Source organism: Grampus griseus (genome assembly GCF_964374135.1).
Source record: "Grampus griseus genome assembly, chromosome: 10".
NCBI classification, from domain to species: domain Eukaryota; kingdom Metazoa; phylum Chordata; class Mammalia; order Artiodactyla; family Delphinidae; genus Grampus; species Grampus griseus.
The window spans coordinates 28,188,162-28,332,340 of NC_139004.1; the positions used below are offsets into that span (position 1 = coordinate 28,188,162).

General features: G+C 43.3%; 1 protein-coding gene across 1 annotated transcript; it reads left to right on the forward strand.

Moving 5' to 3' along the window:
- Positions 1-10,545: 10,545 nt before the first annotated feature.
- Positions 10,546-74,942, forward strand: TNFRSF21 (TNF receptor superfamily member 21; the record flags this gene model as incomplete). Its single annotated transcript, XM_082664615.1, has 6 exons — positions 10,546-10,632; positions 28,849-29,500; positions 31,043-31,537; positions 49,311-49,576; positions 71,982-72,210; positions 73,552-74,942. 6 exons carry the CDS (start codon positions 10,546-10,548, stop codon positions 73,779-73,781), a joined length of 1,959 nt encoding a protein of 652 aa, XP_082520741.1. The 3' UTR covers positions 73,782-74,942.
- Positions 74,943-144,179: the final 69,237 nt, after the last annotated feature.

Here is a 144,179-nt window from a genome sequence, read left to right on the forward strand (position 1 = left end):
GGGCAGTGAAGGTAAGCCTGAAGATGCTAATGGTGAGGATGGTGAGAAGAACGAGGTTGAGGATGATGATGCAATGAAAGTGGCTTCTTGATTAAATTCAGGGGACACCCTGGGACTTAACAGTTCTCACACAGCCTTAGGGCAGAACTCTTTTTGGAGGGAGGATGCTTAAAACGACACAAATTTCTTCTCTTACAATGGTGCAGTCAGAATTTTTAAATCAGTCTCACTGAGCTAAAGTCAAGGTGTCAGCACGGCTGGTTCCTCCTAGAAGCTCTAGGGGAGAGTCCATTTCCCTGTGTTTTTTAGCATCTAGAAGCCACCTACACTCCTGCACTCGTGGCCTTCGTCCATCTTCAAAGCGCATCACTCTAACCTCTGCTTCTGCCATCACACTTCCTCCTCGATCCTTTGACCTTCTTACCTCCCTCTTCTAAAAACCCTTGTGACCACATTTATGACCCACCAGACAACCCTGAGTAATCTCCCCCCATCTCAAGATCCTTAACGTTATCACATCTGCAGAGTTTCTTTTGCCTTATGAGGTAACCATCACAGGTTCTGGGAATTAGGATGTGGCTTTGGGTGGGGCGGAGAGGCTCCTCCACCTACCCCAATCACCTGCCATCTGTCCCCACGCCCTCACTTCCTCAGCGTAGATTCCGGGACCCACCTCTGTGAGGCCCCCATTGTAGGCACCCTCCAAGCCCTGCTTCTCCCTTCTGTTGTAGGCTACAACTTCACCCAGTCCTCCATGTGCTTGCATCCAAGCAGCTCGACCAGTCTGGAGAAAAACACAACCGTGCCAGCGGGTCCCACCTTATGTTTTTTGCCCCAGATCTGAGGCAGGCCCTCAGCATTAGAGCAGACAGCTTGCCACAGACCAGGGCACAGACAGGTAAGGGAGAGGTAGAATGATTCATTTTGAGATAATAAAGTCCAAGGAAAAACAGATAGCAAAGGTTAAATGGGGATAAGGCAATCTCCTTTGGATTCACAAATGAATTGTGAGGACCATTTGCCCTGAGTGGGAAGAGTTTTTATGCAAAGCCCTCTGGGTGATGGAATTCTAAGGCAGAGGGAAAGTTACGTGGCCAATGCAGAAAAGGGGAATCTTTCCAGGTCTGCTAAGAAGCTAGAGGAAAAGGTTGTGTAAGTACAGGGCTTAAATTCTTATCAGGGAGACAGAACATGATAAGGTAAACACACAAAGATAAAATACAATGCCAGGTAAAGAAAAATGCTGATAAAAATAAAACAGGGAAGAGTACGGAAAATAACAAGGATTGTTATTTTAGAACGAGGAGTTGCAGTAATGACCTATATGGGGAAAGAAGCTAAAAAAAGAGAGGATATATGTATACATGTAACTGATTCACTTTGCTGTACAGCAGAAACTACACAACATTGTAAATCACCTATACTCCAATAAAAATTAAAAAAAAAAAGAAAGAGGAGTTGGAGAGGGCTTCTCTGAGGAGTGGCATGTGAGCAGTGAGGGAGGAGGAAAGAGAGGCAGGGGAGGAGGGGAGGAAGTGCAAAAGCCCTGGGGCAGGATCTGGGTAGTGAGTTTGAGAACCTGCCGGGGAAGTGGGTGTGGCTGGAGAGGAGTGAGCCTGGAAAGGACTGGTAGGTGAAAGTGGGCAGGTTTCCAGGGGTTGTACCCCAGAGAGTCTTAGAGGACCTTCTGTCTTTGCTTGGCTGTTCCTCCGGTGGGGGAGACAGAGGCCCCTCTCCTCGTCCCAACGGCACAGCTAAGCTGGCTTCAGGAAAGCCATCCTCGTGTGTCATCTCTGCTGAGAAGCCCTCCTGTATCCCCTGAAGGTGTAACTGATCATGGCCGCTTGCATCCTTCCATGATCCTGAGAGTCCCCACCTCGGGCAAGTCTTTATTTCTCAAGATCCCAGCCTCTGCATCGGACCAGCTCAATCTTCCTGCGGGAGTCGAAAGGAACCATCCCTTCCCAAGTTCTGATACCCAAGTCATCAACCCATGACAGCTTCTTTCAGAGGATTTGCTTCTTCCTCTTATATTTGGAAAGATATTTGGCTTTCTTCTCCATTGTCTGGTTTGGTTCACTTCTCCTATTGTTGCTTTTGTTCCATGATTAGCATCTTGGACATAGGGGATGAAGAAGGACTCCAAAGTGTAAGTGAGGTCAGGGGGAGGTGGGAGAAAGCTTGGAAGGTGAAGCTGAGAACATGTGATTCAAGGAAGGGTAAAGAAACAAAACAGAGCAAAGAAGGAGAGTCTGACACCCCTGGGAATCAGCTTCCATACCACCGCTGCTCGCACCTTCTGCCTGGTCCAGGGGCCAGAGGGGACATCCTTGACTGTCTTTACCAGGCGGCCCAGCCCTGCCTGCTCTTGCAGCTGAAATGCCAGAGGGTTGGGGAGCTCATCTTTGAGGCTGAAAATGGGCCACAGGTTTTAAATCTGGTCATTACACTGGTCAAAATTGAGGACTGAAAAGGCAAAGCCCAATATTAACAACAACATAATTACAAAAACCAAATGTAATTTTTTTTTTTTTTTTTTTTTTTGCCGTGCTGCGCAGCTTGTGGGATCTTAGTTCCCCAACCAGAGACTGAACCTGGGCACTGGTGGTGAAAGCACGGAGACCTAACTACTGGACCGCCAGGGAACTCCCCGAATGTAACTTTTGAGACAAATCTCACCGCTCTGGTTTATTGTACAAAATAACCCAAAGAGTAGGCCAGCTAGGCAAGCCTGGGTTCAAGTCTTGATTCTGAAACTTCACACCTGTGTAACTTAGGTATCTAAGTACATTGTAAGTACAAAGCTTAAATTCTTATCAGGGAGACAGAACACGATAACGTAAACACATGAAGATAAAATACAGTGCCAGGTAAAGAAAAATGCTGATTAAAAATGAAAGAGGGAAGAGTACGGAAAATAACACAGATTGCTATTTTAGAAAGAGGAGTTGGAGTAATGACCTATATGGTGAAAGAAGATTTACTTCTTACAATGTAAGAAGTTACATTTCTTCACACTTGAGTTTTTCTTGCATGTAATTGTGGATAAAATTATCCAGCTCACAAATGCACAAATTAACAAATGAGATCTACCTAGCAAGTTGCCTAGCCTGTAGTTAGCGCTCTTTCCCTTTCCTTTCTAGCTTTCCCTCCCTCGGTCCCTCCCTTCACCCCTTCCTTCTGATTTTTTAAAGAGTGCTATGACAGTCTAAAGATATTTAGAAAGCACAGATATACCAAAAAGATTTTAATAAACATGTTGACATGTTTCTAAGGAAAAGTTTCAGTGTGTATAACAGGTGTCATACCAAACCAAAAACAATAAGGAGAGAGAGACGGAGAAAAAGAAGAGAAGGAAAGTAAGAAGGAAGGAAAAAAGGAAGGAAGGAAAAGACTACATAATTCTCTTTCTCCCCTTCCTTTCTCTCTTGGAATATAAATTCCTGGGGGGTAAGTTTCCCAAACATATTCTTGTTTTTATATCAGCTCAAGTCAAAGTATCCCAGAAAAAAGTTTGGATTTACTACTAATCTTGAATTAAGCAGGCAAATGTTTCTCAAGCCCCTGTTTGAAGAGTATTGTTCCAAGTGCTGTGAGGTAATACAAACACGAATAAGAAATAAGAACTACCAGCAATCCCACTTCTGGGTATTTATCCAAAGAAAATGAAAACACTAATCCAAAAAGATATCTGCAGCCCCATGTTCACTGCAGTACTATTTGCAATAGCCAAGGTATGGAAACAGCCTAAGTGTCCATCAATGGATGAATGGATAAGGAAATTCTAGTATGTGTGTAAAAACGAAGTAAAGCTTGCCATTTGCAGCAACATGGATGGACCATAAAAAAGAAGGAAATCTTGCCATTGGCAATATAACAACATGGATGGAACTCGAAGGCATTATGCTAAGTGAAGTAAGTCAGACAGATAAAGACAAATACCGTATGACTCTCTTATATGTGGAATCTAAAAAAACAAAACAGGGACTTCCCTGGTGGCGCAGTGGTTAAAAATCCGTCTGCCAATGCAAGGGACACGGGTTCAAGCCCTGGTCCGGGAAGATCCCACATGCCGCAGAGCAACTGAGCTCCGTGGGCCACAACTACTGAGCCCGCACGCCACAACTACTGAAGCCTGCATGCCTAGAGCCCGTGCTCTGCCATAAGAGAAGCCACTGCAATGAGAAGCCCGCGCACTGCAACGGAGAGTAGCCCCTGCTCGCTGCAACTAGAGAAAGACTGCGCGCAGCAACAAAGACCCAACGCAGCCAAAACTAAATTAAAAAGCAAAACAAAACTCCCCAAAGACAAGCACATAGATACAGAGGACAGATTGGTGATTGCCAGAGGTGGAGGGTAGGGGTGGGAGAAATGGGTGAATGGGGTCAAAAGGTAGAAAAAGCCAAACAAACAAATTTGAAAAACTTTCAATAGTGTGGATATATAATGGCTGGGGGTAGGGGCAGTGTACATAGTGAATTTAGAGATCTGTCTTCAGCGAGGGTCGGAGGTAAAGGGAGGATGGATCTCAGGTTCTTTCCTGATCTGAGCTGAATAAAGTTGCATTTCTCAAACTGGTCTTAGTTTCTGCCATGAGCAGGAGTCATTGCCAAGCAGCTGGGTAGGATTCTAGCTTTACTACTTGGCCGTGTGAGCTTGGACCAGTCACTTGCCTCTGAAAATTTGTCTCTTCATCTGTAAAATATGATTAAGGATTCCTGACTCATAAGATTAATGTAGGATGATATTTGTGAAAACGTCTGGCATATAGTAATCACTCAAACTAAGAGCTTATGACCTGTGAAATTTCAAGTTATACCTTTCTCTGAGTTCCACAGAGATAACACTCAACCTTCTACCCCTGGCTTCCCCATCCTTAAATTTTGTTCTCTGCCTTGCAAATCCCTCTGTCTTCAGCCCACCAGACAGGAGAATTTGGAAAAAGAAGCAATAGGGAATTCCCTAGTGGTCCAGTGGTTAGGACTTGGCGCTTTCACTGCCAAGGGCTCGGATTCAATTCCTGGTTGGGGAACTAAGATTCCACAAGCCGTGTGGCGCGGCCAAAAAAAAAAGCAATAGGAATTAGGGTGCAGTTATTTTTTTTAATTGCTTGTAAACAGATACACTTATTTTATTAGGGAAACAGGAATTTAATGCCTTAAAATGAAACTCATTTTTACACTTACTTCTAAGAGAAAAATTGCATAAAATACCATTTTAGCAGCCAATCAACTCATTTACAATCCTTAATTTTAAAAGCAGTAAATGTTTCTATATAAAAAACAGGGTCTTACTGATTTGGGAAAAGACATAAGAGGAGGATGGGTTTTCAAACAACCCCATTCATAAATCAGTTCTAGAAAAGACTACATTAGGATACAAATATCCATTGTGTTCATCATTATGAATCTTTTATTTAATATTAGTTTTAGTGCTGTGAAGAGAGACGGCTGAAAATCTCACAAAGTGACAACCACATTGTTGATTACTCTAAGGCTTTTGAATAGTTCAGATAATTCCATAAAATGATTATTTTCCAAGCAAAGTTCATGCTGCTTTAAAAGTGACTTCAGATACAAGCAAGCTACTTCAGTTGAGCCTAAGGCATAGTGTGAGCAGAATGTCCCCAAAACCTTAAAGTGGTTTCAAGCTTTCATTACTTCAAGAGTATATATGTTACAAACAACAAAAAAATCATTTGAAAGTGTTAGTATTTCAATTTCTTTACCTTTATGCATTTTGGTGCATTTTGAATGACTTTGTGTTTTGTTTGTTTTTTGTGTTTTTGGCTGTACCACGTGGCTTGTAGGCGGCTTGTGGGATCTTAGTTCCTGGACCAGGGATTGAACCTGGGCCATGGGAGTGAAAGCACCAAGTCTTAACCACTGGACGGCCAGGGAATTCCCTTGAATGACTAATGTTTTCATTTTTGTTTGTTTGTTTGTTTTGGTCAATGTTTGCTAACTTCCATTAGAGGGACAAAAATTAAAATTAAATATGAATTATTCTAAAACGTTAAAAATGTAGTAATTGCATGAAGAAGTAAAAAAAACTGAACTTTCAAATGGTTTCTAAAGTTTGTAACGTATATACTTCTGAAAGGATGAACACTTAAAATTGCACTAAGACCTTTGGGACATCTTTTGTCAAATACTATACATAGTAAGTGCTGTGGAGAATAAAAGTGAAAAAGGTCGAATCAGAAGGGAAAATTCCCTCTAAAGAAAAAAAATCCCTTTTTCCTTAGATCAGTTGATGTAGGCAGGGCACCAAAGACCAATCATCCAAAAAAACCCTAAAGGCCCTTGACGGGGTGAGGCAGGGTGTGTGTGGGATGGTGAATTGGGGGGTATGTGATTATACTGCCTAAATTTCCATTGCTTAAATGATTCTGGGTCCAATTTTCTCTTGCTAATGAAGTTGTTTCTCTGTCCATTCCCCTGCATGGAAGAGCTTATGGTATAATGAGAACATTACAGGTGTGAACTCCTAAGGCACAGGTATGATGGGCAATTCAAGGTCAGGGCCACTTTTCACAGTGCTGCAGGTGAAAAAGAAAAAGGAACTAATTTAATCACCTCACTGTTCCTGGGAGTGAGACAAAGATGTCATACCTTCAAATGATCGGCTATTTTATTTTTTCAAATCATCCCCCTTTTACCATCCAAGAGAGAAGGAAGCTTCCAGAACCGTGCCTGCCTTGCAATCCTATTCCCATTTGATCTTCTCCAAGAATGCCTTCTTTGTAGAATGTCATCATGGAGACTTGATCAAACCACGCCCAGGCACTTAATCTTGCAATCTGTTGCAGAATGGCTGATACTCCTTCTTAGGCCAGAGAACGGCAAGTTCTTAAATGAACTAGTTTAAGGAAACAAAGCTGTGGACAAAACACTTAACCCAAGTCCAGGACACGGCACTTTAGCAAAACACAAGATTAAACCTGTTATTATTTGTATAACACAACTCAGGATGTTTGATTTAAGGCTTGGAAAAGGAAAAGGTACGTCAGGTGTGTTAACTGTTCCATGGTTTGTTAAACTTTCCAAGTTTGTTTCACTCAACAAATATTTATTGAGCCAGGTCAATATCTTGAATCTTCACTACGGAGATAGAAGATGATTAAGACATAAACTTTGGACCCAAAGAGCTCAAGATCTGGCCAGTGACACAGAGAGGTAAACTAACTATAGTATAATGTCATACATGCTGTAACAGAGACATGTAGGATAAAACTAGAGGAACAACTGTCTTTCCATATGAGGGTAGAGAAGGTGAGGAGAGGACATTAGGAAAGGCTTCTGAGATGAGGTACCGCTTGAGGTTGGTCTTAAAGGGAAGATTCAATAAGCAGAGGAGGGCAATTGAAAAGAAAACAACACCTAACAAAGGCTCAGAAGTATGACAAGGACAAGGTAGTTAAGAAACACAATGATCTAATGGGATTAGTGTGTAGAACCTGGGGTTTGTAGGGACTGGCAGGTACTGGGGATGAAACTAAGCCGGATGTAGGAAGTAAAGGCTCTATGTCCATATCTGTACATGTTTACTCGACCTTGTAGCAGGGGGGAGGGTTGAACCATAAACAGAGATCAGAATTAATTGTTTTGTTAGGATTTTGAACTTCAAATTGAGAATAATGAGGAAACTTTGTTGGGGATTTGGTGAGGAAAGAACATGACCAGACTTAGGTTCTAAAATGTTCATTATCCTTAGGGTGTGAAGAAGAGATTTATTGCAGGACTGAGAGGCAGGGATGCCAATCATGAGGTTTGTGTAATCGTCTAGACAAGAGGCTTTGACCAGAGCAGAAGAGATCTAGAGGAGGAGCAAAGGGGGAAAAGTGACAGAGATAGAATTAGATTAGAATTAATTGAGATAGAATTAGCAGGTCTTCATGACCTTGGATGGGAGGGATGATGAATAACTAAGGTCTAGCCAATGGCAATGCTTCCCAGAAGACACACATGGCGATTCTACTTGGCCAGAATTTTAGTCACATGGCCATACCTAGGAGCACTGGAGGCTGGGAAAAGTAGTCTTTTATTCTGGGCAGCCACATGATTTTGAAATAAGTATGCACCTATAATTGAGCACAATAGCCATCTCTAACACCCAGACCTGCTGTACTATTTTAGTCATCTTTTAACCTTTCTCCTCCCTGAGACTGTGAATTCCTCAAAGACAGGATCAGTTCTTAATATTGTTTCTGCTGTACCCAACAGTGCCGAACACATAGGAGATACTCAGTAAGTGTTGAAATGAAACAATCTTGCTGTTGCTTAGATGAATTTCATGCTTTTTTTTCCCCTTTGAGTGTGGCTTTAAGCTGATTCTTGTAGCTTTTGTATGCTCACACCTCTTCCCATCAAATTCCTGTCATTCATTCCTTCATGGATCAGCTCGGGATGTTGACCATAAAGCAGGCACTACTAAGAATGTGAACTGTTATTTTCATTGTAAAAAGTGGGTACTTACATTCTTTTTTTTTTTTTCTATTTTAAAGTCTTTTTATACATGACAAAACCAGACCTCAAATAGCTAAATCTGCAAACTTCCTATATAGCATAGTAGGAATTCTACAGTGTTGGGTCCAAATATATATCTTAATAGTACTTAAATATTTCAGTGGATTATTTTATAATACATTTAATAACTGACCTGTGTGCAGTCGTTTCTGAGGCTCCCTTTCTTGCAACATAGCCTCTGTTAATACACTGAGGGTTGGTTTGTCACACTTCCTCTTAGCAGGGCTTTAATAGAAATATACTTTTCAAAATTCTTCTCTCAAGGTCCAAAATTGCTATTTGCCCGTAGCACACAAAGATGCTGTGACTGGCAAAAACCTTCTGCTTTTTAGTAGCCAGCTCTCATCAATTTTAGGTCTTCTTTATTTAACTTAGCAGTTCATCTTTTTCCATTTGGTAACCACTTTTCTTCCACTATTCTCGCAATTGCCTTGCTAAGTTACCTTCAGGAGTACTGTATTGAGTCTTGAAGCAGATAACTGAGAAACTGTGTTATCTTGAAGTAGAAGGGGTCAAGGAAAGCTAGAAGAAGCCCAGCACCATAGGGTTCACAAATGAGTGGTATGAGCCAGATGGCCAAAGAGGTAATTTCAATACAGTGTGCCCTGTGCTGGCAGAACCTAGAGGATGGACACTGTACCAGAAATGGTGGCAGCTCTCAGGAGACTCTGCCTCCCACCAGGAGAGACAAAGAAAGGAAGGTCAGGTCCTCTCTCACATTGAGAAATGCAGGAGATGCCAGCCAACCAAGGGAATGCTCTGGTTGCTCTTACTTCTGAGGCAGAATATTACCTCCCTCTCTACCCACTCACATCCCACAAAGGCATTTGGAACTCAACTCAAAATTTTTTAACACTTTTTTTGAGGGGAAGGATGTTTCTTTTCTCTGTTATAGTCTGATTCAAAACTTTGGATCCTTTATTTAGGAAAATGCACCGGCCCACGTATTTCAAGGATTTCCAAGACCTCTGGAAGACCATCCACAGACTCAGCTTCCGCGGACTCCGGGTTTGGAATTCTTTAGTCTGGATTTCCTTAACTGCATTCATTAGCCTAGAGGATTTCAAACTTTGCCCCATAATCTCCTCAAATCACCTGGAGAACTGAAAAAATTCCCAATGCCCAGGCCACATCCTGTTCCAAGTAAAGCAGAATCTCTGGGGTAGGACCAGGCATCAACGCGTATGTTTTAAACTCTCCAGCTGATTCTAAAGCGCAGCTACGTTTGAGAACAAAGTTGCTGGTCTCTTTATGGCATACAGTTGATCTAATGCTTTATGGTCGTTTGCTGTCCTTAATCATTGAGCCAGAAGCAATAGAAAGGCGTCTGTCACAGGAAATAATTTACTGAGAATCATCTTAGAAAAAGGAAATAAATTGGGGTCAAGGGTGTGCATACCTTCGCAAAGTTTTCCCTGGGTCAATAAGCAGCTGCAATTTCTTCGGCGAACGCCAGGCGGCAACTTCTCCCTCCGCGCTCCTCCTGGACCGCCTTCCCACTTCTGATCGCACAAAGAGCCGGCCTCCTTCGCGGTGACATCACAAAGGGCCGATTCCCCGCCCCTTCAGCACCACCACGTGTGTCCCCGCGCCCGGCGGCCACCCGACTCATTCCCTCGCCGGCCGGTCTGGGCAGCGGAGGAGGGTGGTTGGCAGCGGCTGGAGGCTTCGCTATGGGAAGTTGTTCCTTCGCTCTCTCGCGCCCAGCCCTCCTCCCTGGTTCTCCGCAGCCGCTGTCGGAGGAGAGCACGGGGAGGCGCGGGTTGCAGCCGCGGCTGCTTCTCCCCGCCCGGGCAGCCGCGCAGCTGGGCAGGTGCTGAGCGCCCCCGGAGCCTCCCTCGCCGCCTCCCTCCTCTGTCGGGCTGTCCGGCTGCCGCAGTGCACATGGGGTGTTGGAGGTAGATGGGCTCCCGGCTCGGGAGGCGGCGGTGGATGCGGCGCTGGGCAGAAGCAGCCGCTGATTCCAGCTGCCGGGGGGCCACGCGCCCCGGGCGCCCTGCGAGCCCCGGGCTCAGCCATGGGGATCTCCGCGAGCAGCAGCACCGCCCCGGCCTCCTGCAGCCGCATCGCCGGAGCCACGATGATCGCGGGCTGCCTTTTCCTGGTGAGAGCTTGGGGTTGCTGGGGGCGGGGGGGGGGGGAGCCGGGGGCGGCGGCCGCGTGGGAGCAGAAGGCACCGCGCTCCGGGAGCCGGGCGGGTCCTCGGGCCGGGGCTGCGGGGGGCTGGGGTCCGGCCGGCTGGGTCGGGAGGTTTGCGACCGAGGGAAGGCAACACAGCGGAGGGCTCGGACCGGGTCATTTGGGGGAGCCGTAGGGCTCAGCCGGGACTCCGGAATGAAGGCGAATTGTTTTCCTTGCAGTCTGGCTGCGCCGGGCGAGGTGCGGGAGGTGTCCACCGGGCTTCCTGCGCATTTCAGGGCTTCTCCCCCTCCTCGGCCCCTCCGGGGGCCTCCACCCCCTCCACGCACCCCCACGGCCACCGGCCGCTGCCCCCGCCGCGTGGAGTGGGGCTGGGGCCGCGGGGTGGGCGCCGAGGCTGGCGGCGGCCGCCGCTTTGTTGCAGCTGCAGTGTCATGTCGGGATGCTACCGCAGTGGGAGAGCGCGGGACCTGTGCGCGCCGGCTCCCAAGACCGCCGCGTGCATCCGCGCCTAGCGTTCGGCGCGGGCGCCTCGCCCCCTCCCCCCATCTCTCCGCTTTGGCTGGGTGGGTCCCGGTTTCTGCACGCCCAAAGAAGAGCCCTGAGACCCGCTCTGAGGCGCCTCCAAAGCGCCGGCTTGCAGCCAGGCAGCCAGCGCGTTGGCACTTGAGTGGGGGGAGGGGGAGAGAGCTCTCCATAAAGGAAGCTGAATTTTCTCCAGTCTTTCCTATCGCTCGCTTACCTGTGGCCGGGCAGGTGAGCCTGAAGGGTGAGGCAGCTTCCTCCTTGGGCACTCGGTCTGCATTCAGCTCCAGGGCGTGCTCTGTAGGTAGTCCTTCTGTCACTTATCTGGTCAGAGCCTGAAAGCACCTTTGACCCAAAACTTATCCCCAACTTCCCCAGAACCCTTCCCCTTCTTTGCAAATGTTGGGGGGAATGGGATGAGTTAGGGGGAAGAAAGTTGACTTAAGATCAAGCCCGAGCCACCACAAGCTTCCCGTGCATATCTTTTTGTCTCCTCAAGGAGGATGGAGATTCTTAGCTAAAGGCCGAACAAAAACAAAAAACAAGAGCCTATTTTCATGGCAGGGCTGTGTCAGGGAAAGGCAGGCTTGCTGTCTCCTTCTCGCAAAGGGCTTAATGCCTGGCCAGCCAAGATCTCTTAGATCCCAGGGCATTGCAGTTGCTATGGCCTGGGAATTCATCCTACAGACACTCTGGTTCCCTGTGTGAGGGTGTGTTTTAAAGGGGAAGAGAGAGACTAAAGAAAAGTTCGGTGCTGTTAGCATTTATAATGAGGCAAGTCCCAGTCTTCCTTCAAAGACCCTTTTCTGCCCATTTTATAGAAATGGCAAAGTCAAGATTTTTATCGTTGACTCAAGGGTAGTGGGTGATGAGCGGTAGAGGGGGAAGGTCTCTTAAAGCAGGGAACCTGGATTGGACAGTCTTGGTGTGGAGAAAAGCCCATCTAAGGCCCAGGGAACATTGATCCTAAGATGAAGTAGGTTCATCCTTCAGCTGCCTCCTGGTCAGCCTTAGATCTACTACTGTGCCCCACTGTGTGCCACCCCACTACATGCCTGTCCGATCCCTCCAACACATCTGATCATTAAGCTCCCCATAGAGCCCATCTCTGGGTTAAGTCTTAAGTCAGTGCAGTATTTCATTAACTTTCCATTTCTGCATGAGATGCTTAAAGTAAGGTCAGAACGTAATCCAAGTGCAGCTTGCTTTAACCTCCGGAGAAAGAGCCCAGCTCCTTTTCCGAAATCATTAAGTCCAGTTGACCTAAAAATTGTGCACTGAATTTGCAACTGAAGACTTGAGAATGTAAGTTTGGCTGTCTTTAAAAAAAAAAAAAAAAAAGAAATTTATAGTCATGTTTAGAAGCAATCTCAAGATATTAACTAAAATGAGTCCTTATTCTTCTGCTAATTATGATAAGAAAGGTTCCACTTCAGTTCACCGAATGGCCTAGAGTTGACCCCTTTGTCCTGAAGGGAAATTGAGAGGGTGGACCAGGGGTCACCAGGGTGGGGAGGCAATGTCTTTTATTTTTCCCATTCCCGCTCTGCAAGCTCCAGTCCTCAGCCCAGGCATTGTTACTGTATAAAATGATGATCTCATGGGACTTCCCTGGCTGTCTAGTGGTTAAGACTCGACGCTCCCAGTACAGGGGGCACGGGTTCAATCCCTGGTCAGGGAACTAAGATCTTGCATGCTGCAAGTCACGGCCAAAAAAAAAAAAAAAGATGACCCCATGACATCGTTATAAGGATTCTTTATCCCACTGGGATTCTTGGCCATGTGAAAATGACAGACTCCAGGTACTGGAGCTCAGGTAGACACGGAAGCACGCTCAGAACACTGCCGGGGCCAGTGGGGAGATAATGCCCTACCCATTCGTTGCCGTTAGCTTCAAAAATAATAAACCCAATAAAATGTTTTTTTATTATGGCTTTCCATCACTCTTCTTCTTTCAAATATCTCCTTTTTTGGGTGACAGTGTTTGTTGTTGTCATGATTTTTGACAATTTCTTTTGTGTGATGACAGGCTAACTGAAAGAGAACTTACTATAAGCTTTAAAAAATCTTTATATAATATATAATATATATACATATAACATATAATATGACTATTATTATTGTATGTGTCAGGTGCTTTATAGAGAGTATCTCTCTTACTCCCAACATCTCTGAAGCAGGTGGGATGATTTCCATTTTACAGTTGGGAAAATGGAGGCTGCAAAAACTTCATTGATTGTCCTGGGCCACCCAGCTCCCAAGGGATGATGGCACTGGAGCTGGGACCGAGGACAGCCTGACTCCCTCTCCCACTTCATGCCTCCCTCCTGTGCCACTCTGCAGGTTTCACAACTCCAAATTGCCCGATGATGAAATGTAACAGGAGAGAAGGCTCACTGGGGGAGAGTTGAGGCTGGTGGTTTGGTCTGTTGCAGGACGTTGATGAGAATTACACCAGTGCCTTTGGAGGAAAGTGTTTTCGCTGCTTGCACTTCTGTCTCTGATGCGTTTATTTTTGTTGTTGTTTTTTTTTTTGGCCACACCACGTGGCTTGTGGGATCTTAGTTCCCTGGCCAGGGATTGAACCCACGCCCTGTGCAGTGGAAGCACGGAGTCTTAACCACTGGACCGCCAGGGAAGTCCCTGTTTCTTTTTTGTTTTTAATTAATTAATTAATGTGTTTATTTTTGGCTGCGTTGGGTCTTTGTTGCTGTGTGTGGGCTTTCTCTAGTTGCGGCGAGTGGGGGCTACTCTTTGTTGCAGTGTTCAGGCTTCTCTTGTTGTGGAGCACGGGCTCTAGCCTCGCGGGCTTCAGTAGTTGTGGCTTGTGGGCTCTAGAGCACAGGCTCAGTAGTTGTGGCGCACGGGTTTAGTTGCTCCGTGGCATGTGAGATCTTCCTGGAGCAGGGCTCGAACCCGTGTCCCCGGCATTGGCAGGCGGATTCTTAACCACTGCGCCACCAGGGAAGTCCGAAAGCCCCTGTTTCTGATGCGTTGAGATGTCTGTGTGATATTGGAAAGTGAACCACACACTGAAAGGCAAAATATTGCGTGTTTCAGGGCTTCCCTGCTGAAGCCCACACGCCTGGAGCCCATGCTCCGCAATAGGAGAGGCCACCGCAATGAGGGGCCCCGCACCTCAGCGAAGAGTGGCCCCTGCTCGCCGCAGCTGGAGAGAGCCGCGCACAGCAACGAAGACCCAATGCAGCCAAAAATAAATAAATAAAATATATTTTTAAAAACCCCAAAAAACAATATTGCGTGTTTCAGGCCAAAAGTCTGAAGAGCAGATAAATGAGACCTTAAGGTTTGTGCCGGAGTTAAGGAATGCCCTAGAAGGGCTTGCCCAGCATGACACAACACACTCAAAGGTGTCTCTTGCCCTCAGGGAGTTGCTTTGACTGGACAGATAGAATATTGGCAGTGGGACAGTCAGAAGAAGGGAGCCGTAATTGATAAGGAAATGAGGTCTGAAATTTTAGAAACCACTCATCTGCACAGATTATGAATTCCAGATAGGACAGTTGCTGTAAGATCCTTCAGCTGTGCTAGTCTAGAAAGTCCCAAGTATGGTGTTTGTCAGTGTCTTTGAGACTAGATGTCTAGCTTAATGCCATCTCCTGACCTTTGCTTATCAAAGTTAATTTGATAATTTGATAGTACGTTTGGTGTATAAATGCACATGGCTATCAATAGTGCTGGTTGGGTTTCACGTGTTCAGAAAGAATCAGTGGATGAATGTACTATACTCAAAGTAATACACAAAATGGGATAGATGTTAACATCTTTAAACTACTTGAAATAATTTTGGCTTTTAGTCTGAAAGTCAGAAGAAGAAACGTCTTCCTACTCTCAGAATGATATCTAGTAGCCTTGGTAGGGAAAGTGACTTATGACTCAGAAGAGTAGGGAATGCAGACCTGTCCCGGAAGGCAGGGTTTCTCATGTACCCCGGGAATCTCCCATCCCTGTTGTCAAAATTTATAGAATGGGATCGAGCTTTCTCATCTGAATTCTCATCTCAACTGTTTCTAAAGGCATATGGCTGAATCTGTCTCAGGCCCAGTCCGAAACAAATAAACAAACCTACCGTGTAAAGAAAACACACAGGCGCACCAAATCAGCAAGAAAACGATTCCTTGTCATGGAATGCATGCTACCTTAAGTTGAGGAAGTACCCGGGACTATATCGGCATAGGTCCACCAACCGGCTAGATTACATATTTTCGTGTGGCTAAATTTGAACAGAGTCTTTCAAGCTGGATGTGGTTAGCACAGTTAATGCTGTCTTTTCCAGCACTGTTTGCAGAAGGCCCCTTTCTCCAGGTGGATGGGGTGAGTGTGCGTGGGTTCAATCTGCTTGTAGATCAGAAGACATCACATTTCACATTACACGTGACTCCATCTGTGAGGATGAGAGGTAACGTCTCTTCGGAGATTCCATAGAGAAGTTGCAAATGGGTTTTGTACTCGACCGGCCCTTTATAAAGCATTCAAACTATAATTGGCTCAAGTAGACTTTAGTGTGTGTGTGTGTGTGTGTGTGTGTGTGTGTGTGTGTGTGTGTGTGTGTGTGTGTGTGTGTGTGTGTGAGAGAGAGAGAGAGTGATGGGAAATGGCCAGCTGCATCATCAGATCATTCAGGGGCCAGTGTGCCTTGAGTGACTTTTCTTTCTGTCAACTGCCATGCTTTTTTTTCCGGTAAGCACTCGCTCTGCTGGCCCTCTTCCCCCAAGCAGGCCTGGCAGACTCTGGTGATGCCAGGTCTCCCGGCAACTTCCTGGAAAACTCAGGTGCTTCTCTTCGGTGACAAGAGCCTCTCATCGCCCTTGGGCGTGTGCCCGACGACCATTTGGTGTGATGCAGTCTGGAACATGAGGCGCAGCTATGTCTGACAGAATGAAAACGGAAGCCGTGATAGGAGTTAACCTGGTCCCCAAATTGAATCCCCGTTTAGCGGTAGCGGGACCCTGGGCATGACTGTTGCTGGGATAGCAGCTGCTGAGCCTCGATTCTTCAGGGGCGGGGTGAGGTCGTGAATAAATACTGGCCTAGCCCCAGTGTTTGTATTTGTCAAATACCAAAAAGTAAACAGGCATCCTAAATCGGCTTGTGTGCTGCCACCTGGCTACTCTACCACCTCCCATTTCCAGCCTGAGTCCAAGAGGAGAGGAGCCAGGCAGAGATTATAAGTAGGGAGGAACCTGGCAGATGTTTAAGTGTCTGCTGAACGCTCACGAGAGCTGTAGAAACCTGGCGCTCACGGACGTTTAGGCCGTTGCTTGAAAGCAGTGGTGACCTCACGCTTCGTAAGAGCTGCTGAAGGCCTCCAGGAACGGTCCGTTCTCCTGGCTTCTGGCTCTCTGGAGTTTTTCCACATGTTAGCACCCTGGCCTTGGAGATGATGGATGCTTGCAGTGGTGGGAAAGTTGCGCTCAGGGGGTCCTCAAGCAAGGGTGGGACTGGGCGGGGCATGGGTGGGGAGTCGGGGCAGCGTGCTATAGCCCCATCTTCTCACGGCGAGCGGGGGCCACTCTTCATCGCAGTGCGCGGGCCTCTCACTATCGCGGCCTCTCTTGTTGTGGAGCACAGGCTCCAGACGCGCAGGCTCAGTAGTTGTGGCTCACGGGCCCAGTTGCTCTGCAGCATGTGGGATCCTCCCAGACTAGGGCTCGAACCCGTGTTCCCTGCATTGGCAGGCAGATTCTCAACCACTGCGCCACCAGGGAAGCCCCAAGGCTTCATTCTAAACGAAAAAAAACAAAACCAAATTTAAAAAAGACGGGGCTTCTGGGACTTCCCTGGTGGTCCAGTGGTTAAGACTCTGCACTTGCATTGCAGGGGGGCAGGGGTTTGATCCCTGGTCAGGGAACTAAGATCCTGCGTGCCACATGGCGTGGCCAAAAAGTTAAAAAACTAAAAATAAAAAAGAGGAGGCTTCATAAACGAAGTCACAGCAAGGCTCGTGAGCTTATCTTGATATAATTTTTTTTAATTTTATTTTATTTATTTATTTTTGGCTGCGTTGGGTCTTCGTTGCTGTGTGTGGGCTTTCTCTAGTTGTGGCGAGTGGGGGCTACTTTTCGTTGCAGCACGCGGGCTTCTCATTGCGGTGGCTTCTCTTCTTGCGAAGTACAGGCTCTAGGCACATGGGCTTCAGTAGTTGTGGCACGTGGGCTCAGTAGTTGTGGCTCACGGACTCTGGAGCGTAGGCTCAGTAGTTGTGGCGCACAGGCTTAGTTGCTCCGAGGCATGTGGGATTTTCCCGGACCAGGGCTCAAACCTGTGTCCCCTGCATTGACAGGCGGATTCTTAGCCGCTGCACCACCAGGGAAGTCCCGATATAATTTTCCGTTTGCTCTTTGGCCACCAGGACTGCTTGGTGGCTCTAGTTCTTGGAGCCATTTGCTAGTCTGTTTTGGGAGAAGGAGCCTGAGTTGAATGGATTTAGGAGAAAGGAAAGGAGTGAGTTCATGGGTTCTGGAATCCAATGAGCAGTGATGGCTTTAAGAGGCCTTTGGCCCTGACAGCCCAGAGGGAAGGAATAGTAATGGCTCTTAATATGAATCATCGATGTTGGTATCGTTAAGCTTCTATTTATCGAGCATGTTACCATTGACATTGTGTTGAATACCTTCTACAAATGATCTCAATAAAACCTTGAAGTCCATGAGGTAGTAGCATTAGTCCCATTTTGTAGGAAATGAGGCTTAGGAGAAGTTATGGTCAAGCAGTTGTCAACTGCCAGAGAGAGAGTTCAGATCTAGGCCGACCTGGCTTCCTACACACTGCTCTTCCTGCCAAGATGTGGGTAGGGCACAAGTAACCTTAATTGACTGGAATTTTGTTTCCCGTTAAAGGAATGCTTTTACCTGAGAGTCGAACATTCTCTTTCCACTGGGTGAGCATTTCTGCTCCACGATGGCATTTGGACGTTTAGCCCAAAGGGCTGATTACAAAGTAAAAGCAACCTGTGTGTGTGTGTATTGAAAGGGGAGGGCATGGAGCCATTGGCAAGCATTTTCCTATGGTGTGATTCTGACAAGGAATGGTGCTATGGTTAAGATGGAAAGATACTCCTGCACATTGAAATGTTATAAATAGGGAAAAGACGCTTTGCTTTCCTGCTCCTTGGGTCATTTTGAAAAATATTTGCTTAGTGAGTAACAGTATGACACGGGTTCTGCTTAGCATGGCAGTTTCAACTCATCCTGAGAACTTGAGGACCTCTTGGGCTTTTTTCTTTGCTGCCAGCCTGAGTATTTGTATAGGATCAGTGCATGGGTTTGCCTCATCTGTTATTAGTATTTTCTTTGTTAACTTTTCATTTCAGGTCTCTTAGAAACTGGTTGGGCTCCATGATTTGCGTGGTCTTGTAGGTGATGTGTTTGTGTTTGGCTTATCACACTTGTAGCGCTCTCCTAAGCAAGGTTTTCATAGATTGTAGGTGCTGAGTAGACTAAAGAAAGGCATAAGGGGAGAAGAAATGTTATCACTGGTTCCAGGAAAGAGATTGGCATTCTGGTTTCCCAAAGAATCCTTTAGAGACAAGACCATAATCTGATATCAACTTAGGTATGGCCACTTCAGCATAACCAGGGTTAATAGAGGCAAGAGGATGGGAAGGGGGAAAAGTACTCAAAGGCAAATGGTGACAGGTTCCCAGAATAATCTAACTGGGCGTTAGTCACTCCTTGCTCTTCCTTTACTTCTGGACGTCCATGGCTCTTCTCTCTTTGGTTGAAATCTTGTGTACCTGGTCCAGGAGAAATACGAAATCGGACAAGATCTGGGTATGCTTCCCTCCCCATGTGGGATGCTCAGGGCCAGCGTTACTCCATTTCAGCTTCTTACTGACGACAGACAATGTGCTATTCATCTTTGTGTTTCTGGCTCAATGCCCTGACACATAGTAGTTAAGCAATAAATGATTGTTGAATGAATTCCAGAAGGATTTTGCTGTAAACTAACTGTTCATTCATTCTAGACAAGTTAGAGGGTAGTGAGAGCTTGATCTATCTCTCAATACTTTGAGCTACATCTCAAGGGTATTTGAGTTACTAACAAGGAACATTTTATTTATTTATTATTATTTTTTTTTTAGCCACGTTGCACCGCTTGTGGGATCTAAGTTCTGTGACCAGGGATTGAACCTGGGCCCGGGATTGAACCTGGTCCCTTGGCAGTGAAAGTACGGAGTCCTAACCACTGGACCGCCAGGGAAGCCCCTTCCCAATTCATTCTTATTCTTGGATGTTACACAACCATTCCTGTACGGTTAAAACTAATATGTACGTGCTTGTGCTCTGCGTTTCTTTCTGTAGCTATTTTTCTGTGATCTTACAGGGACATATTTTTCACTCATTTAATAAATATTTATGGTGCATCTGTTAAACATCAGGCATTGCTAGACTCTGGGTATGTGATGGTAAAAGGCTATTAATGGGTCCTCCCTCTTGAAGTTTATAGTTTATCAGGGAAGACAGAAGGGTTGATATTTAAAGACTAATCTTCTGAAAGAGCAGAAGGGTGAATATTCCAGTAAGAGGGAACAGCACGTGGAAGGGCCCAGAGGTAGGAAAGGGCCCACGTGTTCAGAGACTGGAAAGAAGGCCATTGTGGTTGGTGCTCAGCGAATAGAGGCAGAGGGAGCATGGACTGAGGTTGAAGAGGTGGGCAGAGGCCAGACTGTACAAGATCTTTAAAGATACGAATATGTCAGGATATCACTCAGAGTACAGTGGGAAGCAGGGTTATAATATGGCTTTAATTAGATTTTTTTTTTTAATAGATCACCGTGGCAGTTCTGTGGAAAATGGGTTGGAAAGGAGAAACGTAGATGCAGGAGGCCAGTTGGAACCTTTTGCCATAGTTCAGGGGAAAGATGATGGTTCTGGGGCGGTGGCAGTGAACATGGGGGGCTACCAGTTAGATCTGCAAGAGTTTGAAGAGAGTTTCCTGATGGTGAAATACGAGCGGGCAGGTGCGGTGAAAAGAAAGCAGTCATCAAGGCTGGCTCCCTGGCACCGTGTGGCTTGTGGGATCTTAGTTCCCTGGGGGGCACAAGTGTCGAAACTATGCCCCCTGCAGTGGAAGCTCGGAATCCTAACCACTGGACCGCCAGGGAAATCCCATGACTCTCCGCTTCTTGAATTTAGTCTTTGATGGTCTGATTCCTTTGAAGGGGAGGCTGGGGAAGGAGTGGGTGGGATTGGGGCACCCAAAGTTTGGATGTGAGTTTGAGGTGCTGTGATTTGTGTCAGTGCAGTCTTCATGCCCGCCAGTTTTTAAGTCCACCTCTTCTCTGGTTGGCCGTTTGTTGAGTCATCCCCCTGTTGTTGGACACTTAGGTTATTGTCATTGTTTTCCTACTGCAAGCGAGCAGCAGTAATAGAGTTGTCTCTGTACAGACGAGCTGCTCTTTTCCCTTTTGGGTTGTTCCCAAAAGTGAGGTGCATTTGAAGTGTATTCCCCAAAGTGGAACTGCGGGGTCGCAGGAAATGAATGAACCATTTTATGGCTCGTGCTGCATGTTGCCAGATTGTCTTTAGAAAGACTACATTCATTAAGAACATCACCAGCAACCTATAAATGTACCTTCTACCCCACAAGCCTGCCAACGTTGAAGTTTCTCATTTTAATTTATTGATGCTGCTTTAATATAGGCATGTAAAGGTCCTTGGTTGTGCAGATTTGCATTTCAGTAGTTGCTAGGGATATCATCAATTTATCCATGGGATAATTTCCCTTGTAATGTTTCTGTCTCAACTATTGAGTGGAATTTGTGTTAACCTCCTTTGCATTAATTCTTTACATTTTTAGTTGTAAGCTTTTATTAGCTATATGTGGCATATATTTTTCCAGTCTACTTTTAATGTTTTTATATTTCGTAATGCAAACATTTCTGTTAATGTTTTTTTTTTCTTTTTCTTTCTTTTTCTTTTTTTCAGCCGTGCCGTGTGGCTTGCAGGATCTTAGTTCCCTGACCAGGGATTGAACCCGGGCCACGGCCTTTAAAGTGTGGAGTCCTAACCACTGGACTGCCAGGGATTTCCCTCGGTTAATTTCTTAAACCTATTTTCTGAGAGTATCAGAAAATGAGTGTATCTTCTTTTGTGTCTGAGAGTATCTTCTTTTTTGTTGTTGATTTTTGTTTTCATAGTCAGACATTGATCTCTTTTTTTTTTAACATCTGTATTGGAATATAATTGCTTTACAATGGTGTGTTAGTTTCTGCTTTATAACAAAGTGAATCACATAGACATATATCCCCATATCTCCTCCCTCTTGCGTCTCCCTCCCACCCTCCCTATCCCACCCCTCTAGGTGGTCACAAAGCACCGAGCTGATCTCCCTGTGCTATGCGGCTGCTTCCCACTAGCTATCTATTTTACGTTTGGTAGTGTATATATGTCCATGCCACTCTCTCACTTCGTCCCAGCTTACCCTTTCCCCTCCCCGTGTCTTCAAGTCCATTCTCTACGTCTGCGTCTTTATTCCTAGACATCGATCTCCTTACAGATGGGCTAAATCAACTATTGCTATTACTTTAAATTTTATATTTGATCTTTTTAATGTTGGGTTTATTAACCTTTCTGGAATTCAGCATCATGTTGGTGGTGAGACCTACATCAGTGTGTTCTGCAGAATGTTCATACTCCTAGTGTGAGTAAAGGATTTCATGGTCAAATAAGTTTCACCATTTTCTGCAGCCCTCCCTCTGGGCCTCCTGGGGCCATCATCAGGCTGCCATTAATTGTGCCTCTGCAAGACAGGGCGCCAGTCAGGAGCATTTCCTAAACTTTTAGACCAGGGGTTGGTGAACTTTATCTATAAAGAGCTAGATAGTATTTTCGGCCGTGTAGACCCTGTGATCTCTGTGGAAACTACTCAACTCTGCCTCTGTACTTTGAAAGCGGGACCTAGGCAATGCCCAGAGGAATGAGTGTGGCTGGCTTCCAAGTAAAACTTGATTTGTGGACACCGAAATTTGAATTTCAAATGATTTTTTTCATGTGTCACAAAATTTTATTCTTCTGTTGATATTTTTCCCCAACTATTAAAAATGTAAAAGCCGGAGTTTGTTCACCGGTGTTGTAGACCCTAGAATCGGGAACCTCTGACTTAACTTCTTCTCCCTTTGTCACCAGTGTACCGACTAGTAACACATCCTTCCTCCTCTGTGTTTTCTCATTTGCTGTATAGTAAGTTTATCTTCTAAATCTGTTTGGAAACGCCAGTTGGTCCTTGCTTGTCTTTTACGTCTTTGCCATGCGGTCTGTATGTTTTGTTCTGTGTGGGCTCCTAGCCTAGTAGGGTGTGTTTTAGGATTACAGTGTTTTTTGTTTTTTTTTTTAATCTAGAGTCTTTGACACACTTATCAAGAATCGGATATTTTCGTGGTTTTTTTTTTTTTTTTTTTGGCCGCACCTCACGGCTTGTGGGATCTTAGTTCCCCACCTAGGGATGATGGAACCCGTGCCCTCTGCAATGAAAGCACGTAGTTCTAACCACTGGACCTCCACGGAACTCCCGTGTTTTGTTTAGTTTTTTAATAAAAAGGAGGCTACATATTTATTCTTTAGTTAGTGTTGTAAAAAAACAGGTATTATTTATTTTTTATTTTTTTATTGAATGAAAGTTTCTTTAAATTCTGTAGTGCTTTACAATTTTCAAAAGTTTCATACACGTGATTCGTATTCATATAATCCCATAGTAACCCTTTTTCCCCCATCCCTGTATTGCTTCTCCCCCTTGCCTCTTTCCACTGGTAACCACCAGTTTGTTCTCTATTGGATATTTATGTTTTAATTGAGGTGTTTTAAAAAGTTGTCTAATCCCAAGGGACTGAAGCTAAACTAGAGTAAAATGACAGTAGAAGGAGTGATGATTAAAATAACTAACATTCATGGAGAACTTCCTTGGGTCTTGCGTGTTCTACCTGCTTTATGTGTGGTAACAATTAATTGTGAAAACAACCCTAGGATTGTTATCCTATGTATTATTTTTACTGCATTATTATTAAAATTATTTAATTGTATTATTATTATCTCCATTATATTAATGAGGAAATGGAGACACAGGTCAAACCACTTCCATACCCTCCCCCCTCCTCCCTCCCCCCCTGCCACCCCCAGCTCCAAATCAGGATCTGGTAGAGCTGGGCTTGCTCAGATGCTTCAGGCTAAATTAGGTTTTGTTTATACTTTCAGGCTGGAGTTGCTGGCCTGGCTGGTGGTGTTAGTTTTGCCTTGGTTTATATGAGGATTCTATAAATTCTTAGTGAGCCCAGAGGCATGTTTCCCCTACACCTTTACCTGTCTTATTTATAAGTTGGCTTCTCCACGTAGGTGGGGTCTTAGCCTATAGAATTAGCCATCCGTGATGGATGGAGGGAGATGCGTTTCTGTGGTCCAAGGCCTGAAGGCTGAGTACACACTCTTCTGCATTGTAGGTTCCAGGGAAGACAGCATCCGGGTTAGTTCAGTCTTGCCCATTTTTTTCCCTTTTCCCCTGTGTCCCCCGAGCTTGCCTCCTTCCGGTCCTGTTGTCAGCACATTCTAGCCTCAGCATTCTCTAGATCTGCCAGCTTTAACAGCAGTCCCTGCTTTTACCCTAGCAACAGAAGGCTTTTTTATATCAGAGAGGATAGTAGACAGTGCCAGAGCCAACCACATTTATATAACACAACTGAGAACAGGTCTGTCCGTGCTTTGTAGAAGCTTTATTCCTGGTGCCTTTCTCTTTGTACATTCTTTTTCTTTCTTCAAGTCTAGAGAATTCCCAGCAGTCAGTGTCTTGCGATTACAAATTTAATGTGATGCTGAAAATAAAATGGTCAGAACTTCTGGGGGTGTTTCTACTCTGCCTGGTTTTTGCTGTTTGAGCATCTATTAGTATGTCTTATAGTCACCATCTCAGGAATAACTTGGTTCCCTTTTCCTTGTTATCGTAACCACAGTAGCGGAGATTCCTTTTGATGTACTAGTTTTAGGCAGCATTGAACCATTTTCTATAGCAAACTCACAAGTGGTCTTCCTGCTGATCCCTTACGAATAGACAAAAGTTTATCACTGTCTTGAGTTTGCTCATTTTCCATGAAAAGTGATTGGAATTTGATAGGGAACAAGAATGACATAAACACGTTGTACTTATAAACTGCGTGGAATTTCTTCCCCATTTGTTTGAAGGACGACGTCACGGGATAAGAATTGTTAGAGAAATAGGCATCAGTATTCTGACATGTATCAGCACAGCTGGTGCTTCTTGGGTCCATCTCTGTGCCCTAGAGTAGAAGCGATATAACAGGACAGGTGTGATGTGTATCACCAAGGTGAGTGTGGAGGCCTTTATAGCTGGTCGTTTTAGAGCTACCTCTTCCCTCCTTTGAAATTTGCTTTGTCTTGGGTTTTCCCTTTTAATCACTTCATAAGTATTTACAGTGCTCCCATATCCTGTACAGTTTGGGGTGGTACACTGATATTTGCTCATTTAACCATGATTGGTGGTGAAGTAAGTGTCCTAAGTACATGAAATTTTTCAAATAACTAAAGTTGAAGCTAAGATGGGACATAGGTGACTTGCGGAGAATAATCTCATTACACTGCTTATAATTCCAAGCACCAAGTTAGTGTAATCTTTTTATGAAATGAAGGGGAGGTATTTTAAATTCTTCGTTACATTTGCTTGTCATCTTAAGCACCACACAAAGCATAATTCTTATAAGCCAGTTTTGGTTCTGTTAAAACAGAGTGATATCCTCAGGGGCTTTGGAGGCGAAACTATTTGCCTTTCCACCGAAAGGTGCCAACCTGCTTTATCTCTTGAGTGATGATGGCTACGTGGTGGAGGCATTTTGGTTTTCTCTCACTTGCCTTTATATCCGTGCTCATGCCCAGCAACCTCTTCCATCCCCACCTTCTACTTTGATGCTTCTAATTACTTACGGTCTGCAAAGCCATTCATTCATTTAGCCAACAAACCCTCGCCAGTTACACCACACATTGGGTACTGTCCTCAAGGACTTGGAGAGCATCAGAATGTAACAGAGTCTATTCTTATCCTCATGGAGCTTGTGGTCCAGAGGGGAAGACAACACTAAGCAGATGAATGTGTACAAAATAAAGGTAGTCGTATAGGAAAAACAGGGATGAGGGGATGGATAAACAACAAGGTCTTACTGCATAGCACAGGGAACTGTATTCAATATCCTGTGATAAACCATACTGGAAAAGAATATGGAAAAGGATGTATATATATGTATAACTGAGTCACTTTGCTGGACAGCAGAAATTAACACAACACAATATAGTAAGTCAACTATATTTCAATAAAATAAATTTAAAAAAATAAAACATTTATTAGCCTAAAAAAATGTATATGAGGGGAGAATATGAGACCAGTTTTAAGTTGGGGAGGGGAGGGCAGGGATGGCATTTCCAAGTAAGCCCTAACTCTGGTAAAGGTTTTGCATTCCATCGTAAGTCATGTGGGGAGCCATTGAGAGTTTTAAGCAGGAGGTGGAAGGATCAGATTTGGCGTGTCCGTTGCAATGGGTGTCAAGAAAGGAAGCCACGAACTCCATGCTCTGCTGGACTCTCCGAGGAGGTATGAGTGTTTCTGTGAGTGAGCTCCTGGTCCCTGAATTTTTTGACATTTCTTTTGACGGCTGAGCACAGGTATTGGCAGGCTTCTTCTTTTTTTTTTTTTTTTTCTTTCCTGTAAAGAGCCAGATAGTAAATACTTTAAGTTTGCAGCCATATGGTCTCTATTGCAACTCTCCAACTCTGCCGTGAATAACACGAAAGCAGCCATAGACAGTACCTGAATGAATGCCGAGGTTCCCATAACACTCATTTACAGGAACAGGGGGGCATGTAGCTTGCTGACCCTTGGCTCAGAGGATACGTTGTTTATCATTTCCCTGATCTTCGTCACAGGTGGTTGAGCAAGGAAGGAAATGCAATCTACGTGGTTGACCCTGGCCTCGGGCTGCTTATAATCATTATGGGAAGATAAGTATGTACACTGAGGAAGCCGTCAACTAACAGTACAAGGCAATGTGTCCGTTAGGCACCAGCACGATGAACAGAAGAAGCAGCGAATGTGTTGAAGAGTTTGCTCACCGGCTTGGCATCTGGGTGTCTAGGAATGGTTGTAAAGGCTTCATAGAGAAGGTGGCACTTGGTAAACAATCACAGACACCTTGAAGAGGTTAGAGTTGAATACAACCGAGTCCAACCTGATAATTTTACAAGCATGTAAAACCGGGTCCAGTTGATCTTAAGGCAGAGTCTGGACACGAACACGAGTCCTCCGCTCTCTAAATCTTTGCCCAGGTATTCGTATTTCAGGTCTGGTGCTCTCGTAGGCTGAAAATACGTATCTAGTAAATTCATAGTAATAAAGAGGGGAAGGAGTGAGAGGTTCCTAGTTCTTTGGTCCTTGAAGCAAGGGGTTGTCGAAAGACTGAGGGCAGCATAGTTGTAGCTGTCGTTTGGGATGAGGAGGAAAGAAGAGGGAAACTGGGGTGTTGTGTGGGAAGGGAAGGAGGCGAAGACGGATTATAGAAAGACACATGCGTACACTGACACATGGACAGAGAAGCAGTCTACGTGTCCTTAGTAGGAAGTATCTCTATTCTTTACCACGCGCATGTTCAAAGGTATAGCCATACTGTTGAAGAGAGCTTGACCGTTATAGAGAAGGAAGTACCTATGTGTTCAGACAGGGAAAGATTTCGGTGATGCAGTATTAGAAGGTGAACAAAAGCAAGTCACAGAATAGTGGGTGTGGCCTGCCCCCTTTCTATACGTAAACCAAACCCAAACCCAAAGTAGCTGAACTGGCCAGCTGAAAGCATGTATGTGTGTTTTATGTGTAAATGCTCAGAAAACGGTCTGGAATGGTGCACACCAGAATGAACAGTGCGTTTCTCTGGGGAATGGGTGGATTTGAGCAAAGACTTAAACATTTCACTCTATTTCATAATTATTAAAATTGTGACAAGAATGTTTATTTTTGTTATAAAAAGAATCATGAAAAAAGAGTAATATTAAAACAGTAAAAAGTGCCAGGTTGGGTGAGAGGCAGAGGGAAGGGCTCTGACCGTGGGACTGAGCTGTCTCAGAATCACAGGTGATTAGAGCCCCAGGAGGCCCGTCGTGGTTCAGGGGGTCTAAAACTTAGTTGGGGATGAGAATCACTTGGAAAGCTTAACAAGCAAACCAAACCAAAGCAAAACAGATTCCTGGCCACACTGCAGATCCACATGATACCAGGTGATGGGCTGGGGATGTGGACTTTTAAAAAACTTCTCAGGTAATTTTCATGCTGCGTTTGAGGCCCGAGTCTTTGTCTGAAGCTCTGATTTAGTTTCCCTGCCTCTGTATCAAGGAGAGAAGTAAGGATCTTGATCAGGGAGAGCCAGCTTCGGGTTTTCTGGCTCTTGTTCTCCTGAACTTTTCTCAGTGACTGTGTCTCTCGATGCAGGTGTTTTCCCTAACATCAGATTTTCGGTATCATCTAAATTTGTCTTTACATTTTATAGGGAACATTCTTAAATACTGTTTTGTTTTGGTTTTTTTAAAATAATTTATTTATTTTTGGCTGCATGGGGTCTTTGTTGCTACGTGTGGGCTTTCCCTAGTTGTGGCAAGCGGGCTGCACTTTGTTGCAGTACATGGGCTTCTCATTGCAGTGGCTTTTCTTGTTGCAGAGCACGGGCTCTAGGCGCGTGGGCTTCAGTAGTTGCAGCACATGAGCTCAGTAGTTGTGGCGCGCAGGCTCAGTAGTTGTGGCACATGGGCTTAGTTGCTCCGCGCCGTGTGGGTTCTTCCCAGACCAGGGCTCAAACCCGTGTCCCCTGCATTGGCAGGCAGATTCTTAACCACTGTGCCACCAGGGAAGTCCCTTAAATACTGTTTTTGAACTTGACTGTCCTCCTCCCCAAGCTTTGTGCTTGGGCTCCTAGGCGGCTGCAGGTTGACTGTGGCCTTCAGAGGCTCAACAAACAGGATGTGCATCTAAAAACATTAATTCTGTTATTTAAAGCTCATTAAGAATGCCAAGGGCCTGCCTCTGTTTTACAAAATACAAACAAAAAACATTTACCTTTGTCTATTGGTCAACTCCAACCGGGTCACCTGTTAGGGAAGTAGCAGCTCAAATATTTGCCACGCTGCTTCTCAGCTGACTTGTCCTGGTATCAAGAAATGGCCACGCAACCTCTGGGTCACAGAAGGAGGACACTATTCAGCAAGTTATTTTCCTCTTGCATTAGGATTTTGACTTCTGTGTAGCGTTTTTAATGCGAGTCCCAAAGTGCTTTCACATTCATATTCTCCATTGATTTTACAATCAGTTCGAGAGGTACTGTCAACTTCATTTTACAGATGGAAGAAAAGGAAGCTGAGGCAAAGGTCAGGCAACAAAACCAAAGCTTCACAGCCAGGAGATCAGGCCCCCATACGGAACTGGAGTCTGTTTCTCTCTCTGTTATGTTGCAGCCGCAGTGTTAAAAGGGTACAGAACGGGTCAGACCTTTCATGGGAATGATGATGATGGTGGGGTTGGGATTCTTCCATCCTTTCTCCTCCTCTTCCCGTGTAACACCTTCTTGGTTTTTGTCCCCCCACCTGCTTTTTCCTTCTTTCAGCTTGGATTCCTCAGTACCACCAGGGCTCAGCCGGAACAGAAGGCCCCAAGTCTCATTGGCAAATACCACCATGTCGACCGTGTCACCGGCCAGGTGCTTACCTGCGACAAGTGTCCGGCAGGAACCTATGTGTCTGAGCACTGTACCAACACAAGCCTGCGTGTCTGCAGCAGCTGCCCCACGGGGACCTTTACCAGACACGAGAACGGCATTGAGAAATGCCACGAGTGTAGTCAGCCGTGCCCCCGGCCGATGATTGAGAAATTACCTTGTGCTGCCTTGACTGACCGAGAATGCACTTGCCCACCTGGCATGTTCCAGTCAAATGCTACCTGCGCCCCCCACACGGTGTGCCCTGTGGGTTGGGGGGTGCGGAAGAAGGGGACGGAGATGGAGGACGTGCGGTGTAAGCAGTGTGCTCGGGGGACCTTCTCTGATGTGCCTTCCAGTGTGATGAGATGCAGAGCGTACACAGACTGTCTGAGTCAGAACCTGGTGGTGATCAGGCTGGGGACCAAGGAGGCAGACAACGTCTGTGGCACGCTCCCGCCCCTCTCCAGCACCACCCCTCCTTCCCCTGGCACCATCAGCCTTTCCCGCCCTGAGCACATGGAACCCCACGAAGTCCCTTCCTCCACTTATGTTCCCAAAGGTAACTTAACTCATGAGTTATGTATGTGAGGAAGGCTTTGTGCCCCGTGGGGGTACCGAGAATGGGCTTGGACCCAGGATATTTTCTCCATCTGGTCTATTCCAAAGTCACCCCTTGAAGAAAGGGCTTGCGTTTTGTGGCTATTTAAAGTCTAGCTTCTTTGGACCTGTTAGAAATATTGAGACTCAGAAGTTATCTATTGGGGGGAGCAAGTATCTGAGAACTAGGTGACATCAAGCTAGAAAATAAAAACTGAGAGAAACGAGGTCAGCGTGTGGCCTTATGGAAGTCACTGAACTTCTCCAGGCCTTGGCTGCAAACTTGTCAATCGTATGACACCATAAATGAGTGATTTAGCTGTTTTAAGGTCCCTTCTAGATGAAAGGTTTTCCAACACCCAGTCAATGCTGGGGAGACACAGCCTGAAGGTCAGAAGGAGGAGGGGAGAAAAATACCATGACATCTGGAAGGGAGGGATGAATGTTGGATCTGAGGTGGGCCAGAAAAGGAAAGTAAGGCAGAAGCTTCAGGAAACAAGCACAGCCGTGTCACATTGAAGGTAACTAGCGTTCACATCTAGAAAAGAATTTCTTTTTTTCAAAGGACTTTATGTCCTCCATTAAGTGTATCCCAGTTTTCCTCAGAACTCATTTTGAACCTCAGGCAAGAATAACATTGTTTTTATTTTCATGTCCTTTTTGATTAAATTTAATTTTCATGAGATGACAGCCAGTGTGAGCTGTGCTTTCCAGCAGACTCTCACGTGTGGTTACGTTTGACCTTCCTGATGACTCCATAAGGAGGGCCTTCTCACAACCGCCAGTTGAAATGAAGTAACAACCTCAGAGAGATCCCATGACCTGCCCAGGTTTCCTCAGGGGTTGATTCAGGCCAGGTCCTGTCTCTTGGGACTCGAATTCCCAGGCTTTCACTCCTTAATAGAGAATGCTTGTGGAAGCTTCTCCGAAAACAGTCCACGGAGCTGCCTGCCCAAATCTTGTTCCTCTTATCACCAGCACATACTAAGCAAGTCCTGCCCTGATTTTACTCACTGACCTGTCTCACCGAACCTTTCACTAGTCAGACTTAGATTGGAGTTCGAGCTCTTTTCTTTATTTCAGTCATAGTCTCCACTTTACCACTGCACCGTGAAATAGCCAACTGGTGGGAGAGTAGCAATAACGAAACTAAAGGACAAAGGAATTCAATTGGAACTAGTTTTCTGAATAATCAAAACAATTAAGGGTTGACTCAGTATGTGCAGCACAGAAGCTGCTGTGAAGCTCAGACACTGGATCCCTGAGGATGCCCTTGGTTTTGACATGAGGAAGTGAGTTTAGCTGTTAAGCTGAGTTTTCACCTTCTCCATAAAGGTGCTGTCAGGGTCTTTATGAAAATGTACAATGCCGTTTATTCTTAAGCTCCAAAGGTCGTCTTTTCTTGGATTATCTGGCCTGGTTTGGAGATGTCTAGGAAGAGGAGGGAATGTATAGAGCCCCACATATAGAAAAGCTCTTCCCCCCTCCTTACTCTTTTTTCTAGGCGTGAACTCAACAGAATCCAACTCTTCTGCCTCTGTTAGACCAAAGGTGCCGAGTGGCATCCAGGAAGGGACAGTCCCTGAGAACACAAGCTCAGCGAAGGGGGAGGAAGGTACGAACAAGACCCTCCCAAACCTCCAGGTAGTCAACCACCAGCAAGGCCCCCACCACAGACACATCCTGAAGCTGCTGCCGTCCATGGAGGCCACCGGGGGCGAGAAGTCCAGCACGCCCATCAAAGGCCTCAAGAGGGGCCATCCCAGGCAGAACCCACACAAGCACTTTGACATCAATGAGCATCTGCCTTGGATGATCGTGCTTTTCCTGCTGCTGGTGCTTGTGGTGATAGTGGTGTGCAGCATCCGGAAAAGCTCGAGGACGCTGAAGAAGGGGCCCCGGCAGGATCCCAGCACCATTGTGGAAAAGGCGGGGCTCAAGAAATCCATGGCCCCCACCCAGAACCGGGAGAAGTGGGTCTACTACTGCAATGGCCACGGTAAGCCTCCCACCTTTCCCCCTTGCTTCCAGATCCCCCGCCTCTCCCTGCCTAGTCCCTGTGGGCGGAAGGAATGGGAAATGCAACGTTTCTGGAATCTCCTTTGAATACCAAGTGCTGTTGGATCTCAGTCGTGTTCCGAAAAAGGAGGTGGTCAGCATTCGACATAATAACGTTCAGAGAGAATAACTCCTCTGTCACCTGTCCCCATGGCACAGTTAGAGGACAGTGTTTTGGCATCAGAGACGTGAGAGTGACCTTTAGGGACTTTGTTCAACCTCATCATTTAACAAGTGAGGGAATCAAGTTCAGAGAGGTTTGGCTGCGTTGACCCAGGGGAGTCTTTTGTTCGGGACAGATGGGACTGAATCCATGTCTCCTGACTTTGGAGCCCTTGCGTCTTCACAGGGGACTGCTCAGAAAATTGAGGGAGGAAAAAAACAACTTGTCTTAAATTTGCCTTGTTGAATTTGAGCCTTGCTTTTAGGTTCCTATCACTTTTCTCACATGTACTTTTTCCCCCTTATATTTTTAGGATCGCATTTCTATCAGGAAGATCGAAAGGTCTTTTGGGTTTTAGACACTCAAAGCTTAGTATATCGGTTATCATCTGAGGCTGGGCCCTGTATCTTTTTCCTAGTTGTCAGTGTGTGTGGATATAGGCTGGAATATTTCATTTCTTCCTCTTTTGAGGGCAAAAAATAGCTTATAGAACTTGTCCTAACAGCTAAGTGTGATCTGAAGACTACAGTTTTCAGACTGTGGCAGTAACTTCCATTTCTTTAATATTAAATGATATTTCAGCTCAAAGTTTTGATAATCCCATTTGGGATCGTTTTCCTTAAAGATAAAGGGGTGGGCTTCCCTGGTTGCACAGTGGTTGAGAGTCCGCCTGCCGATGCAGGGGACGCGGGTTCGTGCCCTGGTCCGGGAAGATCCCACATGCCGTGGAGCGGCTGGGCCCGTGAGCCATGGCCGCTGAGCCTGCGCGTCCGGAGCCTGTGCTCCGCAACGGGAGAGGCCACAGCAGTGAGAGGCCCACGTACCGCAAAACAAACAAACAAAAAACAAACAAAAAAAAGGTAAAGGGGTAAGCTTAACTTCCTAAAAGGTGGTTTGGCCTTTTGTATTGAGTCTTAAAAATGTTTATACTCTTTGACCCAGCAATTCTATTTTTGTGAATCTATCATAAAGATATAAACCAGAAATATTTAAAAAAAAATTTAAGCACAAAGATCTTGAACTTTTAATTCAGCATTATTTATAATAAATAAAAACTGGAAATACTCAAAGGGCTGGTTTTAGGGAAATGGCTATGTAAATTATGGCATATCTATATAGTAGAATATTATGTTGACACTGAAGATTTTATTATGAAGTTTTTTACTTTTTACCCATGACATAGGAAAATGTTTATACTAGGTTAAAGAATGGGAAAAAAAAAAGCTCCCCACTACACACTTTATAGAATATTATCCTAGTTCTCTTAAAATTTAGGAATAAAGACTGAAGGAAATATGCCAAAATGACGATGTTTCTTCCAGTTTGGTGGGATTTGGTTAGATTTATGTGGATTTTTTTCCTTCTTTATTAGTTTTCTGTCTTTTCCCCAAATTTTCTATGATAAGTACATGCTACTTTTGTAATCAGAAATGTAGAGAAAGTTTAAAAGAACAACTCATTTTGCTTCTTTTTGCTAATTTATATGAACGATCAAACCAAGTGAAAGTCAGACTGGGGTGACCCTCCGACTTGGGATGAGCCTATACAGACTTGAATAAAACAACCCTTTGCAGGCAACCATCTGGGCAAGGGAGGCTCCAATTCTTCCTCCTTTTTAATAAAAAATTTTTATTTGGATATAATCTCAAACGTATGGAAAAATTACCAAAATAGTACAAAGAATATCTATATACCTGTGCCCAGATTGACCTATTGTTAACATTTCGCCCTTTTGCATTATCATTTGCTCTCTTTCTATAAAAATATAAATTTTATATTATAAAATGTGCCATGTAGAATAATCTGTGTTATATATAATGTTATATAATGTTCCATAGTACACAATATATAGCATGTATATGCACCTATATACAGACATAAAATAATTTTTCTGAACCATTTTATGACCATTTATGCCTAGATTCTTCAGTATGTATTTCCTAACAATAAGGATATTCTCTTAAAAAACCAGCACAGTTTTCGGCTTCAGGAAATGTAACATGGATGCAATATTTTAATTTGCTGTCCATATTCCATAGTTGTCAGTTGACCCAGTAAGGCCCTTGATAAACAGCATACTTTTTCCTCTGGTATAGGGTCCTGCCTAGGATCCTATATTTCATTAAACTGTCCTTTAAGGTGGCCAGGCAGAACACTTGTTCTAATATATCTAATTAGCAGAAAACAATGTTCACATTGTGCTTAATTATGTAAATATTTGGAACTCTCCTCTCATTATTCATTTTATTTTTTAATAAATTTATTTATTTATTTATTTTATTTTTGGCTGCGTGAGTCTTCGTGGCTGCACGCGGGCTTTCTCTAGTTGTGGCGAGCCAGGACTACTCTTCGTTGCGGTGTGCGGGCTTCTCACTGTGGTGTCTTCTCCTGTTGCAGAGCACAGGCTCCAGGCACACAGGCTTTAGTATTTGCAGCACGCGGGCTCAGTAGTTGTGGCTTGAGGGCTCTAGACCACAGGCTCAGTAGCTGCGGCGCGCACGGGCTTAGGTGCCTCAGGGCACGTGGGATCTTCCGGGACCAGGGATCGAACCCGTGTCCCCTGCATTGGCAGGCGGATTCTTAACCACTGCGCCACCAGGGAAGCCCTCACTTTATTAAAGAAACGACTCCATTGCTTTAGTAGCTGGATTTATAGATTAGATTATGGTCAGCTATAGTTCTAAACTCTCTTGCAGTGCAGTTTTCGGAATTCTTGAGAACACAGGGAGTTGTAGAAGTAAATCTGGTCCAGCAGCAGAAAGCAATTTAATACCATGATCTTAGGCATTCTTATGGCCACTGTAACCTTGTAAACTACTATGTCTGTGTCCTTGAAGCAATCCTATTTTGTAGAAGGAATGGAAGTGCTAAATTAAACAAAACCTGAGCCTACCTTCCGAGAAAGCAGTATTTCAGCAATACACTTCTCCAACTAAATCGCAGTCGTCTCGCTCAGATGTTATTATCTCTTCCAGTAGTTGAACCTTTTTCCCCGGGATTTTGCATTGGGAAGTTTATGTTTAAGGTGTTTTTTTAAGGAAGGTCTGTTTCCAAATTGCTATTCTCAAAGGTACACCCAGGTAAAATCCCATAACAAAGAGAGGTTCTGTTTCAGAAAAACCATTCCAGGTGCTCAGAGAGGCCTCTGGAAACAATACCGTGTTGATCTGATTGCAGTGAGTTCTGGGCAGCAGATAATCCTGTATAATAAGATCGTTTTCTGGTCCTTGTCCATTTCACACTGAATTGTTCAAGAGGACGAGGGTGGGGATAAAATCGCCTAGTCCTGTGTATTCTGTATAAGAGGTCGTGTAGGACCTCACTTAACCCTTACCCGCCTTAAGCAGATGGTGCCGTGCTCCTGAATGCCTTGGAGACCCCCAGCACTGTGAAGCCAGCCCAGTGGTTCCCATCTTTCTCACCAACAAGAGCCTCTTTTGGTTCCACTCATCCTTCTCTGCCTTCCATGGGTTTACGGTTTTAAAGCTGAACTCCACAAAACTGCCTCCCTACTTCCATGGAATCCTAGTGTTGGAAACACATGACGAGACCTTATGTGGCCAGGAGGATGGGAGACTGAGGGGCTGTGGCATTTTGTATGTTTCCTTCCTTTCTAGAGTCATAGCAATTTTCTGTTGGTAGATTGGGACTGTACTGTGGTTTCCTGTAATACGTCCTTTTCAGCAGCAGGAATTGAATGTCCATTCAGAATTTATTTAAGAGTTTATTACTAGGTCCAAGTATCATCAAGATGTAAGTCTATTGTTAATGCTTAATGTGCCATGTTTTTGTCTTTTTCTTTTTGGCTATGTTGGGTCTTTGTTGCTGCGCGCGGGCTTTCTCTAGTTGCGGCGAGCAGGGGCTACTCTTTGTTGCAGTGCGCGGGCTTCTCATTGCGATGGCTTCTCTTGTTGGAAGCACGGGCTGTAGGCGTGTGGGCTTCAGTAGTTGTGACCCACGGGCTCTGTAGTTGTGGCTTGCAGGTTCTAGAGCGCAGGCTCAGTAGTTGTGACACACAGGCTTAGTTGCTCTGAGGCATGTGAGATCTTCCCGGACCAGGGCTCGAACCCATGTCCCCTGCATTGGCAGGAAGGCTCCTAACCATTGTGCCACCAGGGATGTCCCTTTTTGTCGTTTTTAAAAATTTTAGTTCTTTTGATAACATAACCCAAGCATAATGGGGCAAGTGGGGTTCCAAAATGTTCAACTTAAAGCTTAATGTGGGTTCATGTTATTTGGGAAGTTACATGGAAAACAATATTTTTTTTGTCTGATCGCTTTGGAAACAAAAAGCACCAAAGTAAGGAGAGTGACACTCCTTGTGTACGCACTGACCGTCCATTGCACTGAGAAAGTCTCAAGTGATCTTAAAACAGTCACCTCATTCACTTCGTTAGGATTATGGATCATACAGAGCAGTGTGGTCCTGTCCCAGTTAAGGACAGAGATGGCTTGAGAATGGGAGCCAGTGCCGTTCCCTCGGTGCCGTTTCTAATATGGGTCCTTGCTATTGACTTTCCTTCCTTTGTTCCTCTCCTCCCTTCTGCCTTCCCCACTTCTCTCTCTTCCTATTTGTGACCTGTAACTATTTGTGATGAGTATGAAGTTGGGTTCCCAGCAGCCCCGTTGCCCTTGGGATTTTGAGGGGAAGTTTGGAAGCAGGTGAGGTGTGGAAATTGCCCTGAAATACTTGCGGAGGAGGTTCTGGATAGTGAGAAAGGGAGCAAAAAACGGACAATGTCTCTCTTCAGTCACATTCCCTTTTTCTTCCAGACTTCAGGCTATGAAGAAAAATGAGGGGAAAAAAGGGTGAGAGACAAAGGAATTGGACTTACCTTGTTTAAACTGCACTTAGTTCCTGATGGGCACATTCATAGTCCTGGATCTTAGGGAGATCGGAAGCATTTGACGGGGACAGTAATCCTTCCCTGTGTAGTTTCTTAAAGCGCGTGTTATATAAAGACAGCGTCTCCTTTCAGTGGACTGCAGGAGGGATTGTGAAGGTAGCTGGTGGATGTTTTCTCAAGCAGACCGTTTTGTACCTGCAGCAGCAGCAAAAAGGCAAAGGGCTCATTCTGTAGAACGAGATACTAAGATGCTATTTCTTTTTTTTAAATTTTTAAATTAAAAAATTTTTTAAATTGGAGTATAGTTGATTTACAATGTTTTGTTAGTTTCTGGTACAGCAAAGTGATTTGGTTATATCTATCTATCTATCTATCTATCTACCTATCTATCTATATTCTTTCTTAGATTCTTTTCCATTATAGGTTATTATAAGGTATTGAATATAGTTCCCTGTGCTATACATTAGGTCCTATAGTAGTCTGTATCCGTTAAACCCAAACTCCTAATTTATCCCTCCCTCACCCTTTCCCCTTTGGTAACCATAACTTTGTTTTCTATGTCTGTGAGTCTGTTTCTGTTTCATAAATAAGTTCATTAGTTCATTTGTATCATTTTTTTAGATTTCACATGTAAGTGATATTATACGGTATTTGTCTTTCTCTGTGTGACTTGCTTCACTTAGTATGAGCATCTCTAGGTCCATCCATGTTTTTGCATAACTTTGACGTCCCAATCTGTACCTAAAGACTGTTCTTAGGGAAAACAATGCTGCTTAAGGAACAGGACAGAACTGGCCTAGTGCACTTACTTAAAAGGTTCAGATATTGTCCTGGCACTGAGCTCTATTTTAGATCTTGAGTTTCTGGTAATATATTTTTTATTTCTTCCATCCTTTCCCCCATCCACAACTCACTGCTCAAGCAAAGCAAAACAGGACATCATCCTGCCTTACCCAGCAAACAAGCAGATGCACATCCCCTCCCATCTCTGTGGTCTTTAGGTTTTACTCAGTAACGACCATGTTCTCAGTTCTGGGTCCCTACAAATCCCAACAATAGGCTGAGAATAAATGCTTCCTTTCCTCCCAGAATTCTGGTTCCTTACGAATCCCAGCAATAGGCTGAGAAAAACTGCTTCCTTCTTTAGGATTGGCCCCGTGTGGGAGAAGCGGTTATTATTGGGGCTTATGAAGGAAAACCATCCCTCAGTTTTGCAATTCTGCAGACTTCATCCTCTTTCGAGGGGAAGCAGGAAGATGCCATGGAATTGTAAGAGCGGAATTGTGATTGTGTGTCTCTTATAAATATTTCCCCGAAGTTGCAGGGGTTGGTTAGGGACAGATGCTGAGTAACTGACATCTGTGCCTTGGATGCATTGGAACAACATCAATATACTCTTCAGTCAGGTTTCAGGAATGACATAACATTTTGCCTGAGTTATTAAAACCACTATAAGCAGTGTTGAGAAATGAAGAACGAATGAAGTGCATTAGGAATTCAATAATAAGTACTTTTCCACTTTACATTTTTCTAAAGTGAGATTAGGGAGTGTTTGCTACCACCCACATAGGCAAGATCTTGAGGTGATTTTGGGGTGCAAAAGATGGAACAAACCGTGACTTACTAATATAATTTTCTAACCTTATAAGAAAGGTTTCTGCTACCATTAAGTTTTCATTGTCTACTTTTCTTTAACAAAGACTTGTATCGTGCTTACTGAATGCCATATCCTGTTCTAAGCATTTTTTATAAATATTAACTTAATTTTCTTAACCATATGAGGTAGGCCACTATCATTGCCATTTTACAGGTGGGAAAACTCAGGTACAGAGAATCACTTGCCCGAGGTCGCACAGCTACAAAAGGGCAGTGCTAGGCTTTAAACCCAGGCACTGATCTGACTCTGGACACTGCCCCTTGATTCTTAGAATCTGGATTTATTTTTCTGGTTCTTGGAATCTGGATTTTAATTTTTCCAATGTTAGAAATTTCTAGTTTCTATGGTTGATTTTTTAAAATTGTGCTCAATCAAGAAAAATTTATTTCCCTTAGCAAAACCCAGCTTGTTCTGAAATAAAACAACTGAAAAATTGTCACCCATGATGAGTTTTCCTCCATAGAAGTCACCCCGATTTCCTACTTTTCACTGTTTTCTTGGATTGCTTGAAATGGAAAAATTCTAAAGCCAGATACCCAATGGCTGAAGGCTCTGAGGGCTGTTTGAAAACATAAAGGCTGTTTCAGATAAGTCAGAGGTGATGGAGTCGTGCTAATTGGAACTCACATCTGTTGAACTTGGTGGTAGTTTTCTCAGCCCCAGGCAGCAGCAGCTGCAACCGAAGAAACCCTCCTCCCTTTGCCAAAAGGCTCCTGGACTCCAAATTCTAGACAGTCATCCTGTCTGTCAGCCCAAATTTCCTACGGGAAGTAGACTTGAAGTGTAAACACCGGGAAGCCGGGCTGAAGGGAGCAGATTATTCTAGTTAAGAGGTTGCTGTGCCCTTGCTCTGCCCCAGGGCCGCAGTCATTTTCTGGGAGCAGGCAGGAACAGGCGGGCTGGTCTCCATCCCGCGCTCCCCAACCCCGGTCTTTGCCACCTTTGCTTCCGGTAATGCTACTTCCAGCCGACGGCACCTTTCAGTTGAACCTCTAAGATGTTTGAGAATTATAAAGCACACACAACCACTGCAGTAGAAAAGCCTCTTATTGCGACAGCCTCAAAAGCATTATCTCGTGCAGAGTGTAGAGTCTGTCATACAGAGTGAAGTAAGTCAGAAAGAGAAAGACAAATACCGTATGCTAACACATATATATGGAATTTAAGAAAAAAAAATGTCACGAAGAACCTAGAGGTAAGACAGGAATAAAGACACAGACCTACTAGAGAATGGACTTGAGGATATGGGGAGGGGGAAGGGTAAGCTGTGACAAAGCGGGAGAGAGGCGTGGACATATATACACTACCAAACGTAAGGTAGATAGCTAGTGGGAAGCAGCCGCATAGCACAGGGAGATCAGCTCGGTGCTTTGTGACCCCCTGGAGGGGTGGGATAGGGATGGTGGGAGGGAGATGCAAGAGGGAAGAGATATGGGAACATATGTATATGTATAACTGATTCACTTTGGTATAAAGCAGAAACTAACACACCATTGTAAAGCAATTATACTCCAATAAAGATGTAAAAAAATAAAAATAAAGCACTAAAAAAAAAAAAAAAAGAAAGGTGTGGCCTTTGCCCTTGGAAGGCTGTTGTCCTCCCCAGGCCCACCCACCAATGGCTTCTTCCTCTAGGCTTTAGAGGACAGGTGTTTATGTTTTAAATGTATATTTTTTTCTCTAATTTATCGAACAGCTTTTGAATTTAAGCTGTTTGGGATACTGAAAAACACATAAGCATTTTCCCCACGTAGGGCTAAAATACAAGTAGAAAAGAAAATCCTTACAAATAAGTGTCCTTGAATCAACCTGGTCAGGTATTATGTAAGCAGATTTTGCAGAGAAGGAGGAATTTCTCTAATTCTGTTGATTGTTCTTCACGAGTAATTGGTCGTTACCCTTGCAGCGTATGAACAGAATTTGTCGTATTAGGTTGTTGATGGTATGTCAGATTGTAAAAATTAGGCGAGTTCAAGTTTATAAATTAAAAAAATAATAGTTCTCACTATATTTCGTCAAATCTAAGACGCACCATTATTTTATACACCACTAAGGAAAAAAGCACACTGCAACCAAGCTACGGAAAGGCATTGGTTAAAAACATATATATCACTTATGTGTGGAATCTAAAACGCTGATACAAATGAACTTATCTACAAAACAATTAGACTCACAGATTTGGAGAACAAATTTGTGGTTACCAAAGGGGGAAGGAGTGGGGGAGGGATGAACTGGGAATTTGGGATTAACAGGTACATACTACTGTATATAAAATAGATAACCAACAAGGACCTACTACTGTATAGCACAGGGAACTATATTCAATATCTTGTAATAACCTATAAGGGAAAAGAATCTGAAAAAGACTACCTATCTATCTATCTATCAATCTACCTATATCTGAATCACTTTGCTATATACCTGGAACACTGTAAATCAACTTTATTTCAGTTTTTAAAAAGTGCATTTAGATGTTTTAGCACCTCTAAAATATGGTAGCAATGTTTTAGCCCCAATCTGGCCTCTTTTCCACGTAGTCTGACAGCACGATTCTCACTGCATTGTTCGGTTCTGAGTTTTCCTCTACGGCCTACTGGGTCCCTTGGTTCCCTTCTTCCTGAAACACTTCCTTCGGCTTCCTGGACTCCACCCTCTCTTGCTCTCCTCCCACCTCTCTGGCTGTTCCTTCTCCAGCTCCTTGGCTATTTCCTCCTCTTGGACCCCACCTCTGAATAATGGAGAGCCCCGGGGCTCAGGACTCAACCCTCTTTTCTACCCTCATACACCCCTTCCCTGGGTGACCCATGGCTTTAAATGCCATCTATCTTCTGCTAATTCCCAAGTGCATCTACCCAGCCTGGAGCCGAACTCAACATACAGATAGCCTCCCACCTGCCTGATGGACCCAGATGTCCAAGAGGCACCTCCCACTTAAGATGTGAAAGCCTGAATCCCGAACCGTGCTGTTCACATCAATTGCCCAGCGCAGAAAATGGCCCCTCTGGTCTTCCTGCTGCTCCGAGCAAAACCTTAGCATCATCCTTCACTCCTTTCCTGCTTTCTCACCCCATATTCAAGCCATTAGCCAATCCAATCAGCACTACCTTCAAAATAGATGCAGAAGGCCACCATTTGCCCTCATTTCCACAGCCACCACCCTGGCCCCAAGGCACTGTCACCTCCCTGCTGGATCATTGCCATGGCCTCTGAACTGGTTGCTCCACTTCTGCCTGTGCCCCTTTTAGTTTATTCTTTTCACAACGGCCAGAGTGATCCTGTTCCATGTAAGTCACATCGCGGCAGTCCTGTCCTTGAAACGTCAAAATCCCCAGTGACTTTTCACTGCACGGGGAGCGGCAGCCTGAAAGCCAGTGCAATCTGTACTCCCCTCCTGGCCATTCGTATCTAGCCTCTGACGCCCACCACACTCCCCATCACTCACTGTTGCAGCCACACTGGTCTTCCTGCCCTCTTTGTACATGCCAGCACCCATCCTCCCTTTCTACCTGCGGTTCCCTCCGCAGGACTTGCTCCCTCACCTCCATCAGGGCTTGATTCCAACGTTAGCTCAGTGGAGCCTTCTTTGAGATATCAGGGAGAAGGCCCCATATTTAAAATTGCAGCCCTGCCCCCTCGGTCCCCTTCCCCTCCTGTCTTTTACTCCTTAGCACTCCTGGCTGTGCAACGTATGGAATATTTTATTACTTCCCGCGTTCCCCAGCAGAATGCGGACTTCACCAGGAAAAAGGATCTTGTTTTGCCTCATTCGCTGCCACGTCCGCGATGCCCAGAATCGTGTCTGGTGCTCAGTAAGGGCTCAGTACATTTTCATTATATGAATAAATGAGCAGCTTCATACAGAGGCTGAGACAGGGAGGAAGAGGGCATTTCGTGTTGTTTTGTTTTCCTCCTGGAATGAAAGAAAAGGTTATTAGTTTTGTCCTCACAGCCTCAGTGAAATTTATATCTTCCATTCCTACCGCTTTGATAGAGTTTGCCCTTGGTAAACAGTTCTTCCATTAACCGCGAGACCTTTGCACGGTGGCTTTAGCGGCTCCCGAGATTCATCTGAGCTTGTAATGATTGCCCATTGAACCTTCAACAAGATACTGATGAATTCAGCTTTGGAAATCACTTTTGGGGTTTCAGGTGAAATCTAAACAGTTCCTCCAACTTTTTACCTCAATAGGGAAGGAGTATTTTTAACTTGGGGCCAACCAAGTTCCCGGCGTGGATGAAGCAGTTTCCTGTGTGATGCTTCGGGAGTGATCGCTTTAGATATAGTATGGTTTTTGTCTTTTGTTTTTGGCCACGCGGGATCTTAGTTCCTTGACCAGGGATCGAACCCATGCCCCCTACAATGGAATCGTAGAGTCTTAAACACTGGACCGCCAGGGAAGTCCTGATAGAGCATGTTTTAACCATCCTATGACATGCTGGTTACTGCAAAAAAAACCCCATGCACATGTGGGGCTGTTGCTTTTAGGAGCATTTACTGTGTTATCAGGCCAGCCAGACCGTGGCCTGGATAGCTTATCTCTGGAGGAGGTTTCCGCCACGGTGGGACCTCTTTGCCTCGTGCGCTCTGGGCCCTCACATGGATTCAGTGGACCGCCCTCAATGGGAAGAGGGCGCCAGCAGAGGGAGAGGTTATTGCGCAACGGCTGGGTTCCTGTGCCAGGAAGCCCACGTTTCCCCCATTGGCAGCCCCACGTGGGCCTTTCTTCTTGTCATAGAGACTGTAGATCCGGCGGGGCTACACGGCAAGGATGTGCATTTGGTCCCTTTCAGGGACTTAAGTTACAGGGGCTAATGGGGTAACAAATGGTGGGGAGGAGGTGCAGGCAAGAGGGGAGGCATGTAAAAAGGCTCTCATTCATTCATTCAGAGATATTCATTGTACTTTTGTTATGTGCTAGGCTCCGGGAGTAGCTGGGGATAATGGTGATCGAAGCAGACATGGGGCTCGGGCAGAAGGTGGCCAGAAAAGGCGTCTCTGAGGACATGACCATTGTACAGGGAAGGCCATCATGGCATGCTAAAGCCAGACTTTTTTTTTTTTTTTTTTTTGCGGTATGCGGACCTCTCACTGTTGTGGCCTCTCCCGTTGGGGAGCACAGGCTCCGGATGTGCAGGCTCAGCGGCCATGGCTCACGGGCCCAGCCGCTCCACGGCATGTGGGATCCTCCCGGACCGGGGCACGAACCCGTGTCCCCTGCATCGGCAGGCGGACTCTCAACCACCAGGGAAGCCCCACCATGGCTTCTTAATGATGGCACTCATTTCAGATATTTATCTCCAAAAGGAAGGAGCGTTAATACCTTCTCTTGAAAAGGTCAATTCAGGTTCGTATTAAAAGAGGAGGAACTTTTTTTGCATACTGACGTTGACATTGAGCCTCCGATGAGGGTTGTCACCCAGATTATATCTGATTCAGGGTTTTATAACGCATGGGAAAATGCCATGTCTTCCACAATAACCCAACTGCTCACCTCGTGCCTTTTCCTTGAGCTCCCTCACAGCAGGGCTGGGCAGAGTCCGCTCATTCGGAAGAACCCCCCGAGTCCTGTTATGATGCCCTGTGTGTGGCGGGGGGCAGCGTTGACCTCTCACATGTGCCTTTCTGTGGGTGGTGCCCCTCTTGTGCAGAGGTGCCCCTTCGGACACATACTGGTGAGGTTCTGAAAAACCCAGGAGGCGAGGATGCTGGTGCCCGGCCTCATTGTTCAGCGCCTGTGGTCCTGGTGCTAAAACCGATGTCTATGCAGAACTCCTTCCGCCTGTCAGCTTCGTTGCCCCAGTGACTCTTGTCCAGAAATGCAGGGGACAGAGGAAGGAGAACCAAAGTGCTTTACAGGTTTAACACTTGACCCCGTACATCTCCTTACCCAGCCTATGAGATAAGAGGTGGTATTTTCGTTACTGATGAGGACACTGAAATCTTAGAGGTCATTTGCCCCATGTCACACAACTAACAAGTCATGGAGTTTGAAACTGTATCTTGGGATTAGCAAGTTTATGATCTTTCTATTACCTGCACCTTCAAAGTCACAAGCCATTTCCCTGGTGCCAGAACCACCTTCTCATACACAGCCCCTGGCAAGTACAGCCCCTGGTTTATAGGGCTGGGCTGCGTCATGACTCCTTTGGAAACTTCAGCCATTCTCCAGAGCTCCAGGACCTGCCATCACAAGAAAAGCAAAGTTAAGCTCGTTGCCTATCAATCAGCACTTCTGTGGGTTGACGGTTGTCAACCTCTTTTCAACCTAAGAAAAAAGAGATTTTTGGCATCACGCTAAACAAGTTAGATTAATTCAACACATGGTGACTGTCTCCATTCTAGATGAAAATTGTCGGAACGCTGATGGACAGGTGACCAGGGCACCGGGCCACGCAGAGATTTGGTCTCTATTTTACTAGCGTTTCACATTGAGATTGATCATTGGGGTAGGAACTTTCATTTTGGGGGCTTTGTGTGTGTTTGTGTTTCTTTAACAATGCTTTTCTAAATCTTCCTGCCGTTTGACAGTCTAGCTGTGGTCTCTTTAAATTGCTACAGTTTCAGGGGTTGGAGAACTTTAGCACGTGGGCTCATTTGTACTGCTTATGGCCGCTGTCACCTAACAACAGAGTTGAGAACTTGCAACAGAGACTGTATGGTTCTCAAAGCCTAAAATACTTATTCTTGCCCTGTACAGAAAAAGCTTGCTGAAACTTCCTTTTTTTTAAAAAAAAAAAAAAGGGTACCATAGTTTTAAAGGAAAGAGCTACACTTGCTAGCCCTAAAGAAAAACTTTCCAGGCATCTGCTTGGTCAGTAATAACAGGCCAGGAAGAAGTACACACACCATGGTCTATGCCGAGTGCATTCATATGTGGACTGTGCCCTAGGAGCATCATTCCAGCGAATAGCAATGTTCCTCTGCGATACCATATTCCCTATTAACCACAACAGAGGTACCACTAACTAGCTGGGCAACCTTGAACTATTCACTAACCTTTCTACCTGAGATTCCTCACCAATAAAATTAAACATTAAAAAAATTACGTATCCCACATCATAGTATGTATAGGTATGAAGTATATGCAAATATATCTATATATGTGTGTTATATATATGTATGTAGCTTTAAAAGGAATAATAACATAAATATCAAATACAATAATAAAATAAAAAGAAGACCCATTTCCCCACCATCCAGCTTAGGAAATTGAACCTCAGGAATACCTTTGAAGTCCCCTCTGTGCACCTATCCAGTAGGGGACAGCTACCGTACCCCCCCCTCCCCAACGGTAGCTATCTCAATTTAGTTTAATCATTCTACTGCTTTGCCCTATAGTTGTATTGTTTAGTGTTGCCTGAAACTTGTTTTCTAAACGAAGAGCACTTTCAGATCCCATCAGATTTTGTACTTCATCAGTGTGACTTCATTTTCTTGGTGCTAAACTCTTTGTCTGAAAATCTCCCAACGGCTTTCAGTCCAGCAAACAAAGTTAACACACACAGTGGCTGCCCAACAAATACTCTTGAAATATTCCGCAGGTGTTTCTTTTCCCTTTGGTGGCGATAGTGGGGTCGGGGGCAGGGTACACCAAAGCCGTGGGCTAGTTCAGACTGGTCTTCCCTCCTCCTGCTGTTTGTGATCCTGTGCTAGGCCGAGAGGCTGGGGTCTCCGGAGGTAGTGGTTGTCTCTGTATTTATCAGCTCCGAAGGGGGAGGGGCCCGTGGTGAGGAACCTTGTCGATCCAGGCTGGTTCACAAAAGTTGACTCCATGTTTCCATAGTAAAAGAATAAGGTGACACCTGATTCGTGGACCTAAAATTTAGCCTCCAGTCAATTTTAGTTGAAGGAAAATCTCATCGCACCCATTCTTCATGTTTTCCATTTTTTTTTTAATTTTGTGGCAGAAAAAAAGTATAAATACTGGCTTTTGGAAGAAGGAGCTATTGTTAAGCGTAAGCCTTTTAAACTCTGTAATTACTCTGTAAAGCCTGTGTGTTTCCATCAGAAATGCATTTAGTCTTAAGTTGTTGTGCCCAGTGTATGGAACATTTATAATGATGGGGTACTTCCAAAAATAAATCCACTCTATAGAAAATGTTAATCAGCTCATCCCCAGGGACCACACTGAGTATCTGCATTGTACAAATGAGGAAATGAGCATGACAGTTAGTGGTTTGCCCAAAGCCGCACTGTCACTGGCACTACGAAGATTTGAGCAAAGGGCCCACATACAAGAAAACAATCATGTTTCCATGTAAGACACTGTGGGCCTTCGTTAACTTGACCTAAATTAAGATTCGGGGGCTAAGAAGCCTTTTGGTGTTTGGAGGAATCGACCACACCAACCACCAAGAGCTGGCTTGCTTCTGAAAGTTACCTGTGGGGTTTTAAATAAGATATGCTGTTTTTTGAGGTGTCTGTTTGCTTGAAATCAGAAGCTCTGTATCTGGCTAAACATTGCTATGAAAACTGAAAAGCAGCGGGTTCAAGTGTATTTCACACTGCCGGGGAAAATAGTGTGGGAAGTACAGTCGGGTCTCAGTCTGTGGCATTCTACTTTTACAGTTGACAAGAAAGCAGCCTGCTACCAGGAACTTACTTTCCGAAACCATTTTCAGGGGGTTGGTTCAGGATGTCCACGTAAGTCTTCCAAGTCATCTGCTTCAATGGGATTGCGTGGCAGAGGAAGGGTTTCCATGGAGGAACCACAAATTCCTCCATTTACAAGGAAACTTCGGGAATTGTTATTGCTCTTCTCAGGCAAAAGTTGATAGCTCATTTTATAAATATTTTCCCCAACAACTGATTGGAGCAAAAAAGGTTTTTTTCTTTCCCGCCCAACTAACCTCTAGTTAATTGAAAAATTCAATTAACCATCACAGTAAGCTCCTCTTCTCTTCTTTTGCTTTCTTCCCCAAGTTTCACTTGGGAACTTGACTTCATTTTTTTTTTTTTTTTTGGCCTCGCCCTGTGGCCTGTGGGATCTTAGTTCCCCGACCAGGGATCGAACCCGTACTCCTTGCAGTGGAAGCACAGAGTCCTAACCATTGGACCACCAGGGAATAACCCCCTGTGGTTTTTTTTTTTTTTTTGAGTAGTAAGTGTTTTAAAGACTTTTTTTCAACTTTCCTTTTAAATTGAAGTGTAGTTGATTTACAGTGTTGTGTTAGTTTCTGGTGTATAGCAAAGTGATTCAGTTATACACATATATATTCTTTTTCAGATTCTTTTCCATTATAGTTTATTATAAGATACTGAATATAGTTCCCTGTGCTATACAGTAGGACGTTGTTGTTTATCTATTTTATATATAGTAGTTTGTGTCTGCTAATCCAAAACTCCTAATTTATTCCTCCCTCACTCCCTTTCCCCTTTGGTAACCATAAGTTTGTTTTCCACATCTGTGAGTCTGTTTCTGTTTTGTAAATAAGTTCATTTGTGTCATATTTTAGATTCCACATATAAGTGGTATCACATGGTATTTGTCTTCTCTGTCTCACTTCACTTAGTATGATAATCTCTAGGCCCACCCATGTTGCTCAAATAACACTATTTCATTCTTTTTTTTTTTTTTATTCGGCTGCACCGGGTCTTAGTTGCAGCGGACGGGCTCCTTAGTTGCAGCTCTCGGGCTCCTTAGTCACGGCTCACCAGCTCCTTAATTGTGGCTTGTGAACTCTTAGTTGCGGCATGCATGGGGGATCTAGTTCCTTAACCAGGGATCAAACCCGGACCCCCTCCACTGGGAGCTCGGAGTCTTATCCACTGCACCACCAGGGAAGTCCCTATTTCATTCTTTTTTATGGCTGAATAGTATTCCATTGTGTATCCTCTTTGTTAGCTGTAGTTAGCCAAGACGTTGTTAACTATAATAACTCTGGTATCTGGGTTTGTGAGTATGGCCTCATTCAAAGATACGGTGGTATTGATTCAGAAGACTCATTCACCTGTTGTGATACCTACCAGAGCCCTTACTGTGGGGTTATATATACACTCCCTGGATAAATTTGGGAGAAGCCAATACGTAATTGCAGAGAGACGGTACCTTAAAGAGGAAGACACCAAAGTGTGCCACTCAGGGAAAACCCCACCTCACAGAGGGTCGGTGCCAGGCGCTTATCCTGAGTTGTCAAATCCCAAGATTTGATTTTGGCATTTTTACCCTCTGTTCATCAGATCTGGGGACTGCAGACCCATGCTGATTGAGTTTATAAGTAACTGATGAGCCACAATGACTCCATTTATAACGTTATCCAGTGAGTTGGGTTCAAAACCCAACGCACCTACCTTTGTGATATTGGGCAAGTTGCCTGACTTTTCTGTTTTGTTTTTTTTTTCTTACCCGGGCAGTTGGAATGTTAATGAGCGAATGCCTTCACATAATACCTGGAAGATAATAGCTAGTGTTAGTATATTGTCATTTTGCTGTTGTCTTCATTATAACTGTGCAAGTCAACTTTAAGAGACTGACTAATAGATCAGAAAGTTGCCTCTTGAGCATAGGATTTTAGAGCATGGGAAGTTAGAAGTTCTGAAGGAATGCCCCCATTGGGCTGGATCAGTTGGGAATTTCATCAGTTGATATACAAGACACCATAGCCAGACCCTCACCACCCATTACCCAGACCCTGCTGGATAAACTCCACTGCAGTTTGAACCTGTGGCTTACCTTTTGTAGATTTTATAAAGTCGCCACTTTTTTCATCTGAGAGTCTCTAGTTTATTTGGTTCCAGTTTTTAGCAGCGATAAAGGAATCACTCTGAGTACTTTGTTTGGGTTTGACTTTCAAAATATTGTTTAGGGGCGATTTATTTTTCTTCCAGGTTGCTCCTCTGGTTCCACGTTCTGGAAGTGACATTTGCAGGAGGGTACCTAACTAGTCTCCAGGATGGCCTGCATGTGCAGTAGGAGGCCCTGCATCCCTTTGACGGACGAGAGCCATGGGAAAGCATGCTTCTTTAAGTGCATTAAAACAGATTGGCCTTCTGTAAAGACCTCACATATCTGTATTTGTGTTTTATTTTATTTTGTGTCTGGTATAGGTATTGACATCCTGAAGCTTGTAGCAGCCCAAGTGGGAAGCCAGTGGAAGGATATCTATCAGCTTCTGTGCAATGCCAGCGAGAGGGAGGTGGCCGCTTTCTCCAACGGGTACACGGCGGACCACGAGCGGGCCTACGCAGCACTGCAGCACTGGACCATCCGGGGCCCCGAGGCCAGCCTGGCCCAGTTAATTAGCGCCCTGCGCCAGCACCGGCGCAACGATGTCGTGGAGAAGATCCGTGGCCTGATGGAAGATACAGCCCAGGTAATGCAGCCCGGATTGTCTGTCTTTCACACTAACCTTTAGGCCCCTGTGCTTTACCAGGTATATGTAATAAGGAGAAAGAACTGAGAGTCGGTGTCTAGGTTCTGTCTCTCTGTCTCACTCACACACACACACCCCTCTTCTAGGGCAGTACTTCTCAATGGTTTTCCATTAATCATCTAGAGAACTTTTTAAAAATTTTGGTATTTGGACCCCACTGTAGACCAGTCACTGTAGGGACAGGACTAGGAACCAGTATTTTTAGGAATCAGTATTTTTAAAAGCTCTCCAAGTGATTCTAACGTGCAAACTTGAGAATCTTTGCCTTTGGAGTGGATTCTGTCATCAGACTGTATGGCTAGATCTATTCCTTGTTACCCAATTTACAGTTTCATTTTGCATAACACATTTTGAACAAAAGCAAGAAGGAAGACTTTTTTTTATTCCCTTTCCCTTCCGGACGATATTTTCTGTGATGTGGTTTAAGAACGCTCTGTCTTACTCCTGAGTACCCCCAAGGATGCAGGTGGTACTGGCAGTATTTAGTAATAGGATTGATATTTCTTCTTGGGCTTGTCCAATCAGTGCCGCAGATGAAACTGAGGGGACCCCGGAGTGTGATTTATTTATAATCGTTGGTCCATGAGCCCTGGCTTTGGAGTCAGACAGCACTGCATAGGCATCCTGGCTCTGACACTTACTAGCTGGGTGACCAAGGGTACATTACTTAAACTTTCTCTGCCTCTGTTCTCTCCGTTGTAAGCCAGGTTTATAGGGTTAATTAAGACTGGAAATAAAGTATATAAAATGCCTGACACATTGAAGGTGTTCTGTAAATTGTAGTTATGGTCATGATGTAACTCATTTTACTTAGCCTTTCCTTAATCATAAGGTGCTTCCCTGAAAGGCCGTGAATTAAATACAAATTTGGCTATTGAATCATATTTCTTAGACTTCGATTGAAGTTTTGTAACGTGTTCCCAAAGGAAAAACGCTGCCCTTGGGCCTTGATAAAACCCGCTTAAAATTTAAAAGGCAATTCAGCCTGTGTTCTTTTCCAGTGGTCCAAACTCATTACCTAAAAGTGCAGGGGAGAGATTTTCCCCCTGTCCACCCTAATCTACTATCATTCTGTACCACAGTTGTATATCAAGGGACTCAGTTTTATACATTTAAGAAGTCCAAGTGCCTTTATCTTTCTATACTAACAGTGTAGTGTTTCTTCATTATTGAAATAAACATTCATCAGGTGGATCTTTTATCTAAGTGACTAGATAAAAGTTCATCGGTGCTAATTGACTTTAAAGGTAGTCTTTAAAGCCCCTGGTGTATTTTTAACTTTTTTGAAATGTGGAATTTCAGAAAAGAGATTTACTAATAGAGTCGGGGGTAATTATTCAAAGGCACACACCAGTGTCTTGTGACTTTCTGCGAAATGATCTCAATTAAGTATGGTTCACAACTAAAACGAGGCTTTGAGTAGCTGGATTTGGGGAAAGGAGAGATGCTTGGCCCCCAATTGAGTAAAATGGCTGCAGTTCAAACAAAGGATCTCAAGAGGCAAAACATTATTGTGGGGCTTCCCTGGTGGCGCAGTGGTTGAGAGTCCGCCTGCCGATGCAGGGGACACGGGTTCGTGCCCTGGTTCGGGAAGATCCCACATGCCGCGGAGCGGCTGGGCCCGTGAGCCATGGCCGCTGAGCCGGCGCGTCCGGAGCCTGTGCTCCGCAACGGGAGAGGCCACAGCAGTGAGAGGCCCGCGTACCGCAAAAAAAAAACAAAGAAAAACAAAACAAAAAAAACATTATCGTGCTTCCTTGGAGTGCTGGCTTTAAGGAAAGAACTGCTAGGGCGAGCAGTAGATTTGAAGAAGGATTTAGATGCTTGCGAATAAGCCACTGGATCGCCTTGATAATGCCTCCAAAAAAGAGAAAATGTAATCGGTGCGATGTTCCTTCAAAAAGAGAAAATGTAATTGATGTCGGTTCAATGGAATATTCAATAAGGTGGAAGGATGATCATGATGTATTGTTAAGGGTTCGTGATGTATTGTTAAAGGTTCAAAGGTTTCTCATTAGAAAAAACAAATATAAACATAGGAAAATGCATACATGTTAATATTATTAAATCTAGGTGGTTGAATTAGAAGTGATTTTTTAAAAATTATTTTCTATAATGAAAACATTACTTTTGTGGTTTAAAACGTTTTTTTAAATGACAGCTGAAAAGGCCCACGAGGAAAGATAGGTAGGGCTTTGTTTTACTGTGCTGAATTAAAAGACGGAACCATCCTCATTTTAATTGAGGAGAAGCAGACAGTGGTTTACGTGCCATCCATTCTTCCTTGAGGACTGGCTGAGGTTTGCTATGTTGGGTCATATTTGCCTAAAACATACTTTACTTTTGGGTTCTGCAGATCTGTCTCCTCTCTCTGTGTACACTTAGCAATCACTTAGAATTTGGGCCTAGTCTTTAAGGTACTTCTTAATGGTGGTAATGATGGTGGTAGAATATTGCCTATACCAAATGACGTTGGTATGCTTCTCTTATAGTACCATTGAGTTTCATCAATGTTTATGGAGCACACTTTATTCCAGGCACTGTCCTAGGTGCTGGGAAAAGTGGGCCAAAGGTGCAGACTCCATGGAGGAGACTACACGTCAGGGAGAGTGATTATAGCAAAAATCACTGCGTCAATGAATAAGAGACCAAAACCCTTAGTCCCCAAGTGCCAAGCTCTTGTTCCTTTTAGTTTTTTCCTTCCTCTTATCTCCTCCATATACAAAAGATTCTAGTATCTATTTTTTGTTGTTTATTTTGTAAGAAACAGTGACATCAAGATACCTTGTAGCCTTCTTCTTGGTTCTGGTATAGCCTGCATGTTAGGATGGAGGCTGAGAAGGCAGTATTAAGCTTCTTGTTCCGTGTTTTAATCATGTCCATCATTGTCTGGCAGTGTTGTGGACCCAGCTCTTGCCCTAATTTTAGCAGCCAACGAGCATGGATTTCTGGGTGCCAGCTATTATTGATTGCACAGTTTGCTTATAGTTTATCTCTGAGATTTGTGGAGTCAAACAAGAGAATCAAAACGCAGGGGGCATAATTGAGACCTAGTTTCCATTTTCTAGTGGACCTGTATTCTGTGTGTACGGTGGTACTGCTGACAATTTGAGACTTTGCCCCAGGAGTTAATGGGCTCATAATATGCAAAAATGACTCCGTGTGTGTGTTTAAAATGGTTAATGTTTTTTCCTATTCGTGAGCCTGAGAACACCTATGTTATGTTCCACTCGAAGGATTAGCCCCAGTGTTCCCTTTAGTTACCTCTCTCAGGGACAGCTGGTCCATTATTAACCATGGTGGCCCATTAGCCATTTTGGAGTTAAACACATCCAGAGTCTTACTTTAAAAAAAAAATTTATGCATAACAAATTATACAGTAAAATTTACTTTTTGGTGTACTGTTCTTTGCATTTTTTTTTTAAACAAGTTTTTAGAGCAGGTTTAGGTTTAAAACAAAATTGAGAGGGATGTTACAGAGTTTCCTGTATACTCCCTCCCCTCACACATGCACAGGCTCAACCCCTCCCCTCACACATGCACAGGCTCACCCGTTATCAATCTCACTCACCAGCATAGTACAGTTTTACCAAGAGTGAACCTGCATTGACACATCATAATTACCCAAAGTCCATAGTTTACCATAGGGTTCACTCTTGGTGTCATACATGTGCTATGGATTTGGACAAATGTATAATGACATATGTCCATCACTATACTATCATACAGAATACTTTTACTGCTTAAAAAATCCTCTATGCTTTCCCTATTTCTCTCTTCCCCGTTACCCACCTCTCTCCCACATCAACCACTAACCTTTTCCTTGTCTCTTACAGTTTTGCCTTTTTCAGAATGTCATATAGTTGGAATCATAGAGTGTGTAGCCTTTTCAGGTTGGCTTTTTTCACTCAGTCATATGCATTTAAGCTTCCTCTGTGTCTGTTTATGACTTGAATGCTCATTTGTTTTAAGCACCAAATAATATTCAGTTGTCTGGATATATCAGTTTTATGTATTCATTGACCTCCCCGACTCTTTCCTTCTCTGAGGTATGAGCTGGGTTTTTCAGTTTGCTCTTCTTTCAAGTTCAACATCAAAACTGAACCCAGCCTTCCAGAATCGTCTGAATTCTTTCCTTCCTGGTCATGAGCTTTTGGGAGAAGCAGTAAAGCAGTGGGACAATAGTTTAGAAGTTACTGGGACTTTGCCGAAACTCTTTAAAAAACAAAACAAAACAAAAACCTAACACAGCCTTCCCAATTTTATGTTCTCTCTTTTTTTCCGTCCTTTTACTTTGATTCTTTTCTGTGGCTTTATTTCAAGAAAGTCTTGTTCATAAAGCATTTCTTTATTATTCTACTTTTCCTCTTAACTTCTTAGTTACACATTTTTTCTTTACTTTTAATGGATACCCCAGAGGTTACAACACGCCTACTTAAATTATGAGCCATTTTATAAGTGTGTATTTTCGACTACTTTTCAGACCACACAGCAGCCTTAAAAGACTTTAATCCTATTCCTTCTCGGTATTGTGTTTTTGTTGTCATACGTTTTAACATTACACATTTCTTAAACCTCCCAAAGGCACAGTTATTACGGTTTTACACAGTCAAGGTCCACATGACCCACCTGCTCACTGATATTTTCTGTTGTTCTTCATTCCCCATCTCTGCCTGAGATCATTTTTCTTTGGCCTAAATAATATGCAGTGTAGGTTTCCGGCAGTAAACTGTTTTTCTTCATCTGGAAAATGCCCGCTGACTAAAATAAATTGCATTATCTGCCCTTTGTTTTTGAAGGTGAGCTGGAAGGTAGAACTTAAACTTGATAGTTATTTTTCTTTCAGTACTTTCTTGCGTGGGTTTAAGTTTCCCCTGCTAAATAAATAGCAAAGGAGGGGAATGTGATTTTATTTTTAAATCTATATTACATAACGAATTACGTGTGCAATATTATACCAAGGACTTTGGGCAATGCAAAGACAAGGAGGACAGAGTCATTGCTGTCAGGGAAGCTTACCATTGAAGGGAAGAAACGTATACATATCAATGTTTAATCTAAGGGAGTAAACCCAGGAGGGAGGGAGGAGGAAATTGGTGGATGTACAGTTTATCGACATGAAGGCTGCAAATCGGGATGTCAGTGTGGAGATGTGTGCCGGGTTAAATTCCTGTCCAGGCAGCATAGCACACTGGGGACTCAATGGTCAATTACTTGACCTCTCTGCCTCAGTTTTTTCCTGAGAAAATGGGAGCACCCTTAGTGCCTGTCCTTTGAGTTGTTGTGAAATTAGGTCAGTGTGACCCACAGAAAGCTCTTGGTGAATGTTTACCATGAATCATTGCAGTTATTCCCAGGCTCTAGCGGCAAGAGAGGTGGAAGAATGTTCCTGACCAGCTCCAACTCACATGGTGGATCCTTTAAATCCTGAACGCCAAGGGTTGCTCAGTGTCGGATGGGAAGGGACAGCCAAGTCCAAGACTGCTTGACAGGTAGATGGTTGAGCACCAGAGTTGCCATCTGCGTTCAGTGCCCAAGAACTGGAAATTCTAGTAGTTGTAGATGTTTATTCCTTACTGGCTGAGTGAGCGTTCCTAGGCTGGCAGGGATGTTTTCTCTAGTGAAGAAACAAAGGTGATGGTGTGTGTGTAGACAGGTCTGCTCTCAAGGGCTGTCAGAAAAAGGACATGAAATTGAGCAACTGGATTTCTAGGTTTCCTTACTTTCTTTTCTTCTTTTTTTGTGGGGGGGGACTTTGTATATTCAAATAGGCTTACCCAGTACTGTCATTTTCTTTTCTTTTCCCCCTCACCTTGGACTTGTTTTTTTCTCTCTAGGAAACCTTGGGCAAATGATTTCTCTGACTCAGAGTTTTCTATTTAAAATGGGAGTTCAAGTGCTTTTCAGAATTAAATCAGATAACAGCTTGTTGAACTGTGGGATGTAAAAAAAATGAGGTAATGAAAGTGATGCTTACTGGCTAGGTTCGGAAGTCGTGGTGATTTGAATTTTCCAGCATTCCTTTATAGTTTCATTTTGAGAAAGGGAGGCAAAAGGAATTTTAGGTACATTTAAAAATGATAAACAACAAGGTCCTACTGTATAGCACAGGGAACTATATTCAATATCCTGTAATAAGCCATAATGGAAAAGAATATGAGAAAGAATATATCTACGTATAACTGAATCACTTTGCTGTACACCAGAGACTAACACAACATTGTAAATCAACTACACTTCCATAAAAAGAAATGATCATATTAAAAACAACCACAGTCATTTAAAATAATATAAAGTGTTACTTTAGCTTCCTGCTTTGACCAGAGATTCATAAATGAAAAGAGTTGGTGTTGATCAGGCAGGGGGTTTGGGTAGCTCATCCCCCCTGCCCTCCTTCGATTAGCTAGATTAAAACTACACTGTAATGTACCAACCAGTGACTCTGAAGCCAGTATTGTTGTGGTTAACTTCTATGGTAGTAGAATGATTCTTTGTTAGAGATTCTTAATCCTTTCCAGAAACCACATAGGAAACCTACATCCCAGGGACAGAGTTTTCTCTCTCTCTCTCTCTCTCTCTCTCTCTCTCTCAACTATAGTGGACTCTGTGTTGGAGATTGAGTGGTTTTGCTCTGTATAATCAACAGGGAGAATCTACCAGTGAGGCGAGCAGTGGGCATTCTATTTGCGAGGACGGTACCACTGCTTTTGCTGCAAAGGGAACTACGTGATTTTTTTTTTGTTGTTTTTCTTACCAGCTGCAGGATGCAGCTGTCTTTATCTACAGTGTGACTGAGACCAGCTCTTTTCAGAAATTTAATATAGCGAGGGTGAGTGGAGGCAAATACCAGCTGTACCTTTAGCTGTTGACTTTTTGGCTTTTCAAATCTGTCTTTAACTTGCCAGTTGATCATCTCTTAGAAAACAGGGATTATTGTCCTAAGGCCTTAAGATGTTAGCTAAACTCACATGTGTCGAGCCCCTGACTTCTGTGTGACCACTGTGTGGAAGGTCATTTCAGGTCAAGTTACTTAATTTGCAGGGTGTGACTGTGGGCTCTGGGGAACTTGTGAGGTGGTGAGAAGGGGACATTGTAAAGGCATTGCTGACACACAGTAGGCCCGAACATTGAGTGATGCTTGTGTTTTAGGTGGTTATTGTGTACAAAGGAGCCATGTCTATGAATAAGCCTTTAGACTTTTAATGACATTTCAGGCCATTCTACTTGTTATCACACTCCAAGATTTCATTCAGTTAGTCAACAGTCTTTTGTCGAGCGCCAGCTGTGTTCCTGGTACTGTGTAAAGAAGAAAGGTGTGTGCCTTTCAATAGCTCGCTCACTGAGATGGAGACACGTGCAAATAATGACAATTCAGTGGGATAAGCAAATGTATAATAGAAGTGTGCGCGAGGAATTGTAAGATAGCGTCGGAAGGCAGGGGTATGTGACCCACCAAAATATACCTAGAAAATAAGAACAGATATATATATATTTCCTTTTTTTTTTTTTTGGACACAATATGCGGCATGCAAGATCTTAGTTCCCTGACCAGGGATCGAACCTGGGCCCACAGCAGTGAAAGCACCAAGTCCTAACCGCTGGACCGCCAGGGAATTCCCTACTTCTTGAAATTGTAGCCGTCTTGTAAGCATCTGGTGAGATAGAGTGTACATAGTAGAGGTAATGATTGTAGATGTTCAGTCCTGCACTTGACATCTACTAGGGGGGCTCAGTGAATCTTAGCTACTGTTTTCCAGGTTGGAATTTGAACTCTACACTCTCCTTTTTTGACTCAAGAGCAATACCACTCTACTTTCTGTGAAAGGAGATTAAGGAGAAAGGGGACCAGTGTTTGCTGAGTATCTATTGTGTTCCAAACACATTGGGTGCTTTGCATCTGCTTTTATCTAGCAAGCTTCATGGCCCTGTGAGATATAGGTCAGTATTAGAATTAAGATATTATTTCTGTATTTCGTTGAATGCCATGGCAACCATGTATGTACCGTTGTTATAGGTACCACTAAGAAAGCAATAAAAACATTGCTAATTATAGTTGTTAGATACATCCCTATTTCAGAGATGTTAAAATGTGAAAAGAAATATCCACCATAGAATTAATGAAATATGGTAGTTGAGCTTGAAGAGTACAGGTTATTGGGGGAAAAGTCTGGGAAACAGATTCTTGGGATCTTGGGATTGATATACCCTCCCTCCCCAACACACACAGACTTACACATGCTTTTTGTGTTTTTTAGTAGCCTTTAAAGATGAGACAGTTTAACACAAGCAATTTATTTATCATTCGTTAATGGAACACCCATTTTGTTTCAAGCCCTGTACCAGGCACCGGATATACTAAATGAAAACACACACTGTATACATTGGAATACTACTCAGCCATAAAAAAGAACAAATTTTTGCCATTTGCAGCAACATGGATAGACTTGGAGAGTATTATGCTTAGTGAAATAAGTTAGACAGAGAAAGACAAATACTGTATGATATCACTTATATGTGGAATCTAAAAAATACAACAAACTAGTGAATATAACAAAAAAGAAGCAGACTCACAGATATAGAGAACAAACTAGTCGTTACCCACATGAAAGGATGCTTAACATCACTAATCATTAGAGAAATGCAAATCAAAACCACAATGAGGTATCACCTCACCCCAGTCAGAATGGCCATCATCAAAAAATCTACAAACAGTAAATGCTGGAAAGGGTGTGGAGAAAAGGGAACCCTCTTGCACTGCTGGTGGGAATGTAAATTGATACAGCCACCAGGGAAAACAGTATGGAGGTTCCTTAAAAAAACAAAAATATAACTACCATATGACCCAGCAATCCCACTACTGGGCATATACCCTGAGAAAACCATAATTCAAAAATAGTCATGTACCACAATGTTCATTGCAGCTCTGTTTACAATAGCCAAGACATGGAAGAAACCTAAGTGTCCATCAACAGATGAATGGAAAAGAAGATGTGGCACATATATACAATGGAATGTTACTGAGCCATAAAAAGAAATGAAATTGAGTTATTCATAGTGAGGTGGATGGCCCTAGAGACTGTCATATAGAGTGAAGTAAGTCAGAAAGAGAAAAACAAATATCGTATGCTAACATATATGAAATCTAAAAAAAAAAACAAACGGTTCTGAAGAACCTAGGGGCAGGACAGGAATAAAGACACAGATGTAGAGAATGGACTTGAGGATATGGGGAGGGGAAAGGGTAAGCTGGGACAAAGTGAGAGAGTGGCATGGACTTATATATACTACCAAATGTAAAATAGATAGATAGCTAGTGGGAAGCAGCCACATAGCACAGGGAGATCAGCTCGGTGCTTTGTGACCACCTAGAGGGGTGGGATAGGGAGGGTGGGAGGGAGACGCAAGAGGGAGGGGATATGGGGATATACGTATATGATAGCTGATTCACTTTGTTATACAGTAGAAGCTAACACAGTATTGTAAAGCAATTATACTCCAATAAAGATGTTAAAAAAAAAAAACAACAACAGGGCTTCCCTGGTGGCGCAGTGGTTGAGAGTCCGCCTGCCGATGCAGGGAACACGGGTTCGTGCCCCGGTCCGGGAAGATCCCACATGCCGCAGAGTGGCTGGGCCCGTGAGCCGTGGCCGCTGAGCCTGCGCGTCCGGAGCCTGTGCTCCACAACGGGAGAGGCCACAACAGTGAGAGGCCCGCATGCCGCAAAAACAACAACAACAACCAGTCGTTACCAATGTGGGGGCAATATAAGGGTGGGAAATGGGAGGTACAAACTATTGGGTATAAGATAGGCTCAAGGTTGCATTGTACAATATGGGGAATATATCCAATATTTTGTAATAACAGTAAATGGAAAGTAACCTTTCAAAATAGTATAAAAAAGAAAAGAAAACACACACACACACACCTGAAAACGCAACAGGAATCATCCCTCAGGATGCTGGCCGTTTTATAGGGGGGATGCGTATGTGAGCCAAACTTTAGAATACATTCTGTGAGACTGCCTCATAGAGGACTTGCAGTGGGCTTTTCTTTTTTTCCTGAGACACAGTGTCTCAACATTCAGAAAAGTCTGCGTCTATCAGTTGATGACATTTTCTACCCCTTTAATCCACACCCTTATTGGCTTTCTCAAAATGTGCATTGGAGGGAAATCAGAATCAATATTGTGAAAAGAAGCTTATTTTCTCAATCAATTACCAGTGCTGGATATCATATTTTCTTTTTATTTTAAAGCCAAAACTTATATTCAGAGGAAGCTTAATACCTTTCAGTTTTGGCCTAGCTTCTCCACCCTGTGTTTGTGAGACTGTCTGTTCATCTGTTGTAACCCAAGTTCCAAAAGTACGTACACTTACTGATAAGGAATTGTATCTCAGTCGGCAGTAGGTTTTATTGTACACTAGTTAATTTCAACATTTTAATCGCTTATTCCTCACCAGTTCCTTAGGAGAGACAGCTGTCACTACTGAATTCCTCATTAATTTTTTTTTTTTTTTTACAGAAGGAACTTTGATTTATCCACAGTTGGGCTGAGTCAGGGGGCAAGCTGGAATGACCAACCATTAAATTGGCTTAGGGAAAAAAGTACTAGGGAAAAAGATGGAGGAAAGTTTTTATTTTTATAACCACAACAATAAGTAAGGCTCTTCTGAGAATGATATAAAACACAGAAGGCATACAAGAAAGATTCAACTACTTAACAATATATATACAAGCCAGAAAACACCATATGTAAATCAAAGACAAAATAATAACTGGGAAAGTTGTTTGCAATATAGGGTTAATTTCCTTTAATAATGAAGAGCTTTTGCAAATTAATTAAGAAACCAACCATCCAAAAGCAAAATGGGCAGTCTGTGAACAAGACAGTGCACAGAAAAGAAACACTGAAGGTTCTTAAAGGTATACAGATTTTTATCTATTTATTTATTTTTTACCGTGCTCAAATAAGAAAAATTCAAATTGAAACCTACACTGAGATACAACTTTAACCTTTTAGACTGGCAAAGAGGGAAAGGTATGACACCATTCTTGTACTGTGAAGGGAATAAGGGTGTGTACACCAATGGGTGTGTACATCAGCCCTGCCCCTTCCGAGGGCCATCTGGCGTCTTCTACCTAAGGACGTGTCCATTGACCATGGACATTGACCATGGACAGGAGTACGTCCTACATATATTCTTTTTTTAAATTTATTTAACTTATTTTTGTTTTTGGCTGCATTGGGTCTTCGTTGCTGCACGCAGGCTTTCTCTAGTTGCAGCGAGCGGGGGCTATTCTTCGTTGCGGTGCTTGGGCTTCTCATTGCGGTTGCTTCTCTTGTTGTGGAGCACGGGCTGTAGTCATGCGGGCTCAGTAGTTGTGGCTTGCGGGCTCTAGAGCCCAGGCTCAGTAGTTGTGGCGCGGGGGCTTAGTTGCTCCACGGCATGTGGGATCTTCCCGGACCAGGGCTCAAACCCGTGTCCCCTGCATTGGCAGGCGGATTCTTAACCACTGCGCCACCAGGGAAGCCCTACATATATTGTTTTTTAAAAAAAATTATTTTATTGAAGTATAGCTGGCTTACAATGTTGTGTTAATTTCTACTGTACAGCAAAGTAATTCAATTATACATATATATATACACACATTATTTTTCATATTCTTTTCCATTATGGTTTATCACAGGATACTGAATACAGTTCTCTGTGCTATACAGTAGAACCTTGTTGTTTATCCATTCTCTGTATAATAGCTTGCATCTGCTAATCCCGAACTCCCAATCCTTCCCTTCCTGACCCCATCCTACATATATCCTTATATACATCCCACATGTGTGCAGAGTGATGCAAGTATAAGTATTCATTGTAGTGTCCCTCATTAATAACAAGAGTGGAAGCAACACAAATGCCCTTCAATAGAAAACTGGTTATGTAAGCTGTGGAACATCTATACAGTGTAACAGTATACACTCATCAAAAACAGTGAGTCAGCTCTTTATGTGCTAACCTCAAGAAGTGTTTTTAAACAAAAACGGGCAAGGTACAGGACAGTGTGTTTGTATACCTTAACCCCATATTGTAAAAAAAAATTGTAAAACATGAAAGAGAAGGTCTGGAGTGGGGTGGAGAATATATGTACCTACCAACTGGTATAAGTTTAGACAATGTCTGGAAGAACACACAGGGAATTGGTAACAGTTAACACTGGGGGGGTAGGTACGGAGAAGCTAAAGTCAGGGTTTAGTGAGGGGGAAGTAGTTTCAGGGTCCCCTTTTGTACCTGTGGCATTGTGTACCATGTATAGTCTAATTCTAGTGGCATGAATCCAATTAATGATTTTACTAAACAACACTAATTTAATCAAATTTGGGACGTTCAGAAAACTTGAGTCACAAAGGTCGGCTTGAGCCTTCTTATTTCAAGGTCATGCATTTCCTGTGAAATTATTTTCTATCCTCCATACTTTTTAAAAAAACATTCTAAAGGCTTTATTTAGCACCAGGTAGGCTATTTCATTATAACAGTTGTTAACTTCAAGACAGCCATTAAAATAACTTACTGGCAGCTACTGAAGGCCCCTTGGACCAGTATCTCAGTCTGGGGTTGGGTGGATAAATACTGTAAGATTAATGTACCCCAAATAAAGGGTCAAAGCTACTGTACAGTAAGTGTCTGTACATAGCTTAAGTACACAGGTGCCTTGCAAACTTGAAATGCACAAGACCTCCTTTTATATAGTTGCATACTTCTATCTTGTCTTAAGGCAAGCTTATGATTCTTACAACCTTTTTTCATGATTAGAATTGTCCAAAGGCTTTTTTGTGGGAAAGGCTTCCTAATAGGTCTCATTGAGTGAAGTTTACGAAAACCCGAGGCATTTCCAACAGCACAATCTTCTCCTATAATGGTGGGGCCCCCTGACTTATCTCTCCTCACTTCCTTTTTTGAGAAAGCTAGCCAGTGAGTCAGCTCAGGGCTGCAACATTACGGTTGATGTCAGCAGCCTGGACTGCTTGGCAGACACATGTGCCAGCAGCTGGTGGCCAGGCCCTCCTCTCCTCCCTCCGGAGCCAGCTGGTTCTTACCAGTTTTGGCAGCTTTGCACAGCACTGCTTGTGGCTTCCTGTGGCTGCCCCCTCGCCCCGCCGTGCACCTAGTCCTCTTGCTAGGCAAGGATTGGCCACCAACCACACCTTGGCTTAAACGTGGGTGGATTTGAAATGAACTCTTAGACATGATCAGAATTAGCAGATGACATATATACACAAGACTCTGACAACTGCCTTGATTGGGGCTTGAGATACTTAAAGGAGAACCCAGCCATGGCCAGCTCGCCTGGGCTAATGTTTAAATGGAATCTTAAGTAAGGTTGCAGTTGAAGCAAAATTCTTGAATTATCCTGTGCTTGGACAGATGTAGGGGGCGTGCAGGGTGTCTTTTAAAATAATTCCCCAGTGGTTTGGGCAGTTTTTGGTCACGTGAATCCTGTGAGCTTCCTGAGGGTGGGTGACTTGGTTCTGCAGGTGCTGCTGTTGGCTTGCAGCTTACCTGGGCAGTGCATAGCTCAGTGTTCACTCAGCTCTGTTGCCTCTGTAGTCTAGCTCAGGGGTTCCCAGGGAAGCTGAACAGGGCATCTTGGCATTGTACTCCTGTTCCTGCTTCCATCCCGTGACCTCCAGTGAACCCAGGGAGATCTAGACAGCATAACGCTGCAGTGTCCGCTTGCCAGTTGATGATTTACGTTTAAGTGTTAGCACTGTTCCCTACTTATGCAATGGAAGCCCCTCTGTGCTTCCCTTTCCTGTGTTCTGGGCTGGGCCGGAGAAGAAAGAAGGAAGGTCAACAAAAGACTAAATAATCAGAAGCCTAGGAAAAGTTTGGGGAATTTCTGTCTTCAGGTTATTTGGCCCTTAGCCTTCTTGTTAATTTATTTATTGTCCTAACTTTCAAAAATAAGACTTAGGAAACAAAGAAAAGTTAAAACACAGTACAACAAACACCCAGAACCTACCACCTAGATTCAACAATTATATTTTGACATCTTTGCTTTATCTATATATGTGTGTATATATTTCCAGTCCATATTCCTGTTTCTAAGACTTCCCTCCAAATTTCTTATAAATGATAACCCTTCTTTTAAAGGTTTAGGAATCAGCGTCTTCTCAATTTCCTCTTAAGTTTTTTCTTTTTGTTTGCAAAAAATTTTGCTGAGTAAATTTGGGTCGTTCTTCTTAAGACCCCTTTCTCTGGGTTGGATTGAACAAGAATTCACACTCGGAAGAATAATTAAAGTCTGTCCCCTATCAGCTGGAACTTTAAAGAAACCCTCCTATTTTCCCCCTTTTCTGTTGGAGGCGGTGTATTTGTTTTATTTTTTTGAGGGAGAAATCCTCGTATACAGGTATTCTTTAGTATCTGAACTTAGGAATTGAATAGATTCAGGTACATGTTTTGTGATAGGGCTGGTAACCAGCATTATCTGAACCCTCATGTAGATCTGAAGTCCTGGAACCACATAGCTTTGGATGACAAAGCGTTTCTTATCATCCGAAATCCTGTTCTCTCAAGGTAGGAACTACATAGATCCAGATATCAAGAGATATTTGTATAGCAAGGAGGAAAGTGCTCGTTTTTATCAGAGCCCAATCTTACATACCTACATGGACCTATGGGAGGTCATGAAATCTAATTTGATCTTGATTACACGGGCAGCTGGGAGAATGGGGGAACAAGCTTCAGATAATATCATCATCCTTAAATAGCTGTAGTCATGTCTTTATTTGTGACTGTAATTCCTTTGAGATAAACCTTTAGTGGAAATTGAATTTGTGTTTTTTTAAATAGTCACTGGTCTGTTGGGATCGGAAATATTTTCTAATAGAAAACAGTTATTGGCCACAGTTGAAGTGTCTGGTTATTTACATAGTCTCTCATCTTTATCTATTTTTTTAATTTTAATATCTTTATTGGAGTATAATTGCTTTACAGTGTTGTGTTAGTTTCTGCTGTACAACAAAGTGAATCATCTCTACGTGTACATATATCCCCATATCCCCTCCCTCTTGAGCCTCCCTCCCACCCCCCATCCCACCACCTAGGTGGTCACAAAGCATCGAGCTGATCTCCCTGTGCTATGCAGCAGCTTCCCACTAGCCATCCATTTTATATTTGGTAGTGTATATATGCCAATGCTACCTTCTCACTTCGTCCCAGCTTCCTTTTCCCCCCACCTGTGTCCTCAAGTCCATTCTCTACATCTGCGTCTTTATTCCTGCCCTGACACTAGGTTCATCAGTACCGTTTTTTAGATTCCATGCATGTGCATTAGCATACGGTATTTGTTTTTCTCTTTCTGACTTACTTCACTCTGTATGACAGACTCTAGGTCCATCTACCTCATTACAAATATCTCAATTTTGTTGCTTTTTATGGTTGAGTAATATTCCATTGTATATATGTGCCCCATATTCTTTATCCATTCGTCTGTCGATGGACATTTAGGTTGCTTCCATGTCCTGGCTCTTGTAAATAGAGCTGCAGTGAACACTGTGGTACATGAGTCTTTCTGAATTATGGTTTTCTCAGGGTATATGCCCAGTAGTGGGATTGCTGGGTCATATGGTAGTTCTATTTTCAGTTTTTTAAGGAACCTCCATACTGTTCTCCATAGTGGCTGTATCAATTTACATTCCCACCAACAGTGCAAGAGTGTTCCCTCTTCTCCACACCCTTTCCAGCATCTATTGTTTGTAGATTAATTGATGATGGCCATTCTGACCGGTGTGAGGTGATACCTCATTGTGGTTTTGATTTGCATTCCTCTAATGATTAGTGATGTTGAGCATCTTTTCATGTGTTTGTTGGCAATCTGTATGTCTTAGAAATGTCTGTTTAGGTCTTCCACCCATTTTTGGATTGGGTTGTTTGTTTTTTTGATATTGAGTTGCATGAGCTGCTTGTATATTTTGGTGACTAATCCTTTGTCAGTTGCTTCATTTTCAAATGACTTCACCCATTCTGAGGGTTGTCCTTTCGTCTGGTTTATGGTTTCCTTTGCTGTGCAAAAGCTTTTAAGTTTCATTACATAATCTCTCATCTTTATCTCAGGGCAGTCATCCAGCTGAGGTTCAAGATCTGCCACTGAGTTACAGGTCCTTGCAGACTGTATGGGCCAGGGCAGCCCCTTGTGGTCATGTGATGTCTTTATATTGAGTTTACAGGGTTTGTCAATTTCTGTAACTGCAGTGGGTCCAGACAGGGAAGTGACATGACTCAGCAAAGAGGATTACTTGGAAACTAGACCACGTCTGATCTTGAGTCCTGGCTTCTGTGATCTTGGGCAGGTTACTTAAACCTCTTAAAGCCACAGTTTTCTCATCTGTAAAATGGAGCTAATAAGAGCTACCTTAACATCAAATGGATTCCATATATTTCATGCTGAGTTGTTTAGCAGAGTACTGATGATGGCTTATGTTTTAAAGCCCCTTTTTGTTTACTGGATCTGAGTAACAAGCCGGTCAACTCAGATGGAATAGCAATTAGTTTCCGTTGAATTTAGCAAATGGGTTTTCGAAAACCATCATTAAAGTGACAGAAGTTTTCACAAATGTAACATAAGAATTCTTCCTTCTTTCTAAGTGTTGGATGAGGTCTGGAGGGAAAGTTCAGTAGGAAGGTGATTTTTAATTGCAAGGTGCTTTCTTCTTGAGTCTATCAGACATATCTGGCTACAGAGGGGAGAGAAAAGGATCTTGTGGAATCTGATTGAGTGATGCCAGGAACCAAGGGGTTAAGTTGAACCATTTTAGCAGATTGGCAAGGGGCATCAGGGCTGGGTAATTAAGGCTTCATTTCAGGGGATCACTGATGCATCAAAGTTGTTAATTAGTTTTATGAAAACAAATTGTGCAACCACAGGGAGATTGTAATTAGGTAGTAATTGAAAATAACTCAGTGGTAAACCTTAGTTGAGGAACCAGTGGAAGTAACTTGGAAGGAGAAAGGGAGTTGGGGTCTGTAGGTGGGGAGTGGGGAGAATGAAAGAGCCATAGTGAGACAAACAATAAGACAATTTGAAGAGAGATGACCTAGAGTAACCTTCTTCTTTTAGAAATGAGGAAACAGATCTGAAAAGGGGTGTGGTTTTTCTAAGACCACACAGCTAGTTAGTGGTAGATTTCCTTTCTTCCTTTGCCATGATGTTCCAGGATTGTCATCACTTCGAGTTTTAGGAGTTGACTATGAAGATCATGAAACACGCTGAAAAGAAGGCTTCTGGGGCTGGAGTCTTCCACCCCTGCCTGTTTGCAGAGTATCCTCAGAAATGCTGCTCCATCATAGGAGAGAAGCAAAGTCGTCTCACACTCTTGTTTCACTTATATGCCACCCTCGACATGGCAATGGCTTCAGCGTCCACGGCTCCACCATCCCCAGGGCTGGAGAAACATTTCAGCCTTCCACAGTGTGTCATCCTCGGAAAGCCCAGTCAACAGGGAAGTGCATTTTGTTTGATGTTAAAAGAGGAGAGTTATTTTATTTTATTTTAATTTTATATTGGAGTATAGTTGATGTATGATGTTGTGTTAGTTTCAGGTATACAGCAAAGTCATTCAGTTATACATATACATCCATCCATTGTTTTTCAGATTCTTTTCCCATATAGGTTATTACAGAATATTGAGTAGAGTTTCCTGTGCTATATGGTAGGTCCTTGTTGATTATCTGTTTTATCTATAGTAGTGTATATTTGTTAAGAGGAGAGTTATTTTTGAGGTTCAGTTTCAGGTTGTGATTTGATTGTGCACCCAAAGCGGGCATGTCAGTGTGGGGAGCTGGTTGAGGGAGGAGTGGACAGTTGCAAGGACACAGCTGGAAATGGCTCTTTCCAGTACAACCCAGGACAAGTTATATCATTGTTCTCACCGATACTGCTCAAACCTCTGTAGCCCAGAGGCATTCAAGCCCACGAATTTTAATCAATAGCTTGTTTACCTAATCCCTTTGCATGGTTCCTCATACTCAGTGGTTCTGGGAATCTGGAAAGGAAAATAGTCAGGTCAGCAATGGAGTTTTAGGTATGACTCAGCTGACCTGTAAGGTGAACCACTTATCTCTCTTTTCTTATCAGTTTAGACCAATAAATACAGTACCTGGAAGGACAGAGTGTGTTTGTATGGAAACTAATCAGGAGGACATTTGGGGCTCATTTGGCCAAAATAAATTTCATGGTCTTGAAGTTCATACAATAGACTCGTACTGATTTGGGTTACTTAGGGAGCTCTCCCCTCAGGATCCTTGCCTTCTCCCCCTTTTTGGTCTGTCTTACTGTCTCACCCTGATTTCTCAAATGAGTCTTCTAAGTTAGCACGGTTACAACATGGCTATAGAGCAAAAAGAACTCTACTTTTCAAGTTTCTCCAAAGGGACTTCAGATATCTGGTGGATCCATTGCCTTCACTGGCCAAGTTTTCCCAGAGGCCTTTCGTTTAAGTCTTACTATTTGCTTCACCACAGTAAGTTGGGAGGAGTGTTGTCCTTCTGTGCCTGTGAATGCTTAAAAAAAGTAAAGAGAGGAGCTCAGCCAAGTAGATGATTTTCCAACTGTCCCGTTCCTTGGCTACCAATATAAATAAGAGCTGTTGCGGCCACATTTTCCAATTAACAGAGGGAAAATATACTTATCAGTGGTGACTGCTTTTAAAAATAACATTTATTGTTTTTCTAATTATAAAAGTTAATATGGCCCTGTAGAGAATTGGGGAAGCTTAAAGGAGAAAAAGGAATAAATTCATCCACTCAGGATCTCTTTTGTGACTGTCTTGATAAGTTTATGTTCAAATCTTTTCCAAGAGGATACAACCTGCTTCTGTGGACATCTAGCTTTCTTGTTTAGAGCGTTTGTCTTCTCTTTTAGTATCTGAATCTTATTATAAGTGCTCTTTATTTGCTCTAAACTCAATACTGAACCGTGAACTTTCTGAACTAAGGAAATAAAGAATTAATTTATTCCACACATCCTGAGGCTTCAATTTCTTATTAGAGAAGTCACAGGTAACACAATGCTTGAGTTGCAGTGCTGCAAAACAATTTTTTTTTTTTTTTTTTGGTGGTACGCGGGCCTCTCACTGTTGCGGCCTCTCCTGTTGCGGAGCACAGGCTCCGGACGCGCAGGCTCAGCGGCCGTGGCTCACGGGCCCAGCCGCTCCGTGGCATGTGGGATCTTTCCGGACCAGGGCACGAACCCGTGTCCCCTGCATCGGCAGGCGGACTCTCAACCACTGCGCCACCAGGGAAGCCCTGCAAAACAATTTTGATGGATATTGTCAATAGTAAGGTAAAGGGAGGAAAGAAGTAAGTTTCTAGGGGCAATTTTTTTTTTCCTTCTAGGAAAAAAATGCAAGTAACTTTAGAGAAATCTGCAATGCAACCAGCTACTGTGTATCCTGTACATAGTGACAGATATCTATGCTTGGTAGAGGAATAGATTTTCTAGAAAGATGCTTGTCAAATGGTCTCTGGCTTTAGCTGTGGTTGTGAGCTCCATTGTGGAGCTTCTAAAACCATTCCTAGCGGCATTTTCCCATTCACTTGACTCACTGTTAATGATCGGACAGCATCAATTCAGCATTCTGCCTTCCAAATTATGTTAGAAGTCATGTACTTAATTTCCACTGATAATATCCTTTGGCAAAATTGGGGGGAATATTAAATATTGAAAGTTTTGAACTGAGTTCAGGAAATAGGTGGGTGGATTTCTTAGGCTGTTGGCATGTGATTTGTGGACAGGAATTTCTTTTTTTAAGCAAGAACAGTGCACTATATTGACTGGCCGGGTCATCCAATGTACTGTCCCTGAGAACCAGAGCGTAGACAAGTGTTCTTTGTCTAATCGAGTGAATAAAAAACATGTTTTGGCATGAATGGCCATGTGCATTTTCAGGGAGGAGGGGCACATGCATGCCAGGGCCTAATGAATTCAAATCTTAAAAACGTATCCATAAAACTTGTCTGTGGATCAGAAGGGGGCTGGTAGGAATGCGTGATATCCAAGCCTTAAGACTGCACTGGAAGCAGAAGCAGGATGTGGGTGGTTGTACAAGGGAAAAATGCTGTTGGAACATTAGATGTGCCGTGTCAGAGACCTTCAGAATCTGCACAGTTGCAAGAATTTCTCAGGCTGTAAAGCTTGTAAAAGAGGCAGTTGTGCTTTGCTTTGTGCGTTTCACAACTGGTGAATGTCATCCTTTGAAACAAGGGGCAATGTCTTCCTGATTGAGGAGCTTGAAAATGTTTCTCTTGACAAGTGGGAGTCTAGTCATGAGGTTTCTAATGAGCGGTGATTAACAGCTCCGGGAAGAGTGCACATCACTGTCTGCACCCTGCCCCGTGTCATCTGGCCACCTGGCTCCCAGATTTCCCTCTGTGCCAGAAGAACCAATAAAAATATAAGTCAACCGACTAGGAGATGCCACCAGTGTCTGCCAGATTTCTAGGGTATGGTGTCAAATGACAGGGGCAACTAGAGATGTCCAGCTGGCCTGAGTTGAGCACTGACTTTCTCCCCGGGTTTGTGTGCCGTCTCTGGGCCGTAGTCATTTCACCTGCAAAACGGGGTGATACCACTCATCACTTACGCTTATCTCCACTGTGCACCCTGGTACAAGCCATGATTACACGTCACCTGCCCGCTCACTGTAGCAGCATCCTAACTAGTCTTCCTGTGTTGATTCTTACCTCCCTAAAATCCAGCCTCCATGCACCAGCCAGAGCGGTCATGATGCTCACTGTCTCCATCTGAAACCATCTTGTTTGCTTGCTTTCTTGTTATCTTCTCTCTGATCCCTGCCCTGGAATGCAAGCTTCACGGTCTCCCTTACATCCTGAAGAGCCTATCCATTGGCTCCAGCGGGGTGGTTCTCCCTCTCTCCTTCCAGCCGCTTTTGCTCTGGTGTTCTCCTGTTCTCATTTTTTTCAAGCAGTTTTATTTACTTCCTGAGCTAGCTTGAAATGGGAATCAGGAAACAGAGGGTTTAGTTTTAGTTCTGCCACTTCCTGGCTGGGTGCCCTAAAGACAGTCACTTACCTTCTCTGGGCCTGTCTCCTTACTTGTAAAGAGAGGGTGTATTTGTTTGCAAGGGCTGCTATAATAAACTACCACAGACTGGGAAGCTTAAACATCAGAAGTGTATTTTCTCACAATTCTGGAGACCAGAAGTTTGAGGTAAAGCTGTCAGCAGGGTTGATTCTCCTGGGCGTGTCGAAGATGGCCATCTTCTCCCTGTGTCTTCAACATGGCTTCCCCTCTGTGTGTCTGTGTCCTAATCTATTCTTATAAGGACATTAGTCATATTGGATGAGGGCCCAGGTGTACCTTAGTTACATCTTTAAAGGCCCTATCTCCAAATATAGTCATGTTCTGAGGTCCAAGGAGTTATGAGTTCAACATACGAATTTTGGGTGCACATAATTCATCCTGAAACAGAGAGGAATATGCTGGATGATATCTAAGACCATTTCCAGCAGGTACGAAATTATATTTTTGTTGGACATCTTCCTCCTCACTTTCTTGCCCAGTTTCACTCCTATGAGGTAACAGCTTGGTGCGTATGCCTCCTAATTTTTAATGTTCACACATATCCTCTCGTACATTTTGAAGGGTGTGTGTGTGTGTGTGTGTGTGTGTGTGCGTGTGTGTGTATCTAGCAATAATGTAAGTGATGGACTGTCAAAATGGGAGAAGTTATCCACAAAATACTAAATGGAACCCAAAAAAAGCATCCAAGAAGGGATTTTAATTTCATTTTTTTCTATAATTTTTTAATTTAAAAATTATTTCTATCTTTATTTTTTATTTTAAAAATTGAAGTATAGTTGATTTAGAATCTTGTGTTAGTTTCTGATGTACACCAAAGTGATGCAGTTATTCACATATGTGTATATTCTTTTTCAGATGCTTTCCATTTGGTTTCTATAATTTTTTTTTTTTTTTTTTTTTTGGCTGCATTGGGTCTTTGTCGCTGCGCGCGGGCTTTCTCTAGTTGCGATGAGCCGGGGCTACTCTTTGTTGCGGCGCGCGGGCTTCTCATTGCGGTGGCTTCTCTTGTTGCGGAGCATGGGCTCTAGGCACGTGGGCTCAGTAGTTGCAGCTCGTGGAATCTAGAGCGCAGGCTCAGTAGTTGTGGCACACGGGCTTAGTTGCTCCGCGGCATGTGGGATTTTCCCGGACCAGGGCTCGAGCCGTGTCCCCTGCAATGGCAGGCGGATTCTTAATCACTGCGCCACCAGGGAAGTCCCAGTTTCTATAATCTTTGAAGTATATAATTCAAAATGGTTTCTTTCCACAGCTGGAAACTGACAAGCTGGCTCTCCCGAGGAGCCCCAGCCCGCTTAGCACGAGCCCGGTCGCCAGCCCCAACCCGAAACTTGAGAATTCCACGCTTCTGACGGTGGAGCCCTCCCCGCTGGATAAGAACAAGGGCTTCTTCGTGGACGAGTCCGAGCCCCTCCTTCGCTGCGACTCCACGTCCAGCGGCTCCTCGGCGCTGAGCAGGACCGGATCCTTTATAACCAAAGGTACGGATGGTTCAGACCCACATTCATTCTTCAGCCTCCCCTCAAAGAGCCCGTGGCATCTCTCCCTCCATCAGTTCCCCATTCCAGTAGGGGCTGGGTCATCTAAATGACCTGCCCTGGACTCCGAGGTGAGGCTGGCCTGCGCGAAACGACGTCATTAGCCAGTCGGGACCTGCCTAGAAAATCTTTATAGCCCCGACTGTCTGGCCGGGAGCCTGTGTCCAGGAGTATCGGTCACCCTTGATCCTCATGATGCTATCGAGTGTGTGTTTCGGGGAAGGTCTGATAACGTGTGGTCTGGCAGGTTTTATTTGTGTGTGTGCAAATTATTTACTAGGCTTGCAGAATCCAGGGATTTAAAGTATAACTTATCTTGAGAGAGTCTGGGGTAGAGGTTTTAGTGACTGAAATTAAATTTCGCTCTGTTAAGCTTGGTTGCAAATAACAATGTTTTAAACATCATGGGTTGGTACTTTCGGTAAATAATTTGCCACTTGCAGTTTTGAATAGCAGGGTAGGGAATTAGCATGTACACTATACTGATGACAGGTTTTTGTTAGGAATTTCCTAGTTCGGGTAACACCGGTTATATTGTACCGAAAGGGGTATATTTTATGTTGTTTTTTATATATTTATAAAATAATTCTATTTCACATATTTATATTTTATACTTTATATATTCATATATCTCTATACTTATAAAGATTTATATTTTAGTTTATAATTTATGTTACATATTATATTTTAGAGAATACATCTTATAAATGGTAGTAGAAGTTATAGTTCCTCACTCCATTGTAAGATATGACCCAAGAAACAATATTTTCTTATTTATGTGCTTTTGCTCTAAGCAGTTTAATTTTAAAATATGACAATGTAATTAGGAAGTCAGATAAGCCGATTATTGACTTGGAATGTTTGAGGGGAAAGGCTGGGCTCATATCTTTGCTTACTAACATGTTACAGATGGGGAAAGTAGTGACGTTTTGTTTTTGTTTCTGTTTTTTTAAAGTTTCTTTAAGTATTTCAGCATTCTCCTGAGTTTTAGGAGAGCTTCGGAGACGTCATTTGAGTCTAGGCAAACGTCATGTTCCATCAACAACGCATTCAAGCAGATGAGCAGATCCTTGTCTGATCTCTGTTACGCACATCTTGTTTGTTATCTTACGTGCCACGTCGGTAAAAACCACGGTGGTGTTTAAAAATGTGCCTGAGCTTCGCTGCCTCACCTTGCAGGGTGGGATGGGGACAGCCTGGGGAGAGGGTCGCTGTCACCGTAGCTCTCCTCCGTCCCCCAATACAGTCCCGTTACAGCTGTCCCGTCTCCTCTCCTCCCTGCAGAAAAGAAGGACACAGTGCTGCGACAGGTGCGCCTGGACCCCTGCGACTTGCAGCCTATTTTTGATGACATGCTCCACATCCTGAATCCCGAGGAGCTGCGGGTGATTGAAGAGATTCCTCAGGCCGAGGACAAGCTGGACCGGCTGTTTGAGATCATTGGAGTCAAGAGCCAGGAAGCCAGCCAGACCCTCCTGGACTCTGTTTATAGCCATCTTCCCGACCTGTTGTAGAACACGAGGAATACTGCACTCTGGAAATTACTCAATTTAGTGGCAGGGTGGCGTTTTTATTCTTATTTTTTTTTTAATTTTTGTTTTTTGGTGTGTGTGTGTGTGTGTGTGTGCGCGTGCGCGTGTGTGTGTTTAACAGAGTATATGGCCAGTGTTTTGAGTTCATTCTTTCTTTTTAAAAACCCTCCTGGGAAGTTAGCATATAAGCCTTTTCAACTGTTTCAGAATATCCACCACTGAAGTTTTTTTAGGTTCCATATTTTCTCTGTCTTGCCTTTGTCTGTATTCTCAAAATTGTTCTGTGCACTTTAAATTCACTTAATGTATCACAAATACAGTGTGGCTTTTCCCACACACTGGATTATGAGGCTCTTAACTTCTTAAAAGTGTCATAGCATCTTGTGAATGCTATAAGCCGTCTTCATGTCTCAACATTCACATCTGCTTTATTATTATTATTACTATTTTATTATTTGCCATTTATGAATTTTCTTAAGGGTTCAAGAAACGTAAGACCCCACTGAGTTACTGTAACGCAATTAGATCTTGAAGTACCTTTTTAACATGCCTCGTTGGGTAGTTCATATTTATGGCTGAAACTTGACCACACTGTTGCTGATTGTATGGTCTTCACCTGGACACCGTGTTGAATGCTTGATTACGTGTGCTCCCCTTACGCTATTCTGCTCTGGGCTGGAGACATGAGATCCTCACAAGCCATCATGACTTGCTATTTGAGTGGCTTGACAACTGGGCCACCAAGGAACTTCAACTTTTAGAGATTGAGCTGTTCTGGAACATATTGCTGCACTTTGGAAAGTCACAATTGAAGTGCTGGTGACAAATGACACCTTTTCCAAAGGGAATTTGTCCAGCTTTGCTTTACAAGATGTCTTGTTTTTTATACACACATAGTCGATAGGTCTGGTCTGCCCTCAGGGCCTCGGTCTTGGGGGGTTTCCTTCATTCAATCACTTTAGTTAAAAATGGCTGCAGCTTTAAGAACTCTTGTCTGATCTATTTGCAACTCTGCTCCCATTTATACACGTGCTCTTTGATGCTTAGTTGCTGAATTCTAATGCAAAGGTGGTGTGGACTCCCTTTGTGTGGGTGGGGTTTGTGGGTAGTGGTGAGGGACTGATATCAGAAAACTGCCTTCAAGTGTACTAATTTATTAATAAATATTAGGTGTTTGTTACTTGAGTAGTTGAGTGTATTTAATCCTTGCCTTGTTCGTGTGCTCATGTTATAATTCTTTGATTAGTCTCTTGGAAAAGTGTATTCTAAAACCTGAGCATTTCTAATCTGTGAACCATGCACAGTAGCGAAGGTTTGTGTTTGGAAAAGTACCTAGAGATTCATAGAGAAGGGCTTGCAAGCATTGAGGATGAACAAGCATTTCCTAGTTTATTGGGGGCAAATCCGAGGCTCCTGCTTTTGAGATTGTCTCTGCTTTAAGAAATGAGGATTTGGAGGTGGAGAGGGATAAATGCTGGCTAGGCTTTGGATTATATTCTTCTTAACTCAGTTCCATCTTGGAAATTAATACTCATGGGTGGGTCTATGTAAGTTCATGGGCCTGTCTACACAAGTTCATAGGCTTCTATATGAAACCTTATTGCCCCTGATTAACTTCAGGGGGCTTTCTTGGCAGTATGGCAGGGTAGCATCTTATGTTGGTGGGCTATATTACATCATATTTTATCTATTCTGTTATATTTTATATTTCATTGCTTATCTCCCTTAGTTTGGGAACCCTGGCTCCACAGAATTCCCACAGCCAGAACCCTTTGAGGGTTCAGCAACTTTGAGTTCCTCTTTCAGGGAGAAATGGGAAGTAGATACCCTGTCTGAACACTTTGACACCCATGTCAGTGACATGAAAGGGGTTTTCTGGTTTTGTCCGCTTCCATGTGACTGGTTTCTAGAGCGCCATCCTGGGATTTGGTTTCATGGTTCTCGGGCCAAGTTTCCTTTCCTCTTTGTCACCAGAAGATAGAAACTCTTCACAAAAGGAAAACAACCCGGAATGGGTCCTGGATGGTGTGGAGGAGACAGATTTTTTTGTTTCTCAGAGGATTTCAGGACTGCCACTTATTTTATGTGGGGTTGAGAACATCATAAATGATGAATCAGCGTTAACGGTAATTTGTAAATTATTCATAGCTTGGAGATGCTTTTATTAATCTTTTACCAGCTTTATACTTTACAAGGTACTTTTCATATTATGTTATTGAATCCTCACAACTATCCTATAAGACAGGGACTATAATTTGTGCCCATTTTATAGATGAAAAATAGCCTTATTTTAAAGGCTAAGGAACTTGCTTAAGGGCCAACAGCAGAGTTGTAGAGATCAGACTTGAATCTGAACCCAAGACTGTTTATTCAGGACTGTTTATCCAGAACTCTTTTGTCAGGCTGAAACAGTGGACACAGAGATCATGGTGATAACATTTATCTGGGTTATAAGGAAAGCCCTATACCTAAGTTCAATAAATAATTGTGGAAATATAGGGAAGGGGTGGCATCTCTTGATGATCCAGGGGAAAGGGACATAGGAGTTGTGGTTAAACAGAAGCTGAATATTGAATTAACATGATATATAGCTTTTCTTAAAAAAAAAATAAAAAAGGCAACCTTTAACTGCAGTATTAAAAAATAGAATGTTCTGGGCTTCCCTGGTGGCGCAGTGGTTGGGAGTCCGCCTGCCAGTGCAGGGGACACGGGTTCGTGCCCCAGTCCAGGAAGATCCCACATGCCACGGAGCGGCTGGGCCCGTGAGCCATGGCCGCTGAGCCTGTGCGTCCGGAGCCTGTGCTCCGCAGTGCGAGAGGCCACAGCGGTGAGAGGCCCGCGTACCTCAAAAAAAAATAAAATAAAATAAAAATAGAATGTTCTGATTGGAGCTGATGATAATCTCATTTGTATACTATCTTGATCACTTTGGAGGTTTTCTCCGATTGGAGCTGCCCTGCCTTGAGGGATCTGCTGAACTGGAAGGTCTCCACTGTGGGGTTGGGGGGGAAGAGTAAGAAACAGAATTGGGAGCAGTGGCTGGGAAATCTACACTCGATGAGGAAGACCCATGGAGGCAGGGGAAAGGCTACCTTCAGTGATTTGAAAGGCTAAGCAAGAGACGTTTTCTTTAGAGAGTCATACTGTCTTCTCTAGGCCAACTTAGGCTAAATGCAGAGGAGCTTTGACACAACTAGGTGAGGCTGGTTTTCAGAGAGAATGGTTCCTCCTCTGAGGAGAACTTGGACGTGCTTCCGTGCTTCTGAACCTTTCACGTAAGTAAGCGTCGTCTGGGAATCAGCAGGCTGCTAAGTAGACAGATTCCCGGAAAGTTCAATTCAGGAGATTTGTGGTGACGTGGAGGTCGAGCTTCCCACACGATTCTTCTGGAAACCCTCATTGGGTCACATTGAGAAAAGTGCTTTAGATCCTTGTCACTGGGGACTGGGGACCAGCCGAACGACATCTGGGAGCTCTTAGAAATGCATAGTTGGAGGCCACTTTGCTGTGCTTCTTAAACTTTAATAAGCCACGAAGCACTTGGGGATCTTGTTACAGCACAGATTCTTTTTCAGTTGTTGGCCGGGGAGAGGGGGTGCCTGGGTGGCACGGATGCTGCTGGCCCCCAGATCACACTGAGGAGCCTGAGATGAAGTTTCAAAGGGACTTACAAAGAGTAGCACTGATATGGGAGAAGCTTGCACCAATTCCACAGGAGAGAAGGAAAAAATCTCGGATGATCTAAAGAGATTTCCACCATCAGGCAATCCAATCCTGGTCAGAATCTACCGGAATCAGCCAGAGGAGCTTTGAGAAATCCAGTGCCCAAGCTCAACTCCAGACCAATGATGCCAGCCTCTCAGGGATGGGACCCCGACATGAGCATTTTTTAAAGCTCCCCAGGAGATGCCAGTGTGTAGACAGCTTGCACAACTGCTGATTTAAGAGCTCGTGAAGAGAGTGTTTCTGGAGCCTCACCCCAGATCTGATGGATAAAGCTTACAGGGAGGTAACCTGGGGATCTGCAACTGTGATTTTGCTATAGCCAGTCCCACTCAACCCTGCAGACTTGCTTTAGGACACATAACCCTGCTGTAAAATTTTATGTAACTGTTAGCGGGCTTCCTTGGTGGTGCAGTGGTTCAGAATCCGCCTGCCAATGCAAGGGACACGGGTTCGAGCCCTGGTCCGGGAAGATACCACATGCCGCGGAACAACTAAGTCCGTGCGCCACACCTACTGAGCCTGCGCTCTGGAGCCCACGCGTCTAGAGCCCGTGCTCCGCAACAAGAGAAGCCACCGCAATGAGAAGCCCGTTCACTGCAGCAAAAAGTAGCCCCCGCTCGCCTCAACTAGAGAAAAGCCCAGTGCAGCAACGAAGACCCAGTGCAGACAAATTAATTAATTAATTAATTAATTAATTAATTAAATTTTAAAAATGCTATGTAACTGCTAGGAATTGATACACTACCAAGCATAGTTGGGGCAACATCTTATGGCTTAATTACACTGAAGAACCCACCTGCAACTAATCAGTTCTTCATGGCTTTGAGCATAATATATAAGGTATGATTAATCAAGAATATTTGGGAAGTGATGTTAGGAACATATGATTAAACAAGAACACTTGGGAAGTGATGTTATCCTGATTTATGTTTCTATCTGTATATTTGATTGAAGGTTCGCCAATTTCAAAGAAATGAAATAAGGTATCATGAGTCATAAACCTGCACTGACTATATCATAGAATCTCAGACTTTTACAACACCTGGGCCACTGGGGCTTCCATCTCATTGTACAGTCCTGTAGATGCAGCAAGGTCCTATCTTGACCTTTGACTTGAGAAAAGTCAATGTGATCTTTTGTTTAGCAGAATTGTAGCCCTTACCTTTGTAGGGAACATTGGACATCATCCAGGGAGACTGTGGTTTTTCAGGTGGCAAGTTAGGGCACTGGTATAAATCATAACATTGTGGCGTCCTAGAAAGAACACTGGATTTGGGGTCAGAAGTCCTTAGCCCACAGCTGCTGGAGGTTTGAGCACATCTGAGCCATCTATCAGAGTAAGGGAATATCCCAGTGGCTAAAGAGGCCCTGAGAGTTCTAAGGAAGCAAGAAGCATAAGACAGACACTGTTACCATGATCGTCAGGTCAGGCTCTGGGTCAGAGACCAGAGACCAGAGACCAGGACATATAAGAAAGAAAATTGATACAGGGAAAAGCAATTAGAAAGTGAGAGTGTGGAGCTGATAACCGAGGCAAGGCTTTGGCAGAGCGAGAGATTTCACCTTCACTTTCTCCTTGGCCTGAAACCAAGTCCAGGGTCATAGGCCTGGCAGGGGTGGGGACAGACTAGGGAATTATGGATTATGAGCTTAGCTTGAGTCAAGACAGAACCTGAAGGTCCACATGGGAGCCCAGCTGGGAGACAGATGGAGGAGGGTTCCAGAGGGTGTGTGTCCCAGGGACCTAGAACTCGTAGGTCACAAGGACAATTTTCAAGGCCTCCCAGTTTAAAATCAGTGGTGACCCCAAGCAGGAGTAGGGTGGGAGATGAGCCAAAGCCCAGAGAGTAGGATGTTAATACTTAGAAGGCCAGCAGCATGGGTTCGGCAAGCAGCCCCTCAAAGATGGAAATAGGGGTGGAAACCCACTCGTGATGGTTTGAGAGTGGAGGATTTAAAGACAGGGATTTTAGGCTCCAAGTTCTCCCCCAAAGAGCCCTTCCTCCCCTAAGATCAGATCTATCTCTGGAGTTGGGGACACAATTGCCTTTATAGATGAGGATGAGGGGTGAGTGGACGGCACTCAAGCAAGACAAGACAAGCAGGGCATAAAAAACCATGGGAATTGAGGAAGACAGGTGAGTGAGCCCCTGATTCCAAGGGGGAGCAAGTGAGTGGAAATGAAGTCACTTCTGGATGCAGGGGACCTGGGATTGTCCTGGAACAAGATTCTTTGTGGTCCCTGAATGTAAATATCATAAAATATGAAACTAGATCTCAACGTGGTCAAACTCTTACCTCTACCATCCAAACTTGTCGTTGAGTCATCTTCCTGAAATTTAGTTTAATTCTAACTCCAGCCCACGTCTGGCTCTGCCCCCGACCCCTGGAGGGGAGGGTTCCATCAGAAAGCAGCTTGTCCCATGGTACACGGTCTCTTCTTGATCACACTAGGGCTTAGGTAGCAAATAGCCTTTCCCTTTTTATAGAACATTAAAAGTGATAATACTAATATATAGATATAGATGTAGATCTAGTTATAGATAGTTAAATTTAGTAGCTCCAGATCTCTATGGTCCAGGAACTAGATATCATGTAAACAGAAGGAACCTTAGAGGTCATTTAATCACACTTCTCACTCCAAAGTGCTCTATTGCATACTTCACTGCAATTCAAATTCATGACCCATGAAACTTGAAAACAACCCTCCAGCCCCTGAGCTCTAAAAGTAGTCAAGTGCAACAACTCAAGTGTAAAGTGTGGAATTTTCAACTGCCAAGAAAATTGGGGAAGTGACGAAAGAATAGATAATTCCATGGCAATGATTATCTACACACTCCAATTCAGTGGTCAATGGATTTCATTTTGAGTTTTACAAACCTAACTCAAAGCCTCAGCTACACGATTAAACAGCTCAAGGGCTATGAAGTGAACATTTCCAAATATATTTCCACAGGTGCATTACAGATACAGTCAACCTAATAAAAACAGCCACCATAAAAATGATTTGTCCACATCACCTCCTTTCCATCCTAATTAGCATTTGTTTTGCTGCACCAAGTAAAAGAAATAGATAAAAATAATAAGGTCTGGGACTTCCCTGGTGGCGCAGTGGCTGAGAATCTGCCTGCCAATGCAGGGGACACAGGTTCTGAGCCCAAAACTTATGTAAAAGGTGTGTGTCCCTTCTCCCTTTCCTTTACAAAACATATATCCTCATCATGAAATGCTATGGTATTTTGGATGTGCCTCAAAATAATTTGGCTTTGGGCAGGGAGAGAGTGGGATGTCTGTGAAACAAGCCTGGCCATGAGTTGACTGTTGTTGCGTCTGGGTGATGAATACCCTGAGGTTTATGAAACTTTTCTACTTTTGTATAAATTATTCATAATAAAAAATACAAAAGAAATCCTCATCAGGATTATGAATCCTGCTCTGGTTAAGTAATATTCCAGGCTGAATTATATACTAACTGCTTGTTTATGCACGCCTTCAACAAAAGTTAATGTGTCCGATACTTGACAAGACATCGCATATTTACTGTGGTAAATGCAACTGTCCCTGTGTTTCCTGCTTCCTCCTCAACGTGAATCCTGGTTGCCGTGAACCCTGACTCAGTTCAGGGATGATTTATTCTGGAGGAGATGGTAAGGGTTATTAATGGTCCCATGGCTGAAAAATGGGCAGAGATTTCTCCTCTCAGTGGATGTCACAGAGGGCCTCTTACATATTCAATAGCTATCAGATACGGGGACACTTACCATGCTATCTCCCTTAATTGGTTCTACTCATCTACTATCCCTAGAAAGGAAATTTAAGGCACAGAGGGGTTAAGCAACTTGTCCAATATCACACTGCTAGTAAGGAGCAGATTGAAGATGTGAACCCTATGGTGTCAAACTCCAAAGTCAATTCATTTAATCGTTAAGAACTGCCCAAGTCAGCCCTATAATCACATCCATTTCATTTGTGCTCATACCTCCCCACTCTCGAATACTGGCTTTAGGGACAATGTGCTCACTCCCTTTCTCCCATGTTAGAGGTTAATTTTTTCTCTCTCTTGTATTCCTGATGCCTGGATTGTCTTAGGTTAAATCTGATTCCTCTTACTCCTCAGATGTAATTTTTCCCCACAGCTATATTATTTTTGGTTCCAGGGTCTTTGAAATTGCCAATTATGGGATGTGGTGATATGATGGCAAAGAAAAAAGAAGAGAAAGAGGCAGAGGCATCAGTTGCTGTCTTAAAAAATTACTGAAGACCTTTCCTTTTTCTAGAGACAGCTCATCAAAGAGGTAGTGAAGGCTCACGACAGTAATAGCTAACATTTAGTGACTGCTCCATGGGTTCAAAGGCTGAGCACTTTATATCAGCTTTCCTACTTAACTCTTAGAATAACCCAGTGGGGTAGGCACTATTACCTCCATTTTACAGATGAGGAACTGAGGCTAATAGAAATTAAGCACTTACCTCAGGGCACACAGCTAGTGGGCAGCAGGCGAGGGATTGGCACCAGGGCTGCCGTGCAGGTGGGGTCACCTCTTTCTAATGGGCACAAAGATGTCATACGGACTATCAGATGCCCTGTGTGAACCTGCACAGCAGACTTGGGAGTCAGACCATTGACTCTTCATCTTGCTGCCTGGGAGCTCTCTTTCCCCAGAGCTCAGAGTCTACATTCCCGGGTGTGCTCCGGATTGTTACAATGACATTTTGAGGAGGGAGAGATCCATGTGAACTCGTAAAGAAGCAGGATTCATGGGAGAAGTCAGCCCAAGCCACGCTTGAATGGATAAGCAGATTATTTTTAGGCAGAGGGAGAAGACAGGATTTCCTGCATAAGAGAGGTGAGAGAAAGGCAAGGGAGTTAGGAATGAGCGGACAGAGTGAGTGTGCAGCGAGGGGAGGGATCTGAGGATGGGGAAGGAGGCAGGGCTGAACTAGGGGCGCCTGGAAGGGGGCAGAGAAGTTGAGACTTGAAGCAGGAGGCACTCTGGAGCCAGGAAAGTGATCCGATCCCGGGAGCAGTGAGATGAAAGCATTTTTTAGGAGGATTAGGCTGGCTGGGGCATAGGACGTCTTGGTCTTAGGCAAGTTCAGACCAAAGGTTGACGAGAAGTCCTGAAGGAAGTATCCTATTCTGAGGTCTGGCCCAGCGTTGGTCCCCCAGACACAGTGATGGCAGCCTGCTTAGGAAGGATGGACTCACTCGGGGGCCCTGACTGTGTGTGTCTGGGACCCATCCCACCACCAGCTTTGCCTCCATGCCATCCCCTCACCCACCATTTCCAGGTCACGGAAACCAAAGGACTCAGCAGGCCGGGGTGTTCAGAGGCAACTCCCAGAACTTGCCTGGTCTGGCTCTCTTCCCCTGCAGAGAGGACAAAAGCATTGCTCAACTTGGTCTTTGCCGTCATGTGTCCAGGGCTGACCTTGGCTTCCCTTTGGCTCATCTTATACCCCCTCTCCTCTGTGCAGCCCTTTCTCCCACCTGTTCATTCATTGCCCTTCTTGAAACCTTCTCTAACTTTCTCTGGCTCCTTCTCATGGAGCTGTGGAGGAGAAATTCCACTGCCAGTCCCAGGGGCAAGGTTTGGAAAGACACAGTATATGGCCCAGCCTGGGAGGGTGACTTAATGAGAGCACGAGCCTCATGATTCCTCCTCTCGGGCATTGGCGGTGTTTTATAGGTGACAGAGAAGGCTCCCGGCGAGCATTTGTGCGCCGCCCCACTCAGGTCAGGAACAGAGTCTGAGCTGACATTCTCGCTCACCCAGAGTCTGGTCCAAGCTCACCATCATCTCCAGGTCCTACCTCTCCATTGTGCAATGGCAGGGCTAAGTCCTTTCCAGCTGCAGCCTTCAGGATTCCCTGAGGACCTTCCCATCCTCAGCCCTGGCCGGAGTGGAATCCTGGCTCCAACCAGGGCTGTGGCTGCCCAGAGAGGGCACATGAATGCCACCTCCATGTAAGAACCACTCCCGCAAACAGCAGTCACACACGTGCTCACGCACATAGACACACGCACATCTTTGCTTCTCGTGACTCTGACCGCTCTCTCTCTAAGAGGATGCATTTGAACTACACTTCTCCCAAGAAGCTTCAGTGAACCTGTGCCCTTGTCACTAGAACCCTCCTGCAACGTGTAATGGCCCTTGGTTAAGACAAAGCTAAGGGAAATTCTATATGTATCATGGACTCATGTGGTCCCTAAGTCATAGCATCTCTGGATCCTCAGATCTGCCCCATATCCTTGAATTGTCAGACCCTCTTCTCTGCTATTCTCATCCCACAGCAGCAATAGCCAACAGGGGATGGGTAAGTCGAGTACTGGCGACTCTGGCATGGCCCACTGTGCTGTTCCAGACTGGGGCAAGCCAGGGTTTCAGCTTGAAGGAAGATTTCAATCTGGTTAAGGGAGACAGGTGACCAGTCCTGCAGAGACGCTTATGAAGTAACTCCCCAGAGAGGGGAGAGGCTGTCAATGCCACAAGGGTCCCCCTTTCAGCCGAGGAGCTGATAGGTCCAGGGAAGTTTTCTAGAGGTTGTGCCTGCAGTGGAGATGTAAGGACTGGGAGGATTTGTTGTGTGGGGTGGATACAGGGAGATTTCCCAGGAGAACATGAACCGAGAGGCATGTGAGAAAGAAGACGTCCAAGATGAGCCTGGCCTTGCCTGTTTGAGGCAGGGTTTCATGGGCAGTGGGAGATGATGTTGGAGAGAAGAAGGAGGCATCAGTCAAGGACGCTGGGGATGAGCTGAACGGCTGGTGCCTAGAAAGTGGGCCCAGGTTGTGCGCGTCGCCGCTGAGGAAGGTCAGCTGATTGTAGCGACTTAGTTATGAGTTAGCACGGCGAAGGAATCCTAAGAAGACAGCCTCGAGGAAGTGAGCGCTGACTAGAGCTCAGTTTGTTTTTTCAGCCAATATCTTTTCTTAGAGTTGAGGTTGGCCTTCCTTGGCTCATTCAGCTCCCTACAGCTGCTTAAAGTGATGCCTCATAGACTTTGAACATGGGTTACCTGTAGGCAGAACAAATTGCTAGCAATAGTGGGAATGTGTGTGTGTGTGTGTGTGTGAGAGAGAGAGAGAGAGAGAGAGAGAGAGAGAGAGAGATTGGGATTGATTGAGGACTGATAGATAACACATTGAGAAGGTAAGGGAGAAAAGACAGTGCAGTATCTTACTGTTGGTGCTCAGTAAAACCTCGTGCTGAATAAATGCTGCTGTATTAAACTGAAGGACAGAGAAGATTTACAGAGCTGGACTGGGACCACCATGCATTCTCTCTCTTGTTTGGTGGACTCTTCAACCAAATCAGCACCATCTAGTCACCGCTTCGGCAACAGAAATGCTGCAAAATGAGGGAGATTGGATGTTAATTTCCTTGGGGATATTTTTGCTCTTTCTTGTCCTTAGGTTCTGTAGTTCTTCCTATCGTTGGATTTATTTTTATTATTTATTTATTTATTTATTTTGTGGTACGCGGGCCTCTCACTGTTGTGGCCTCTCCCGTTGTGGAGCACAGGCTCCGGATGAGCAGGCTCAGTGGCCATGGCTCATGGGCCCAGCCGCTCCGCGGCATGTGGAATCTTCCCAGACCAGGGCACGAACCCGTGTCCCCTGCATCGGCAGGCGGACTCTCCACCACTGCGCCACCAGGGAAGCCCCTACCATTGGATTTATTAACTTTGCTCCACAAGGAGGCTATTAACAGTACCCATAACCCCAGGTAAGTCACCTTATAAATGCATGGCCCCTTGAGAGTGTGATTGCTTCCACATTAAACTCTCACCCCTCCTGAAGTTACACAAAGGTTGTCTGAGTCTGGTCCAGCACTGCCGTGGTCAGTGATGAATGAAAGGTGACATCTGCCATCTTTCTCAAGGAGCTGAGCTCTGGTTCCTGTTAAACAAGCAACCAATTAATCAAATAAGTGCTAATTGAATGTCTATTATGCTTTCAGTATTTGGAGGTAGCCTCTTGTCCTTTGATACTCCAGGAATTTTAACTCTGACTTGAACTTGCACCTACCCTTACTCCAAAATCATTTGGTTTCTCTTAACTACTTTTGTCTCTTCCTCTGGAAACTGAAGAAATAGCTCTGCCCTAAGTGCTCATGGGGCAAGTACAGAAATTGGGTAACTAAGAATCAGTACAAGAAATTCTTTGTTATTGAGTTCTCCAGAAATTTTGGATGACATGGATATATTCCCTCTCATTTTAAAGGTATGAAACAGTTCACACCAAGAGAAAAGAACAGAGAGTAATATCACAATTGTCTGGGTCCCCACTACCCAGTTTTGTCAGATATTAACATTTAACCATAGTTGCTTCCTAATTTTGTTTTCTAAAGAAATGGAGCTTTGGACTTTAATCCCAGTTCTATTGAATGATGAGATGAGTTGGCTATTTCTGTGCTTTTTCTTTAAAATGCGGTGAAAGGTGGGGCTTTGAAAGGGAGGAGGTGACAAGAGTTCCAGATTCCATTGCAGAAGAATTATGTAACATGTTAATAGAAATTCTAAAATATTTTACAACTGGAGTTTATCAATTGTATGAATTTAACAGTCTTTAAGTTGCTCTTAATTTCCCCAACTACTAAATTTTTGAAAGGTTTTGGAAGTCTTTCAGTCTACAACATAATAAATCCATCGAACACTGTATGGTCCTTGCCCTTTTCAAATCAATCAAATCCACATAATCATCAGGTACTTAGAATTTAAGAATATGACTTATTCTTTTGGTTTTCGTCCTTAGAAACCCAAAAGCTCAATGTCATGTTTCTATTTTGACTTGGTTTAACATTCCCTAGGTTGTTCTTTGGAAAGAGAGATATGTGTGAATATTAACTTAATTTCATTAATGAGTTGCTATTTGAGTCTTCTGAGCTTGAAAGTTGAGTGGGTTGTTTCCCTTGAATCACAAAGCTGGCTCGTAGAGTATTCATTCATACAGAGATCCAATCTGATAACATCGTATAGAATTTAGAATATGTAAAGCATATGAATAATAGTGGAAAGATTTTGAGAGGCTAAAGATGACTCTAGCAAATCCTAGGATTATAGATACCATGAAAAACCACTGTCTCCAAGGATAAAGATCATGGCATCCGTAACATGTGCTTACATCAATGCAAGCTAGAGAACAGTCAGTAGAGTTCAATTTGGATGACGCCACTGCCCAACGCACTTAGAAACTATGAGAGGTTTAAAGGTGACTAATACACAGCTAGTTCATCATCAAGTTGTATAGTCAGGGAGACAGGTGTGTATGACTAAATAGATTATGAGGTAATAAGAAGTCAGTGCTATAACAGACATACAAAGGAAATTCCATATGATCAGTGCGATGGGAACAGTTTGGTAATTCAGCAAAGATTTATATAGCCTGTACTGAGTAATCCATTTTAACTGGCAGGAGTGCAGGGAAGCTCAAAATAAGATTGTATTTGGTCACAAAACACCGAGCTGATCTCCCTGTGCTCCGCCGCTGCTTCCCACTAGCTAGCTATTTTACGTTCGGTAGTGTATATATGTCCATGCCACTCTCACTTTGTCACAGCTTACCCTTCCCCCTTCCCATATCCTCAAGTCCATTCTCTAGTAGGTCTGTGACCACCTAGAGGGGTGGGATAGGGAGGGTGGGAGGGAGGGAGAGGCAAGAGGGAATAGATATGGGAACATATGTATATGTATAACCGATTCACTTTGTTATAAAGCAGAAACTAACACACCATTGTAAAGCAATTATACTCCAATAAAGATGTTTAAAAAAATTGTATCTGGGGACTTCCCTGGTGGCATAGTTAAGAATCCGCCTGCCAATGCAGGGGACACAGGTTTGAGCCCTGGTCTGGGAAGATCCCACATGCTGCGGAGCAACTAAGCCTGTGCACCACAACTACTGAGCCCACGTGCTGCAACTACTGAAGCCCGCGCACCTAGAACCTGTGCTCCGCAACAAGAAAAGCCACCGCAATGAGAAGCCCGTGCACCACAGCAGAGAGTAGCCCCCGCTCGTTGCAACTAGAGAAAGCGCGCGTGCAGCAACGAAAACCCAAAGCAGCCAAAAATAAATAAATAAATATTTTTTTTTTAAAAAGTATGTTCTGTTATTTAAAAAATAAATAAATAAAATAAAATAATACAATAGATGGAAAAAATTTTCAAAGATTTTATTTGATTTGATCTTTAAAAAAATGGATAGGCTTTCAATAGGAAGAGAATTGGGGATGACAGTCTAGGTAAAATAGGGAAAGAAGCAGGAGAGGAGGAAAGTGGTGTAAATGAGGATACAGCATAAAGATGTGGTTTTTGAATTTCCTCAGATTTGTCTGTAATTCCAATGCCTCGCTTTTAATTCATTTCTCTCTCCACTGTGTTCTAGCCTTTGTCTACATCACTTGCTCAGAGGGCTTCTGGCCAGGTCATCAATGATTTCTCCATTCCAGATCCAATGGACACTCTTTAATCCTCATCTTATTTGACCTCTTGGCAACATGGACGCTGTGGTCTGCTCTTGTCTTCTCACTCCTCCTTTGGTTTCTACAACACCTTGTGTTTCCTTCTTCTTCTCTAATCTCTATTCTCAGTTCCGTTTCTCTGGTCATCCCTGCTTGCCCCAATTCTTTATGCATACATTTTCTTCTCCTGTAGTAGACACTCCCTTCCCATATTATATCTGAATAATTCTTATTTACCTTTCAGGTCTCAGCTCAGGAAGTCTTCCGTATCTTCCTACTCCCCAGATCTTGCCCCGGTGTAGTCAGGAACCTCTAGATGAATGCCCATAGCACTCAGCTATCTTCCTAGATTGGTGTTTACAGCACTGTATTTTCATTGCTTGTATCATCTAAATCTAAACGCAGAGGTCATGTTCACCATTATATTGCCAACACTTAGGACAGAGGTGGGCTAATACCAAGCACTTAATAAATACTTCTTGTACTTCTTGAAGAATGAATGGTTTCTCCAGGTGACATCAGGAACTCTGGGTTGGTTACAATAGGGTGTATGCAGAAAGAGAGGAGGGGACAAATAGGTTGGGAGAGATTGTTGGCTTTCAAATCAAAACATTTTAACTGCGTGCTATAGACAAAATTGACACTTGGAAGAGAGCTGAGAAAGAGTATGCCGTGTTCTAGCGTTAGTCTAGTAGTCTGTTCTGTTAACTGGTGCAGTATGACCTGGGAAGTAAGGCACATAGGATAGTCTGGTTGAGCAACTGTAAGAACAGAAAGACGATGATCCACTGAAGAGGCATAGTGACCAAAGATATGTTGGGGGATGATGAAAGAGAGGATTTATTCTCTTCTATACCACTACCATTCACTGGGACAAGGGGCACAGAGGGAAAGCCAGGATCAGAAGGAAGAGAGTGAGCTCATTCTTTTTTTTTTTTTTTTTCGTATACGGTTTGAGCTGACAGGATATTTTGGAGATATTTCAAAGAGACATTTGGAAATTCCAGCTTGTAGCTCAGAGGAGGTTTGAGCAAGAGATGTGGATTTGAGAGACATTTGACAAGAAGTAATGTTTGAAGACATGAAGGTCACCAGGGAGAGAGGAGAAAGGAGAAAGAGGGGGACCTTGAAGAAATCTCTCCTTTTCAGTGGAGAAACACAAAGTCAGCAAAGAAAAGATGAAGACGTTTTTCAAGAAGGGTAGTCACAAATATTGTTGGGGTCAGAGTCTTCAGAGTGTGGAAAAGTAACTTGAAAGTTGGTGGACAGCTGGGCAAAGATGGAGAGAAAGTTATAGTCTGACATGCGTTTCAAGAGAGGAGAGACTGTTGAGTTTAAAAGGTAGAAAGTTATGCAGAGATGATCCAGAAGCAACAGTGGAGTGGAGGGTAATGAGAATGTGCCCTTTCTTGACTGAGATATAGGAGAAATTAGGAAGCAAACTTTACTTGAGAGGGTGAAAAGCTAGGTTAAAGAGAAAGGTGGGTGTTCAGTAGTGCAGAGAAATGAAAGGGGAGGAAAAGGTGGAAGTGTTTAAGGCCAAGGTCCAAAGTGTAAAGAAATTTACTGACAGTGGAATGAGAGGTCCTAAGGTTACAGTAACAAAGTTTAACCAGTCCATACATTTTCACTGAGTCAAGTCAACCTGAAGATAGAGCACACACCTCATCAGCTATTTGTGCAGGTATGTAAACTACAGGTCTGTTACATTTTATCATAGTTAATTGTGTGTTTTATAAAAATAATCATTAATTAGTCATTAGCATTCCACCTTCCTGATTTTTGTCCTTTCAGACAACCACTCTCCTTCTGTTATTTTCTTTAAATGGACTCATTGCTTTCTTATCCTCATTTTAAACAAGAATATCCATGAAATCACTGGTTCATATTTGTATTTTTGTATTCTGTAAATTAAATACATAACAGTTAAAATACAAAAGGTTTATACAGGTAGAGCCTGGGGTCTGACAACTTGATTCAAATCTTACCTCTACTACTTACTAGCTGTGTGACCTTGGGCAACATACTTAACCTCCCTGTGCCTCAGTTTTCTCTTACGTAAAATGAGGATGTTGTTGGATGCTCCGGCCCACTATGATCTCCTCCTTCTCTCAAACTCTTCAGTCACTCTTCTTATCTTGTTTTCTGTACAACCTACTTGTCACCTGTCACATACTATTCTCACTCTTTCATTCCAGGAAAATTACTGAGCACTTACTATGTGCCAGTCACTGAGAGGTTGAAGTCTGGACTGAGTGCTCAGTAAGGTCACCGAATAAAACTTAACTCACAACTTTCAGGTTGTGCGTTCTTCTTTAGCTGAAGTTTTCAACATCGAAGTGCTCATGACATTCTTATTTTGATTTGCTATCTCACTTCATAGGACCTGGGACTATACTGCCTTGTTAGAACTCCAAGGCTTACCTGATTCAGAGACAAGTGAGAAGCCACTTAGATTTGGGCGGGGGAAGGGTGAGGAACAGGGCAGAAGTTCTAATGCCCAGAGAAGTGATGATTCAGTAAATAGCAGGAATGTCCCCATCTGTAGATAAGGTGACAGAATAACCTTTAGCAGACTTTCCTCCCTGCCTGGTACTTATTGACACAGTGAAATCTTGGTTCACATTTCAAATCTCTACCTGAAGAGTTTCCAGAGAAACACTCTTTAGTAGCTCTGGTGGATAAACAAAAAGCAGACACAATGTCTCATATCAACAGATTGATTGCTGCTCTCTTTCTCCCCACGTGTAGAAAGCTTTCAGGCTCTGAGTGAGCTTTCTCCATTGAAGAAGCTGTGGACTTCAAAGGCAGTCCATCACGGTCTCTGATATCTGTCGAATTGAATTTTGGAAACTGCAAGGAACCTCATTTCCAGTTCAAGCTCTGGGTAGGTTCTGGATTTTAAACAAAAGGGGTGAAACTCATCTGTCTGGTTAATCAGAAGTCCTTTTGGATAAACACCAGCTAGTTCTCTGACATCTCTGAAGTACAGAGTTTCTTCTGAGGGTCTTAATTGCCTGAATTCTATAAAAAAGAAAGTGAAAATGATGACACTTTTTAGAACTTTCAGGAGCTAGATTTCAACGTATCATGAATTGATCTATTTTTCCTCTACTTTGTATATCAGTAATATACACCATAAAGGCAAATCAATGCTCATCAACTATACTTAGTTATAAACTACATTCAAATTGAGATCTACTGATTGTTACTGGGCATCTGTAACCAACTATGTCATTTCATACATGTCATCACATTTTATCATATTAATCTTCACAACAAATTAGTGAGATATTATTAATCCTGTTCTAGAATTGAAGAAACTGAGATTCAAGGTCACTTAGCTAACATCTTCCTCAAATTGTAACTACAAGAAAATACTTTTTAAAAGATATTGTTTTCTTATAGTGAACCTCAAGGGTCCATGAACAAATACAGAAAACTGTACGAATAACAATTTTCAACGTATAAATTGTCATGAGATGAACAGGAAACTACTGCGGGCCTTAGGCTATGTCTTGTTTTTCTTTTTATCCCCAGGTCCCAGTATAAAGAGAGATTTAATAAATGTTTGTGGAACAACATGGGTGAATCATAATGATTTCCTTGGGCCTTGGATAGATGTATACACTTGAAGGAAATAATAGAATTCTAGAACTGGAAGGGATCTTAGAACCTCTATGCCCATGGTTCTTCAAACATTAACATGTGGCATCAGAATCCTCTGGAAGGTTTGTTAAAACACAGACTGCTGTGTTCCAGACCCCTAGAGTTTCTGGTACACAATGTCTAGGATGGGTTTGAGCATTGGCATTTCTAACAAGTTCCCAGCTGAGGCTGATGTTGCTGGTCCCGGGACCACACTTTGAGGATCACTAACCTGTAACAACAATAACTAACATTTATTAAGTGCTAATTATGTGACAGGCACTGTGCTAAGGGCATAATTCATATTATGTCATTTAATCCTTACAGTAAGTCTAAGGATGGTGACATTAGTAGCATCCTTATTTTACTTATAAGAAAAATGAGACCCAGAGAAGCTAAGTATTTTGCCCAGATTCATCTCTCTAACAATTGGTGGAACCAGCGTTATGCATTCAGGCTGTGTAATGTCAGATCCGGCACTCTCACATGATGTCATAGAACTTCACAGAGTGAGCTGCCTCGTACATTGGTCCAGAGGAGGAGACGAATGCTCACCGGAAGTGACTCACCCAAGGTCACACAGTGAATTGGAAGAGGAGTGTGAATGAGGACACAGGCTTCCTAATTCTGCATCTGCCTTCTTTTGCCATAGAGCGCTGGGAACGGACAAGGGCTCCACGCTTTCTTTCAGTTTAGATTTCCCAGGCCATCACCTTCGAATCAGTTTGAGTGCTACAGATGTCCCTATGGTGTTCTGATATCTTAGTTGTTTTCCTTATTTACTCACTATTTCATAACTAAGGGAGGTGGTGGTTTCCATATAGGAGAGAGTTGGGGTTGACGGATGAGTCATGAGGTTGGAGGCTAACTCCCAGGAAGGAAAAGGGTTAATCAGACTGATGAATGGCTAAAGAGTGGGTGGAAGAAATGTCTCCATGTGTCTTGACAAGTCCTCTGTAATATCTCAACCCACACTTAGAAAATCCAGCTCTCAGGGACTTTAGGTCACTGTACCTCAACCTCCCGAGTCTCCCAGGGATGCTGGGAAGGAGAATTAAGAATGTTTGGTTCGCAGAAGATTGGGCCTGGGAGGGCTCTAAATAACCCTAAATTCAGTCCCCAGAGCTCTGTCCTTAGACGTGCTGTACCTAAGTCCCAGAGTGTGCCCTCTCCTGGGCCAGCTGTTGGACAAACATTTATAACGAGAGGCAGCACAGCGGACAGAGCCCTGGCCCTGGCTCACGTTTTTCCTCCCAAAAACAGCTTCATGAACTTGAACAGAACTATTATCTTTCAGAGTTGACTTCCTCATCTCTAAAAGGGGTATGGGAAGCAGGATGTCTGCATCTGAATCCCTAGAACAATTGGGTGAAAAGATGCATGTTTTGTAGCCAAGATGAGGTTAGAATGACTGTTGTCACGACCCAGCTACTCATCAGAAAAGCATTTTCAGAGTCAGCACAATCACGGACGAGCTTGTTAAACTGCTTTTTTCTTTTTCTCTGACTTACAACGGAGAGCCCACTGTGGTAGCTTTTCTGGTAAAAATAAGTGTAAAATGGAGGCGGTGCCTGGAATACCGATATTTAGTTGAAGCCAAGTGCATCTTTGGCCGATAAAATGCCATGGGACTGCTTGGTCTCCAGTCACACCAAGTTACAGGTCCTGAAGATGTCCATGCAGTGTATGAGCTTGTGGTGGTGGGGACAGACAGCTTTGTGACCCTGCCTCTCGCCTGACCCTCAGTCCCAAAGGTCCTGGAATCCCTCTGTTAGCTATGGTTTGGGCATGTTAGTGGTCTTGGATGTTGGCATCTTTCCTCATACTGAGTTATTCTTAATTAAGCCCACAGGATTCAGCCTGGTGTTCTAGTCCCTGGGCAGTCTGTTCCCAGCCAACCGTTGTCCCTGGCTTCTACCTTGTGTGACCTGGGTCTCCTCTCAGTGGTAGAATGTTATAGGCATGGGCTCTGGAAACAGAAAAACTTGGTTCCTAATCCAGCTCGATTCACTGTTCTTAACTAGATGGAGCTATAACTTTCCCCACTTCCGTGCCCTTGCTCACACCATTACCTTGGCCTGAAATGCCATCTCTGCTCCTTCACATAAAGGCAAACTCTATTCACCTCTAAGGTCAAGTGCAAATACCTCCTGTGAGCCCTTCCTTTTTTTTTTTTTTTTTTTTTGGCCGTTCCACTCAGCTTGTGGGATCTTAGTTCCCTGACCAGGGATTGAACCCGGGCCCACGGCAGCGAGAATATGGAGTCCTAACCACTGGACCGCCAGGGAATTCTCAATTCTTCCTTAACTGCACAACTAGGTGTGATCCTTCTTTGGAGTTATCTCAGTGTTCTATCTCGTCACCATTTTTTATATCTTGGCTTTAATTGTTCCCAGAGCTCTCTCTCTTCTGAATTTCTACTTTGAATCTCTGCCATGCAACCTATCACACAGCAGGGTTGCCAGATAATATACAAGACACTCAGTGAAGTTTGAATTTCAGATGAACAATGAGTACATTGGTTTAGTATAATTATGGCCTAGATATAATAGGGGGAGTACTTACGCTAAAATTTCTGTCGGTTATCTGAAATTAAAATTTAACTGAGCACCCTGTATTGTGTGTGTGCACGTGCATGTGTGTGTTTTAACTTTTTAACAGATAGATGTGCACTTTTCTGGATCCTTCACTGAAAGGTACAAGATGTGATGATAGCAAGCTTGTCACACTTGCATCCCCCAGTGTTTCTTCCTCAAAGAAGTTGCTTGGTAAATGCTTGTGGATTAGTAAAGGGACTGTCACACCAGCAGGTATGAGCACAGATCCTAAGAGCCTTAGCTTTGGAATCAGAGGACCAGACCGTGTTGTGTTCCCATCACTAGCCTAACCACGTGTGCCTTAGCAAACCACCCACTCTCAAATCGTGCTTATCTGTGAAATGGTAAGAAGACAAGGGTATCTGTTCTGTAGTCACTATCTACCTTCTGTCCTCTGAACGCACATTAAGGGCTTAGCAGAGTGTCTGCTCCATAGAAAACGTTCAGTAATTGTTAGCTGTTACTACTGGAAACACTGAAATACATTCAGACTACATAGCTTGAGTGTAGCAGCAACCACTTTGCTACAGACAGTAAGGACTCTATAAAGGAATCAGTTATATATCATTCGGAAACATAAAAATGCAGGATGGATCCCAGACTTCCTTTGGAGAAATGTCTTAACTCATTTGGTTTTTCTTTCCAGTGTCCCAAGCCAAAGGTATGTCCTACTCTCAGGCTAAGGTATTGTCTGGCTTTCTACGATGTCAGTTCTTCATCTCTTGTTCTAAGCCTGCCTTGTCAGCACCTTGAGATGTTGTAGCGCCTCATCCAGCCCTTCACGACCATATTTTACTTCCCTCTTCTTCCTTTCCCCTGGTTCTGGGTGCTTTGTTCCCCAACTAGAAATTATTGGCAGCTTCCTTTGGATAGTTTTGCCTTGTGTGTGTGTGTGTAATGTGTTGAGTGTGTGTGTGTGTGTGTGTGTGTGTGTGATGGGAGAAGAAATAAGTCATTCTGGCATCTCCTAATTATCCAGGCCATTAGCAAAATCACTCACATCTGACATGTATTTATTGTTACTGGGCTACGTGCAAAACCCACTCTCCCCGACTTTAATGGCCCCTCTACCAGGCACCGTGAGATACTTGGCTTACAAAGTCCCATCAGATCCTCACAAGAGCTCATAAGGTAGATGTGCTCAATTTTGTGGATGAGGAAACAGAATGAGCGAGGTGAGGAACTCGCTCTAAGGTCTCAAGGCTGGTACCTTCTAGCTGCGATTCAAACCCAGTTTCTTGACGCCAACCCTCTGGCTCTTTCTCTGAAGCCAAGAGTTCTTCACCCTGGCTGCATTTAGAATTTAGAATCAACCCAGTACATACAACGTATTGATGTCCGGACCCTGTCATCAGAGATTCTGATTTAGTTATTTTTGACAATCATCGCAATTATACTGCTGTCTTCTTGTCCAGTTTACTAGGATATAAGACAAAAAGATCAAACACAGTCTACTTTGATCTCCCATAGTCCCCACTTGTGGAACTTGGGCCCTAAAACTTTCCTATGATTTGTAGTCAAGGATTATTTGTCTCAGTTGCTGGGATTAATCCTAGATATAAACGTGTTCTGTGTAGCTGTGGACATATGGACACAACTGCTCAGAAGTGCTGAGGTGGAAGCAACAGCATGTTCTGCTCTTCTGCTGTGTGAAAAGAGTTCTTAAGAAGGTATTTCGGTGACTTTTCCTCCCCAAGTTTATTTTACATTGCTTTCTTTGGAAATCTTTTGCAGCAAGTTACCCAGTTTTCAGAGACTTGTTTCTTCTCTGTTGATCTTCAGTCTACGTCATCTTTCTCCAGGACAGGCTGGTAGCTGGCCGAGGCTGTGCAATTCATTTTATGTGCTCAACTGACTTCATCTTCTTCTTTGTTTCCATTTCTTTTTAAGGATTTTGCTTATTGTATTCCCTTTTTCCTATTCTCTCATCTTCAGGATACCTTAGAAAGTCTTCCCCGCCAAGAAAATTGTCATGTGCCATTAATGATCTATGTTTGAAGTTGATCTTTCTTTCAATACCATTGGCCTACTTCTTTGGACTGTGATCATTGACCAATTTCATTTTGGGGAATTTCAGGGGTTTTTTGTTGTTGTTGTTGCTAAATGAGGCATAACAAAATCTAGCACTCATGATTTCCGTGGAAAATTCATTCACTAAACAAAATTGACGGAGCGGTGGCGCAGTGGTTAAGAATCCGCCTGCCAATGCAGGGGACAAGGGTTCGAGCCCTGGTCCGGGAAGATCCCATGTGCCACGGAGCAACAAAGCCCGTGCACCACAATTACTGAGCCTGTGCTCTAGAGCCCGTGGGCCACAACTACTGAGCCTGTGTGCCACAACTACTGAAGCCCGTGCACCTAGAGCCCATGCTCTGCAACAAGAGAAACCACCACAATGAGAAGCCCGCGCACCACAGCAAAGAGTAGCCCCTGCTCGCCGCAACTAGAGAAAGCCCGCGCGCAGCAACGAAGACCTAACGCAGCCAAAAATAAATAAATACATTTATTAAAAAAAAAAATTGTCCTGTTTATTTGTTTACTATGTCTCCTCCACTCAACTGTAAGCTCTTCTAGGCACTGAGTCTGTTTTGATTACCGCTGTGTACCTGGTGCCTAGAATCATGGTTGGGTTTAGCGGGTGCTCTGTAAATATTGCTGGAATGTTGACTATTGAGTGGACTTGGGAGTCTGACATGCTGGGTTCTGAGTTTCTGCTGCACCACTTACAAGCTGTGTGTTTGTGACCTTGGGCAAGTTAACTTCTCTGAACCTTCATTTCTACCTTTGTAAAATAATAAAAATAGTAGTAGTAGTAATAAACCTCATATGGTGGTTGTAAAAATGAAATGATCTGTGCATATAGAGAAACGAGTTCAGCGCCTGGCACATAGAATATCCTTGTAAGTGCTAATGAAGATGATGATGTTACTTAGAAATATTGATTTTCATGATAATATTATTGGGGAGCAGAAATATATTCCAAAATTTAAGAGCTACTAACTTCAAAAAATAATAGCTATTCAGCTCCAGTGGGGCAAATAAATGAAGTAGAAGTTTGTCCCCTTGCCTGTCCCTATATATTTTCATCCTGTAATGAGTTTCTATTCAAGAAGAAGAAAACAAAAAAGTTGATTGAATTCATTTACATGTAAATAACCAAGAACTTACTCTGATAATTTAAGGGAATATGAGTATCTTCTCTTGGCCGTAGGAGGCTGCTGATGGGGTGCAGGAAGACTTTAAAAAGAAGGTGGAAAGGAGCACGCATGCCATGGAACCAAAGGGCCCTGGGATCATAGGCAGCTCATTCAAGCGGCAGTTGTGAGACCCATTTATTTGACTTTCTTCTGTTTGCACAGATAGAAACACCCTGCAGGGTTTATTAAGAGCAGATGTATTAAATATCAACACTGAAAACTGGTTTAACCGGGAAACAAATGAGCATTTAAAAACAGAAAAAAGAGAGAATGAACAGGAGTCGAGAGAGAAATGTGACAACTTACAGGAATCCTAGCCAGGAAAAAAGTACCCAAGTCAAGGTCATAGCCACATATAGTCAGTCACATAGGGAAGAGAGAAAATAGGTGGGACCGCTAGGGAGCATCTGGAATGCTGGTACCACTGAATTCATATTTTGGGGAGATTAGAGCTTTCCAAAAATATACAAGAGGTCATAGGGGGACCTGGATATCCTAAAAGTTTTCTTCTTTAAAATACCTACAACTTATGAATTAAAGATTTTTTTTAATCTTATACTTCAATAAAAAATTTGTTAAAATTTTTTTTTAAATCTTTCAAAATGTATCACTATGCTGATTGCAAAGTAAGAGGCAAAATAAATGAACAGATGAGGAAGCAGAGACGTAAGAGAATGATGACGCTGACGGCTCCCCTGTGGGTATCTTTCTACGCTCAAGTGACCCAGAGACTTGGTTTTAATATCTGCACAGTCTACGTGAGACAAAGTCCAGGGAACATGAGAAGTCAGATCAGAGACCCTCTTATAAAGTACTTTAACCCCAAAGGATATCTCCTCGGTGACAGTTGAAAACAGGAACTTCTGCAACTCCATTTCCCCACTGAAGAGGATAGAAAGGAAACTTGCCTGCGTTAACAGGCTCTGGATAACAGGAGGAAGAAGCTGAGAATTTATGACCACAGGTTAACCTTTTGCAGGCTTGCAGCCAACTTCACACTTTCCCTGTACTTTGAAAAACCCTAGTTGATAGTTTGTTTTAATGGGGCCAAGTTTCTCAGTCTAGAAACAAATCAAATCCACACTGAAGGAATCACCTTTATCATAGACCTTACCGATGCCCAGATGTAAAATTCCACGGAACTGGAGTTCACAACTGAAAAAAGGATCACAGGGCACTTGAGGAAACAAGGCCTCATGAGAGAGAACCAGCAAAAACAACAGACAACAGGTATGGCCTGGCAGACGCTTCAGCTATTCGGTTATTGATTATGGAATAAATTGAAGTATATTTAATATGCTTATCAAAGAAAAGATGCTATCAAATGGATGAGTAAAGAATAAGAGATTATTGAAAATGACTGGGCCAACTGGACAATGAAACAGAACCTTCAGGACCAAACATTGAAATTAATAAAAGTAAAAATTATTACGTTTGAAAGGGTTGCATGAGTACCTACATGATTGTACTACCTTTGATTTTGTCTCTTGGTTCCTGAAGCCTAAAATATTCACTATCTGGCCTTTTACAGAAAAGCTTTGCCGACCCACGTGGTAGAGGCCCACGGTCATCCTGAGGGGTCAGCTGAGTACCACACAGGCTGGGCTGACCACAGCAGATGAGGGACACGAGGGGATTGAATGAGGGAGGCCAAGCAAGACTCAGTTGGACACAGTGTTGGTCCTCACAACGAAGTGGGGCTGGTTTCCTGTGTCCATGAATATAACCGGAGGAGCAGCCTGAATAACCCCAGAGGCGTGATGGAACCCGGAGGGCTTGCCTTCTTAACTTTGATGTATGGGGTGGGGACATAAATCTTTGTTGCTCATGAATATCAAAAGTTGAGAGCATGAGTGTGGGGAGGTCTGGGGCAGGAAGAGTTTGGTCCATGAATATCATTATTAAGCAATTATGGTTGGCATTCTGCAAATAGAACAAATTAAAAAGGAAAGGGAGAAAGGGGATTTCTTTCCCTGAATCGCACGTCTCTGCAGCATACCTTCTGATGCTCCCTGATTGCCAAATGTGGGTCCAGGCCAAGTGAGTTTTATGGCCATTGGCTGCACCTGGATGGGCCTCAAAGCTTTGTTTCTGAACACCAAGTGCCGACATGTTTGCCCTGGGAGGACTCAGGGAGGGGCGAGGATGCTGGCAGGAAGCTTTGAGGTGGCCCCAGAGTGGTGTAAGCTGCAGGAAGCCAGTGGGGGTAGTGATTTGGGGAAAGGAAAGCAAGAGGCTTGCCACACCCCAGGGTGTTTCTCTGAATGTGGACACCACACCCAGTCTGTCCAAGGCCCTCCCAATCATGTGTGCTCACTTCTCCCCCGTGCTTCAGAAGGGGACAACAAGGATGGAGTCTTAGAACAAGGAGGCTCGTCGTGAGTAACCATTTTCTGAGCCTCTATTATATGCCAGGTGCTTTAGACAACAATTTCATGGAGTAGATATTCACTTCCCCATTTTGCAGATGAGGAAACCGAGGCCCAGGTAGATGCATTAAGAACTGGGTCCAGGGCCACAGAGTGAGTTAGCAATGAATTCAGGTCTCCCTCCAGATTCAACCCTTTCTTCCCTACCAAGCAGGTGTAACCAAGAGCCACATGGAGTGAGCAATACCACTCCTCCGGCAAGAACATGGAGGAAAACAGAAAATTAAGTCCTGCTGCCCTCATGCCCCCTCCGCCATGCCCTGGTCTGACGTCCAGTGTTACTCTGCTAAACAGAGTTAATTTGCCCCTAAATGTCTCTAGTGACTTATCACGGCTTTTTTTGTCTGACATGTTAACACGAGCCTCAGTGTAACAAAAGTACTGTTATCAGGAAGTTGTCAGGGAAATGCTCACGTGTTGGAGGGTAGAGGTGCAGAATGGTGTACTGAGATTTCCCGCTGGGAAAGATGTATGAAGTACTTGGGTTTGTGGAAAGTTAAGAGGGTCTAACCCTGATGCTGGAGGAGTTGACAGGTAACACAGAACAGAAGGAAGGTTCTAGCAGGGAATAGAGGGTGGATCACCCTGACAACACTTGAGTAAGGAGGGCAACCTGGGGTCAGTGTGTGGAGACAGACTCCATTCACAGGCTTCATGGCTGTCTTGAAAGCTGGGGTTAGAGCTCACCTTCAACTGGATGGATCAAAAGGACAACGGGAATTCTAGCCACAGGTAGAGGGAAGGGAGAGGAAGGGCATTGTGATGGCTGTTGCCCTTGAGAGCATCGTGCTAAGTGAAGTAAGTCGGACAGAGGAAGACCAATACCATATGATCTCACTTGTATGTGGAATCTAAAAAAAAGCGAACTCATGGAAACGGAGGACAGGTTGGTGGTTGCCAGAGTTGGGGGGTGAATGGTGGGAGAAATTGGTGAAGGTGACCAGAAGTTACAAACTTCATTACAAGATAAGTAAGTCCTGGAGATGTTATGTACAGCATAGCGTGTACAGTTGACAATACTGCACTGCATACTTGAAAGTTGTTACATGTCAATATCACAATTAAACTAGAAAAATGCATTATATATAATTCTATGTATTATATACTATATTATAGAGACTATATATATTTTGTTACTGGTGCACCTCGTTTTCTTATTGTGCTTCACAGATATTGTGTTTTATACAAATTGGACATTTGTGGCAACCCTGCCTCAAGCAAGTCTACTGGTGTTGTTTTTCCAAAAGTATTTGCTCACTTCATGTCTCTGTGTCACATTTTGGTAATTCTCTCAATATTTCAGACTCTTTCATTATTATTATACTTGTGATGGTGATCTGAGATCAGTCATCTCTGATATTACTACTGCAAAAAGATTATGACTTGCTGAAGGCTCACATGATGGCTAATGTTTTTTATCAATAAAGTATTTTTGAATTAAGCTATGTACTTTGTTTAGACATAATACTATTGTACACTTAATAGACTACAGTATAGTATAAACATAACTTTTTTATATGCTCTGGGAGACCAAAACATTCGTGTAACTCGCTCTGTTGGAGTGGTCTGGAACTGAACACACCATCTTTCTAGAATCCTCCTAGGTTTGTGTCTTTAAAAAATTTTTTTAAATTGAAGTATAGTTGATTTACAATGTTGTGTTAGTTTCAGGTGTATAGCAAAGTGATTCAGTTATACATATGCATATAAAAACTCTTTTTCAGATTCTCTTCCATTATAGGTTATTACAAGATATTGAATATAGTTCCCCGTACTATCCTTGTTTATCTATTTTACATACAGCAGTGTGTATCTGTTAATCCCAAATTCCCAATTTATCCCTCCCCTCCAGGTCTGTGTTTTTGACATGACTGACATATTGAGGAGTTTTTTCCCATGGGAATTTGTTCTATCTCCTAGATTACTGTGTATTAGTGCTTTGGAAACTGGAGAGCAGAACAGGTATCTGAGAATCTTTGTGAAACAAAATGTTAAAATGGTACCTTCCTAAAAATACCAACCAAAAGAAATTTGCCAATTTTCCCATATCGTAAAATGAGATGTTAGACTATCTAATTTACCGTTCCCTTCTGAACAACCCAATGGGGACCAATAACTCTAAATCAAATGGGTAAAACATTTTTTTAATGACTGTGAAAGGAATATGTGATTATAATGAAAATGCAGAAGAGTAGAAGGAAAAAAATACCTTTAATTCCTTGTACCAGAGAAAACTGCCACTAATGATTAAAGCCTACGTATAATAATCATGGGATCTCGATCAGGGGAACGACATTAACTCTTGGTTAATTTTATTTTATTTTATTATGATCTTATCGTAGTACATTATCATATTATTTTAACTTTCAATAGAGGAAGCATTTTTGCATCTTATGGTAAACTTCTTGACATAAACGAAGAATTTGATTTCCCACAACTGGATTTTCCATCCAGCTGACAGCTCTAAGACCTTGGACAAATCCATTCACCCCTATGAGCTAAATTTTCCTAACTGTAAAGTGAGCTGGTTAAAGTAGACAAGTCCTAAGGTCACTTTCAGTTCTGAAATTTAATAATTCTAAGGCATGCATGGTCTAGTGTGTGACCCCTTTCCAACCCTTGTTATCTGATTCTTGTTTTCCACTCTTCTTACTCATCCACCTTTCTTTCTGTTCTCTTTTTACCAGTTTATGCTATAGTTCCTGATTGAGCAAGCTGTCTCCTGGCAATGTTATGAGACACCCCCCCCCCACCATGTCCCATTCCAAATCTTTTCCCAGAAGCCTGTAAACAATATATCCAGGCTGCTTGGGACACAGTCCTCTCACAGACCCTGGAAGTTGACTTGTTTTGATGACCTCTGCCTGGTGGAGATAAAAATGAAAGACTGTGCTTGATGGCTCACATAATCAGTATGGAAGCCACTTCATCTAAATCTTCGTTCGCTATGCTCTCCAAGTCCTTCCTGGCTTGGAGAGAATCTGGTTGGTAAACTCCAGGGCCAATAACACATGCTTTCAATCCCAAAATAGCAATGCCTAACACATGTTTGATCCTGACAAAGGAGGAAAGTTTCCAGCAGTTCTCTTAAAGCTATACAAAAGGAATCAATAGTAAATTTAATAGAGGAACTTGCCTTTGATGACTGGGACAGCTATACAAGCTGGTAGAGAAATTTTGGATGGTTGGAGGAAGAAAAGAATAAGATCAGAGTAAGCTGTTCTGAGCATTGCTCAGTAAGTTTCAAGGTGGCAGTGTGATTGAAGGGGAGAATGTAGAAATGACTGATACACCTGGACAATTTATAAAGTCAGAACTCTAAGGGGAGATGAAGTTCACTAAAGGAGGTACAGGCATGGCTCCAAGGGTAAAGTCCAGATTTCATTAGGTGTTGTAATGACCATGAGCAGGTAACATCAGAGTGGAACTACCCCTCCAAAGGAATGGAAAAGGAGGTGTGACTTATTTGAATAATGGTTGATTTGGGCAGATCCAGAACTCATGGACATTTGATCTTTCACTCTGGGGGACTTCCACTGGAAAATCTGGAAAAGTATGCTAGGAAAACAAATATCTTGGCCTCAAATAAAAATGCAATGGAAATGTGTATACAAATATATTTGGCCAAGGAACCAAGAACACCTAAATTTTATACCATTGTCTTATTTTTCTAGAAGAGCGCTGAAGGAAATACAACAATAATGAACATTTATGTAACACTCTGTGCTCGGCACTGTTCTAAGTACTTTGGACTTATTAGCTTGTTTAGTCCTCATAACTGATGTCATGTAAAGGGAAGGCTAGCGTGTTGGATGGGTCATCCATTTGGGAATTGAAGTAACCTAAATGGTGCAGGACATGAGGCAGAGAGGAAAATGGGCCAGGCATCGAAATCCATGATTATGGAAAAGTCACTAGGAGACTGAGAAGGAACAAACTTGAAAAAGAGGTTGAAAGTATCTTAACTAACTCTCTGAGTGATTACTTACCCATTCAGGTGTTCATTCAACATTTATTGAGATGTGCTACAGGGTATGCCAATGTTCAGCTTTAACAGTAATGCAGAGTTATCTTAAACGGTGTTGGTACTTATACTCCTATCAGCAATGTAAACAAGATCCTAATTGCTGCTCATCACTCCAAACTTTGATCTTGATAGAACTTTTCATTTTTGACATTTCAAATAATTTTATACCTAATGATATCTTATTGTTTTCATTTTTATTTCTCTCATCATTCTTGCAAATATATGCTAGTAGACCTGTGCAAGAATGACTATAGTAGCATAATTCACAGTAGCAAAAAACCTAAACTCAACTCAAATGTCAATGACAGTTGAATGGATAAAATATTGAGATGTTTATACAGTACAATATTATACAGTAATTAAACAGTCACTGCTATAAATAAGAACATAGATGAACTAGATTGAAAAAAAGCAAGTTCCAGGAGAATATATACAGTATGATATACTTTTTTTTTCTTTATAATTTATTTATTTTTGGCTGCGTTGGGTCTTCGTTGCTGTGCACGGGCTTTCTCTAGTTGCTGCGAGCGGGGGTTACTCTTTGTTGTTGCGGTGGCTTCTCTTGTTGTGGAGCACGGGCACTAGGCTCACGGGATCCAGTAGCTGTGGCACACGGGCTCAGTAGTTATGGCTCGTGGGCTCTAGAGCACAGGCTCAGTAGTTGTGGTGCATGGGCCTAGTTGCTCTGAGGCATGTGGGATCTTCCCAGACCAGGGCTCGAACCCGTGTCCCCTGCATTGGCAGGTGGATTCTTAACCACTGCACCACCAGGGAAGCCCTTTTTTTTTTTTTTGGTATACTTTTTATAAAGTTCAAAAGCCAAAACAATATACTGCCTAGGTCTATATATGTATGATAAAATGGATTAATTTTTTTAAAGCAAGAAAATGACCCTCAACAGAGGGTCTTTGCTCAGGGACCCAGGCTGATAGAACAATAAACATCCCAAATGCTGGTGATTACTATATGTTTTGATCTCATTACCATTCTACAGCTTCTCAGCTTTTTCTCCTTTAATTTCTAGCCTTGGGTTCAATGAATGGGAAAAAAAGGAGTTAAGAAGGGGCAGTGATGAAGAATCTTAAATACCAAATAACACATTAGAGTGGAAGACTTAGGTTGAAATACTACTAGACATGGAATTTTCCATTTCCAACAATATTCATATACATATACATGTCCTTTCTTATGCATTGTGGTCATGATTTCCATAGTTTATTCAGCATTTCTAGCTCTGGTCATATTCAGTTAAAGGATTCTTAACTGGTAGTTCCCATTAAATGCATGCAAACCAATCTCTTTTACATGAGATCTGAGCTTATGCAGGAGTCTCTGCTAGTCTGTTTAACTTTTCATTGACAATCCCATCAAATAAATTAGTAACTGGCTCAAGCCAGAATATACTTGAGTTTTCAGGGGTTCAAGCCAATTTAGAGATCTCTCAATACAGTTAATTAGAGGATTATTGCCCTTTTTTTTCCCAGCCAGATTTATTCTCTGATAAACGTGCATAATCAGGGTTTGTTTTGTTTTTTAACTTAGTAGGACCCTCTTTCACTCATCCCCTAGCTGATCCATTCATATAGTTCGTCAGTTTCTGGTTACCTAATGGTGACTACCAATTATTGTTCAATCACTCATTCAATAAACATTTGCACTAAAACTTTTCTAAAAAGTACATGTATAAAACATAAAATTTATAGTAGCACGGCACTTAATATGTCGTCAATAGACGTTCATGTCATTACTAAGCACAAATGGAATTAGAAAGTACTTCGAAATGATAACCATGGACCTGTTAGTTACCATGGATTTTACAAGCTTCCCTACTCCAGCACTGAAGCTATTTGTCCTTAAGTAGCAGAAATTGTGAAATAACATAAAAGGAGTCACAGAGTTTAGTTTGAGATTAGGGAGACTGGGTAGAAAAAGGAAAAAGTTCTCTGAGAATCTGTTGAAAATTAAGACCATCTCCTTTCCTATTTCTCTTTCTTACAAGTTGCCCACCTTGGGGACAGGCTGTGCTCATCCATTGATGTGGATGGAGGAGTCTCTGAAAAAGTCATTGCAGATGTTTGGGGGAGCAGTTCTTCTGGCTGTCATAATCGTTCCTACACTTTTTGAAATATTGTCCTATTATCCTGCATCTTAGCGAGCGCAAGATACAAAAGGAAAATGCTCCTATATCCCTTCAGAATAGATTTTCAGCTTGTGACAAAAGGAGCAAAGTGTCTACCCTTCCTTTCCCACTTTGAAGACTCCAATCTCAGGGACAAGAGCCTGAAATCTTTGCTTTGTCCACCCTTCCCACCCCAATTCTGACCTAATTTGCAGCCCCCTGGCACTCTCTTCTGCAACTTTCCCACGTGAAGTTATTTTCCTTAACTGTCAACTCAGTTTATTCTGGGAGAATGTTCCTCCAAGCTCTGTTGAGAATCTATTCCATTGCTGAATTACTACTGCAATTGCAAATATCCTAAAATAGCTTAGATTTCTCCTGCAGCTTCAATCACCTCTTACTCTGCTTGAAACCCTTCCACATCTTTCCGTTGCTCTTGAGTTAAAGTCCTTAGTATGGAGGCTTCCCTAGTGGCGCAGTGGTTGAGAGTCCGCCTGCCGATGCAGGGGACACGGGTTCGTGCCCCGGTCCGGGAGGATTCCACATGCCGCGGAGCGGCTGGGCCCGTGAGCCATGGCCGCTGAGCCTGTGCATCCGGAGCCTGTGCTCCGCAACGGGAGAGGCCACAGCAGTGAGAGGCCCGCGTACCGCAAAAAAAAAAAAAAAAAAAAAAAAGTCCTTAATACGCCTTGGAAGCTTATATGATGCAGCTACCGTGTGCCCCTCCAACCTAAATTTGGGCCCTTGCACATTACCCCTGCTCCATCCTGTCACTCTCAAAGCTCCAGGCTATTTCCTCCTAAGTAATTCCTGTTCTTATTTGGTTTCACCTTGTTTAATTACCAAGGAGCGTGATTATTGGACTGTATAGTAGGAATATGTTTAGTTTTGTAAAAAGCCACCAAATTGTCTTTCAAAGTGATTGTACCATTTTGCATTCCCCCCAGCAATGAATGAGAGTTCCTGTTGCTCCACATCCTCCAAACCAAAATTTGGTGTCATCAGTGGTTTGAATTCACACCCTCCTAATAAGCGTGCGGTCGTATCTCATTGTTGGATCATGCTTTTTGTGTTGTCTCTGAAAAGTCATCCCCATGCCCAAGGTCATTTAGGTTTTCTCCTGGATTACCCTCTAGGTACCTTTTTCATTTTCTGATGAGGAAAGTGAGGGACAGAGAAGTGGAGTGACTTTCCTGGTCACTTAGTAGCTGAGGAAGGAAAGGTCAAAATCTTTGCCTCCTGAATCTTCATGCAGTGCCTTTACCTTGCTGACTCAGCAACCTTTCTTCAATTTAATCCACACGGTTTTTCTGGACAAAACAGTCCTTTTCTGTTGGGAAGGCACATGGCCTTCCAGGGCCAGATGTTCAAAGCTGGTCCTCTGAAGCTTCTTAGCCCTCATGTGTTATCCCATCTCCTTACACAATGAAGAGAGTGGCTGGAGTAGGTGCTGCAGTGTGTTGTCTAGGTCCCTTGGTAACACTGAAGGACCCTCTTCCTCCAGCTGCAGGGAGCATTGTCCCCAGAGCCCTCAGCTGTCCATCCTCTTCAGAATTATTTAAAAAGGGTCGCCTTACTCAAATTGAAGACCCGCTTCCTGAGTCAACCTGTATCTAATGCCTAGTTGATGTGGATACAACGTCTGGCCCTTTGCCCCAACTCTGCACAGCCCTCCAGGTCATCCCCGATTCTGAGCTGCCTGACGAGTCAACTGATGCTTTGTCAAAACTGCCTTCTAACCCAGCCTCTCCCTCTGCACAGTCCTGCTTCTGAACCCTTTTTCTTCTACAGGTATCACGCTCAGCAGCAATCTGGAATAGATTTCCTACATGCTACCCTCTGTCTCAGCGTCTGCTTCCTGGGAACTCAGCCCATGACAGTTGGTGCCAGGAGTGGTTTGAGAAACCAGATGCTACGATGAGATTTTGGAGCTGGGTCACTTGCCCCTCAGTTGGCAATGGGGACCTCCACCCACCAGACAGTGCCTGGCACGAGACAGCTGTGCACTTGTGAACACGTAGACTGGAGGTGAACTGGAAAAGTATTCTTGTGGGAGAGAATGTTCTCCAAAGTGCCATGTTTGGGAAATATGGGAAATGGAACTCTAAGGATAGTGAAGTTGGGTAGCTCTTGCTAAGCACAATGTCCACTAGCTGCATGGACTCAGCCAGGAGTCATTCTTCCCGTCCCTGGTATATAATTGAAGAAGACGTATTTGGTAATAGGCACAATCTTGACATTGGTTCCTTGGCCTGGGCAGTGAGAGCTATTGTAATGGGGAAGACTGGGTGGAAGGAAGCCTCTGAAATTGCACCCTGCTCCTCTAGCAGGGTAGTAAGTGAAAAAGAATACTACATCCTTGGGGAACAAAAGAAATGAGTGTCATCCTTGAAATTCTTTCCCATCCTATCTCCATTACATTCACCAGTATGAGCCTGAAAAAACCAGATGGCTCCTGTGGGATGCTTGTAGGTACCACAAGCTCAGGCAAGGACTGGTGCTAATTGCAGCTGATTCCTGAGAGTATTTTTTTAGATCGGGTAAGCATAGCCTCAGATTCATGAAACGTGGTCCTTGATCTGGACAATCCATTCTTTTGTATCTCTATCAGAAAAACATATCTGGAATACTATAAATTTACTTGGACAACTATATAAATGTATAGTCTGGCTCTAAGGCTGTGTTAACTTTCAGACATCTGGACTGGCTGGACATTCCATAGAACATCCACTGGTCCACTATATGGATGGAATCATGCTAATTGGATCAGATGAAAAAAATAATGGCTAGTTCACTGGAACCCCATACACTTCAGAGGATAGAAAAAACCCTGAAAATTTTGGGGGCCCCATATTAGCAACAATTTTAGGTGTCCAGTTATTTGGGGGTATATCAGAACAGGGCAAATTATTTCATCTTGTGCCTCCTGGCACAAAGAAGGATGCTCAACACCTGGGGGGCCTCTTGCTGATCTAGAAGCTGCACATTCCACACCTGGGAATATTGGTCCAGCTGATATACCTAGTGACATGGAAGTTCACTAATTCTGATTGGGGGCTGGGGCAGGAAAGAGCCCTGAAGCAGGTCAACGCTGCTATGCATTATTTGACCTTATGACCTAGTAGACCTATAAGATTAGAAGTATCCCCAGTGGTGGGAAAAGACTCCTCATAGAAGTTATACTAAGTACCAAAGAAGAATCACAACACAGACCATAGGATTCTAGAGCAAGACCATACCAATTCCAACAAATAACTTTATACCTTTTGAAAAACAGCCGCTGGCGTGCTACTGAGCCATGGAAGTGATGGAATGACTGATCAGGAGACACCAGTGATCATGGAGTCAAAAGTGTCCACCATGGGCAGAGTTCTTTTGGATCCACCTAGTCACAAAGTTGGACAGGTCCAACAACCGTCCATTGCAAGAGGGAAGCAGCACGCATAGGATGGAAGCATGAGCAGGGCCAGTGCTATAGAAAATAGAGATTGTTTTTGAGCAATAAAAATAGTCAAGATTTCTGGACAAGCAAGATTTCCGAGCAAGTAGCCCAGATAGATTCACCGTTGCAACAGAACCTCTCCCTCAGCTCACACCTATGACCATATGGAGGATCCTAACAACCAGCTGATGGATGAGGCAAAAACCTCAGCTTGATTCAAGGGGAGATGGCTGTATTTGTGAGCTCACGTCACAGTCCAACAGGGGTAATTAACCCTGATCATCAGGACCAAGTATGGTTTCTGTTATACAATGGAGACACCAGGAAGTCACCTGGGCGCCTCTCAAAATTCCCTCGTTTGATGATAAAAGAGTGCAGCAGCCACAGTCTGATAAAGGCAGGATGACCAGGACTGAGATTCCTCAGGGATGAGGACATGGGTGATGCCACGAAGTAAGCCACCAAGACCCCGGAAGTGCTGGCCAGGAGGTAGAAAAATCTACGATGGTTGAAGAGGAAGGAAATAATGACCGTTGGTTTTGACCCTGAAACCAGCGGTAGCGCCCAGGGCTAACCTTCCTCTTTTAAGTTTCCCTCAAAAGAATCTCCTCACCCCTCACAACCCACCCTGGGATTCTAGAGGCGATGTTTCCAGAACTTAAAGTAGTGGATTTAAACGGTATAAAGGAAAGACTAGTGTATGCAGTGACGCCCTGTCTAGCTTCCCCATCAGCACTTGAAGGACTTACGCCTCTACCTGCCGGGAGTGCTATGTGCGGATGCCCTTAGCTGTCAGCGCTTTGCAATATTTACCTTGGCTAAAGAGAGTTGCTCTGCCCGAGGCCACACGCCTCTTTTCTGCAGCAGCCCGCATCCAAAGACTGAAGGTGAGTGTCGAAGAATGCTGGTTTCTTAGGGATCGCTGTGTCCTCAAAAGACAGGAAGCACTTTGCACGTGGTCGTTTATTAATACATGTCTGTTTATTTGAACTGGAAGCTAGTAAGGGATGAATGTCTGAAGTCTTTATGGTTAATCCCAAAGCAAGGTGCCAACTGGCCTGGCAGGGAAGCCTCCAGGCTCGGAGCCGGCCTTGTGGAAGGGGTAGGTTGATGCTAAGGAGTTTCGCAAACCTGATTCTCTCTACCCACAACCTTCAAATCAATTCCCCTTCCTTGTGAAACCTTACAGCACTTGTAGTATATGCCAGAAAGTGTAATAATTTAATATTTTAATTGGCTCACTCTTGTTTCATTTGTGATTATCTTTTTCCATAAAAGTATATACACCCTTTCAGCATAAGGACCAGTTTGTAAACACCTCCATTTTCTCTAGCACTTGGCGTAGAACTGAGGACTTAGAAGAAGAATATTTGCCCATCAGCTGACCTCAAACCCACCTAGTGGGTACAGTTTATACCCCCAAATTTCCAGGTACGGTGGCAAAGCAGTTTTCACTATAATTTGCTGAGTATCTGTCATACGAAAGGAAGGATAGTGGTGAAGAAAGATGTAACAGATGAAGGGGGGAAAACACAACACTGTGATTCCAAAGGGGGACTACTTCTCTGTCTCTTTCAATCTCTCTCTTTGAATTTCATCACCAGGAGTAAAAGACTCCTTTATTGCTTTTCTAGATCTGGAGTGAATCAGCATTAATGTTTCTGGTTGTTTGTTTAGCAGAACCATCTTCCATATTCCTCGAACCCTGAGATCTGGGCAGCACACGCTCAATTGAAAAGAAAAAAAGAAGAAAAAAGTAAAAAGGGATGTGATGAATTGGGAGATTGGGATTGACATATATACACTAATATGTATAAAATGGATAACTAATAAGAACCTGCTGTATAAAAAAAAAATTTTTTAAAAGTAAAAAGGAAGTCTTCCTTCTCTCTTTGCTTCGCAGACCTTTGAAATTGATTCAGTGCATAATATTGGGTTGTTGTGGTAGTTTTAAAAATCCCTGGTTTATGCAAATAGGGATAACACTTGGAATTTTGGAGGCAGAACTCTAGAATTGCCAGTGTTTTCTGGCTGTAGGCTTTTCATTTATAGTCCATTAAAAATTTGCCTCGAAGACAGGCCTGACAGTGTGAAGACTGCACTACCTTCATTTTCCTCCACACTTTAAGGCCAGCTGGGGCTTAATGTTATTTTCCTGTTGCATTTTGCTACTGGTGTCACTGTGAGATATATTAAGATGAACGAGATATGTCTGTGCCTGAATCTCTAGACTTGTCAGCTAAGGAAATAATTTTTATGAGTTATTATTGCATGAAATAACCCGGTTTAAGGAAGAAGTAACCAGCATCTATATTTCTCAAAATACCCCAAAGCAAAAACAGTCTGGACTTTACAAGACAAAATCTTTGTTTATCTGCATTTTATTATGCTGTGTGTGCTCTAAGAAGGGAGGTCTTGTTCAAAAGTTTCATTTTACTGTGGTAGAAATTTCGGGATCAAAAGTTCTGAGTTCAATAAAAAAGATGTCGTACATATATACAATGGAATACTACTCAGCCATAAAAAGAATGAAATAATGCCATTTGCAGCAACACGGATGCAACTAGAGATTATCATACTAAGTGAAGTAAGTCAGAAAGAGAAAGACAAATACCATATGATATCACTTATATGTGGAATCTAAAATATGGCACAAATGAACATATCTATGAAGCAGAAACATACTTACAGACATAGAGAACAGACTTGTGCTTACGAAGGGGGAGGGGGGTGGGGGAGGGATGGAGTGGGAGGTTGGGGTTAGTAGATGCAAACTATTACATATAGGACAGATAAACAACAGAGTCCTACTGCAGAGCACAGGGAATTATTTTCAATATCCTGGGGTAAACCATAATAGAAAAGAATATAAGAAAGAATGTATATATGTTTATAAATGAGCCACTTTGCTGTACAGCAGAAATTAACACAAATTGTCAATCAACTATACTTCAATAAAAAACTAAGTTTAAACAAGTTCTGAGTTCAAATCGTAGTTCTGGTAGATATTGCCTTTATAACTTTGATTACTTGTTCTCTTATTGGCTCAATTTTCTTATTTCTAAAACTGAAACAAAAGAGATGATACTGTGGTGGTGGTGTGAAAATTAAGGAAAAAACTTAAATCATCTGGAATAGAGCATAGCACAGACAGGAAACTTGGGAAACATTAGTTGCTTATTTTCCACTCCTCTTTTTATTGTTTCTATGAAGAATGAATCAACAATGGCCACAGTGGGATAACATCTGCCTGTCTGCTTGAGCTGCTGTAACAAAATACCATAGACTGAGCAGCTTAAACAGACACTCATTTCTCACAGTTCTGGAGGTTGGGAGGGTGCCAGATCAAGGCGTTGGGAGATTGGGGTCTTGGTGAGGACCCTCTTCCTGGCTTCTCACTGTGTCCTCATATGCAGGGGGGAGAGGGAATCTGGTCTTTCTTCCTCTTCTTCCAAGGTCATTAATTCCATCATGGGGACCCCACTGTCTTGACCTCATCTGAACCTAATTACCTCCTCAAAACCCCACCTCTACATACCATCACAGTGGGAGTCAGGGCTTTAAGACGTAAGTTTTGAGGGGCACAAACCTTCAGTCCATAACAACATCTGCATGACAGGCAGTGATTTCAAAGACTGCAACTTTCTCTGTCTCCATTCCATACTTCCTTTCTCTGGTCTCATTTGTAGTGCCCACCTCGTGCTCACTAGTAGGGAAGATTCCAGAGAGAGAATCCTAAGCCCCAAAGGACGCTGTGAGGTTGTTGAAGTTCGAGGAGCGTGAATCCCCCATATCTCCCTAGAGGTAAGAGAGAAGAAGAAGATGGAGGAGGTAGGAGAGATGGAGCCTAATGTGGCTGCCACACGGTCAAAGACCTCATTTGCTGCAAGGTGGGCAGTGGGGGGGGGGGGTCCCAGTGGCTTGTGACTGGTGACACTGAAGCTGGAACACAGGCTTCATGTTAGGGAATTAACAACCGCTTGCAACTCCACTTGGAACGCCAGGCTGGGCAGATCTTGTTTGCTACACTGCTATGAGGCTTAGGACAGCCTTGGTCCGATTGCCCCAGAGCTGACAGCAAGGGGAGGTTAAAGGAGATGAACTCATGAAGAGTTCGGAGGGAAAGTTTTGAGTTTCTTTGGAGGCAAGAAGATTTGAGTGACTCAGAGAGGCTGCGGCAGGTATGCATGAAGGGGTGGGCGTAGCTGGCAGCAGACCACAGCTGCAAAAGGAGAAATGATGCTCTTCTGCACCCCACCAGCAGGCAAGATGGAGACGGGGTACCTGGCAAAATATCCCCCTCCTTCCTTCCTTCCATGGATTTCCATAGGCTGCGTGCCGATTTTAAGAGGTACACACTGAAATGTTATCTATAATATTTTCATTTGAATTAGATTTTAGTTGTATAAAAATGATAAGTAAGAAGAGGGGAAAGAGAAAAGAGCTAGCTGTGATATAACATAAGTATTAGATAGGGTCCCAGCAGCTGAAAGTTCACACAGAGAGATAAGACCTAAGTGCCTAGAGCAATGAGAAAGAATAACTGTTGCGTTTGGGGTAGAATGCCAGAGGCAGAAAAATCAAATAAAGTATTACTCCAAGTTCACTGGAAGATAGGGAGTCCATGAAATCGGAAAAAGAAAACATCTCAGCTTTCCCATTCATTAGGCTTAGTGACTGCTAAGATTCTGTTTTCCCCTCTGTAAACTGAGGTTAACCCTATTCTACAGGGCTGTTATGGGGGATTGAATGAGATGGAACATGTTTATAACTTAGGATTCTCAGTTGCAGGCAACAGAATCCAATTTGGACAAGTTTAGGCTGAAAAATAATTTATTGGAGAATGGGTAACCTACAGAATCTCCGTCAGGACGAGCGAACTGGGCTTAAGGGCTATGTAGTCAGAGATGGCTAAGATTTGGTAGAGGCTCTAGTCTGGGGGCGGGGCAGAGGACTGGCCCCCCTCTTAGTGCTGGGACACTGGGAGCTATTGCTAGAATCCCCCATCACTGTTGCCCTAGGAAACTGGATCTGCCTGCCAACATGCTCACCAAAATGGAATCTGCACGGTACCCACTCCTTTACGCTACAGGCTTCAAAGCAAAGTCTGAAGCAGGTGGCTCTGATGTCAAAACCTAAGTCATATGTCAGGCCCCAGCTGCAAAGCAGTCCAGAGGAGAATGTCTGGTGTCTATATGGAGGAATCGCCCAGTCACGAGAAGGGTGTTGAAGATGCTGGGAGACTGAAGGGAAAATGACAAACGTTTGCTGCATACATATGTCTTCAGTTCACATTCATCTGAGAGCAAGGCATTCAATTTGGCAGTGAGGAGGGCACAGGAGGAGGCTGAAGGGGCTCCAGTCAGAGCTGTGGGCTGGGAGAACCTCTAAAAATGGTTCTCCCAGCAGCATCTCTGGACCCCACTGATTGAGGGATGTTGAATTGGACTCATGCTGATGAAATTCTTTAACCTCAGTGTTAGTTTCCTCCTCCTGTGAGAGGCTGGTGAACTCGTTTTTAAGGGTAAGCAGAAGCAGCCCTCTGATGAAGTCCACTAAATAATTCGGCTCACTCTTTAGCATCAGCTTAGTCCCCACTTCCATTCTTCACGTGAACATCGAAGTAGAGTTCATAAATGGTGCATCGCTGTACAAGCCTTGCTAAGGCAAAATACTCATTGAGAATCCAGGCCCTTCCCCTGTAATGAGAACCTGGTAAAAACAAGCAAACCAAACAAATAAACAAACAGAAAACCTATTCTCCAGGAAAAGAAAGAGACACACCTGACACCCACCGGAGGAGTCTGCTGAGTGAAAACAAAAGATTTTTCTTCTCACTGTTTCTTTTGTTACCATATAAAGAGGCTACTGAGATTTCACAAGCTGGCCGGGCTCTGTCGTGGGCAGAGGGACAAGCACGATTCCTGTGGGCATAACTGCGTGAGTTTTCCTTTTTTTTTCGTCATTGTTGACTGAAGCAATCGATGGTTTTCGGTTCCTCTTTAACATCCTTCTTTCCCTCTACCAACCCTCTGAACTGCCCAGGGCCCTGATTGAAAATTCGTGGGTCAGCATAATTCTGCTTGAGGACTTGAACCCAAAGTAAAGATTGTATGGCTGGTGTCGCCACCGTACCCTCGGATCTGGGCTCTGTCTTGGCACCAAGCTGACATTTGACACAAGTCTTGAGCAAATGACAAAGAGGCAGTGTGACCTGACACAGCAATTCCCAGATGCCAGGCCCTCTCAGGGGACAGGAAACTGGGTCACTCTTCCTGAGATGGATGCTCTGGGGAAACCTTGAACTTGTTTGGGGCCCTGGCAGGTGAGGGTGATGGCTGAAGTTGGGGAGGGGGACAGAGGGGAGGGAGCTCTTCCAGCGGTGTGAAAAAGGCAGCATCTCACGGGTAAACTGCAAACCCCCAAATCCCTCTGTCAGACAGACCCAGATGGGCTGACGGGCAATCCTCTCTCCTGCCCCCTCCAGGTGCCCTGCAGACGGCATCTCACTTCCTTGATTTCCCTGCCCACTCCACTGCCAACATGCTTTTTTTTGTTTTGCGGTACGCGGGCCTCTCACTGTTGTGGCCTCTCCCGTCACAGAGCACAGGCTCCAGACGCACAGGCCCAGCGGCCGTGGCTCACGGGCCTAGCCGCTCCGCGGCATGTGGGATCTTCCCGGACCGGGCCACAAACCCGTGTCCCCTGCATCGGCAGGCAGACTCTCAACCACTGCGCCACCAGGGAAGCCCTACCATGGTCTTTTAAACAAGATTTCAGCTGCTAAGATCGTTAAAAAATGCACGAGCAAGTGATGGATTCCTGCTTCCCTGGGGTAACTCTGCCCAGTTAGGGCCCCTCTTGCTGGATTTCCTTTATGAAAGATAGTGAGAGTTCTTTCTGGAGCACTAAGGCTACTCCCCCCATTCTTCTATATTCTTACAAGTAAAAAGGGACAGGAAGTCTCTCTTTCTCTTCCTCCTATGCTCTCTATTCTCCAGGGGAGGGGAGAAAGCACATGGTGTTACTCACAGGCCCTTGGAGCAGGCTCTGTTGGACTATTTTTAGAGGAGGGCAATAGCATCTGTGAACACACCAGTTCTATATGGACTGGTGTGAACTCGCTGGGCTGCTGCTGACAGCAGAATCATGGCAGCAGTGCGAGATCCTTCCTAGAAAGCCCTGCTAAGACGGCTGTTCTGGTTTGAAGGCGAATAGAGGCAAGGAAAGTCGTAGATGCAAGTTTAGGGGCCCTTCATCAAATACCCTTGAGAACGACTAGCCTTGTGCACTGGTTCTCAAAATTCGGTGTGTTTCAGACTCACCGGCACGGTTGGCTAAGACTCAGGTCATTCTCTGGGGCCACCTGCAGAGGGTCTGATTCAGTAGGTCTGGGGTGAGGTCTGAGAATCTGAATTTCTTTCTTTCTTTTTTTCAAATTTTATTGAAGTATAGTTGATTCACCATGTTGTGTTAATTCCTGCTGTACAGCAAAGTGATTCAGTTATACATAGATACATTCTTTTTTTTTCGGTACGCGGGCCTCTCACTGCTGTGGCCTCTCCCGTTGCAGAGCACAGGCTCCAGACGCGCAGGCCCAGCGGCCATGGCTCACGGGCCCAGCCGCTCCGCGGCATGCGGGATCCTCCCGGACCGGGGCACGAACCCGCGTCTCCTGCATCGGCAGGTGGACTCTCAACCACTGCGCCACCAGGGAAGCCCAGATACATTCTTTTTCATATTCTTTACCATTATGGTTTATCACAGGATATTGAATACAGTTCCTTGTACTATACAGCAGGACTTTGTTGATTATCCATCCTACATGTAATAGAATCTGCATTTCTAACAAGTTCCTGGGTTTTTTTTAATTTTTATTTTATATTGGAGTATAGTTGATTCCCAATGTTGTGTTTGTTTCAGGTGTACAGCAAAGGGATTCAGTTACACATATACCTATATCTTTTTTCAAATTCTTTTCCCATTTAGGTTGTCACAACAAGTTTCTGTTAAACCCGCTGATGTGGCTGGTTTGAGGACCACACTTGGGGAACCACTGGCCTGGAGCCTCATTCCCCCAACCTGCTGTTGGTTACACAGTATTATGGAAAGGTTTTGGAGTTTGGAACCAGAGAGCTATGAGCACAAAGCCTGTTGCTATTCCTCATTACATGCATGGCCTTGAGCAAGTTACTTAACCTTGCTGGGAATTAATTCCCTCCTTGCTGTAAACACACCCACTGATGAGGTCATCTCTGTAAAGCCCATAAGCACAGTGCTTGGCAAATGGTAGGTATTTAAAGAACAATCACTCCTTTTCTTTCACTGCCCTTACTGATACCTTTGGAAAAGTCACTTGAAGGGGGAGTGCTAGGCCAGACTGACCTTCCAAATCCTGAGGGTGCACGAGAGCCCCTGGGGAAAGTTTACAATTATACACGTCCCTGTTTCCTTGTTCACTACCTGACTCACAAGGGGGTGGGGATGCCGCCCCCTCCCCAGGCAAGGAGAGAGTCTCAGAGCCCTGAGGGAGACTCCGAGGGGCAGCCCTGCCCACCTCTCCAGTGTATTTCCACCTGCCTGACTTGAGGACTTCTCAGTCCCTCATGAGGTTCCCAGCTCCTTCCTAAGAGAAGCCTTTGCCCAAATCCTTCCCTCTGCCTTTTATGCTTTTTCTGCACCTTCAGTCTGATAAACCCCTATCCTGCATTTTCTTCAGCTCTCAACTCAATTACCATTTCCTCAGGGAAACTTTGACCATCTATCTAGGCCTGAACATGCTAAGCTCTCATAGAATTGTGTACAATTCCTTACATGTTTATATTTGATTAAATTATAATTAATATCAGTATCTCTGTTGAACTATAAAGGGTGAGAGCCTTTGTCCATATACCTTTATCCTCATACTAGGTGGTAGATGTTTATCATGCATGTGGTCATCTGGTAATTACAAATGGTAATTGAGACATGATTTGAATCCAGGCATTTTTACCTGGGAGCCCATTATATCTTAACTATATGCTAACCCTGACCCACCTGTAAAAACGTGGCCAGTTCTCTTCATCATGAGTCCTATATCTTGAAGACAGAATGCAGAACTCATGTATCTTTCCTTGCAACTTCAGTTCAGGCAAGTGGCCCACGCTCTACCAGTGACACTAACCTGTGTGAGGCTGATGGAGGAGTGATGATATGAAGAAGCAGGTTCCATGAGGAATGCATCTTTTAGCCAGGATGGTGGTGAAGACATCAAGCTTTTAGAAGACAGGAGTGGTGAAAGTTCTGGCATCTGACATCCAGCAATGTGGGCACAGTCTGTCATGTTCATGCCCGTTCTGGGGCAGTGAGCTCTGCCTGGAGTAGGCCTGTGGTTGAACTGGGAACTGTTCGTGCATCGGTAGCCTCCATACAGATTCTCTGGGCCTCCCACAGATTCCGGGAGATAGCTAATACACAGGAACTGTTCAATTCTTCAGATTAAACTGGCTAGAATAAATCTGTAACTAAGAACCCCTGTACTTACATTCTATCCCTGGAATAATGCATAGCACGTAACAGGTGTTCTGTGATATTTGTTGAATGGAATAATTCAGTAAGTCTTTACTATGCTTGAGCACATGCATAGGAAGCTGTGTGGATTGATCCTGACAAACTTATTAATGTCATCTATTCCAGTAGACTGTAGAATCCCTCAAGATATTTGCTGTCCCTCCATAGAAAGGATTAAATTTATCTGCTTCCTTGATGCAGGCTTGGCCATGTCTTGCTGCGGCTGGTAAAATGCCAGCAGAAGTGATGTATATCATTTCTGAACAGAAAATTTAAGAACAAGCATCTGAACCTCTGAGTTCTTTTATTTTCCCTCTCTGATAAGAGGCAAGATTCCAAAAAGAGACTGCTCTGTTAGCTGAGGTCCTAGAGAGAATGGGACATAAAGAAGGGATGAGGCTGACCTGCAGTGAACATGCAGCATGGTGGAGGGCAAGTCAGGGAGATGTTGACGTTGTTTATTTCCTTGGTATAACCTAGTTTGTCCTAATGGATACACCCGCTTATAGATGCAGACACCAAGGACAAATGGTAATTGAGATATGATTTGAATCCAGGCATTTTTACCTGGGAGCCCATTATATCTTAACCATATGCTAACCCTGACCCAGCTTAATGAAGAAGACAAAAGTAAAAACCAACAGCAATCATCGATATAATTATGAATGAGAAATTAGAAATAACCACACATTCTGAGGATGTTTAAAGCACTATTAAACAGCACCTTGCAAGACAATATGCAAATGTATTTGGAGACTTGGATGAGAGGATAATTTTCTACGGAACAAAATTAACCTCAGAAGATAAAAAGACATGAAACAGAATGACCACCACAATAGAAATGGAAAAAATTATTAAAGATCTACTACCCACCTCCCTGACTCCTACACCTGCTGGCCACTGCTGAAAATATAGCGTAGATTCCTTCATGGGTGAATTGTTTCAAATCTTTAAGTAACAGGTAATTCCAGTGCTGTTTAACCTGTTCCAGAGCATTGAGAAATATACAAAGCTTTCAAATTATTTTTAGAAAGCCAAAGTAACATTGTACCAAAACCTACAAAGATAGCACTAAAGAAGAAATCTAACATCCAATCTCATTTAAGAATAGGGCTGACAAATCTTAAATTAAATATTAAAAATACATAACTCAACAAAACATTAAAATACAGCAAATGAAATTCATTTCGCAAGCTAAGTACTTGACATATATTATGATAATGCATTCTACTAATACGGATCAAAGAAAAAAATGTTCACCTCAATCAATGGCCAGAAGACATTTAATGAAGTTCAATAATTAGTTCTGATTTAGAAACACAGACAAACATGCAAACACATAGGAAAACGATAATAGAAGAACACTTTCTTCACCAAACAACAATAAAAAATGTATTTCAAGCCCTAAGTCAGACATTATGTGACTTTAAAAGACACTAGAAACTTTAAAACAAGGCTCCCCACTCTCAGGACTATTTTGAGACATTGTTTGCTATGCACAGTCTACTACAGTTAGATAAATGTAGGCGTAAGTGACAGAAATACTATATCAAGAAGACTAAGAAAATAAATTGGATAAACTATGAGAACAATGAGATCTCAAAAATGTAACTGTTTTCACAAAAGTAATAAGTACACATACACAGAACTTTTGTTTCTTCTTAAAATAGAGTAAGAGGGACTAAATTTACCTTCCTAATGGAAACAACCCAAAACCTGATGAAATATATAAAACAACAGTTTTTGAAACAATGGTCAACAGGCAGTGAAGCACATTGATTCCTGAAACAGGGAAAGCAAACGATGTGAGTCTTCTGATTTCTCCAGTTTACTGCCTTTAGACAGTTTCCAGCCTGTGATTCAGGGAGAGGAAACCAGGTGGAACTCAGCTGATTCCCTGAGTTGAGGAAATTGTTTTAGGAAAGAGCAATAATTCAGGGAATAGAAGAAAAAATTTTAAATCTTCAGAGGATCAAGAGAAGTTACTGCATCCATAGAATAAGACTAACATCTTAGTGAAAGGAGCAGTTCAAGACAAGAAGAATTCTTGGAAGTTCGAAATATGAGAGAAGGAAAATAAAGGAAGGTTGGAAAATAAAGTTAGAGAAATTTTCTTAGATATAGAGTAAAAACTAAAAAAACAAAACAAAAACCCACACAAAAAACCCCTGAAAAGTAAAGAGAAAAATTAAGAAACTTGGAGAATCAACCTAGTAAATAATAAGAATTCCAGAAATAGAAATTTTAAAAAAAACAAAAAACTGAGAGGAGGAAGAAGAGTATTAAAATAATACAAGTAAACATTTCACAAGAGAAGAATTTGAGTTTTCTGATAGAAAGAATACACCAAGGACACAGTACAATGAAAGAAAAAAGTGATTCATATAAATGTGTCTCATCATGAAATACCCATAAATTGGGAATAAAGAGAAAAAAACATAAATGTTTCTAAGAGGAAAATTAGATCATTGCTGGAAGAATAAGAATGGTATTTGTCTTCTCAATATACATACGGGAAGCAAAAAAAACAATCAAAAAACATATTCACAATTCGAAAGAAACGATTATTACTATTATTTTTTTGTGTGTAGAGGGGGAGCTGAATTCTATACCCAGCCAAGCAAAACAGGAGTAAGGGACTTCCCTGGTGGCACAGTGGTTAAGAATCCGCCTGCCAGTGCAGGGGACACAGGTTCGAGCCCTGGTCCGGGAAGATCCCACATGCCACGGAGCAACTAAGCCCGTGCGCCACAACGACTGAGCCTGTGCTCTAGAGCCCACAAGCCACAACTACTGAGCCCACGTGCTGCAACTACTGAAGCCCGAGCACCTAGAGCCCATGCTCCGCAACAAGAGAAACCACTGCAACGAGAAGCCCAAGCACTGCAACGAAGAGTAGCCCCCGCTCGCCGCAACTAGAGAAAGCCTGCGCACAGCAACGAAGACCCAAAGTAGCCAAAAATAAATAACTAAATTAAAAAAACAAAACAGGAGTAAGAGTAGACTACGACTATATTTTAAGACTAGCAATGTCTCAAAAATGTATTCCTCGTAAACTCTTTCTCAACTGATACTGTAGCATGTGCCTCTCAAAAACAAGGGGTTAAAAAAAGAAAGAGGAAAACATGGGACCAGAAATTCAGAGAGGGAAGGGAAAGTCCCAGGACTGCAGTGGAGCAAATCATCCTCAGTGGGAGAGGAGGAAGGATGGCTCAGGTGAGATTTCTTTAGGAAAAAAATTGAACTGATAGATTTTTCTGAAGGAAATGACTGCAAGGAAATAGATTCAGACGGGTTTTACAATTCTTTGGGAGGAATTATCATCAGTAAATTTATCTACTTACATGTATTAGATAAGTCTTGCTCTAAATTTTTTTCATACTTTTAAATACGGCATTAGTTATCAATAACTTTTATACCTTTCCAATGTTAAAAGAAAAAAATTCAAAATGGTAAAATTATGACTCTCCTACAACTATAAAGTGAACACATGTCAAAGATTTTATTTAAGCCATCAATTAATGAGGAAACCAGTAAGATATTACAACCAGTTCAAAGGAGAATCCATAGAACAGATGTTTAAACAGGCAATCGGTAATACTGAAGAGGATTTCCTAATAAATGCAAAACCAGTCTCTCCCACTTGGGAGAAATCAATTGAATTTCTGCTGGGCACAATTCATTTGCATCTTTATTGACAAGATTCGTTTGCATTACTATCAGTTTTCTGTAATTTATAAAGTTGTAAAATGGCTCAAAGACAATGAAAGGCACCTATCCTATGGCATCAGTTAACTCTGAAAGGTCCACTAGATAATGTATAATAGTTCATTGAAAGAATATTCAGGGTTCTTTTTGGCCCATTGCAAAGTTTTTTTTTTTTTTTTTGCGGTACGTGGGCCTCTCACTGTTGTGGCCTCTCCTGTTGCGGAGCACAGTCTCTGGACGTGCAGGCTCAGCGGCCATGGCCAACAGGCCCAGCCGCTCCGCAGCATGTGGGATTCCCCCGGACCGGGGCACGAACCCGTGTCCCCTGCACCGGCAGGCGGACTCTCAACCACTGCGCCACGAGGGAAGCCCTGGGTTCTTTTTAAAATTTTTATTTTATATTGGAGTACAGTTGGTTTACAATGTTGTGTTAGTTTCAGGTGTACAGCAAAGTGATTCAGCTATACATCTATCTATCTATCTATATATCTATCTATCTATTCCTTTTCAGATGTTTTCCCATATAGGTTATTACAGAACACTGAGTAGAGTTCCCTGTGCTATACAGTAAGTTCTTGTTGGCTATCTATTTCATATATAGTAGTGTGTATCTGTTAATCACCAACTCCTAATTTATCCCTCCCCACCACCTTACCCCTTTGGTAACCATAAATTTGTTTGCTGTGAGTCTGTTTCTGTTTTGTAAATAAGTTCCTTTGTATCATTTTTTTAGGTTCCACATATAAGTGATATCATATGATATTTGTCTTTCTCTGTCTGACTTACTTCACTCAGTATGATAATCTCTAGGTCCATCCACGTTGCTGCAGTAAACACTTGTTAAACACATTCATGGGGGCTTCCCTGGTGGCGCAGTGGTTGCAAGTCCGCCTGCCGATGCAGGGGACACGGGTTCGTGCCCTGGTCCGGGAGGATCCCACATGCCGCGGAGCGGCTGGGCCCGTGAGCCATGGCCGCTGGGCCTGCGCGTCCGGAGCCTGTGCTCCGCAACGGGAGAGGCCACAGCAGTGAGAGGCCCGCATACCGCCAAAAAAAAAAAAAAAAAAAAAAAAAAAACACATTCATGAATGAAAACCTTTGCAAGCATTTTCCTGTCTCCTTCTCTCCACTGTTAATACAGAAATAACTGTACCTATTTCGTCAGAATTCCTGCAAAAGGGATAACTTCTGGTAAATGCAAATTTTCCAAGACACTCATGAGTAATCAAGGTTTAATTTATTCCAACATTCCCAAAAATGCTTATTTGCTTTTGCACCGGGGTATACATTTTTACTCTTAGGGAAATAGGTGGGGATTTCAGAGCAGGCTGAAGGGGAAACTGTTTTATTCAGAGGTGTGTACACTCCACTTGTTGGGGAGGTTGACAGGGACCCCTGGGCTCAATCCTGCACAGAACAGGACTGTCACAACTGATGCCACCACACTTACTATGCTACTCCTTCCTTTGTCCCCTTCCACTTGAGTGCTCAGGACCACTCTGCTTTTCCTACATACCATCCTTTTTTCCCTCTATTCCTGCAAACTGAGGCCATGAGGGGCTGGCCTGATCCCAGCACCCTGACTACTCCTTTCCAGAGTGTTCCCAGAAGAGATTCACAGCTAATCCTGACTTTCTTCTACGTGCCTCCAATAATGATGGGCTTGGCCCAGTCACTTCCTGGGTATTTTCCCACAACAGAAAACTTCAGGGTAACCCCTAAAACCGGGGTCAGCCTCTGTAACTGAGACCATCCACTTCAGTAACTTTCATTCCTTTCCCATCATTTCCAATAAATTTATTTCCAAACTACCACTTACAAGACACGTAGCCACCTATCAGTTTAAAAAATTTTTTTCATCTGTTTGGTTCCAGGAATTGGGTTTCTTCACAGAAGTCATTGCCCAACTTCTTGTTTAAATGATTTAAGACAAAGCTTTGTGGGCTTCCCTGGTGGTGCAGTGGTTGAGAGTCCGCCTGCCGATGCAGGGGACATGGGTTCGTGCCCCGGTCCGGGAAGATCCCACATGCTGCAGAGCGGCTGGGCCCGTGAGCCTGCGCGTCCAAAGCCTGTGCTCCGCAATGGGAGGGGCCACAGCAGTGAGGCCGGCGTATGGCAAAAAAAAAAAAGACAAAGCTTTGTAATCTAACATAATGGGCTTTAAGAGAATAGGTTCCGCGCAAAGAATTTGAGATACCTGGGCTGAACCCCTTTTGTTGGCTCCCACAGAATGGGAAAACCAGTGTGTGAACCTCAGGACCCACTCTTCTGGGCTCAGCCCCCCTCCCTGAACTAACAGCTTTGTAACTTTGCGTTTGCATTTTTACTGTCTCAAGCCATTCATAGGAACATCCCATTTTGCCTTTTAAAAGCCAGGTTAATAATGTTAGAATAATTTGGCAGTGAAATGACATTCAGCTTTCAGATTTAAATAAGGTAGGGAAGGAAAGCCATTAGTTTCCTATCCATCCTTGGGGGTGGGGGGGTGGGCGGCAAGTGCATCTTTAAGAAATTAAGGGAGAGAATAGTTCTATTTAGAAATCATTCAAGTTTCTTTCTGACATGTCATGCTTAATATCTATTATCCATTTTCCTTCTCTTTGTGCTCGACTCTGAATACTTCCTGACTCAGAAGCTAACTTTAATCTTCTGCTTTGTTTCAAGGCCTGTATTAGATTAACCTCTTTTTCTTTCCTTTGGGAATGACTGATTAGCAAGCAGACATTAAATTTAAAAATTCAACTCTGTACAGTGGATTTTCTCAAGCTCGCTAGACCTTGCTAGCGATAGGGATGGGATCCTCTGTAAAACCGTCACTTCATGTTGGGTTGTGGTTGCCAGAAAGACAAAATACCTTTTGGACCACATCTGGAATAACAGATACAGGGCGCTATTAATCTATTCTTCTATCCCTGCAGGGTGAGATTTCAGATTTCTTAAAGTCCAGGGTCTTGGAAAGAAATTTTCAAAGTCCCGAGGACAAAGGAATTTGATAAGAAATACTTCCAATAATTGTAGAATTCAGGACTAAATGAGTCCAAGTATATAATTTAACTCCTTCATTTTAAAGGTTAAGAAAATGAGATGCAAAGTTAATTCTGGGTGTGGCTCGCAGATTTTTGCAGGTCTGGCTAGGTTTCCCGTGAGTACTTTCTCTAATGCACTACCCACTGAATACAGGCACTGGAATGTATAATCCGGTTTCATTCAGCCTGTTCTGAATTTCAATTAATTGCTCCTTCTTACAAGGTGTTCCCTCAAATGTCCCCCAATCCCACAGTCCATTCCATTCTGACCTCTGTTTTTTTCTATCTTCCTTTCCCTCCGATCTTTATTTTTCCTCTTTCTGCTTTTACTTATTAAAAAGGCTAAGGCCTGAATAAAGTACCAGGTAATAGATTTAAGGGTCGTGATAAATATGAAGATGTTGGAACTGATAACACTACCTCACATTCCATTGTTCTTTCCAGCAAAGCTCCTTCAATTCCATTTTCTCCTCTCATTGCAACCTAGGAGATGAGTTAGGTCAATATTATTTTTGTCATTTTATATGGAAACCAAAGCTGGGGTAAGTGAACTGATATGCCTGAGGACGCCACCCCAGGAAAAGAGATGAACTCAGGGGTCAAGTCTGTGTTTTAGGACTCTGAACCCAGGACCACACTGCGTCTCTTGAGTGTGGTTCGCTTAGAGAGCGAGTCAAAAGACACCTTGCTGCCAGCAAGTACAAGGTGATTAAACTATCACAAAGGTTTTGGGTAAATGTAAGGGGAAAACAAATTCTGATGGGTCAATAAAACATGCGAATTGTTCACTAAAGGAGATTGTGTACCGTTTCCCTTAGTAGAGGGTTTACCTGATGAAGCAGGTTCCCAGTTATTCCCTGAAGCATTCCAAAGTGTGTTTCCGGAAGACAATTCAGCAATGTGTGTCCAAAACAGTAAACACATGACTCACAGTTTCGGGCAAATTACTCAGTATCTTCTAGGTCATTTCTTCATCTGGTAAAAATAGGGCTTGGGAGAGGATTAAATACAGTAACGTTAAATATCCCGACATATCTAGTGCATTCAATAAATATTGCCAGTGTTTAATCATGATATTTTCACTTGTATGAGGAAATAACAAGCACAAAGATTTAGCGATAAAGACATTCTTAACTGTATTTTTGTAAATAATAGTGAAAAGTTGGAAACAACCTATGTCCAGCAATAGGGAATTGGTAAAACAGGGCCTTCTGGTACCGCAAGGTGCTAGACTGTTAGACAGTCATTTAAATGATTATAAAATATGTTACTACATGGTAAGATGTTTGTGGTTTATTATATTTTAAAAAAGCAAATCATAAAGCATTAAGGACGCTGATTTTTTTTTTTTGTTAAAGTATATATATACAAGAGAGATATAGACATAGATAAAAATCTGAATGGGGTTACGTCACTATGTTAACAATAATTGGGGATAGGATTATGAATGCTTTTAACTTTCTTATTTTTGCTTATCTGTTTAAAATACGTTTTTCCAACAATGAACATGTAGTTTATGTGAAAAAATGTTATATTTATTTGAAAAATTTCAGGCTTTCTTGACTCCCATTCTCTTCGTCAGTTTTGCTGCCAGGCCCTAGAAACGGACAACGTTCCCTAAACCCTCACTTAACAAATAACCCTTACTTACCCATTCCAGGCCAGGCACTGTTCTACACACCTGTTGTAGAGGTACACAAGATGGGCAAAGCTGCCCCCAAAGAGCTTACACTTGAGTGGAGGGAAGCCCTAAAATAAGCCCATAAAGAAGGAGGAGTAGACCCCGCATCCCGATGAGGTGTGTATTGCTGGGGGAGCTGCCCCTCCTAGCAATTCTAGCAATTCTCTCCCTCCTCCTCCAAGCACCCGGCAGCCTGAGGCCCAACGTCATTTACGTCATTTACTCATTTACGTGGATAAAGGCGGCTTATCTCTTGTTAAAGTGCAGCGATCTCCTTGCAGGGGAATGTGCTGTGTCAATACTGGTAATTTACACCTTAGTATGAGTCATTTCCTGAGAGCAGATTATCAGACCTTGATGGGGGAAAAAGGGAAAATGTGAAAGTACACTGAAGACCAGGTGGGGGTGAAGGGGTCTGACTTTACAGCCCCTCCGCCTTCAGAAGAGTAGGGGGCATGAAGATGGGGTGGGGCTGGCCTGGGTATGCGGTAGGCACGAAAGCGGGCAGGCGAGTGGGGTCCACCTTCATGCTGTTTTTTAGTTTGCCATGGACTGACCTTGGTTCCAGCAGCTTCCTTTCAGATCTGAAAGCCAGTGTCACCTTCTCTTTCCCTGTTGTTCTGAAGTGAATTCATGTTTTAAATGTACGTTTCTCCTACTCAAGGATTAATTTTTACATTGTGTTGTAGTTACAAATGGAGGAACTCCACTTCTCTTCTAAAAATAGATGATCATTACGGACAGGGTTTGTATCTATGGATCTTTGTAAGGTTCAATAACGTCTTTCAGCAGACACAAAAATAAATACTCTCCTCACGGTGGCACAGTTTGGGGTACATATTAGGTGTTGGATAAGAATTTGTTGGATGAGTTGAGCAAAGGAACAGATGAATGCAACATTTGCTACACATGGGTACCACTCAACCATCCACACTGGGATTTCACGCAACAGCAAGTTACCATGGCAACGGCCAGACTGGATCCTCTGCCACTGTGTTCCATTCCCACCCTCTCCCCTGGGCCACAACATGTGGAAAAAGGCAAAGCCTGGATCTGAAAATATTTGAGCCACGGGGCTCGTACTTAGCTACGTGGTAAAACAGACGATCTAGCTGCAAATATGACTGGCTCCGTAGGGCCAATACTGTGGTAACTGGGCGGTAATCTTGCAAAGATCAAAGGGAGCTTTGATTTTTCTGAGGGAAGGATAGAGCCAGGAGGAAGAGAACTATGCTTGGATGGGAAGAAATTTCAAATACCAGCTAGGTGTTTAACAATTCAGTTGAATTTCAGACGGCTCAGTTGAATGCCTGCCAGTTTTTCCCCACTAGCCGGACCCGACGGTCTTGTCAGACTCGTGAACTCCAGCAAAGCAGAAAGAGGCTTGAACTTCTGGCATGTATATTTACAGACCATTAGAGACATGAGAGCAATCACAATAATTCCTGGAGTATATATCCTCCCCTCCCATAACCTAAACATACTGTACCCAGCCTGGGCATTCTAATCCCTCCTCACCCTAACCATATCCCTGCCCTTTACTGTTTCCCTAGCAACTTGACAGCATGGGGAAAGGGACGGGGAGGCTATAAAAGGAGCCACGGTACACAAAATGAATTATAACAAGGGTGTATGGCTGGGAGGCTTGGTGTAGTAGAGGGTGGAGGGGTTGACCTCCCGGGGGCTTTATCTGTGTTTCTCATCTCCATCTCCCCCAATCCCCTTGGCTGTGTTAGTTCTCATATCTGCACCAGGCAGACAGAGCTGAGCATTGATAACTTCCAGTTTTCAGAAAGGTAGCTCAAAGGAGAACAAAGAGTGAAGGGTGACTTTTCCTAAATCATGAGGTTTGACCAAAATTATTTTTAGAAACTTGGCATTTTTATTCTGTTTTTGTTTTTTGGTCCCAGTATGCAGATGACACCAGGGAGACTACTGGTACCAGGCAACACTCCAGGGAAAGTGCCGTTTATTATGTTTTAAAAGGTCCAGTCTTTTATTATTATTATTATTATTGGAATATAGTTGATTTACAATGTTGTGTTAGTTTCAGGTGTACAGCAAAGTGATTCAGTTATACATATATATATATATTCTTTTTCAGATTCTTTTCTATTATAGGTTATTACAAGATATTGAATAGAGTTTCCTGTGCTATACAGCAGGACCTTGTTCTTTATCTATTTTATAAAAAGGTCCAGTCTTAATATACGACATGGGTGAGGCATCCGGTCCCACTTTTCCACAATTTCCTTGTTCTACTCCATGGGTTACACTTTATTTCTTTGTCAAGATCCTTTTGTTGTTGTCGTTGTTTAGTTCCTCATCAAGAGTGTATCACTGATAGAACACACCCCTATGGAGTGTCACACAATGGTTTCCAACAATTATGCAAAAGTAATTTTCCTTGATGGTTCATCATTGATTGTTCCAGGCACTGATCTAGGCCTTTGGAAAACCAAGCAAACAGATGGAAACCTCTGCAGACATTCTAGTTGGGGAAGAAACGGTAACTACTAGACACTATAAATTACGAAAATTTTGTTAGAAGCTGACAAATGAAGTGGTGGTAAGGGGGAGGTAGAGTGGGACATAGTGTTTTAACTTTAAGATAGGGTTTGCAGAGCGGGCTGCACCAAGAAGGTGACACTGGTCCAGAGGGACAGAGCCGTTCTGAAATCTGAGCGAGGACATTCGGAACAGGGGAAGCCCGCTGTGGAAAGGTTGGGGGGCATGCAGCTGGTGCTTTTGAAGGGGGCTGGGGCTCAGGATGGAGTGCAGAGGGTACTGGAAAAAGAGTAGGAGGTTGGGGCTCAGATGAAGGAGTGGGGCAGGGCTTGTCTTGGGCAGATAAGCCTCGTAGCTTTGACTTTGAAGAGAATGGGAATGTTTAGAGAATTTAGGTCCAGAAGGGACAGGATCTTTTGTTTTAACAAATTCTAAAGGGAACAGGAAGGCCACTTTAGGAGGCTACGACAGTAACGCAGGCCAGAGATGGCACTGCTCAGACTGGGGTGCTCACCGTGGAGGGGGTGAGTGGTCAGATTCTAGATGCTTTGTGAAAATATTTCTAATAGGATTTTCTGATGGGCTGGAGTAAAAAAAAAAAAAAAAAAAAAAAATCTCACTATGATACGCACTTGTATGCTTGCTTGGTTACACTGAAGAGTGGTCGATGGAATGCGTACCAAACTGTTAACAATAGTTACCTGGAGGGCAAGAAATCATAGGACGGGAGGAGGATCTTGGCTTTAGATGTGTACATTTCTGTGCTGTTTGGCCGGTTGTAAATCACGCTGTTGCTTTTTGCTGTTTAAAAGCCAAAACCAATAACTTATTTGTCAAAAGAGTACCCCGAGGCTCCTTTAACTTGCTCCCACCTGCCTTTTAATACCGGTGGGGCTCACAGTGATGTGTCCCTGGCCCATTTCCCAATCCTAAAAGCAGAGCTTCGGTTGTTCGCATTGGTTTTTTTCACCATCTGCCAGGTGCTCTGGCACTGCAGGGAATAATGTATACCCTTTGGCTCCACGTATATTAAACGCAAATGAAAACATAATATCATCTCTGAACACTCCTGCTGTCTCTGGTGGCACTGGGCACCCCAGAAGAACACCTCAGGCAATTTGGGTGGCTTTATGCCTCTGGATACAAGTTGCTTCTCAATATCTGGTGTCATTAACACAGAAAGAAAGGAAGCTTGAGGTACCCCAGCCTCTAAGGCAAGGGGGGGGGGGCAGACTGCCGACATCTCCTTTCCTTGAAATCTCTTTCTTTTCTTTTCTCTCCCTTTCTTTTTGGCTATTGCAGGTCTCAGGAGGCAGAGATGACAGTCACAGGAGGCAGCTGAGGCTTTGTCCTGGATCTGCCCTCCGCCCATATCCCTGCCTGGCTCACAGAAATATTATCATGGTGAAAGGAAGGCATGCTTTCTCCCGTGCAAGGAGTTCTGTAGCCTTTGTTTACCCTAGTCCATGGGTGGGGATGGCGGGTGCACTCCACATTCTGCCTAAAAATATCTCCAATGTGCTTCAAAATATTTGTCACCCACGCAGAGAATCCTGCAAATCCTCACCGCAGAGGCCTGGAAAGGAGACCATAGAAAGGTCTGCTGAGAAGGACTTCCTCTCACCTGTGTCTCGCAGCAGCAATTCTAGAGATCAAAGGTTTTTGTCTTCTAGGCTAAGATCTCGGCTTTCTGCATGTTTGTATCCGATTTTGCTCCGTGTTTTGCTCTCTGTGCTAATCACAAACTTGAATGAAATGCTCAATATCACTTCCCCACGAACCCAAGCTACTTCGGGGCATGGGCGCACATAAGACCCGGGTACAGCTCCGACCGTCCTGGTCAGGTGTTGCCTGGCCTCCATCAAATTGGCCAGAGTGTCCCAGGTACCGTTCTGTCGACATCCTCAGGTGTCTGCCAAGGGGTCCCTCATCCAGGTCCCGTTTGGCACCCTGGTGCTCTGCACTCCTGATCCTTTTCTCAAGGAGCAGAAGCTCAGTTTGTGATGAGTTAAAAACACTCCTTCTATGAGTATAAATGACTTCTATTTATACTTGGGTGTCTTTTCCAAAGACAGTCCTAGGACTGGGTCTGATATCCTCAGAGCTGGGGGGTCTTCAGACCTGACGGTACAGAGTGCTGGTGTCACCCGCCCTTGGTTGTCCGTTAGACCCACAGCAAAGCACTGGTTTTCTCTTTTTTCCTTTCAGCACGTACGAATGCACTGTTGCCAAATCCCTAAAAGCAACTATTCCCCAAGTTCTCTTATGCGTGATGAGACATCCCTCAGCTCTCTTTGGACGTTACTTCCGTTTTTATTTATTTTTCTTGTTATTCGTAAACATTAAGACAAACCAAACGGCTGGTTCCTTCTCCCATCCATTCTGAGGGCATGTTTCTCCTGTATTAAACTAAAATTAAACTCTGTCCCTAAAGAGTAAGCCTGTTTGAGAACTCAGAACCCTTTCACACTGCCTTGGTTTATCCAATGATAAACGTTGAACTACACTCTTGGGCATAATTGAGTTTGACTCCAACGTTTGCTCATTAAAGAGTTTATTTGTTAATAACCCAACTCTTAGACTGCATATGTCTCTGCGTCCCCCAACTTACTGCTTTTAACCTTAACTCTACAATTAATCCTTTCAGTACCCCAGGAAGTAAAATGGGAATTGTCCCTTATTTAGTGGGTATGTGTTGAATAGAAGGTAGGTATGAATTGTGACCCTTGCAACAAAGGGGCTGGTGAAGTGAAAGCACCACTATGGTTATTATAATGAATAATAACAAAATTGCATCACCGACATGCAGCTACACGGCTTCTCCCCTGCCAGTCCTTTCACTTTGCTTGTGATGTTTTATGGCACAATCTTTCTGAGCAGCAACCAAATGCAGTACTTATTTTGCAACCTGTAGGATCCACAAGCCAGAACCCGAAATAAGGGAGTTATTAGTGATATGGAAAGCCAGGGCTAAAGAGAGAGAGAAAGAGAGAGAGAGAGAGAGAGAGAGAGAGGGAGAGAGAGGGAAGAATTTTATCTGTAGAGAAATGACTTTTTTTTTTTTTTTTTGGCCATGCCATGCCACTTGTGGGATCTTAGTTCCCCCACCAGGGATTGAACCTGGGCCCTCGGCAGTGAAAGCACAGAGTCCTAACCACTGGACCGCCAGGGAATGCCCCAAGAAATGTCATCTTTTGAAAGATCTGGGGGCAATTATCCATATATCTTCTATAATATTAGGTAATTGTCAACTCATTACTCCTTTTTTTTTACAGTATTGATAAGATCAGCACTAAGTACAACTGTAAGTTTATTTATAATTGCTTCTGAAAAACCATGCAAAGGAATTTAAATGGAAGAAGATTATTTAGCCATTTGTAGAGACCACTAGGAGTCTAAAATAAAATTTTGAAAAAGTCTGTCTTACTTGAAACTTCCATAAATTTCTAGCAAATAAGAGTCATAAGTATAGGGGTTAAGAATATGGGCTCCAGGGACTTCCCTGGTGGCGCAGTGGTTAAGAATCCGCCTGCCATTGCAGGGGACACGGGTTCGAGCCCTGGTCCGGGAAGATCCCACATGCCGAGGAGCAACTAAGCCTGTGTGCCACAACTACTGAGCCTGTGCTCTAGAGCCCGCGAGCCACAACTACTGAAGCCCGCGCGCCTAGAGCCCGTGCTCCTCTACAAGAGAAGCCACTGCTCAACGCAACTAGAGAAAGCCCGCTCTCAGCAACGAAGACCCAATGCAGCCAAAAATACAAATAAATTAATTAAAAAGAAAAAAGAGGGAACATGGGCTCCAAAGAAAGAGTGTCTGGGTTCCAAGCCTGGCGGAGCTGCCAGGGTGACCTTGGAGGAGTTGCTCAATGTCTGTTTTCTCATCTGCAAAATGGGTACGATAACAATAAGTAACTCACAAGGCAGTAGAGAGGCTTTTATAACAATCATCATCATTTCCTGAGCATGTCCTGTTTATTGGACACTTTCTAAGCCCTTAATTTCCACAACAACCCCAGAGGATCGTCCATAGAAGTCAATTAGGCTATGCACGCAACACCCTTTAGACTGTGCCCAGTCATGCTAAGACTTAATCAAGGCTACTTGTTTTTCATGTCCCCAAGCAAAGTGAAATCATCACGCCTTTGGAGTGAAATAAATAATTTAACAGGAGGGAGGCGATTTCAATAGGAGGCAATCTCCGTGAATCTCGCATATGAAGTGAGTTCATTTGAATTTGCCAACAAGCTCCTGCTAAATGAAATCAGTTGGAGAGCTATAACTTAAGGCTACAATTAAAGGGCGAATTAAAAGCAGTGCCAGCAGGTTAGGTAGTGGGGACAGGCCTCGCAGCGTGCCGTGCACGCTAGCTTTTGGCTTCCCGTTTTCCTTAAAGCAACCCGAGAGGGCTGTGGATTAAATGGTGGAAAAGCAGTGACCGGAGGCTTTGGGGCCAATGTGTGAAGCCAGCTGAATAAAAAGCAAAATGATGAAGGGGGATGAAACACAGTAGAGCAGCGATTTCCACACTTTTAAGTTTCAGGATCCCTCTACTCTTAAAAAAAATTATTGCAGACTTCAAAGAGCTTTTGTGAACATGGGCTGTTTCTATCTTATTTTTACCTTATTGGATGTTAAAGACATTAGAAAATATTTATTAACTTAAAAATAATAAAACTTATGTATTGATAGCATAAATAACATTTTTATGAAAAATAGCTATATTTTCCAAAACAAAAAAGTGTTATTGCTTTACAGTTTTTGCAAACCTCTTTAATGTTTGGCTTTTTAATAAATAGCTTGATTGTTATATCTACTTTTTCGTTCAGTCTGTTGTGATATAACATTTTGTTGAAAATCTAGCTTGTCACGTATTTAGTTGGAAAAGGGAGAAATATGTTTAATAGCCTTTCAGGAAATTATGGATTTTCTTCTTTGATAATACACTAAAATTTGACAGGTGTTTGATTCTTTTTTTCCATTTGTCTTTACTACTGTTTCCAAGGAAATCTTTTCTTTTTTTATTGCAGTATACTTGGCTTACAATATTGCATTACTTTTAAGGAGTACAACATAGTAATTGTATATTTTTATAGAATATACTCCATACAAAGTTACTATAAAATATTGACATTCCCTCTGCTGCACATTACACTCTTGTAACCTATTCACTTTATACCTAGTACTTTGTACCTCTTAATCCCCTTCACCTATGATTTTTTTTTAATTAATTAATTAATTAATTTTTTTGCGGTACGCGGGCCTCTCACTGTTGTGGCCTCTCCCGTTGCGGAGCAACAGGCTCCGGACGCGCAGGCCCAGCGGCCATGGCTCACGGGCCCAGCCACTCCGGGGCATGTGGGATCTTCCCGGCCCAGGGCACGAACCCGTGTCTCCTGCATCGGCAGGCGGACTCTCAACCACTGCGCCACCAGGGAAGGCCTCACCTATGATTCTTAAAGACGAGTTGCAATGTGACATTTCAAGCTATATCAATGAACTTTTCATACTCTATACAAATGCAACAGAATGAGAGTAAAAAGGGAAAATCATGCCTCCTCCCCTTCTTCCTCCCCCTCCCCTTCCTTCTCTTCTCCTTCTTCTTCTTCCTCTCCCTCTCCTTCCTCCCACTTCTTCGTTGAATAGTTTTGACCTCCAAGACACCCTGAAAAGGTCTGAGGGGCCCCTAGGGCTTCCTAGAACACATTCTGAGAACCACTGTCCTAGGTAAATAATCTCTCTCTCTCTCGCTTTTCCCCCTTAGGCTCTTTTAGTCGCATAGCATAAAGATTTGCTCCAGGTTATCTCAGAAGAGGTGGCTTTATTTTATGGCTAGAGATGACTTGGATCCCTACAGGTACATTCTCTCAGGCTCGCTTTCATGAACTACATATTCTTTTCCCCAGGACACCTTACCAGCTCCATTCTTTCCTCTCCTTTCTCATACTTTCTGCTCTGTCAACTTTAAACTAGCCTCCCTCTCAATAGCAAGACGTTTTACCTTAAACTCAGGTAGATAACTGCACATTCCCTTGATGTTTTCAAGCCCAGAGTTATAAAGGGAAGAACTCGAATTGGTCATATTGCGGTGCCAGTCATAGCATATTCACGGGTGACACTAAGACCAGCTGACCTTGGGCCAGGTGTCCCTCAGAGCCCATTAGCTGTGGGTGGTAGAGTGGGGCACCCAGTACAAAGTGTATTTCTTCTGCGCTCTTTTTACAGTGGCTGAGAATTTACCCCATTATGATCAAAACTGCACTTTCTTTTGAAACTTGCAGGTTTCTCAGTGTTCTTCAGGGGTTCCCTGTGAGACTCCAACCTACTAGGAAGTGGAATGTAGCAGTGAAACAAATACGTACGGAGACATGTGCTTGGATTTGGATCCACTTGTTACCTGGTGACTTTGGGGAAATAATTTAACTTCTTAGTCCTAGAATGTAAAGTGAGGATGATAATGGCCCTTAGGGTCATAGTAGGATTAAGTGGGAGCGCCCATGTAAAGTACTCATGGTACAGTGAGTACCCAGAGGAGTTAGTACTCATCATTAAGCTTTACTTCAGCATTGGACAGGTGGAGGCAGCTCTGCCCAAGAGGATGGAGACCAGCCCTTGGACCCGCTCACTAATATGCCTCTTTTTCTCTTGCCTGATTCAGGTCCCCTTTCCCTCAATCACCAGGTTTGCCTAGTCGGAAATAGTACTATCCTCAGTCACTTAAGCACTCGGAAGCTTAAACAGCTTTTCTGCTTTCTTCTCAGTTCTATCCTTCTCCCCCAGCTTTCTCATGTCTTCTTTCCTCTTTCTTATTCTCCCACTCCCCTTCCCCTTCCAGTGTTGCCCCTCTTCTTCCCCTGTCTTTCTCTTAGTTACAATACATGATAAGCTGCTATACAAAAAGACCCCCAAGATCTTGTGGCTTAAAAAAGGTCAAAGAGTTTATTTGTTTCCCTTTTTGAACTGGTCCAGAAGCAGTGGCTCAAGGAGGCTGTTCTCCATCAGGCCATTTGAAGGTCCAGATTCCCTCCTTCATGTGGTTCTTCCGTCTCCTAGGATACAGGGTTCATCTGTATGGTTGAAGCTGGCTCGTTCGACATCCACACAGTCCAGCCCACAGGAAGCGGGTCAGAGGAAGTGGAGGGCAAGCAGATTGCTTTTTTAAAAAATGTATTCTGGAAGTTGGGACACTGGCTAACACTTAGGTTCAAGGGAAGCTGGGGGGCTATGTGCTCAGCTAAAACCCAAAGAGATAGAGTCTTTCTCCTAAAAGGAAGAAGTGGAGAATGGGGACAACTCTTAGTCTTTGCCATGACCCTCAGTCTATCAGTGGGACTCCCAAGGCACGGAATTTAAGGTTTTAGCAGCACGTTTCCCAAACTTTATAGCAATTGAAAATGCTGTCTGTTCCCTCTGCCTGAAATGCTCCCACCACCCACCTCCCCACCTTTGTCGGTCACCCTAGTGTGAGGTTTCTGCACCTGAATCTGAAACACTCCTGCCACATTCAGTTCCACGTGGACCCAAGCAGGGAGAAGAGTCACGGACCTTCAGTGGGTTCCTCACCCAGAGCTAGGCCCTCTTTCAGTGGGTTTCCAGCTTTCTCTCTTCCCTTTTCAGGGCACATGGCCTCTGATGCCCTGGCAGTAAGAGGACCTTCCCATAAGGCCACTGGCCTGGGAAGGTCATAGCAGAGCTAGGATAACATCAGTTTCAACAATCAAAACTTCTGATTGCGAACAAAACCACTTCTTCTATGGACACCAGAGGAGATAAAAGTGTGGGCTAGGCTGGAGATTGTTTCACTGAGGAACTGTGATTACCCTTTAGGGAGTCATAGCTGGCAAGAGACTCGATTTAATTCACTTACACAATTTTTATTAGGCGAATATCAACATACTCGCAAAGGCTTCCCTCTGCCCTTTTTATAACCATGTCAAAATCTGCCACTCAATTACGCTAATTCTTTAGTTTGCACTCAATGGGAAACATCATTTAAGAGGGAAATGATATTTTAAATGGCCTTTCTAAAAAGAACAAAATGGTTCTGAAGAACCTAGGGGCAGGACAGGAATAAAGACACAGATGTATAGAATGGACTTGAGGACACAGGAAGGGGGAAGGGTAAACTGGGACAAAGTGAGAGAATGGCATGGACATATATACACTACCAAATGTAAAACAGATAGCTAGTGGGAAGCAGCCGCATAGCACAGGGAGATCAGCTCAGTGCTTTGTGACCACCTGGAGGGGTGGGAGGGAGACGCAAGAGGGAGATATGGGGATATGGAGACATATGTTTATGTATAGCTGATTCACTTTGTCATACAGCAGAAACTAACACACCATTGTAAAGCAATTATACTCCAATAAAGATGTTTTAAAAAATAAGTAACTGGCCTTTCCTTATTACTCTATTTGTGTCAAGCCTAAGTGATTCACATGCCTGTGCAAACAAAAAGTAATTGTGACGTCACCACACTGCTGAGGTCTGGGGAGTGACCTCTTCTAGCGTGTTGTCAACATCTATTTTATGGATTCTCAACTCTCCCTTTAGCCTTAATCTTTGATCTCGGGCTAGAAAGTTATTATGTCATGAAATCAAATGGGAGTCTCAAGTTGAATACCTTATCATTTTTTTATTCTAAGTTAATAACACAGACATACTTTTTTCTTATAATGAAATAGCTACTTATATGTTTCTTCAGTCCAATGAAGTTCATGACACAGGCATTGCAAAAAGAGTTCTTAAAATTTCCAATTACTTATGTAATGGCTTACTTTCTAAGTAGATGAAGCTTACATTAACAATGTCTTGATGGGCGGACCTAGCGATTATCATACCAAGTGAAGTAAGTCAGGCTAAGACACATATCATGTGATATCACTTATATGCGGAATCTAAAAAATGGATTATCATACCAAGTGAAGTAAGTCAGGCTAAGACAAATATCATGTGATATCACTTATATGCGGAATCTAAAAAATGATACACATAAACTTATTAACAACACAGAAACAGACTCATAGACGTAGAAAAAAAACTATGGTTACCGAAGGGGAAGTGAGGGGGTGGGAGGAGGAGAGATAAATTAGGCGGAAGGAATTAGCAGATACACGCTATTATATACCCAATAGATAAACAACAAGGACCTACTGTATAGCACAGGGAACAATATTCAATATCTTATAATAAACTATAATGGAAAAGAAACTGAAAAAGAACATATATATTATATATATATATATATACACACAAACACATATATATAACAGAATCACTTTGCTGTGTACCTGAAACTAACACAATATTGTAAATCAACTACACTTCAATTAAAAAAAAAACCAATATGATCCTGAAAAACCCAGTTAAGAAGAAGGAAAATTATATCACCTGCCAAGTGTTCTTGGTTTCCTTCCTCCCCAGTTCAATATTTTAATCAAACATTTGAAAGAAGTCTTAAGTAGCCTGATTATTGATCTGGGAATAACACAAAGTTGGGAAGGATGGTAAATAAGTCAAAACCCAGATTCGAAGAGGTCTCAATAAATGAGATTGGTAGGCATATACCATCTCTGCAATATAGTTCAACATGGATAAATGTTTGCCTTTAGACAGACAGAAACAAAACAAAACAACCCAAACAGCTAAATACGTATAAAAGAACCCAGTTTGTTTGAAAAAGATAAACTGAAATTAACTGACCAAAAGGCAATACAAAGTCAACTGTGACTGCCACATTGCTGCTAAAAATCCAATGTGGTCTTAGGCTGCATGAAGGGGAAAACGGCGGACAGCGTAAGGTGGGTGATAGGTCTGTTAATTTTTTTCCTTGTTTTTTGAGATCATACTGCATTTAGAGACTTTTCGAAAATTCTGGATGCTACATCTTCAGAGGCACAGTGAGAAACTAGAATGTATTCAGAGGAGAGTAAGTGTCAAGGGTTTTGGAAGCAGTCATATATGAACTGGGGACTGTTGTACTAAAAATCGATGGCTTTGGGGAGACTTGAGAACTATTCTCAAATCTTGAGATGAGCTGAGAACTCAGGGTTGACTTTGCAAGAGGGAACATTATTTGCTCCCCTATGCTTTCCCTTATAATTTCCCTTTTCCCTGGAAATTTTACTGGAAATGGAAGAATGCTATTATTTTATGTATAAATGTCAAGTAATTTCTGGTGTTATTTTGTAGTACCTTCTTCCTATTCTTCTAGCTATCTCCTGTGACAAATAATAGCACAATCTCCCCCACTTTAATATCTTCAGAAATAGTTTCATTTATCTAATGAGATTCATCCTTTCTGGATTCAGAATGAAGGTCTAAACACCCTCTAAAATGACTCCATGAATCTGCTCTCTTGTCATCCCCACACCTTCACCGTCCTTCCACTTCTTGATTTGATTATTCCATCAGAGACTACACCTCTGTCATTCAGGCTCAAAACCATGGGGTCACCTTCAGCTCATCTGTAGTCCTGAGATGCAACCTGATTTTGTCCATCACACAGTGGCCTGGCCCAACCCAGGGACCCTGACCAGAAATATGTGGTTTCTATCCCATGTGGCAATGGTACATATGTTATCAAAGGCTCCTGTTAAGTGCAAATCAGAGATTCTGCACATGGGCCGGAGGCTGGGGAAACTTGAAGGAGCAGCTCCTGACTCTGCATGAGGACGGCCAACCCTGAAAGCTTCATCCTGGAAAGGGTCTGGCGGATGTTTAAGGGCGATCCCCTTCACAAAGTCGCCAGCGTATCTCATGATTTGAGTGTAATTCCTAGTAAGCAGGGGGATGGCCTGCATGCTCCCTAGAGCCCTTCCCAGTCAGAAGGATGTGACTTACTCCTTGTGAAGCCCCGGAGTGGAGAACAGCTGAGGATTTGACAGGAAGTGGTAGGAGATGGGAATTCAGCATGAGGCGAGATGTCTTTGTTTTTCTCAGCCTCCTGGGTCTCCAGGGCCCTGGGCCAAAACGCTGGAGGCTGGGAAATGCACAGGAATGTCTTTAGTTCATTTCTTCAGATGGAGACTTAGATAATCAGACTCTAATAGAGACACAGACATAGAGAACAAACCTATGGACACCAAGGGGGCAAAGGTGGGGTAGGATGAATTGGGAGATTGGGATTGACATATACACACTACTATGTATAAAACAGATAACTAATGAGAACCTGCTGTAGAGCACAGGGAACTCAGTGCTCTGTGACCTAAATGGGAAGGAAATCCAAAAAAGAGGGGATATATGCATACATAGAGCTGATTCACTTCACTGTACAGCAGAAATGAACACAACATTGTAAAGCAACTATACTCCAATTAACAAAAAAATGTTTACCTTGATTAATCTTGTGAGTTGAGAGAGGAGCCAGAGGTCACCATGTACTTCATTATACCCTCTAATGGCTGAGGTACAGCCCAGGGCATTGAGAAGGGCAGAGAGCTGGCCTCAGGGCCATCCATAGATCTCTTCCTTCCAGTTATAGGTGGTCTACTTTGAGCAACTCAGCCAGGAATTTAACTTTTCAGTAGGTCTGGTGAACTGGGGACCAGCCTTCACATCTCTTTAAGGGCCTGCAAAGAGTTCCCAACCACTAAGAAGCCTGGCAGGAAACTGTGGGAGCTGGGGACACGTGTGACCCCTTATTCCCAGTTCTCGTGCTCCCAGCTCGTGCTTCTAGGACGTAGGGTCAAAGTTGTGGAGTCTGGGGAATTCTGGGTAATGTTGCAAAACACAAGCTGCAGCTCGTCTTCCTCATACTGCCTCAGATTATCTCCTCCTGGTAACCGTGTTGTGGGAACCTGTCCCCAGCTGATGTGGGTTATCTTCAGGGATGCGCCTCCACTTAACCCCATTCCATCACTGAACTGACAGTGTGCTCTTCAGGGACTGTCGGGAAGGGCAGGTGAACTCCTAGGACCCCTCGGCCTGGGGAGTCTGTTGGGAGCAGCAGGCCAGTTGCATCTGAAGTTTTCGATGATCTGTTACAGGACGTTCAGGAGGTCACGTCTTCTTCTTGGGGGTCCTTCCCATAACTTCTGGTCACAGGACTGGCTGTTCACTGGTGGGAAATTCTTGATGGGACCAGGGTCCTCCTTCTAACCAAGATTATGGACTTTGGCTTTTGTGGGGTTTTGATTTGTTTGTTTTGGTTTTTTGTTTGTTTCTTTTCTGCCATTTCTACGGTTTAATTAGAAAAAAGAATTTTTTAACATATCTATTAATAACATGTTTCGTTTCTAGCAGAGACAGATGCTATTTGTGTCCCACCCAGAAATAATAATAATAACAATTATGTATTGTGTGCTTGCCTGGGACCAGTGAGTATGCTAAGTGCTTGCTGTGCTTCTCTTCACAGCGATGCTGTGAAGGCGTCTAGGATAAGGCACCATTCTAGAGTGACACAGCTACCAAATAACAAAGGGAAGGACCAGGTTATCTTCCCTTTAATTACTAATCTACAAAAAAATGTCCTGTTGTCCTGATCTCACCTCTGAGACTCAGCTGTGAACACACCAGCTATGATGCATTCTCTTACACAAGCTCTTTAAAATTTTAGAGGGAGAAGGGTATAATTTTCTTGAGCAATTTAAAAAATATCCCTTCATAATTCATTAAAAACAAAGTTATTCAGCAAATTAGAAAGAAGGAAGGAAGGAGGGAGGGAAGGAAGGAAGAAAGGGAAAGAAAGAGATGGAAGAAGAAAGAAAGAAAAGGAGTCAACACTATACCACTAATATTTTGAGGTTTTTTTTCTGTAGTATTTATCTCAGGCATAATGCTTGAAGGATAAAGATTCAAGTAAAAATTTAATAACTTGGAACTCACATGGCTTTCCTAAGCTGGCTGAGAGTGGATAGCTTATTTAGGAATTCCAGTGCAGGCAAAGGTCAACAGATTATAAGGGACTAAGGTTAGAAAATGCGTGTGAAATAGACAGGAAAGGAGGCTGAGGACTCTGCAGGCTGGTCTCACCTGGCTCAGGACAGTGGGTGGTAGAATGTGCTGGAAGCACAGGGTGGCTCTGGAATGCAGGTAGAGTCCTGCAGCTGGAGTTTGCCTCTGAGTCTTGGAGCCCCTTCCTAGGGTCTTCACCGGCAGAGTTCTGATTAAGACACCTGGGCAAAAACAGTGGCTATTGGCTGTGTTTCTGTCAGTGACAGAGGGAATCATGATTTAGAAAGTTAGAAAGAGTGTAGTTAGAGGGAGAAGAGTCAAGACAGAAGAGAAGAGTGTAGTTAGGGAGAGAAGAATCAAGACAGAACAGTCATTGGCATCCAGCCTTTCGGCAATTGTCATTAGCAGCGCATTGAGTGGGTAGGTGGAGAAAGGAACCAGTAGGACTGGTCGTGGGTTTTTTTTCTTACATATTTTGTTCAATATCCCTTCTCTGGGGGCTGGGATAAATTAGGAATTTGGGATTAACAGATACACACTACTATATATAAAATAGATAACCAAAAAGACCTACTGTATAGCACAGAGAACTATACTCAATATATTGTAATAAACTATAAGGGAAAAGAATCTGAAAAAGAATAAATAAATATATATATATATATATATATATATAACTGAATCACTTTGCTGTACACCTGAAACTAACAGAACATTGTAAATCAACTCAACTTCAATAATTAAAAAAAAAGAAAAATCCCCTCTCTGAGAAACTTTCACATCCCAGTGTAGACCATAATAGACAGATAATTGTGGCATTTGATTACCTTCTATAATTTGTGTTACGAAATTTCCTGTGGAAGACAGAAAATCTGTTTCTTAAATTTGCAGCAAATATAAATTCATTTCCACCTAAAAATAATTTTATATATGTTGTTCAATATCCCTTCTCTGGGAGCCGGATTCTAAGAAAGCAAACAACTTTGTTTGGACTTCAAAAGGTATAATTAAGGACGCAAGACATAGAAACATAAAACAAATCATAATGGGAGGTGTTATAGGTCGCCAGAAATGGTTATGTCAGGGACAAGAGACATTCATGCCTTAGAGGACTCAAAGTTTGATGATTCCATGGTGCATGATTTATCAAACTGTGGGTCTCAGCCCCTCAGTGGGTTGTAAAATTGAGTGGATTATGTCCACCATGTAAAAAATACAGTAGAAAATATCAAAGTGCATTGTGTGTAGGAAGGTTATGCATTTCATAAGCATTTTTTTATGTTATAAACACGCACACAAGTGTACATGGTGGGTTTCATTATAAAATATATTTCTCCTCACAGATTCAATCAAACAATTTCAA